Here is a 129,320-nt window from a genome sequence, read left to right on the forward strand (position 1 = left end):
ACAGAAGGTTGACAACCTTGGACAGTATTGACGCAGAGACAGCGCTCTGATGTGTCTGTAAGATCAACAGTGACAAGGCCTGGGCCCAGACCGTCCTCGGCTGATAATGGCAAACAGGAGGAAGTGCGAGATAATGCACGGCAGAGTAGGGCAAGGGTTTGTCTTGTAAGACCGGTTTCCGAAGCAGCAGCAATTCGGACAGCAACTACTGTAAATCACAATTGCAAAGGCAGTTGCACAAGTGGATCATATTAAGTTGAACAGCAATAAACAGCTTGTGTCAACTTTAATACCAGTCTGACAAACACCAGCTTTATTGCGTGAATCTTCCAGGTGGCATAAGGAAGTTAAAAGGGACACACATAAAGCTCGATAGTTGCAGCCTGAAATTAATCAGTTGAAAACACAGCAAAATGATGTTAAATGTTCAAAGATACTTTTGCAGGGATGGACACATTGGCCAATACAAAGATCACATCTATGACAAACTGGTACAGCTAAAGATATAAGTAACAATTCACAGTAATAAAGACCTAGATTAACATGTTGTAGTACTTAAAGATCTTTTAAGAATGCATGCTCTTGCTTGCATCCGAGTTTCGACATAACTGGGTAGATCTGGGAATTTCACCATTTCCTGTATGGCAAAACATAATTACTTCTCTATAATCTTCAGAGTGTGTGTGTGTGTGTGTGTGTGTGTGTGTGTGTGTGTGTGTGTGTGTGTGTGTGTGTGTCTAGTGACTCCACAAAATTATAATATCAGCACAGATGGCTTTTCTGAGCCAATCTGATGAGTGTTCTGTCCACTTGAGAATTTCACACATTTGAGAGGGTGAGAGAAACAAAGAGCCAAAGAGAGGGAGACAGAGGGAGACTGTCTAAACTACAACGGTGCACAGCTGCAGAGGCAAAGGAAGCTGCAGCCCGACCAATAGCAGATTTTGGGGGTTAGGACTATAGTTACGTTTTAATAGAATGCATACACTTTTTGCATCAACTGCTCACAATGTACCAAAGAGTACAAGACAAATCGTGTACAGTAGCAGGTTATTCTACAGTTGAACAGACATTATTGATGGCATCATTTGTGATCAGTCAACTCACGTGCTACATAGAAATAGAATCAAAAAGCCTTCCGGACAATCTATGTAATCTTGTTTCCTGTTTCTGTAGCATATGCTGTAATTTGGTATCAGCCAACAATATCAGAACGCTTTTAAATTGGTCAGGCTTTCCAAGAAACTATGTTAGACTAGTCATTACAGGTAGCATCGCTACAGGTCAGATGGACAGAGCAACTCCATTTGTAGAGAAATATAAGTCTACATTTAAAATGACCATCATCATCCAGTTTCTGAGGAAATCAATGTTAGCCAATCAATACAGATAGTCTTCGGAGGTCAACCTCAACAAACCAACCAAGCAATATAAAACTGCATTTAAGAGTGAAGATCATCTACACTCAGGCTTAAGAACAGGACTGAAAACCAGTATAAATGTAATGGGTGCACTGTCCTGGGAATGGTTAACAAGTTAAACCATAGGTTTGTACCATAGTTTCTACATCTGTGCAGTACTGTGTGTTTCTAGGAGTGGTGATGAGAGAGGTGGAGAAAGAATGTCTGTTATTTTAGGAGAGGGTTGCTACTGAGGTCCAGCTTGCTCACTGGGTGTCCATCCCTAAATGTCTATGTGTGTGTGTTTATCTGCGTCTTTGGTTACACCTTGGCAATGAACCATGCTGTGGAAACACACACAGACTAGTGCCAAGGGACACACACACACACACACACACACACACACACACACACACAAACTACCCACACAAGCTGTAGTGGCCTACAGAGTATGCTCTCTCACACATACTGTGTATGTGCATACTTTATAAGCACTTACTGCAATTGCAGTAAAACAGAACCTCCACAATCTGTCAATCTGCACCACTGTACCAAAAGCAGCACTGAGCACAGCAGCTCTACAGCAGTTCCACAGCTTCTCTGCTTTACTGAAACACATGCTGCTCTTTCCCCCCACAAACTCCCCCCTTCTCTCTCTCCTTCTCACATACACAGAAACGGCGAGAGACAGGGATCCCCTCCCTGTTCCACAGCTCTGACTCCCCTTGCTTTGAGCCAGGACTGAAAACAGGAAACTCTGATGTGGTGGGCAGGGCTGGCTTTAGTATCTCATGCACATATGGAGGGAGGGTTCAGGAATGATGTCTCCCCCTTTCCCTCTCTTGTTATAGTGCAACATACATGTAAACACTTAATATCCCAGACATTTTTTACTTCCTTAATATTCTGCATTTTTGCTAGGTCATCTCTAACATTTTAAAACTTTTTGGGAACTGCACACTAACAGATCCAGTGGGCTTTAAAGAACAAAATGTTTAACAGAAAAGTAATAGTTTCTCATTGTTGTTGACAAAGCACCAGGATCAAAAAAAGTACGGAAAGCAGCAAAAAAACATTACAGGAATCCAGTAGAAACACCCTTCAGTTTTTTCCTTCAGGGTGATGTGCGTTCATCCACCAGCAAGGCTGCAGTCAAATAGTACTGTTGTCACGGCATTGTACTGTGGGTGAGACTTAGGGGTACACTGTGTAGCAAACAGAGTGTGAAAGGCTAATAGTTTTCATTCAACCATGAAAAGATGATTGCAGGGCAGGTCCTTTATCTCGACCTTGATGTCTGTCACCGCATCTAAATCAGCCAAGGAGTGACTGTCCAGGCTTATCACTGCCGAGCAGATAGCTGTGTGCGTGCGTGTGAGATGAGAGGACTGATGATGCAGGTAGACTAGGCCAGCTGTCTCATCTGAAGGCCCTGGCTGGGTCCCACTCACAAAATGAAACACCTATGTCAGCTCATTGGCTGCAGGCTGTGGTCAGCAGTAAAGGCTTTTCTCACCGAGTGTGCTGATTTAAGTACATTAACACAATCCAAATCTGCCCAGTGTGCCTGGAACTGGGGGAGAGAGCTCAGAGAGGCAGAAAGAGTGTGTGTGTGTGTGTGTGTGTGTGTGTGTGGGGGGGGGGGGGGGGGGGGGGGGTTAAGGAAAAGGTAACAACACGAGAGACAAGAAAATGTAGAAACTAAGACATAAAAGGAATGCAGAAACCAACTTGGAGAGATGAATAGGAAAGAAAAAGGTGCTGAAGGAGCATGTGAAGAATTGTTAGCTCCCCCAGAGCAAAATTCTGCTCTGCGATTTGGCAGCTTTCCACACAGCTACAGTTCATTTCCCTCCATAGATTAACTGACATTTCTAGGGGAAGCAAGCATAAATGTTAAATAGAAAAAGAAGAATTGACAGAAAGACAATGGAAAGAAAATAGAATACTCTCAATTACTTAACATTCTCCAGACCTCTTAAATAAGAGTTGGTTTGTCACTAGTAAGCATTGGCTCACTAATGTAGCTTTGAGCTAAGGACGAAATACGTATAGGGCTTATAAACGAACACTTGGCTGAAAGACTTGAGGAGGTTTAGAGGGAAGGCTTGTGATCAGTTTCCATTGTGCATTTTTTGGACCAATTTGAGCAATACTGATGCTGAGATCGAGGCTCTGTAATTGTACATTTTATTTGGACTTCTGCAGCGAGCAGCCTATCACCAGGTGATAAACAAGAACCAAAAACACTGATGCACGCTATTGTGAAAAGCAAGAAAACACAGGCTGTAAAGGTTGAAAAGGTCTACTCAATAATACTCTTGGTCTTTTAATCAGAGCGCATTGCATAAACACTGAAAAGGAAAATATGACGCTGAAAATAAAGTAAAGGCAGCCCAGATAGTTAAAACTGGTTACTGAGGATGAACATCTGCCATTCACACACTTGTCCACAGTAAAACATGCACACAAACATGTACATACATACAGTATGCGAGTGTGTAACACACACATCCTCTCCTTCTCATACTTATGCCAATGCAAGACACAGCTCCCAAATATGACAAGCTGTCCTTAGCTGTTGTAAACCATGATTAGTGAAAACTACAAGCTTTATGAAACAAAACATTTGTGTTGTGGAAAACCCATCTCAATTGAGGTCATACGTGAGATCACAGAAGCCCACTGTCAATTGTCTTTCTTTAAAAGAAAGAACTGTTTTTCATTTTCACTGTCACTGCAAATGTAACCCATATTTATAAATGCAAATTCTTTTTTAAATATAGCGATTTGCCAGCCATGAATATCTACTAAAAGAGAACATATCAAACGTTTTCAAAACACTGGAAAGTTGCCCCCACAACACAGTGTAGTGATTGCACTCCCAAGAGGACAAAAATATGTATATAACAACATAGACATAGGAAGCGACTTGCATGCAGAAGTAAACATTTAAATTGCTCTGCTAGTGCATATATACATGCATTTTAGAGCATGTGCAGGAAGGCTGGCAGAGGTGCCATGCTGCTAGACAGAGTTTGACCACTGCAATGAACACAGCGGTTAATTACAAAAAGGCTTGGAGTAATCTTGGGTAATCACCAATACAAAAGACAGCTTCTAACGCTGACATACCCAGTCGGAGCCTGGGTATGGCACAAATGACTAATAGAGAAATGTAGATAAGGGTGCAGTGAGAATTTCTGTGTGCGTAAGTGCGAGCATGCATGGAAACAACAAACTGAGAAAGCAGATCGAAAGATGAGAGCTGGTAGACGTGCCAGAGCTTTCCTTGGGGACAGAGTTCATTGAGCATTCCAGAGAGAGAACAGATCCAGTACTGACCTCAGCTGCCCTGCTGCAGCCTGGGAGAGTACAACTCTCGCTGAACACCAGCTGAGAACCATGGTACACTCAACTTTTAAATGCAACACAGATTTCCTGTAGCTGGGATTCATGGTTTCCCCCTATAATAAATCTCTCTCTAACCCTAACCCCATATGATTTTGTTGTGAAGACTGTTTGCTGTGTCACCCTGGCGCATATTGTCTCACATCAATATGTTATACTATTTAAACCTCCCTAAATAGTTTGTATACATGTAGTTCAAGTAATTAACAGGCCATTTAATCACTGTCTTTTCTATGACTGTATTAACAAGAAGGTCCTTGGGCAAACAAAAACACATTTCAACAGCTTGTCACAAAAGACTGAAGTGGTCCTCTCAACATGAAAAGAACATCTCACACAATCACTTTGAAAAGCAGATTCATAAAACAAACCAACTAAATAAACAATAAGCTGGAGGAGTTCTTTTCCTGCCATGTTGACACGCTGGTTAAACATAAGCTTGGTCGGACCAACTCTAAACTAAAGGCAAACTATAAAAGGGCAAACCGCTCCATATCCAAGTCGTATCTTTTCCTAGGCCAAGGACGGTAAATCAGCACCTTTCTGTAGTCTAACAGAAAGGAGAGGACCACCCTGGGTGACTCAGCAGTGCAAAAGAATGCCCGTCATTCCACTCAGCTGATAATTAGACCAGGGATTCTACTAGGTCTAAACTTAGCCGGCAGAGACTCACTAGTGGGCTGTAGCAGCGTGTGTGGGGTTACATATGAGTGGGGCAAAGGAAACCACCCACAAACAGACCGACTGATCATGCAGCAGTACAGTGAAATTAGTTATCCTATTTCACATAGTTGGTACACATAGAAGAGGCACCTAAGGAGATAAGAGATACGCCTAGGGACAAGCAGAAACACAACAGGTTCAAAGAAGGACTGGTACACAGACAGGGAGACAACAGTGATGACAGGCTAGGAATGGGACAGGGACACAAGACAAATGTGAACAGTGAAACATGCAGCAGCTGAGCCAGTGTAGTCGGTCAGTCAGTATCACTCCAGCTGCATTCCTGGCCTGCCTGTCTCCTGTGTAATGCTGCCTCTATGCACATTCCTGGGCGTCTATGGGGCTGGGGACAGTCAATGCATTAGCGAGGCTTCCATTGCATCATGAACAGACACAGAGCAACCTCCTGGCAGGCAAGCGGAGCAGCTATTGACTGATGTGGGATGAAAGTCAAACAGTGTTCCTCCCCTTTGACCAAAGTGTGGAGCAAGCTGAAAACTGGGAGTGTGGTCCGGTCAGGTTTAACCTACCAGTGTGTTCAGACAAGACATTCAAAACATACAGCGTGATGAATCTCCCTTTGTTGCAGGGAGTAAAGATTACACACAGTATAGTAGTATAGTAGTAGCTGAAATAGAGGAGAAATATAAGCCTGTTGGTAATGCATTGTGTTTTGAAACTGACCCTACAACATACAGATGATTAAAAACGGTGCAAACAACAACCACAACAGCAGTGTGAACAGGAGAGGCATTGTTGTACGTACAAAGGAGAGGCAAGGCAGGCCGACAGGGAGAAGAAAAGGAAAAGTTTCCAACCCCAACAAAGCCAGTACAGTCTCCAGCTGACCCCTCCTCCAAGACTCCCCCTCTTTCCTCCCTCACTTCACTCAAGAGGGGAGGAAATGAGGTAAGAATCCTGGCATTCCTGCTCAGCTGAGAGAGCTAAGAGCTCAGGAAGAGGGTGTGAAATGGAAAGGAATGAACTGGTAAATTGGGAGTATGTGATATATTTCCCCTGGTAATGCAGAAGAAAAGAGACAAAAAAAACCAAACAAATGTAAGACTAAATTTGCCGAAAGCCTATACTACAGTAGCCACCCCCTCAATATCTCTGGTTATATTAGTAGTATTTTATTATGTGTGTATTATTATTTTGTCAAGACTTCATACTCATCTTCAGTCTTGCCTTGTACTTGCACAGGCAGCCTCTTGAAAAAGATTGCTCCTGAAGGATTTGCGTGTGTTCAGCCTGAAAGGTAACATTTACACTGATTGCCTGACACACACATTGAACGTCCTTTGAAGCCATGTGAGTGAACGACATTCAGTTTGTGCTTGAGCCTGACATCTGTCGCAAGGTATTCAACAGGACAGGGAAAGAAGACCAGTCAAAATCAAAACCCCTTTACTCACACCTCAGAGACGAACAAGATTTTGATTCACAATGGTATGGAGATCAGAGAAACATCTGAGCCAGAGACAAGTACAAGAAAAACCTCAGCTGATAAACAGCACAAGGGAAATGCCATTGCTCGGCACACCACAACCACTCTGTGACTGCTTTCCCACCTTGTGAATCCTTTTTGCCGTGCTATGCTCAATCAAAGCATCTGTCACCAAAGCAGCACCAAAGAACCGGGCTGTACAACACATCAATTGTGACTGTGTTTATGCTTACAACTAAAGAGAGCATGAGTCTTCCAGAAGGCCTTGTGCCTCCCAAAATTTCCACATCGATTATAAGTTACTGCTCCAGTCACGTCAATTTTATTTACATAGCCCAATATCACAAATCTCAAATTTGCCTCAGTGGGCTTTTTCCTCATTTGACCATTCTCTAAAGCCCTCCCCTGAACAGCGATTATCCAATCATAGCCCAACTAACAGAAATGGCCATGGCAGGCCTGTTAAGCTTCAGATTTCTCAATATCCTGGTGTGCAGGGGGCACTATTAAGAGTGCCATTCATTATCCAGAGACTTGGGAGGGTGGTGTCATTTTCTTTTGCCTTTCCAAAAGCAAAAACGCATGAGCAGAAATGCAAGGAATGAATTACACAGTGTGTTCATCAATTCTGAACGTAAGCCACTAACATTTAGCATACCGGGCTGACTAGCTTACTACCTACAGTAGTAAAACTGATGAAGGATTAGTAGCGGGTCGATCTGGGCATATTTTACAGGGTAACTACACCCCTATTTGACAGTCACAACAGACTAGAGTTACTGTGTGGGTACCTGTGTTGCAGCTGAGCTTGTGGCTCTACTACGAGAGGCTCTCCGGTGTGTGTTTCTGTGGGGGACAACACAGCCGTAGCCATGCTGTCATATTTGAAAATGAGCGCAGTTTCACAGACTCCCACTCAAGGGCAGGGGCTGTGGGAGGTGGGCCGCCCACCTCTGGTTCTTTTTTTATACTCATTTCATGTCATAGATAAGTCCCAACAGGTCGACTCTATGTCTGCATAGGCCTTGCAAGGTTCAGGGCTGATTTAAAACCGAAGATGGCATGTTGAGCCATTTTAAACCCATGAAATGCTGATGTTATTTGGTAAGAAATGTCAATGCAGTCATGTGATTTAGTTAACAGCTCAAAAAAAAACACGTTTAAGTGTACATTACCTCTTTAATGGATCTGCTTCGGCTAAAATAAAGCAGAAATCAAATCAATCAATCTTTCCTTTACTGACAGCTGGCTCTATCAGGTGAGCATTTGCTGCATGTGTGAGTGAAAATTAAGAGTGTGTGAATATGATAAAAGATTTGGGCGCACCTTGAGTGGCTTTGTGTGAAGTGAAGTGGCATACGCCTCTTTCAGGCCAGTAGTACTAACAACCCACTTTGACAAAACTCCACTACAATAAAAGTTCTGCATTGTAACTCTTACTAAGGTAAAAGTAAGTATTGTAGAAAACTTTATTTAAAGTCATTATTGCTCAGTAAAAACATCCTTTTTGGCTCGGGTTGAGAGATGACTTGCAGTTTGTGGCTTGATAAGATCTAAGAATTTCCAATTAACTACTGACCGCATCAGGAGTTGGTCTAATCAATCAAACCGCCATCCTACTTCAATGTACTAAAGGTGTATATGCACAATGAGATAGGTGTCTGATCAAACCGAGATGCACGTCCTAATCAATGACAGCATCCTGATGTGTTGGCCAGGCCACCACCTAGACTTGCAGCTGTGTTTACCATAGAGCAAGAGAGGGGGGGTCACACACACACAAAGAACACAGGGCAGGTCCATGCTGGGTTAATGACCTTTCTTTGGAAGAACACACAGGTCTGGACAACATGATGCTAAGCCCAAGGAGGCCTCTGACACCCAAACACTGTCACACCAGAAAAAGAAAAACGGATCTGTATCACGTGACAGCAGTATGCTTCCGTAGTATGCAACTAGACATTAACAGTGAAAATCTTTGGGCCATTTATTTTGCAGATATACCACAAATAAGCTGCTTAACTGTGGGTAGTCGAACTGTCAACAACAAAAAAACATTACGCTTGGTTGGTAACCTCCAAACAGAGCAAATTTTACAAACAAAGATTTACATCATAGCAAACAGTCTGACAGGACCAAGACCTGCTTACTGAATTTGATGTATATACTTGTTATAACAGTTTTAATAAACTGTTCCCATTATTTGTTTCTCAATTTGAAATACTCTCGTGATACATTGTCAGCTATAAAACCCAACACTAAACATGTAGACACAAGTGTGTTCAAAGATAGCAAAACTTTACATCCTTGACATAATGACTGAGAGAAATTCACTATGGCCTTCTCTGATATTATTCAGGCTCATTTCTCGACATAGCCCAACAGTATATGGACTGAGCTGCGGTTCCCAAAACACAGAGAACCCAGAGGTTATTAAACACTATACAAATGTGCAGACAGAGAGACTAAAACTGAGGTCTCACACATATTGTCCTACATGTGATCAACCTGATTCACCATTGTACAATGAAAGACTTGCAAAGGTAGCTGAGCCAGTCATTTCTTGAGTAGCTCCCCTGCATACTGAATAAGAGATGCTGTAACTTTTCTTCCAGATGTAGGCAAGGGCTGATTAATGGCACAAGAACTGCAGCTCCATTTATATAGGAGGGTCCCTAGCAGACAAATATCCAAGTCCTATTCATAAGACACATCATGATGCTGATCAGGTTGACCCATGGATCATGGCAGTTCTTCTGCTTAAGATCTACTGTTATCAGTCACTAATTCTTTGCTTTATTGCAAGTAATAAGTCTAGTCCTTATTACCTCAAAGCTGCAAATCCATGTTTGCATTTGGTGTGCTTTTTATCTGAACCAAGTGGTGGTCTCCATCTTTATCTTGGATTGGCAGGTATTACAAGAAGCATCAAAGGTCGTGACAAAGTCATCTGCATGTCACCTGACAAACCCCACAATACAGAAGAATACAATATGCAAGGCCGACTCTTACCAATTTCTCTATTTTTCACCAAAAACAAAAACATCAAGCACCTAGCTACCCACCTGAGACATTTCTCAAACCTACCACTGACACATATCTCCGTTTTGCTTGTCAGTTTACCACAAACCCCTCTGAAATCACAACTTTTTCCTCTTGCTGCTTGCAGTTTTTATCTTGTGATGGCAGTCATTGGCAAATCAGTCAAGTTGAACACACTGCTGCAGTACTTGACGTTGGTTAAAGACAACTCAACGCCTTTAACTGGCTACAAACTCAAGTCTCGCAATCATATAAGAAGAAACGTACGTCAATAATTTACGTTTTGTACCGTTCCTCGTCTTTGACTTCACAATAAAGCAAGATTGATAGCTAGGTTGGCTACATAACGTTAGTTCATTGTGTTTAATGTCAGTTTACGTCACCTCACAAATTATCACCGTCTGGTACACGTGTCCAGACAGAAAATAGGACACATGACGTTAGCAAAATATAGCTATGAGCCACTAGAAATGTTCCATGGGTCTCAGCTTGCCTTACTGACGGTAACCAAAATGCCAGCCAGCCAGCTAACGTTAACTACCAAACACAGCGAGCGTTAGCAGCTGGCTAGGAAGGTTAGCTAGAAACGATGAGAACATACCGTCTGTTGCTAGTGACACTTGTTCCGCAGACAGTAGCGAAGACGAAAGGAAACGCTCTGCTTTCCAAAAACGACTTTAAGTGAATTAAACAGTGGTCCCGGTGCAGTGCCGCGAATTACTTCCCCACTGCTACAAGCACTTATTTTCCTCTGTCTTCGGTCCCACCTATCCGTTCCGTTTCGAACGACAACAGCTCCTACTGTGCTCGCTCTGTTGTTCACTGTTCTCGTTCTACGTCAGAAATTCAAATCGCATCGCGAGATTTGGACCAGTTTCATAGGCCTAATGGTCCCTGCTCTGGTCGAGGGTTGAGGTTGAGCTAATATGTTGATACATATTTAATAATACTAGTACTAATGATAAATATTTATGGATATACCAAACAAAACTCTCAGTTTAGTTAAATAAACTGTAAAATATATTTTTTATTTTTACTCTACTCTTCCCAGACATTTACACCAACCAGCTGCAGAAAGGTTTTGGCCTCATGTGTGTTGGAAATGCAACATATTTTTCACAATCTTTCCTGTGTTTGCCATTTCTTTTCTGTTAGGTATACAGTATATTACTGGTAAAATCAAATGAGCACAGTTCAAGGGCAAATAAGGCCTGATGTCATCTTCAAGCTTGGGGGCTTCAAACACTTCTCTGTCCATAGCAACAGATTCAACGGCCATATATACCTGTCAACTATCAGTATAAACAAACAGCCCCTCATAAATGCCATTAATGAATTGCATTATTAAGCCTGAGAGACCAGGATGAGTAGAATCACCAAGCATGAAGACACATTTTATCGATTACAGCAAATATGTACACTAGAGTGCAATACATAAAAGTCAAGCACCAAGATCCTTCCATTACATCGCATGAATAGCCTATATATAAATCTGGTTAGGACCGACATTCGTATAGTACGTGAAAGATTTTGTTTGATGAACTGGCAGACAGGGCAGCTCCAGACAGACAAATCTAATCCAAGCTAGAGAGGATTACACGATGGCTCTCTGTGAGTTTATCATTATTTAAAGAGACACAAGAAGTGAGGAATGAGCCAGCTGGATTTTTACAGCTCTGGTTATTACTGCCACTCACATATTCATGTCAGAAACATAGGTAAGGACCAGTACGGTACATACTGATACATTCATGTGAACAAGAGAACAACATGTGTACTTAGGGAATGTCAGAACTGCATATATTTTTTTAACTATTGTGTACCTATTCTGTTATTACAGTTTGACCTACTGAGCAACAATCTGGCATGTGGGAGGAATTTAAAGAGAAATTGTACACTAAGTATTTTTGACTACCAGGTACCTATTCTTAAGAGCGTGACCATCTTTGAGAGACACAGGAGCACAGGAGCTTTTGTTAAGCGACGATTTTCAGATGTTTTGCACAGAGACAGGTGTTTGTCTGTTGTTTGCCACTAGGAGAGACGGGCTGAGTCTGAAAATTATGAAATAACTCAAAGCTCGTCTTATCATGTTTTCATTTTGATATGTGACTCTCAGCGTGGTATTTCGATGACTGTGGTGTTCTTTCATGACAGTTACACTGTGACAGGACATACATTCGTCTAAATCATCTTCTACAACTGCGCTGGCTGTTGGATGAACATTCCTGGTTTTGAGCTCAGCTGTATTTACTGTATTCCTGCTGTGCTCCATGACAACAGTGAGAAGCACTCTGTGTGACAACAGTGTCAATCCGCATTATCCTGAACCACCTCAGGCTTCTGAAGTCCCCTGTAAGTACGATGTTGTACCCCATCCTGTAAGTAGGCCTACTTTACAAGTTACTCAGTAGATCAAACTGTACCCCGTAATAATAGAATAGGTGCCTGTTAGTTAAAAAATACCTACAGTTTAAATTCTTTTCCCAAGTTCCCAGATTGTTACCCCCTTACTCCCTAACTCCACATCTTGTTCCCTTGTACCCATATTGGCACACACTGTACTGATACATTGTACAAATAAACTGTAAATTGGGAAGAATTACGCACACAGAAACACTCTGTTTACTTGTAGCAAGGATCCCTTACAGCAAAGCCTCATTAGGGAGGAAAGCTGACCAAAACAAGCCTGAACCAGACTGTGGGAATCATGTGATAGCAAGAATCCAGGGTAAGCTGAGGGTTCTTTCACAAACAGGTGCGGGTAGTCACCAAAGTGTGTATGTACACAACTCAAAATCCCTACACCACACAGGACCCCACAATCAGGCTACACAGCAGCTCCGTCCACATGAGCGTTATGCCTAAAATGCGAAAGCCTGAGAGCCGGCACACAAGACTCAGAGAACAGAAGCGGAATACAGCGCTGATGGTGCTTTCTATCAACCGATCAAACTGTGGAGATGAAAGGTGTTTACCCAAAACCCCCCGTCTGTGAACCATAAACAGACATGAGCAAACATCATGAGAGTCAAAGCTGGATAATCCTATGAAATCCCAGTGGAAAGTTGTTTTGGGTCAGCAATGTACTGTAGTGTGGTTTTGGAATGTGGTCACAGTCTGGTCCAGCTTAAACAAGGACTGATCTTGAGTCTGTGAGTGTTTGAGGACATTGAAAGAGCCTATAGACCCTATACAGTTAGAGAATGTGGTGGTTTATTAAATGGGTTTTGGTCCAGTAATACAATAAAGTCAGTAAAGTAGGCACTGGATAGCACACATCTTCCAATGATCAAAAGCTCAGTTGGACCGTTTCCAACCAGGGCTTTCTCTCCCATGTCTCCACTACTTCCTGTTTTTTTCCACTATTTGAATAAATTATTTAAAAAAATGTAGAAGGTACCCTCTATAAACGAGTGGCAAAAGAAAACAGATTCATTCGCTTTTACTCTAGTATTGGCAGGTTACAGGACAGGATACTGCATGGGTTCTGGTATCAACCGTTCATTAGATTTCAGCCAAAACACCACAGGTCTTCTGTATCCAAAATGGGCAGGCCCCTGATTGGGTCAACAGCATGCTATGTTTTGTCAGTTCCAAGACGTCGTACAGGGTTGCCTCTGATCTGGATGGATGGATGATCTCCATTTCAAGGAGGGAGCATGTGAGGATATGGCATTTTCACCGCTGTATACACAGTTCATACACATATTTACTATTTTAAGTGCAGGCAAGTACACAGCACCGGCATGGTAGGAAAGACCGTACAGGCTGAGTGAGAGATATAATAAACAGATGACAGCCACAAATGTAAACAGAGGGCATGGAACACAAGCCAGCTGGGGGGGCAGAGCGCCATTCCTTATAGTTCGGACTGGGCATGGCTTCCACACTAATTCCCTTTACAAAAGAAAGACTTCCTTCTCCAGTTCTTTAGGTTGAAACTTTCAGAGATAAGGAACAGAGCAGAAGCCCGTCTTACTCTCCTCTTAAATTTTGGTATTTCCACATTAATAAATGTCTATGTTAGGCCCATGTTGCTCAATTCAACATTTTCAAAATCCAACATGTCCCTGTAAAAAAAAAAAAAAAAGAAATCGGTACAGATTACAAAGTGAATATAATCCAAGTGATTGTAGTACATGTAAACATTTGATGGCTTTAATGGCTGTGAGCTGCTGCCACTCCAGTCACCAAAGCTGTCCTATTTTCTGTGAATATTAAGCATCATCAGTGTAGATCAGAGCTGCACGCAATGTAGCCGATTTACCAGTGATTTATCAATCCACTGTACCCATCCAATAACACAAAAATATATACACTGCTTACTCGTGCTGCATGTTGTGCAGTATGCCTCAAGACATGTGCATTCCAAAAAAAAAAAAAAACAAGCCTGGAGCTGTAAATCACACAGATGCATGAAAACTGGTCAAAGGAAGAGCACAGCGAGTTCCCAAAGAAATGCTTGCATGATCTGATAACATTGCAACAGTGACCCCAGGTGGAAGAAATCGGTATTGTCCATGCCGAGATTTGACCAGTCTAACTTGGGAGTGCAAACAAAGTCTGTCCTGTCAAACATGCAATAATCAAATTGGTGTCCATGTTGTGCATTAGTTTCCAGGTATGAAAACGAATGGGGACAAAAGGACTGAGAAAATGAGAGGCACAAATTTTGAATGAGAATTTATTACAGCCAGCAGTTTACAATACAAATCACCTTTCAAAGTGCTCAGCTACCACCTTCCATCACATGGCTGATATTCTGAGCACTGACATAGTAAAATGACATAAAACATAGGAATGCATTCAAATTTATAATCTCGATTTTTTTTTTGTGTTTTGCTTTTTTTTTTTCAACAAATTTTTGTTTATGATCAAGGTCTAGTCAAACCATTCCTAGACCCGGCAGAGTCAATTGTTTTCTTCTTTTTTTACGAAATGATTTATCATTTTGCGATGTTTTCAGAGTTTTAGGTTTTTCAATGTTTAATATTTTTTTCTCTTTTTCCATCGGTGAAGCAGGTTTCAAAATGCTCAATCTGTAAGACAAAAAAAGGTATGTCAATGCTTACGCTGTAGTTCACATCTACTGTATAATTTACTTACATCTGTGTTATATAGAACTTAAGTCATAAAATTAAATTTTACCTTAGACGCTGGGAACACCAGCAGGGGTGGTAGACTTCTGAGCAGCCTCCTTGGCCTGGTGGGCCTGAAGCACAGCAACAGCCTCATCCACCTAAAACGGCAAAACACTTAATGAACCACTGCATATGAGGCATTACGGCCAACTCGTTGCTTGACTGAGTTCAGCATGATTAAGCTAGCACAATCAGTTAATCTATTGAGTCCTGCCGTGGGAAGATACTGCTAGCAACCAGGCTCATGTAAAATCAGAGGAACGGACGGCAAACACTGAGAAAACAATCTCGACCAACGGATTAGCCATTAGCTGACCTTTGAGCGCAGCGACTCAGGTGACTCGAGCATGTGGAGAAGCTCCGAGTTGTCTATCTCCAGCAGCATACCGGTGATCTTGCCTGCCAGGCTGGGGTGCATGTTCTGGATCAGGGGGAAGAGACGCTCACCTGAAAGAAGAAGAACCGTCAACAACTTTATTAAATATACAAAGGCAGACTTAACATGTGAAATAACTTTGTGACTAAGACATTTTATACTGGTTTCCCTAAACAGTCGGGTTTATGTTAGTTCCTTATAAATGTGAGCAGATAATGTAACTAACCCAGCATCTGCTTCTGTTCCTGAGGAGGGGCAGCAGCCAGCATGGAGGCAGTCAGGGGCTCCTGTCCTTGGACATGGACAGCAGGCTAAGAAAGGGAAAAAAATGAGTACAGGAAGTACAAGTTCTATCCAACTGTAAAAAATACTGGGTGTACAACTACTAATGAGTAATTATTACAATCTTTATACAACATGAATGAATGATTCGTGCCAGGTACTGTTACGACTATTGATTCAGACTCAAATTATGCATATTGATTCTTGCCAAATCCTGGTTACTGTTCATAGCATAACTGAGTCTTTTTGAGGCTCTTTTCTTACTGAATCTCCAGTTTTAAATTTTGAAACCAATGTGCATATGTGTGTTATTTTTCAGTGCCTTATACTGGGACAGTGAAAGTCAAAGGGATTCTTACCTGTTGCATGGTGACCTGCGGTTGGGAGGCCATGTGCTGCTGGGGGTTGCGCACACCAGCAGCATATTTGTACTGGGGCATGGCGCGCACGGGGGCAGCAGTGGCTGAAGCACCGGCAGGACGCTGTCCGAGGGCCTGGGTGGCTGAGGTGAGGAAGGTGAAAAAGGCGCGTCACTAAAACTGCATCAAGCGATTAACAGGCAGTAACAGAGGAACAAAATGTAGCAGATTCTGTGTTCTGAAAGCTGCAAAACGTACGCATGCGCTGGGAAGCCATCATGCGTGGAACCTGGGCGTTGGTGGTGGTGGTGGGACGGATGGTGTTGAAGGCCTGGGGCCTGGGAGCTGATGGGCGCATAGCATTGGGCATGTTTTGGAAGTCTGAAGGAAGAGGAAACAACATTAGAGATCCACACTGAAGTAGTTCAGTTCTTTCAATTAAAAAACAAAACAAAACAGGAAGCTGGTTACCAATTCATTTACAGCACCACTTTGCATTCCAATTAACAGGATGGCCAAACTGTTATACTGACATGGAATCAAGTGTGATACATATGTGCCTACTTACGCTGAGGACGCACTCCTTGAGTGGCCCAACGGGGGGTGGGGCGGAGCTGGGCCAGCTGGTTGGCAGAGTAGTATGCAGCACGGTTTTGGGCCTGAGAAGGACGAAGACAGATTTATCATGACATGGTCTCTTACTGCCAAGGCACTGAAACATTATTTGCTCATTATCCATTTCCCTACAAGCAACAGAGGCCCAAACAGTACACCAGTACATTTAACTTAGCAGCATGATTTCAAGTAGCGTTGTGGCAACATTATAATAAAAAAAAAAAGTTCTATGTCGTGTCATGGGGGACTAACCTGAGGTATAGCCGCCATGAAATAGCCTGAGGGTGGGGCAGGCTGATATGGGTTGAGGACAGGGTTGGGCACAGCGCGAACAGTGGCCATCCTCTGCATGTACTGGTTGGTTAGGTGGGCCTGACGCTCCTCCTTGCGCTGGGCCAGGGCCACATACAGTGGCTTTGTAGCAACAATACGCCCATTCATCTCTGTTACAGCTTTGGTGGCCTCCTCTGGGGAAGAGAAGCACACAAAGCCAAAGCCCTTGCTGCGGCCACCCTCCATCATCACCTATAGGGAGAAGAAACAGATTAGCATGTATTCTGATAAATTACCATCTTGTCAAATCACCATAAAATGACATTACAATCTAAACAACTGAGGACAGACTCAATGAATCAGATCTTTACAACTCGTCAACATTACAAATCAAGAACTGTCTTTTACCTTAGCACTTGTTATGGTTCCGAATGGAGAGAATTCTTTACGCAGACGCTCGTCATCAAGGCCATCATCCAGGTTTTTCACATAGAGGTTGACACCCTGGTATATGGGAAAAGTTTTTTTAACAAACAAAATAACATGTGAAGACTAAGTCAAATCAACTCTGTCTTGTAGACAGGATTGTATCTGGAGACAGACTGTTATGGAAGGCAGCATCATGTGGAGCTGACCGTTCTACTCCAATCACTGCTATTCATGAATTGAATTACTGTGCCCACTAAGTGTTGGATAGAACCAATAAAGAATAGCCAGCATTAAATCCACTTTTTTAGTGTTTGTGTTCGAGCTTAAAGGTTAAGTAGTTCTGCAAAAGATGGCCCTGTGGTATGATCTGTTGAATGACATTCATATGATGGAGTAGAGGGGCAACAAACCTGGTATCTGGTCATGCGGTCCTGTTTCATCTGCTCAAATTTGCGCTTGAGCTCGTTCTGGCGCTCCCCCTTCTTCTGTGCACGGCCCACGTACACTTGCCTGCCGTTCATTTCTTTACCATTCATGTCGTCCACAGCCTGCAATGAAACAATGTTTGTATTGATCCAAAGCCATCAGCGGAGGTACAGTGAGAAATATGTGGACTTTTCATTTCCCAATAATTTTGATACATACGATGGGGCAATGTCCCCCAAAAGAACAAGGAACTGATTCTAACCTTCTGTGCATCTTCGTGTCTCTCAAAGCTGACGAAGCCAAATCCCTTTGATTTGCCACTCTCATCGGTCATTACCCGGATACTGAGGGCAGGCCCTACAAAAATACAATCACTCATCAACACATTTAACAGGCCAAATCACACTGGTAACATGCTTAGTTTTAACATGTTCTCAAGTCAGGTCAGGTTTATTTATATAGCAATTCACAATTTGCTTCAAGGGACTTTTGGGGCTGTTTTGTCTCTGAAATTATATCATTGTCTCACCATATTTGCCAAACAACTCCTTCAGCTTCTCGTCATCCATGTCCTCCCCAAAGTTCTTGATGTAAACGTTGGTAAACTCTCTGGCACGTGCCCCGAGCTCAGCCTCCCTCTCTTTGCGCGATTTAAAGCGTCCAACAAATCTGTTGGTCAAATGATAAAATATTACAACAAATCACACTTAGCAAGACAAAACAAAAATGTCCATAACTCCTGGATTACCATGAAATTCCATTAACTTTTGCTAGAATATCAATGGACAACCCTGAGCTGCTGCTAAGACATGTGACCGCAATCAATTTGAGTCTAGACATTTGGAGTTCAGACATCTTTCTTATGGCACCAACTTGAACCTTGAACTGAACTGAACTGCTTCAAGCCATGGTTCCCAGAGTGCAATATTACAGAGAAACGTTAAAAACTAATCACAATTATACCATTCTGATCAGTATTGCACAAACACACTCACAGCAATAGGAACATTCCCTACTTCTAATGCTGCAAGATATTTAAAACCTGGGATGTATCATTCTTCTCTGCCATATGAAAACCGAGAGTACATCGGGCATGATTGGCAAAGGCGTTTGTGGACAAGATGCAGTTAAACACAAACAATGATTAGAGGTCAAATTCACGTTAATCAGACTCCACCAAAGTATGTATTAATACGGGTATAAATGTAGTCCCACTTACACTTTTCTGTCATTGAGCAACATGCCATTCATTTTCTCAATGGCCCGCTCTGCAGCCTCGTGGGTCTCAAAGTGCACAAAGCCGTAACCCTTTGAGCCATTTTCATCACAAACCACCTTGGAAAAGGGAGATTTAAGCATGTCAAAGACAATCCCAAACACCATGCATTTAAAAAAACAAACCACACACACAATCAGCTTCAACCTGGTGCAATCTTCAGTCGTGCAAAGTAGTGGCCCGTGTGTACACTCAAAACACAAAAAAGAGACAGACAAAATTAATGGTGTTCTGCCTACCTTGCAGGAAAGGATGTTTCCAAATGCAGAGAAGGTGTCATAGAGGGCCTTGTTGTCAATGGACTTGTCCAGGTTCTTGATAAAGATGTTGCCCACTCCACTCTTCCTCAGGGAAGGGTCACGCTGAGACCACATGATGCGTAGAGGTCTGCCTTTGATCACATCAAAGTTCATGGTGTCCAGGGCTCGCTCAGCTAGAAAACAGGCCCCAAATGACAAGATACTCAGTTACATGTCTGGTTAGTAGTGTGCCTACTGCAATGACTTGCGTACCTCTATAAGCAAGTAACAAAAACCTCGTTTCATGGCATGTCAGTAATAGTATGACTTGTTCAGCTCTTACTCTGATATTAAACTTGACTAAAGCACCAGCGGTGCCAATTGCAACAGAGATGCTGTAACATGGCATGTATAGTACATGTTCAAAATGGAGTCAGATTGTGCCGCAGCTCTCCTGTTAGCCATTCTTGCTACACTACGTTGTGGTAAACCTACCATCAGCAGGCTGCTGGAAGTTGACATAGGCATAGCCGAGGGATCGGCGGGTGATCATGTCTCTGCATACTCGGATGGACAGAATGGGCCCAGCCGGGCTGAATTTCTCGTAGAGCATGGCCTCGGTAACGTCTGGATGCAGGTCTCCCACATAGAGGGAAGCCATTGGATAGCTAGGCGCGCTGGGGTTCATGTCAGACGACGCGTGTTCTCAGGCGACACAACTGTAAGGTTATATTAGCTCGGTATTTTGTTGACAACCGTCAGCGAATACCCGCCTCCTATATGGAGTGGTTCCTTTTCTTGATTTCTTTGATTGCTTTACAAAAATTAAGAGCGCAGGCACATATACTACGTTAGCTATCTTAACAGTTAGCAACGTGGGCTAGTTAGCTTGATTAGCAAAATGTCGGAGCGTGGCCTAACCGATGTGGCTCGCAGACCATACAATTTTGAATCTGTACTCTTTCACAGTCAGTTAGTAAGCTAACTTGCCGGTAGTATACGAAGCAATTGTTCTCATTTACAATGATAACTGGAATGACAAAGCCCTTAAAGGGAGAAATAAGTGGTTAACAATATAACTGGCTAACGTTAATCACCCACGCTTTCAACAATGACGCTAACAGCTTGGCTTGCTAACGTTCTTCTCGTTCCGTCTTTCGTTTTTTTCGAAGGCAGCGTCTTCTTCGCGTTGCTTGAGTTGGCAAATCAAATCCTGCTTCACCGATTTTTATTTTTCTTATAAAAATATGTCTGCGTGTGGTCTCTAGCTTTTGGTTTGTTTCATAATAATAAAATGTGTGCCGAGACTAGCTCCGGAGCACACCCTACGCAGACGGATTACCGGAATGAAAGGAAGGTCGGTGGAGGTTGTTTCGCAATTCCAGGCGAAACCACGGCGCGTACACCACCACGGGTGACGTCACACCTCTCGCGATATTTGATATTTGATTTAATTTCAGTCATTACAGACCGACATCAGATATAAATAACTTGAAATGTATAGTCCCAATTCTACTTTTTCAGCAGGTAAGGAATGTGTCGATGGCCAACTGAGCCAACAGCTTGAGCCATATCCACTGTCCTGTGCACTCGTGTTTTTTAACTACCCTACGGACTCATTACCAGCCTACTAGGTGTGTAACGTTAAATGAAAAAAAAAAAAAAAATTGTAATTCAACCTCCACGGAAAGCAATTCATTCTCAGTTTCATTCAGTGTACTAATCATTCTTATTGATTTGGAGTCACTGGGTCACATTAAAAAAAAAAAACTGACACTAAAATGTGTGTAGTTACACACTCAAAACCAAAATAGTTGTTCTACATGAGACCAACTTAGCATAATATGATTTTAACCATAGTTTTCACTAATATGGACGAGTCAGCTCGAAGGTAAGGGGGGGGGGGGGGGGGGGGGGGACACTTGGGGGAGTGTTTTGGCTTGAAATAAAAGTGGGCAGTCTCAGCAGCTACGAAGTTAGCTCTGCCGACTGTCACATCCCCCCTTGACTTCAATGGACTCTTCAGAATCAAGTGGCGTGGCCTGTACGTATTTATAGCGAATATCAAACATCTGGAGTTTGCCCTGGACGTCGTTAAAATGTCCGACAGTTATCGCTTTTGCTGTGCGCGCTCTCGCGAGGGTCGTGCACTTCTCGTCAGGTAGGCAGAGTTCTGCATAACGCCAACAGGGGGTTGCAAAGAGGGCAATATACATGGCAACAGTGTCACAATTGATCATTACGCGATCACGATGACAAACTAATACATGCTTATTACAATAGATAGACTATTTTTTGTATGCACCACGCACAGGGGACAGCCGAGTGTGTCGCCTCGATCACACTTGTGTAGGGGGCAAACTGTGCTCAACAGTTCTCTCTGCAGAGGATGGGGCTTTTTTTTTTTTCTGTTCACTCATGGGTGGGGTTTAAGAGATGGCGCTGCAGCTCAACATTCCTCTGCGGTAGCCCGGCTGTGCCCTCCTCCCACGTAGTCATGGCAGCGGGGCAGACACACCCAGAGGGCTTCATTGAAGGAAATGGTTTCAGAGAAAAAATGTTTTCATCTGTTCATCCAAGCAGCGGCAGCAGCACTGGCTTTTTGACTTTGGGACAAGACAAGGGAGATGCTCGAGTACCATGAAGTGGTTGTTCCCAGTATCTTCACCCTATCGCTCTGCTCTGTGTTCTTGGATCGTCTTAGCCTTCTGGAAGTGAATGAGATCCTGTCTCCAAGGGACCAGTGTATTCAAGGGTGTGGCCTGTGTGCTTGTAGTACAGCTCTATTTATTCTCCTGGGTACAAGGAAATCTTCGGTCTTTCCACCAAGAATAAGTCTGTATGATGTAGCTCAAGGAGGACGCGTTACTAAGGAACAAAAGGCGTAATTGACCACAGCAACACTGGGGTATTTGCATTGGAGACACTGAGTCAAACTGATTTGTAATGAGAGAGGACTTTCTGTGGGTCTCCTTGTCTGCTCCCAGCCTCCACCTCAGTGTGACTCACTTATTCTTGCACAGTGATTCACAGAAAATAGAGCAGCTGAGTTATAATGGTTGCTGGACATACCATCCAAATATAGCAAAACTTCAACAAGTTGAAAGTTTTAAATTATTTTTTTTTATTCCACTTACATGAAATTACACATTTCCCCCCAAATAACAGTTATGCTTGGGTGTTCTGTATGAAAATCCAACAACATGAACAAAGCTAGCCCGCCCGACAACAACCATCCTTACATCTTCACAAACTACTTCTTACCAACATGCAGTTTAGGCAAGTATTGAAAGAAAAAAAAAAGGAGAATAAAAGACAGAACAAATAAAAATCTTAATTTGAAAAAGCAGTAACTAGATAAGCACGTGGGATGTTTTATTATTTTTTTTTACTGCTGTGCTCATAAAAACATCAACAATAACAAGCTTGTGTGCTCTTTTGTTCTTCAAAGTTTTCTATACCTCGTAATTGATACATAGAAATACAAAAGCAGGTCACCCCAAAAACAAAACAAAATAATAGAGTAGAAAGTTGAGCAACTGACAGTAAATGGAATGTAACCTTTGTGTTCCAACAAAACCTTGCCTTCTGTCTCCAGCACTCCCCCATCACACCTCCACTGTCATCCCCCTTGCCAGGTAGACAAACGGCTGCTGTCTCCTAAGGTGTGAGGAGACAACTCCTGATTTTGTGAAACCACAGATGTATCATCAAAAGATGGTGTTAATCAGGAACAGGGCCGTTAATATGAAGAGGACGCACGTACAGTGTAACTGTTTTTCTGACTCTAAAAACTCAACCTGCTGCATGTTTCATGAGTTGAGAACTTGTCCACTTACCCACCACCTTAATAATGCAACACCCCTATTGCTCCCCACACACAGGAAAAGGGTCAGCAGACAAGCAACCAATCCCAAACACACTATACCCATCCACATGGACCCTCCCGCCACGCAATTTAAAACGTACCCTCCCCATCCCCTTTCCCCAGTTACTACAGAAGAAGGAATAGTAAACCGATAGGAGTGAGATGAGTTTTGAGAGAACTAAATAGAAAAAAAGATGGAGAGAGTTGGACGACAATGATGATGATAATAATGAGGTGGTCTCAGTGTTGATGATCATGATGAAGATGAGCCGGGACGATGGCAGGTAGACAGGGATGACTATGGGGGTCTGGCTCAATCTCTGGGCTCCTCTGTATCCTCTCCCTCCACCTGGTTATCAGAGGTCCACAGCTGAGGAAAGACAGGAGGACAGGCAGGAGAAAGAGAAGCAGCAAGAGGGTCAAAGAGGAGCGGGTAAAGAAAAGATCCAGAAACATCCATTAATCCATCATTTCAATGGAGAGTGCTGCATAGTCAAAAATACAAACCCCTATTCAGTAACAAATCTGGACGACTAAATAACTGTTACACATTTAGTCATTTAACCTGAATGTTCCTTGAACCATTCGTGGACAATTCTTGCACTTTACTGGCCAGAATTATCTGTTATCCCTAAGAGGATTTGTACTTTCACTTTTGGGACATTATTTCTTGAGAGAAATGTTGCTGTTGAATTTAATGTTATTTCAAATGCATAAAAAAAAAAGAGAACAGAATCAGAATTCCATTCGCCTTGCCAAATGAAATCAAAATGTGGGGGAGCTGACCATTTAAATGGATGAAACTGGTCTTCTATTGCTAAATACATAGAGTGTATGCCATTTGCACAGTTCTGAGAATGAAGGTAATATGAAGGTCATTCTAATAAGAGCTACAATGATTAGTTGATTCATCAATCACCAGAAAATGAATCCACAACAAATTTGGTTATAAATTAATCTTTAAATACTATTAAAGCAAAAATGGCTAAATAATCAATGATAGATTATTATAGTAGCAGTGAATCTCTTTTGGTTTTGGACTGAAAATGAGACAAATTGTCATTTTATAGACCAAACATTTAATTGAGAAAGTAACTGGTAGACTAATTGATAAAGAAGATTCAACAGTTTCAATAATCGTCATTCTTTAGTGCTCAAAATCGGTTCATGTCATTTCAGTTGGTATATGTTTAAGAAATGGAAACTTAGGAAAACTTACTGTCAAGTTGTCTCTCAGTAGCTGCATGATTAGTGTACTGTCTTTGTACGAATCTTCGCTCAGTGTGTCGAGCTCTGCGATGGCTTCGTCAAAAGCCTGCGGGATTCAAAACACATTTGTTGTAATGGCTGGAAGAATGGCCGTGGTCTAAAACAAGCTCTTAGGCGTCGGCAGAATGTGTTTGTGTTTCAGGTGTTGTTGCTTTCTCCCTGTGTGTTGTATTTAACAACAGCTGTGCATTCAGTCTTCACACAAAAATAATGTGAGATGTCAACAAGTGTGCATTACATTGAGCAGTTTAACATCCTCGTACGTATGAAAAGAGAGTTACGTGTTGTTATGAACTTACGGCCTTGGCCAGCTGGCAGGCGTTTTCAGGTGAGTTGAGGATCTCATAGTAGAAAACTGAGAAGTTCAGGGCAAGACCAAGACGGATTGGGTGCGTGGGCTGCATTTCGTTTTTGCTGATATCAAAGGCATTTTGGTAGGCGTCCCTTGAGTCTTTAATGATGGCTGAGAGTGGGAGGGGGAAAAAAAAGCATGAGCTGTGAACACACTATAACAGACAAGTGAAAGAAAAAATGTATGTTTTTTTTTTTTTTAAAGGTTTCATACAGTGTAGAAAAGGACTCGACACTATACGATATGCTAAGTCGCCACTTTATTATATACACCTAGCCAACAAATGCAATCTTATACAACATCTTATACTACCAAACCAAAAATCTAAATTTGGTTGTGTGCAGGCCTATTTCTTGGCCAGACACAGTAACTTGCCGAGTTGTGTGGTCACCGGGAGGTTGCCAGGCAACCAGAAAAAGTCACAGCAAAAGACTCCCGCACACAATGCACCACAAAACCATAACTTGTAGTTTTTGACAGGCTGACTTGTGTGAGAAATGTTAAGAGTTACTTGAACCGTGGCATAGATGGTTGGCTGACTCACTACTACTACGTTGTATGTCTTAATGTGAATAAAAGTGGACACTCTGCACCTGCAGTAGAACAGCCAGAGACCCTTCACTTTTCCCTTTTCTATGGTTAAAGATATTTTTGCTTAATAACATGAATAAACTTTAAGTGATTTATGGAAAGGCGGATCTGTACTTGAGAAAAAGCAAAATCCCTAAATTGATCAGGATGGCCACATGGTTGATTTGTTCAGACATGTATAATTACGAGGCTGTTATTTCAGTAATGTTCCCTAAATTGGAACTCAGCTCACTCCTTATATTGCTGAGTACATAGATGAATGAAAAGCAACCTCTGCAAATTCAACAGACAAGCTTCCACTGTGTAATAAGTTCCTGTAGTTGTCTTCTGGCATTGTATCAAGGTCTTAGGGAAAAGCTGAAACCCAGAGGGGAGCCTTTCCTAACCCCAAGTCAAACATCCTGTGGCAGACATTTGATGATTGATTGTGGAAAGAGGTAGAGGGCTGAAACCAGCCAGTAAGGAAACTCATTGCTTTACAATGCTCTCTACAAATTCTGCACCGCTTACATTTTGGGTTTACGACCCATTAAAACATGGCAGTGTCCACCTGCGATTGCTTGTCACAGATTGTACACGACTGAGATGTGACCTGTAATTTTCCCTCCTCTGACTGTTTTCAGTGCTTCACTAGAAAAAAAGATGGAGAAAACGCCAAATAAACAACCATGTGGCATAAACAAATATTTTTTTGTTTTTTCTTTCCTGTCTTGTAAACCAGAACTACCGTCTTGTTAGATAGGGAAAATGAAATCCGCAAAATACAAAACAGCTGAAAATGACAGACTTGCAAATCAGTCTACAGAGTTTAGTAGCTTTACACAGACAAGGCCAGTGAATGATAAGTCCAACTTTATCTATCGACAGTGACTCTCTGAACAGCAAATCAGTTAAGAGAATGAAACACTCCCTGGACTCATGAGGTGAGTTGTATCCCAAGAAGGACTCATTAAAAAAGGTAGTCAGAATGCTGACAGTTTTTATTGGCTATTGTTAAGGTTAAATTAACAAAAAGATTTCTGCTTTAAGTTCATCATTCAACTTGCTACAGGCATCTACTGCATACAAACTGACCTACTAGTTGTTGACTATTAACAAAAAAAAGACAGGAAGAGTTAAATTTACATTACAAAATACATTTATCTTGCTGCCAGTGTAGCATACTGTGATACTGTTATAATCAGCACTGAGGAGCCAATGTCATAAAGCTGATCCAAATACTTAAGTGTTCATTTAATAGGATCTTGTCTAATACGTCTTATTTAGCTAGGCTAGGAGTTGTATATATCCGTTCTTACAATCCAGCCAGCAAAACACACTTACACATAAATAATGAAAATTAAATAAACCACCACCGACCGCACACATAGATGGTAGAAAAAGGGACTTAGCATAGAGCTTACATGACTTGTCATCTCCTGTGGCCACCTCAGCCAAGTAGCGGTAGTAATCTCCTTTCATTTTCAAATAGAAGACTTTGCTCTCCGCTGCAGTGGCTTTGGGAATGAGATAAGAGTCCAGGAGATTCTGTGGCAGGAAAAAAAAACAACAGACTGTTAGAACGAACAGACTTTTTAAGATATTCAAATCAATGTGCAAGTATGATGTATATAGCTTGCTTTACAATAGGGGCTGGCAGACCTTGGAATGAGCAGAAACTGCAGAGTGTATTTGTATCATTCAACTATGGGTATAAAATAAGTACACAATTCACTGATGAAGGCAATGTTTTACGCCTATTACTGACTGGATACCGACTTGTCCACTGACCCCACAAGAGCAGTGGTCGTTATTTCAGCCCATTCAAATAAACATCATAGCCAACATTTCAAGGCGTCTTTTCTCACCAGACCTAAATAAGGGCAGAGACAAGCTGGCTACCTCCAGCAGCCGCGGGGCTCGCGCCTGAGATTTTGCCTGAGCTACATCACAGATGCTTCGGAGACCACTGAAGGGGGATGGATCTGTGTGGATGGTGGATAACATGAAAGCAAGGGAGAAGAGAAAGTGATAGGCTAGACAGAAGAGGTGGGGAGAGCGGAAGAGGGTGGAGGAGGAGAGAGAGAGAGGGGATGGGAGTATGGATGAAAGATGGTGGGGGTGGAGAAAGAGAGGAGAGAGCCAGTCTGCTGAACTCCTGATGAGCTTTTGCTGAAGAAGTAGGTCACTCACGGAGCCCAGCTTGGCTCTTTACAACACAAGCATGCACCACTAGCTGAAAGTGTTGTTAATCTGCTATGTTAAAGTGCTATGGGACAAAGAGGGTTAAACATTGCCTTTACAGAAAGGTGAATTAATACTTAATTCTAAATGCAGATATGATCTCTTCATGGCTTAATTGTGGATTTTAATGTAGCTTCCATGAAGACATTTCCATGCAGTTTCACCCTAAAAGCCATGACAGACAAACAGTGCCATATAGCATTGGAAGAAAGCTCAAGTCCCCATGGCTAATCACTAATGATTAGTGATGATATGTTATCAAGGAACACAACCCAGACCTGTCCTTAAACTTACAAAGCCTCCTGATTTCTAAAACTATGGGTTGAGACAGAATAGGTTATGGGCCTCACTAATGCTCTCTACTTGGGGATAGTAATATAATGATGGGCTGAGCCTGACAAATATTGTCATTTAGGTTACAAAGAAAAATGTATAGATTTGGTCTGAAACAGAATGTGATGTAGGGTCAAACCACATGACACCACCATACGATATCAATAGTTCAAATACAGACTACAGGATTCAGAGACATGGACTTTGTTTTGTAAGACCCTGTTCATTACACAGGGCATTTGTATATTATACCAAGTATAATGGAATAAACAAGCCTGATGTAAGAGCCTGCATTTGCCAAATGCTCTTAAGACTGATGTGAGGGCCCAGGGAAGCCCTCTGGGATCTGAATGTAGAACTGGGCCACTGGCAAGGGCATAGCTAAAACCAAACTACAACCATGGTGGGAATGTTCAGAGTAAATTCAACTTAGATTTTCAGTAGCTGAACATCTTATTTGATTACATCTTCCCTTACATTCTTGTTGCATCCAAAGAACAGAGAGGCTCCCAGGGAAACACGGGCAAGCAAAAATGTAAAAGCCCCTCAGCTCTGAGGAACAGGCAACATTAACCACGGTCCTAAAAGAAAGGCCTTTGTGTAAATTTCTGCCCACTTGAATAGAACTTGTTACTGCAGCATAATCTGTAAATCTAATATCATTCAAAGTGAGCGTCAGGGGTGTGTGTGCATGCTCCCTGGTATGCATAAGCAGCATGGGGCAGGTTTGGTTAACAATAAACCACATTACCTAAAAAACTGACCTTAAAAAAGGGCCATTACAGTGCATACAGAGTGTGTTTGTCTTCTTTGATCGGCCTGTCATATAGCTAAACTCTGAGTCAAAGCACAGCTCTCTTTGGACATTGTTTGCACAATGATTGGGACAACTCCATATAGTTGGCATGAGGTCGACGAAATCTCATACGAACTAGTTCGCGTCAAGTACACCTCAGCCTTATCCCTGTCCTACACCCCCCTCCTCCTCTGCCCTCTTTACTGTCATCCCTCTCTATTTCGGTCCCCATATGGCTGTTCGGCCGAAGTGGAGGTCAGCGAGCCAGAACGCTGGTGGCTCAGCTGCTGTCATTATAGGATTAGGACCTGGTGAGTCACCAGGCAGATAATGCACAGGCTGAAAAAAAAACTGCAGAGGTTCTACAGATGACAGTACTTCAGATATGTACATAGGACAACTTGTTAGGATAAAATTAGTGACAGAAACTAGTGATCAAACTAGTAAAACTACAAAATGGTTAGAAACAGACACTTTTCTTTTGAGCAAGAGTAGCTGTGCCCAGAAAGCCTTGAATTCTGGGGCATCTATAACAATGGACAAAATGACTAACTTAGAGAGCCTGGTCTGCTTTTTTCCCCAAGGAGAAGAGGATGAGGATCTTGTTTTATTGTGTAAATAACAACCTGTGGACTTTAATCATTCCAAGCCACGATGCCACACTGATTCAGGCCTTTCTCCCTCTGCCCCCGATTTATTTAAAAAAAAAAAAAATCATCTGGAGACACATGTAGTGGAAACAAGAGAAGAGAAAACTCTGATGAGCCACTCTCCTTTTAACAGGAAAAGGGTGCTGGCAGTTTGATAAGAGCATGAAAGTCTGATTCAGCCCTTGGAATATGAAAAATATTAAATATGTAAATATGAGTATGAATATGATCAGAGTACAACATATATTCTAAAACTCGCGGTATTATAGTATTGTTACAGAGTGAGTGACGTTTCTTTTCACTCCCAAACAATCATTGTACAGACACTGGCTTGGAGGCAGCACATCAACCAGACAAAAGCTTCAGTGTAGCTGTAGGAAGAGCAGCTACAGCTGATATAACCTACTGTCTCTGACCTTCATTAAACGGCAAAAGCGACAGTTAGAGCTGGCTATAACTGAGAAGCCTGCCAACGTTAAATGAATCTTTTCTACACTGGTCTTTAAAAAATAAAAAGAGATAAGAGATTTGTTAGCATCAAATCTTAAGGTATCCGGGTATTCTGCAGACCACGAACCGGAAATGGACAGGATTAGAGATTGTACAGATGTACCTGACAAAGTGGCTACTGAGTGTTATTTACACAGAATTTCCTGCATTGTGTGAGCTTATGGCTTCTGTGTTTTCTTACAGTCTCCTTACTGCAACGCACATGCAATGCTGCTCAAACAAGGAAGTTGGTGCCATTTAAATGAACTTTCTCATTGCACTTTTAACAAGAGTATAAAATCCTCATTTTGCATACTCTCGCTCCATTTAAAAATACTTTCTATTACAGGGGCACAGTGTGAATGCCGTGATAAGCTATAGGTCATAACTGATTTCAGATAATTCAAACTGGAAAACTTTGGCTGGATTGCTTTTAAGACAGCCAGGGATAGGAACGAAGCAGTCAAGGCGTGGCACTTCTCTACAAGGTCCACTGCGTCTTGTTGACAGAAATGACACACCCAACAGCATTGAGCTGTTGAAGGGAGGTATGACTGGAGTTAGACTCACTCCTCAGTCATCCAGCATTTCTTCACTTAAACTGAATGACAAAAAGGAGATTGCTGTCTGAAATAATTTGCCTGAGGCAAACCTTCTATGCATTTTGTCAAGAGCCCATGCTTTTGCCTCATCAGTTACTTCTTTATCCCTGTACAGCTAAAATAGTAACTAAATGATTTTGACATGGCCAATGTCTAGTAACCATACTTGCTGAAGATATTAAATCCAGTTTGTGCTTAGAATGAAATGTTCATCCGACACTGCATGATATCAGATTAGATTGAATCGTTACCTTTTACCATTCAGTATACAGAGCTATGGACAAACAGTGTTAACCCCATGGTGAGAAATGACCCCCTTTTAGACATGTACCCATTATGCAAAGGCAAGGGAAGTTTTACATGTCGGTTTCATGCCTGAATAAGAGCCTCATTTTTATGCACTTAGTATTATTATTTGTGATTCATTCTGTAACAGTCCTGTCATGTCTTAACAAAGGTGTAAAGAACATTTATGTCACGGACTGTGTCTAAATGACATAAAGCCAACAATGTTGTCAAATGAAATGTTATCATTCTCACCAGCACGTCCTTGCAGATGTCTTTCAGCTCTTTCTCAATCTTTTCCCGGTACTCTTTGGCCATGGCCTGCTTCCTTTCGCTGCCCTCAGCCTTCTGCTCAATGCTGGACACCACGCGCCATGAGGAGCGACGGGCACCCACCACATTCTTGTAGGCCACCGACAGCAGGTTACGCTCTTCGTTGGACAGCTGTTCACTATCCTCCGTCACAGTCTTCATTGCAGCAGCCATGTCATCATAGCGCTCAGCCTGCTCGGCCAGCTTGGCCTTTTGCACCAGTTCCTTCTGGGGTGCCTCGCTCATGACTGCGCACTGGAAGAAGGAAAGCAGAGAAGAAAAGAGGACAGCTGAAGGTCAATTATACATGGACAGTTTTTATTTGGATCGGTACCCATTTACCAGAAGTACCCATTCCTAAATGTGTAGAGCAAAAGCAAGTGAGACAGAGCCTCTAAACTATCAGGAAAAGAGAAATCATCTGTGTTGGTTATAAACTGAACTCATCAATAGATCTGGATCCCTACTCAGTCCAGAAAATCTACCACATCACACCAACTAAATAGGTTTGAAGTGGTAGCACATGATGTAACTGCGGTTTTTGAGGCTTGCTGCCCTCATTAGGAAGTACTTCTACAAGGAAACACTGATGCACGCCATGGCAGTTCAAGGCCATGGGAGTGAAAGAGAGCAAGTGGACAGGGAAGTATATCACGGGATATCAACTAAAAGTTTAAGCTAAATAAATTTGAAAATATTTATTGTTTGAAATGCATCTTTGTTAGTTAAAGTAGGCAGTGCAATAAGTATAGATGAAGTTGCATTAAAAATAGAAATATGCCTGCAAGGCTACTACTATAGCACTGTATTAGCCCTGCAAATTACTAATCAGTGTTGAGTGCTATAGGTTTGCAAGAGGACAAAAGTAAGATACCAGCAGCTACAATGTAAATGCCTCTATGTATAGACTTGACATGCACACCAACACACAGGAATTCTCATCACTAGATCAATAGCCTACATCCGTTTGACCCATCCAAAATAGCCAGCGAACAGAATCAATCACTTTTTTCCATTCCAGAGTGCATGAAGCGTGGCGTATTCAAAAAGTGCCCTGCTGAGATACAGAAAGGAAAGCCAATTCTAAACACAGCTCACACCCTGTATGGAGTTTGGCAACCGAATAAATTGAAAAAAACTCAATTGAAAATTCGGAAATCCTCTTCAAAAGGACGTGTTGAAAAGTAACAAATGTGTATTACCCTGAAGAAGACCCAAATGTGATAAGGATGTTTATTATGGTAACATTACGACCACCATTCAAAAACACCCACTAAAATCACCCCCACAATTTCAATTTTGCGAAATTCTTAAAAAAAAAAAAAACAGGATGCAAAATGAATTTGGCCAATATGTAAAACTGTTTCAGCGCTTAGAGTCTGGCGATGTATCCATGGACATGATGCAACAGGAGCCGCGCGTAAGCCGAGGTGTGTACGCATTTTAGTCGGTAAATAATGAAGCTTGAACTACGAATGTACTTTATCACAGCGTAAGTCACGCGTAAATCGTAACACCATTCGCCGAAAGAACGCATGACACAGTCACGGTACAGATAAATGCAAGAAGAACTTGATCCTGTACTGCTGGCTGGCCTCCAGGGCAAACGCTGACGAGCCCCCCCCCCCCCTCTTTCTCCCGTATTCACACACACACCACACCCATCCCTGTACCTGTGGCTCGCCCAACAAGCGGAAACTAAAATGCGAATTTAACGCGGCCTATTGTGATAAATGTCTGTATACTTTGCCAACAAGAACCCAAAAGCGCTTCCGTTCATTTTACAGGCATAGTTTGGACGAGAAAAGCCATTCGGTGCATGAAAAGCAACCGCGACCATTAGGGCCTCGTGACCCGTTTCCAGTATGGCGCTGACTATTTCCTGAAACAGGAGCATTCCAAGTCAGACAGATTTTTATAAATGGGCTGGGGGGGTGTACTCACTTTTATAGCCACTCTGACTCGCTCATAACGTGTACACACACTCAAACGTTTGTGTTAACCTCGAAGCGAACATTTAAGTGCTTGGTTGGTGAGCACGACGACAAGCCTTTGAAAAGGTGTGCATTTTAGTTTCGCTAACTGTCCGTCTGGTGGTAGGTGTGACTAGAATCATTCTTTGCCTCGACGTGTTAGTCTAGGTAATGCACTGACGTTAGAAAATAAAACAGATCGTTGCAGTGCCACGGATGTTACTGTACATTGGTGGCACTTGGTAACGTTCATTTTACAGACGCTGAAACTGGGATTAAGATAATACCTGAAGAACAACACATTTACAAGCGACGTTTGTTAACAAGCGACAGGCACACTTAATCAATTAGCATGGCCTAACAAATTACTTCAGTTAACAGGTTTAACGTTTGTAGCCAATGCCAAAGAATATTAAGGCTTCAACCTTCGACCTGACACGCCTTCCCCGTCTGATGTTCCATTTTGAAACCAGTCATTAGACATATCCCAAAGTGTAGCTAAGCTAACCATTGTTCTTTGGTCTGAGGATTGTCGCCGCTACGAGCAGCCCCGCCGTCAATTGGAGACAGTGCGCGTCGATTATCACTATATTTTACGATAATTTAGAAAACCTAACGACAAATTGTACAAACGTAAAAGTGCAGTTTCAAAAGTTGTAAGTCCTTTCTTACCTGAGTACTGGCAGATAGCAGTGATGTCGGTGTACCAAGCTACAGCTGATTCTCTCAGCCTGTCGGTCTGAATGCAGTCCACGGGGTTTCCCTCCAATCACACCAGTCCAAGGCACGGCCAGAACAGGGGGGACTGACGTCAAACGTTACCCAGGCAACCGAACTCAAGACATTGTGGGAGTTGTAGTTTCCCTTCTCGTACCATTACTTCTGTAGTCTTCATGAGGCAAATGATGACACATGGTTGCAAATAATGTCAATATATGCACATTTTGATGTTTTTGTATCAAATGATATCACAACTATGATCTTTGTCACACTCAATTTACAACCCTGAAAGCATCACAGGCACTTCTGATTGAATTCAACATGGTGTTGTTTCCAAGCAAGCAGAGACGCAAATCTATGACAACATCACCTTGAAACTTCACAGTGACTTTGACATAGAAATCAACATCACTTTCAGACTACAGACAGTTTAGCATCAGAACTGAGGCAGAGACAGCACATACTGTACAGTCACTAACACTGGAAGGGATGGCACTAGGTGCTGCGACACAAATCGTGGCTGTATGGTGCTAATTGGAGATTGGGTCACATTTTATGTAGACACCGAGCGCCTTAGCTACCAGAGTGATATTTCTCTAACAAAATGAGAATGGATTTGGTGCCTGGAACACCATTTAGGAGTATTTGCTGGAGATGCTGAGGGCATCACAAACTAGAACACAGGACACAGTGCTACAGTATGTCTTGCCTTGAAACTACTATTTCTGCACTCTGGTTGGTTTCCGAGGGGAGAGAGTGAAGCTATTTTTGCCTTGTCACATGTTTTCCCCTCGGGCCAAGATTTCAAGCTTGTAACCTATTTAAGGGCAGATCAGATAGTGTCGGCTGTAGAAATGCACAGGCACCAGTGGTAAAAAACATCTCTCTTGTCAAGTTGTGGTCAAGGAAGGGTGTGGCAGCAAAGCAGAGGGATTTCAAGTAAAGGAGAAAAGAGTGAGATGAGTGATAAGATAAAGGTGTGTAACCGGTTAGGCGAGTTCTCACTCTCTCAGCCACATCTTGAGAACATGATCGCACATGCCGTACTAATTAGGACCAAAGTTCAAGTGTTTCCCAGCAACATTTTGAGATTTACCAGTTATGTTGAATGGCTGGGCAGAAATTCAGTTGTCATACTCAAGTCTGCGAGAGCCACTCAGCTTCTGTATTGTACAGCTATAGTCAAACCCCTGGAGGACATGTTCCAAAAATGTCTGTTCCTGACAAAGTAGTGGATTTAATCAACAAATGACAAACTAATGGACATCAACATCATCTACTGCTTCAGTTTTGTCCATTTTTTAAATCTGTCTTTTGAGAGTCTCCCAACTTTATGAAAATGCAATTTCAAATCACTGGAGTATTCCTTTTAAGGATAAACCCATTGAGATGCACTGTCCTCAGAGTCCTCAGTCACAAAAACACAGAGATTAACAGGCAACAAAGAAACAATGGGGATAAAATAACATGAAAAAACACTGCTCTCTTGTGTAACTTTGCCCTCTGTCTTGATCTTGAAGCGCTTTACAAACTCTGGGTTTAGGAATGTGCTACAGGATGTATAAATATTAATCTTTATCTTATTATTGTAGTATCACTTTGTTATTTTAGTACGTGTTGGCAGTAGTAGAAGTAGAGCTTTGTGGATCCAGGATTTCCACCTGCACGTGGGTGCATCTGTAACAAATGAGTGGTACTGTATGGAAAATCATTTGTGCATTTTTTTTGATATATGATTTGACTCATTGTTTTAAATATCTTTACTTTGAGTATGTGGGCATGTATGTACATATAGTGTATGGTATCTATGTATATGCTTGCATATTTTATCTTATGGGATTACATGTCTCTAGCAGATCTTCTAAAAGAACCAATGAGATGAGGGCATTAACAGATCAAGAGTGTGGCTAACAACGAGCCAGCATTATTAGTGTTTGTCAGCTACATTCCTGCCGAAGCAGCAGCAGATTCATTATTACCTTCATGCTACATTTCTCGTTTATTAAATATAGAAATGGTTTTATCATAACTCGTGTGGATGAGCAACTGTTGAGAGGGGTCTTGTTCTCTCACCAGGGTATAAACTGACAACTAATAAAATTAGATTATTATTATTATTAGATTATTAAGATTAAATGTATGGGGTCCAGAGCACTAATTGAAAGGACTGGAGGAGCAGAAGTAGATGAGGAAGTGTGATTTATTATATTGATTCATTTCCACCTTCATGCCATGGTTTATAGATGGCGCATATGAGTGTTCACTGTAATAAGATAGTGATTATAATGGTTTAACAATAACTAGAGTGCACACTTATTAGTTTCAACCAGGTGAGGTCTGAATTAGCATCCCAGCAATAACCCGAACAGAAGGTGGAAGCCCAAAAGGCCATTAAGCAAACTGACACAAACACTCACGCGTATATACACAAGCGATAAAAATGATCCAGGTGGACATTTCTATCTGATCAAAAAACACATAACTTAGTCATGGTTCATATAAAAGTAACACCTTTATTAAAATGCTATATATAACATTGCATGGACAAAGATATGATTATTACAAAAGTAAAAACATGGCTGGTTGTCAGTTCAGACGTTAGCACAGTGATACAATGTCAGTGGTTAATGACCGGTACGTCCAAATGTATTGAAAATAGTTCCTTTCTATAAATTAATTCTGTCTGTTAGCATGCTATGAAAGGTAACACATATAAAAAATAAGAACCAAAGCTAACTTACAGTGTAATGTAGTTCAGACTTTTAATGTAAGGTTCAGAGTTGCACCACCATGACGGGACAACACTAAAGAGCGTGAGACTGGGATCGTTTCCACATATGCCATTGAGATGACAGTGTGAGACAACTTCCACTACAAAACACAATAGTGAGCTAAATCATTATCAAATACTTTAGGCGTGCACACGATGACAAACCGGGAGAATGGGAGTAGCTCATTAGCGTTCATCATTTACATCACCCAGTGCAAACTTGTATCTTCACTCAACAGACCACTTCTAACAAAGATAAAAGAAATGTTTTATGCAGTCACCACATTTCTCTGCAAAAAGAGGAGTAGAGGAAATTGTGTCATTGAAGTGTCTGCCTTGAGTGGACTTGCAGTGCCCTCTCTGGTCAATTTTTACAACTCTGTTGCACATGAGAAAGTTACATAGTGGACATGAGCTAGACACATTTTAGGAAATTCGAGGAGGGGAAAATGCAAATACCCGTGGAGCACAATGTGTTCAATATATTCTTCATAGCAACAAAAACTACAGACTTGTCCTGAAATGTTTGAAATTATCTAGGCAAGGAAAGAAATCAGTGCAGATTGGAAGTTAATCTGAATCTACTCAAAAGAACAAATTATTAGTGGTTCTAACTGAGTTTCTTTACTAGCACATCATGCAACTCCAAAGTAGTTCTGAATAAACTAGAACTATGACCCCAACCCTGGTGCATCAAAAGTAGTTTCAGTCAGAAATTCATGAGGGGTTTCACAGTATATTTGATTTGGATGCAGATTACTTCCAATTATCATTTTAGTATTCCAACTTTGTTCAGCTGAGCCGGTGCCAATTCATATTTTCTTTTAAAGTCAAAGCTTGTCCTGAAACAGTGGGAGCCCTGAGATGGTGTAATGGTGGTAGAGCCCATGGACAAGCTGGTCTGAGCATAACATTTTGAAACGATCAGATAGAAACACTGCATACAATCAAAGATGGAACATATACATTGTTTGTTTGTTTTTTTGGCAAAGCCAAGGGAGGGTAGCTGTCTGCTGTGTGTCTATCTTAAGTACTGGCCCCGGATCAAATTCTGGCAAGGATGGTTTTCCAAAAAATCCAATCTGGAAAAAGGACCTGTCAGACAAGTACCATCCAGCATGAGGAATAATTGAAGTTATTCTGAAGATATTTTATCTGAAACATTGCAAAATGTTACGGCCTGTCCTGAATCAACCCCAACTGTCTTACTGAAAGAGAGGTGAATCTGTTACGCCTCCACACTGACCAACTCTGGGGGCATTGGGGACTTTGGATGTTTGCTTTCAAAGTGCTGCTTAAAGGTCTTCGGGTCGGGCATTTGTGTCTGAGAAAGTGTGGGAAAGAAAAAGAAAAAAGGGAAAATTAGAAAATATACATTTGAACAGGCAGTATAATGAAAGCACACCTAATAAAAAGTGTATTCATATACTAGACATCCAGCTAAGTCTTGCCTACTCACAGTACATCCTCATAAAATGATATGGTTTGCCCAAGTACATCAACAGCGCCATAAAGGTGGATATCTGGTCTTTCACAGTAAAGGTCATTTGATGGGTCAAAAGGCACATCGTCCACCACGTTAAAATTCCAACTTGTTCATTCTCTTTCAGGCCGGCTACCTTCACAGGTCAGGTGCGAAGCTGGTTTCATTGATCGCTGGGACAAGAGATTACTTAACAGGCTGAAGCAAATCAAATATTTACAGGAAACATAGAGGTAGGCACCTTTCTTCTAGGAGGTAAAACGAGAGTTTGCATGTCAGCTCAAATCTGTCCCAGAACTTGTTCGCCACGAAGACAGAGTGTGGTGGAGGTAGGGATACGAGGGATGTGGAGAGAGGAGTTCACGAAGCACTTGAGAGTTCTGCCCATTTTCATGCCTGCGATGTGCATCTGGACAATCACTGAAGAAGTCTCGGAAAGACAGATAATTTGGGCAGAGCCTACTCAACCAACTCTCTGAGAGAGTTTCTCTCACCACTTTCAGAGTGTCTAAAAGAGCATACACAAGATTTGGTTACAGTTCCCCAAAGATAACAAAGGCAGAGAATGTGGATCAGCCATGGTTCATCTGTCCATCATGCAGTATGTCTTTGACACAACTAAGGAGATTTTGATGGATCTCATTAACTTCATATCATCATATTAATGTGAAAAAGAGAAGCTTGGTAGCAATACGCCAACTATTGACACAGAGTGCCAGTTTATTAGAAACACTCATAAAACCCATTGCAAATCTAGAAAAGGCCCTACAATAAATTCTGCCTTTGTGGAACTTCTAATGTTCCGCTTTTGTCACAGAGAAATTGATTTGTGTTTCTTATGCTTTGTCCACCCTCACTTACACAGACGAGGGGGACAAAATATGAAACACACCTAACAATTTGATGCAGTTGAATACAACACCACAACCGTCGTCAGCCTATTGAGCTACATTGTATTGACATGAGCAAATACACCTAATAAACTGATAACTCAGTGTAGTTACCCACTGCAGGGCTAAAACGATATGTGAAGTGAGATGATCCAGTACAGGCATTGCCTGAATCATACTTACACTCTCTCTGATGTATACTTTCACGAAAAAGTCTCTAAAGTCTTTAAGGTATCTCAGTACTGGAAGGCTCCTTTGTCTGCCCCCCATCTACTTAGTTCCGTCCTAACTTCATGGTTAAACGATACCAAGTTCATAAAAAGAATAATTTTATCTTCTGTTTTCCGCCTAAGCACATACCCGACACACCGTGCACGTGTATACTAAAGCAGCCTTAGCCGCTGCCTTCTGGTCATGGCCTTTGCTCTTCTTGATGTCTGCCTGCTTTTTGGCATTCTTCTGCTGGGACTGGAACTTCTGGTGCCCACGGGCCATATCTGACGCTAGACCTGAAGAAATTATACAGGAATTTGATCAGCACAACACCGTGCAGAAGGTGATGAGCCATGAATTGAGAAAGTGACTATAAAACCTAGCTTGCAAACAAGGACTTCCGAGAAGGGGATGGAGAGGAAAATGGAAAGCACCGAGGGACTGAGAGACGCACTAACTGGAAACACAAATCAGTTACACCAGTTGAGGCTTCACATGAAGCAACCTTGATCATTCACAATTTAAAAGACAACAGTCTGATCAATAGACTTCAAAATGTGCAAGACAGCAGTGGCTATGAAACATCTTTTAGAACTAGGTTAATTGCCGCTTTTTGGGTCACAGGGATAAGGCAATTAACATGGAAATTTCCCCAAAGAAATTCAGACCGCAGATAGTTATTATAGACAGAAAACCAGAACTAGGTCAGTGCTGTGGTGATATGAACTTTGTTTATGACTGTGGAGGGACGAAGATTCTATCAATACACTGGGGTCGATCAGCAGTCCCAAAATTATCATAACACTGTGTGTGCAGGAAAGCAGTAACCATAACTCTCTTTGCTTGTGAATTTGAGTTAACTCACTTTACATGTTAAAAAATGTGATCCACCCATGAGCACTGTGGTGGGTGTGAGGTCAGCCTCCGCCATGCATTGCTCTCATACGGCTACCTAACCTCGGCTAACGTTCTCTGAGAAAGCTGGTTTAGCAGTAACGTTAGCCAATTTTAGCGAGCCGCCGAGCATTTAGTTTGAGAACGACGGTTGTAAAGGGTTACTGTGGAAAACACTCGCGTACTTTAGTACATTTATAGCATAAATAGCGTTAAAAAGCCGTACTTCCTACTAATTAAGTGAGACACGCATTCTGTTAGCCGGTTGCTATCGCTGACGCTAGGTTAGCTAGGTATAATAGTATGGAGGAACACAAAGAGATTAATAGGCATATTCGATACTAGGCATTAAGAGTCCTACTACATCTTTTGTAAATGCCTTACCAGTGATAAATAAATGTATTAGTCACTGAATGTAGCCACCAAAATAAAATTAAGGAAACGCTAAGTTAAATCCTCTGGAATTTCCGGCGCTTCCTGCGGTTTGTCCTCACTGCGCTAATGCGCATGCCCAAGCCGTAAACTATGCTGCCTTCAAGTGTTGTCAGTGGCAGCGACCGAAGCTTTCACAAATACGCCTTGTCGGGTTTGTGGGGCTATGGACCGGGATGGTGAGGAAGTTTTCTGACAGCACGTAAAGGCAGCATCAGTTCCATCCTGTCTTGCAACAGAAAAGGCCTCATGGCCGTTTACAGAACAGAAAAAAGAAATCTCAAATACGAATGTAGCAGTAGTAGTTCATGAACGCAAAGCAGTCTTTTACCCCAAAAATCATATATTTAAAAAAAACCCACGCATGACTAACCACATCTATGGATTCCATACCTGATTAACATTTTCTGTCTGCACGGTGCAAAATGGAATGCCTACCACAAGGTGTCACGGTACAAACGACAATAAGTTTACTCAGACTCAGGCGACTATGCTTTCCTCCTACTGTTTATTAGGTCTGTAGGCTACAATATAATAGTGATTAAGAGAATATGTTGTCTCTGGCATATCAGCCTATATGATACAAACCATAAAGCTATAGATGTACTTTTCATTTTCATTGGTTACATTAATCATACATTTAGTCTCGTCATCAAGTAAATCTGCCACTTCAAAATTCTAACACAATGTGTTGGAATACTTGTGTCCCTTAAAACGTGGCCTTTGCTTTCTTAAAGTAAGAGAATAGTTGGCATCACAGCGCAATGTATTTCTGAAGCGCACCAGTGTGGAAGACATAGAAACTGGATTTTGGCATCGGCGTGTCCCCCTCTTCCCTCTGTACAGGTGGTCACGCTCTTCCTCCTTATTCACCAATGGGAAAACGCCGGTGCCACCTGTGTTAGAAAAAAAAAAAAACTATCTAACCAATCAGCGAGGCGGCTTTCGTTTCCTTGTTTATCCTGCCTTTTCAGATGCTGCTGCACACATCTCACCTATATTCACCAACTTCTCCAAACAGGACACAACTCTGGCCCGTGCAAGAAATGTGGCTTCTCCTTTTGTTTTCCCCCTTTAGTCAGCGTGGGCTCAAATGATAAGACACTCGACTGTATTTTAGCACGCAAGGTTACAGATGATTTCATTGGCTGTTTTGCCTGAGAAGTTAAATAGAGCCAGCCTCCTGCGCACCTAGGCTTCGCAGTGTCCCACACGAACTTACCTGCACTAACAAGAAAGTCCAGTTTCTCAAGCAAGTCCTACAAAACACCGGAGAGTCCTGGAGGCAACATGGACCTGGACAGGTAAGAGAAAATCATTAATATTATGGGTAATAACTTCTGTCTGTTTTACTCCAAATTTGACTACTGCTTGAGAATATTTTAGATGTGCTGTGTCTCTTTGTTCTTTGCACACAGGCAGCAGAACCTTTCTTATTGAAAAAAAAAACAAAAACACAATCCCTTTATCTTTATTCCTTTAACATCTATTTGATAAGGAGTAGTTTCAATCAAGTAGTGGTTCTACAGATGAAAGGCCCTCAATGCATCACAGACACTGCAGAAATATCATAGTGATTTTGTATTGTGAAAACTTTTCTGTAATTCATTGAGGTGCAGTTAAACATTAGTTATTAAATGTGCTGTAATTATTGCTAAATACTTGACTTGACTGTGGATATTAAAAACTGTACAATGTGTGCCCTTCAAAAACTGAGCCAGCCTCTCCGAATGATGTCTCAAAAATGTTTAAAAAGAACTGAATCAGTACATCTTATTGTCAGTTAAATGTGACATACAAGCAGTTATCCCTCAGAGGAGAACTTAACATAAACACACCTCACATGGGGCGGGCAGATTCGATTGAAGTTTGGTGAGAAACAGCCTGGGGCAGACCTGGTGGCTTGGCAGACACGTCTTCTGATAATGACAGATTGGCTTTGCAGTAACAAGATGGCTCACGGTCTTTTACACATTGTCCCGTCGTCCTCGCAGTAAGCGGCTGGTGGTGGTGGTGCCAAATGAAGTGCTGGCGCCCTCTCGCAGGGTTTTCAGCAGCGAGGATGAGGCGTGGAGGAACTACCTGGAGAACCCACTGACCGCTGCCACTAAGGCCATGATGAGCATCAATGGCGATGAGGACAGCGCAGCAGCCCTGGGGCTGCTGTATGACTACTACAAGGTGCGGAAAGCTTGACGTTACAGACAAAATAATAGTTATATATCAAGACGGCTTTCACATATTACGTTCTGATTTGATTCCGATCTTATTTCTTGCATTTGCTTTCGCCCCGTCAGGTTCCCAGAGAGAGGAGGCATGCCTCTAGCGGTGTTAAACCCACAGACCCCTCTGCTATTGGGCCTGATAATTGCGGGAGCTTGGAGATACTAGATCATCACTTTCAGGCTCTCAGATCCATGCCTGTCAACCTCTCCCTAAACAACAGCACCGCTACAGAACACCAGGGCTCCAAGTATGGAGGCACCTGCCTCACAGGAGACAACAGAGGAGGAGATGGTAAAGGTGGAGGTGGGGCGGCTCTGTCTCTGGTCAAGACAGAGGGCCAGACGTCCATGGGAGTGCCCTGTTCTGGAGGTCCCTACCACGAAGAACCCAGAGAGCAGATAAGGATGGTTTACGAGCAGAGCCACTACGATTTGCCCCTCGATGGGTACTTGAAAGATGAACAGAGAAGCACTCCAGACAGCACGTATGAAGGCGCTGTGGAAGGAGAGGTGAGACGAGGCGTTGCTTTTGTAAACCAGGATCACAGTTGTACGATTTTCTGTGCTCCATCAGTGGCAGTTTCCTGTATTTCCCCCTCTGAAACGCACAGCACATCTTGTCTTCTTCAACAGATGTACCACAGAAGTCCCTCCTCAGGAGCTGATGAATTCCACTACAGTCTACCAGCGTAAGTTCAAATTCACAGATAAGCCGAAGCCTTTACAAATCAAAGAGAGTCACACTTGGTTTTATGTGCGCACACAGTGTTCTGACGCAAAGGTGTTTATCAGGCGTTGAAGGATAAGGCTTGCAATATTTGCTATATTTCTGTTATTGTTGACAAATCCCATGAAAAGACCAAAAACCAAGTCTCTCAATATTTTATGACTTCCCCAGCCTTTCTGTGGTTTTTGGACTACAATGGAGCTCTGTGGCACAGAGGAATGAGATAGACACACAATACTTGTCAGTAGGATGCATTCATTGTTGGTTTTGATCTTTTCATGGGATTTGCTGACAATAAGGACATAAAGAATATCTCCAGACACATCATTTAAAGCCATGCTGTTGCACATCATTGTACCTTTTGATGAATTAAAACACCGGCGTGTTTAGAGCTGTGAGAACCACTTCTTGCTGCAACAGCCCTCTTCTCATGCTCCATTTGCAATGTAAAAACTGCTACTTAAAAATGACTCGGTTCAGTCAGAAAACAAATTCAAAAACTTCATTCTGATCGTTTTCTTTTTCATTGAAATGTCAACATATTTTATGCACATTGCACTTGTCCGTACAAAAATGTGCTTCCATTCTTGTACGAGTGGAGACGCTGCATCTTCCTGAAGTTTTTGCCCACGCATGCTTATGTTCCCGCAGTGACAGTTTCCAGTACTGTCTGGAGGCCAGCATGTCGCTGCGACCGCGGCAGGCAGAAGGACCCATGGCTTACCTGAACCGGGGCCAGTTCTACGCTTTGACACTGTCGAAGGCCGGCTTCAGATCGTCCCTACCTCAGCCCAGAGGCAAAGTGCGGGTGAGTGGGCCGACGCCGTCACACGGGCCTGATGGGAGCCCACCCAGTAGTGAGAAATGCACCATGGGAGGCTCTGGGCTGCAGCAGGACAGTATTGTACAGGTGAGGGAGGGGAGATAGTACACGGAGACGAAGTGTAGAGGTAGAGGTTGAGGGTTTTACTGTCAGCTTATTGGGTAGTGTGAAACCTTGTTACACTGTCTTTTTGGTCTAGTTGTATCCCTTTTGGGCCTGATTATACTGTAATATATCTTGTACATCTTTGCTTCCACTTCAGAGTGTTATCATGGTTGTCTTTGGGGAAGACAAGTGCAGAGACGAGCAGCTGAAGAATTGGAAATACTGGCACTCCCGCCAGCACACGGCCAAACAGAGAGTCCTGGACATTGGTAAGATGATTATTGTCATCCTCCTCAGTGGCGGGCCTGCCTGCTACACTCATGGCTTGATGGGGTTTATAAGTAGAGCAGATGGGGAAAAGGCCCAGATACAAAAATGGCACACACACACACACACACACACACACACACACACTTACACACTTCGGTATTGAATGTCACACTTTAGCTATAGATATTCTTACACTGAAGCTCCACAAAACCATAGAGGCAAAAGGAGAGTAAGCAGGTGGCAAGCCTGCAGGAGACTCCAGGAGAATCCCGTCACGTACCCTCAGGTGAAACCCGACGCAATTTGAATAACTGTCAATCCTCAATTCCCACAGGAGCACTGCGAAGAGGCAGCCAATGGGTCTGCATTTGCATAGTCGTTAACGGGAGAAATAGGCGGGGGCCTGGACTGAGGCCATATCCCAGGCGATCAGCCTGAGACAGGCCTCAGCCTGTGGTTGAAAACTCAATGGAATGAAGCAGAGATGTCAGTCACTGTGGTGGTTTTGTCTGCGGCAAGTTCATGCCAGTACCCTGGTAAAATCTGTAAACTAACGTAGGCGGGTGGAAATAAGCCTATGTGAGCAATAGTGAGTAACGATGACCTTTATGGGAAGTTTTTTAGGAATTTGTTGGCGAAATTGTTCCGCAGGTGAAAAGATGCCAGATTATGATGCACATACTGTACGATAAGATAAAGCGGAATGTAAACAGATACATTTGACATTTGAGTGTCATTGCAGATGAACAGTGGTGGAAAGTAATTAAGTACAAGTACTCTACTTTCTTTTTTTGTCAACTTTTTTTGGACGTGGGTAATTTTCTTTTTTTACGAACTATTTTATTCTTCTTTCCAACCCCATAAACATCACACAACCCCTCAGATCTATCTTGTGACCCTTGGCAGGGGCCCGACCTCTGGGTTAGGAACTGTGGACCGAAACTACTGAAAAGTATATTAAGTAGTTTAAACGCGCTCCACCTCGACCAGCTACAGAAATAAAATGTTACTTCTGCATTGATGCATCAGAATGAACAATCTATTAATGCAATGTGTAATAATATATCAGTGTTTTAAACATAGGACCTTTACTTGTAATGCAGTATTTTCTTTTTTTTTACATTGCTATATTATATTGTTGCACCTTGTGTCTTAACGGCCACTGAAGCGGTTTTCTCCGATCTTTTCACTTTGCGTGCAGCCGACTACAAGGAGAGCTTCAGCACCATCGGGAACGTGGAGGAAATTGCCTACAACGCTGTCTCTTTCACATGGGATGTCAGTGAAGAAGCCAAGGTAAAAAAAAAATTGTGCTGTGATCTACAAGTGACACGGGTCAAATAAAATAGCTTTAATTCTTCAGTCTCTTACTGTACCTTCACTTTCACACCCACTCAGACAGTTAACAGTTTGGTTTTGTCACATTTTTCTTCCCTTTTTTTTTGTACAAAACCTGTAGCCACTTGTGGGAAAGATTGCTCAATGAAAGCACAGTCCTTTGTCCTGAGGACTCTTAAGCTGGAGAGACTCTCAGCCTATACTGTTTATGTCAGTGGACTGCTAACACCTCAGGGTTTCAGAGTAGTTGGTGGTGCGTATGCCAGGCCCCTCCGTCCACCCCCAGCCCCCCTTTGTCCTCCATGACAGCGGGAGTCCTGATTCTGGGATCGCAGACACGCCAGGCACACAGCGCACACCCTGAAAGGGGCGACTCGGATTTCACCTTTTTGTTAAAGGTGGTCAGTTGGAAACAAACAATGAGTAAACGCATACACACACACCCACACACACACACACACACACACACTCAGACAGCATCAGCCCACCCTCAGGGTGTTTTGGGCTCAGGAGATTGTGGCTGTGGCTCCCATTCAGCTCAAATTTAATGACAACTCTACTGCACAGCCTCATTGTAAGAGAGGTAATTGCAGCTTTGTTTGTTTGTGGATAAATCCTCACTCTTTGGCGTGAGCCTTCACTCCACTGTAATTGTTCAGGCAGTGGTATGATCTAGTTTTTTCTTGTTGTACACCTGACTACTACAATAAAGTACCAGTGTGTGCCATTCGTTTGAGAATATATCGTAGACCTTGTGTAGATGGACAGCAACTATATTTCAGACGTCCCTTTAGCTCTCATCATCGGTAGTTAAAGAAAAAAAACGCGTTCCAGCTTCAGAACACAAATTGTTTTATCTTAAAGGGGTACTCCAGTGAGTCCGAAGAAAATTTGGGGGACTCACGAGAGACAAAGTGTATCAAAAGCGAGGCAGCGGAGGTGGAGGCATCCTGACTTCATCCCCCTAAAATGGGGTCAAGCCCCAAAACTCTTGATACTACACTTCCCACAATGCAAGCTGATAGCACCTTTTCAACAGACCCCCCTCTGCCAGGTAAACATAACATTGGGCCCAGACATTCAAGTTCCCCTCCGGACGAATCGCAAACAACTTTGGTGCCTTGAAAATGTTTACATTTGTCCACATACTTTGGTTTATGGCCAAATACCTCCAAAGATAATGACTTTCCCATCAGTTGTCCTTTGTGTTTAGTACTAATTAGCAAATTGGCATGCTAACACGGTAAACTGAAATGGTAAACAAGGTTGTTGTGATCTGCTCAACATCAGGTTGTTAGCTTTGTCATTATAATCATATTATCATGCTGATATTAGCGTTTCACCCAAAGCACTACACTGCCTAATTATAGCCTCACAGTGACAGCACCCTCCATTCAGCAAAAAGAAAAAAATACACAACCTGCCCCCTCGTCTGACCACCCCTCTCCCAAACCACTCTCACACAGTCCCTTCGTCTTGTTGTTTTAGACATGTGAAAAGTCAGACTGATGTAATGCAGAGCGGTTCATTGCCGGAACATCAGTTGGATCATTTTGCCTACATGTTCCTTATTATGATGTATGTAAAATTGTCTTATTAATGTGATTACAGTTAGTGTTGAATGCTTGGTGGCGAGCGGGCTGTCTCTGTGTGGCTATGCAGTGTGGTCAGATGCAAACCAGATGACCCATTATCAGCCTATGAGGGCAGTTGCCCCCATAAGCCTCCACACAGAGAGAACACCTCTGTTATTGTGAGGAGATATGTGGGCACACATGTCGCCGCTGCTGTCGCACCTCTCCGTCTCTCGGTGTCGTGCCACCCAGACGGCTCCAAACATAATTGGATGTCCAATCAGGCTATGATGAGCTGACACACAAAATTGGTATTTTTGGTGCAAATGATCAGTTTTGTTTTGTGTTGTTTTGGCATTGCTCTGCCGTTGCCAGGCAACAACCATCATCCTCATTGTAACGAGGAATCGTGTGAAATGTGTTGGTAGGGGGAGATGAGCTGCTTCCTGCAGCATGACTCTGTTTCTGTGTTTGTTTGTTTGTGCCTGGTTGAGCGGATGGCACTGAGCAGCCACTTACCAGTGCCCTCATGACCTTTTCTCTTTTTAGGAAGGTATTTGAATGCTCACACATGCGGTACGCACAAACACAACAAGCCTCCTCCACACACATGCAAACAGATGCTAGCAGCAACGCGTCCAGTGCTTCTGGAGAAATTGAAATGGCTTGGGTCTGTGGAGGTGTGAATTTGTGGAGGTGTGTAGGAGGCTCATTTGTGCTCCAGGTCCTTTCCAGCAATCAGCCCTCACCTCTGCAGGTTCAGACACGATGCTGTTGATGCTGCGTAGTGGGAAAATTGCTGTTGAGCCTCGGCGAGGAATCTCTACCGTTAGTCCCCTCTGCCGGCTGTCGGTCCTGTTTAACTGGAAAATTCATCAGGAGTTTATGTTGGTTTAGATGCTTCGGCATTAAGCAAGTGTCATCATTAATCATGGGAATCTGTCCCGTCATATAACGAAATGTACGCGGTATTCGTTCACATGGCACACTTCCTGGTTTGAAATAGGACTGTACTGCGATTTGTGTGAGATTTCATGACTTCCGTTTTTCCTTCAAAAGGTTCAGCAGCTCAGCGAGGCGGCAGATCAGCAGCTCTGCTGCATTATTTAGTGATTTTTGGAGCGAAGCCTCGCATTTCTAAAAGCTGTGGCGCAGAGAGGTCTGCAACAATTCAGTGTTTCAGTGCGTAAAAACAAAAACCTGAATTAATCCGAATCAATATCGTTCACACGTGTGTGTTGTTCTCACAGATTGGAAGCTCATTTGTCAACATCTAAAACACGTGAGAGGTGGTGGGACACATTTGCGTGTGTTGAGTGTTGCTTCTGGCCCGTGAACGGCACTGCTTATGAGTCAGGCCGAGATTCACCGGGGAACAAAGATCTCCATCAGCTCTGACTCTTCGTCTGAGCCAGACAGGCTATAAAACTCCAGCTGAGGTGATGACAGGCAGTGAGTTCCCCTTGTTAAAGTAACGACAGTAAGACCTTTTTATTGTCAGCTTTCAGTTACCTTTAAGTTTCTGTTTGACCTCAGAACTTGTCCCGACAAGATTAAAGGTCTGACATCTCTGATGCATGACCACTATTTCACCTCCCTCACTGCTTGTTTTAGGTCACGAACACTCCAGAAATGTACCCTCTCTCTTCTGTCTGTGGTTTTTGCTTCCTAGGTCTTTATCTCTGTGAACTGTCTGAGCACGGACTTCTCCTCGCAGAAGGGCGTGAAGGGGATGCCTCTGATAATCCAGATCGACACCTACAGCTACAACAGCTGCAGGAGCAGGCCTATTCACAGGGCCTTCGCTCAGATCAAGGTCTTCTGCGACAAGGTGAGGACGGCCTGCCGGCACAGTCAGCTGCCTGCTCTTTGTCAACAAATGAGCGGATCTTTTAGACTCGGATGAAAGAGTTTTGCTGTCTTTGAGCACATTCTGCCGTCTCTGTCCCGCGTGTGTTCTGCAGGGCGCTGAGAGGAAGCTCCGCGATGAGGAGAAGAAGCAGCTCAGGAAGAGGATGAAAGGTAAAAACTTTTTTTTTTTTTTTTTTCTCCCCAGTTTGGCTAAATAATGACTTTCTAATGATATTAATGGCTTTTAATTCTATGTACAGAAATAATGTTAGTGAGCTTTACAATCTGCTGCAACGAGGTTACAAAGCACTTCCCAGGAAACCCTGAAATTGAATAGAAGAGCGCAGCAGAAGACTAAAAAGCCAGGCAAATGTAATCAAACCTTATCAGATCTGTACTTGGAATGGTTGCCTGGCAACAGATGCTGAGTTCGCGCTCTCTATCTCTCTCCGGATTAGGGAAAAATGGCAGCTCGGGGCCGACCCTTCCCGTCAAGAGGGCTGATAACACGCTGTTCAAAACCATGATAGACCTGGACTCCCAGCCGGTGCTCTTCATTCCTGACGTTCACTTTGGAAACCTCCAGAGAGCCGGGCAGGTGAGGGACTTCTTTCTGTCTCACTGTCGAACACACACACACACACACACACACACACACACACACACACACACACACACACACACACACACACACAGAGGAAATGTCTGGTCCAGTCATGTTGCCTTTCTACTCCATTTGCAGGTGTTTGCTTTCAACACGGAGGAGGTCAACAGAGATGGGTGAGTATCATACTGTTCTTTTTACACTCTGAACTCTCATGCGCTCGTTTGAGTGGTCTCTCCGTACGACATCATATCAGACCTTACAAAACAGAGGAGGGAATAAAATGTCTTTTTATTTCATTTGTTTTATTTGTATTCGCTTAATGCTGATGATGTGTGTGTGTGTGTGTGTGTGCGTGTGTGTGTCAGGAGTGTTCTGGTGAAACGGGTGTCATGTGTTGCTGAGGAAGATGTCTGTCCACCTCAGCCCAAGAAGTGTAAAGTGGAACCGGAAAGGAAAGGTTTGTGAATGTCACTTTTCTCTCATTACAAGCTTTTCGTCGTCTACTTTTATTGTTTGACTGAATTGATAATGTTTTGGGTTTTTTTTTTTTTATGCCTTGCCTCATCAGTTCTGCTGTACGTAAGGAAGGAGTGTGATGAAGTGTTTGATGCCTTAATGCTGCGCAGCCCAACCCTGAAAGCACTGACGGAGGCAGTGAGTATCAACGAGGTGTTGTTTTAGATACTTCAGGCTGAAATGACGAAGGCAAACGCACTGCATCCGTTGTGCTAAACAGGATTAGTCCCTCCATCAGATCATTAATACGTTTCTGTTGAAATAATGATGGCACCGCACTGCCGGGGCCCCAGGCTGCTTCCACATGTTGAAAATGCACTGTTTCCTCACTGTGTGTCACAGATCTCAGAGAAATATGCAGTGCCCGTTGACAAGATGGCCAAAGTTTACCAGAGAAGCAAAAAAGGGTGAGTGAGTCAAACTACTGAAGCAAGGCTAAGAGTCTTCAGTCACGCCAGCCGCTCTGTGAGGCTGTACTCGAGCTAAATGCTAATGTCGCACTGATGTTCACCACCATACGTTAGTTTTGTAGGTATTTGGTCACACGCCAAAGTAGATGAAGGGTAAACAATCCTCCATTTCAATTCATCCTGAGGGAGACATGAATGTCTGGAAATATTTTCACGGTAATCCATTTGACAGTTGTCGAGGTGGATATATCGTCTTGGAACCATGAATGTTTGTGCCAATCTGTCTAGTTGTTTTTGAGCCCTTTCGCGAAAAAACGAAAAAATATCAACCCCATAGTGGCAGAAAGGTCAGGGGATCACTAGAATCCACAGGGCTCTTCCTCTGGGCACCATGAATGCCTGTACAATCCATCCAATAGCTTTTGAGACATTTAGCCTGACTAAAAACAACATGCTAACTCGAGGAAGCTTTTGGTCACTGGAGACTTTGCCTTAAATTAACAGGGGGCACTCTTGTCTGTTCACGTCCTTGGTCTCCCTCAGGGTCCTGGTGAACATGGATGACAACATCATCCAGCACTACTCCAACGAGGACACCTTCATCCTGGCTATCGAGAGCTCAGCGGACTCCTTGCGTGTCACCCTGTCAGAGATCTGACGGTCGCTCACCGGCATTCACCAGTCGTCGTGTCGTCAGACAGAGGTGATCACCGCTGGTCGTGAACGTTGCTCGCAGTATTAGATGGCTGAACTCCATCCAGCAGGCCCAATCCCCACACGCCTCACCTGGTACCTGTTTACTAGACAACCTGCTGTGGGAGGATTTCTTGCCTGAGGGACACGGGCCTTAGCTTTGAAAACTTAAGGAACTGCCCAGACTTGTGGCTTATGTTTGATATTTCCTGGCTAACTACCTATGCTAGTCTTTACTAACTGACCAGAAGACGGGTCTTCGCCCAGGTCCCCACGAAGCATCCAGCCAGCCTGCTGTGGTGTCCACGGGAAGCAGCAGGGACAGATGTTTGCTTCCTGTTGCCTCCTCTAATGGATGCTTTTAAATGACTTGATCAGATGTTTGAAAGGCTCTCGCTCCAGAGCAACATCTTCTGCTGGCACGCAACAGTTCCAGGTAGTGGCTTACAGTTTTGTATGTTTCAAATTGTTTTTAGATGTGTCTTCAAATAGCTCTCGAGTCATCAAAGTGAACTTGCTCTGATCTTTCTTGGTTGTCTGTGTTTTTTGTTGTTGTATCAATTGGTCACATTTTACATTTACGGGCGTACTAAATGGTTCCGATGGGTGCCAGCGGATTAACAGCCATCCCAGGTTGTGATTACGCGCTGGTGTCCCGGGATCTGTAATTACATGAGGCACCATTATGGAGCACGGCTGCAAAGCCTCCAGGATGCTGTCAAACCGCTTGGCTTCCTCCGTGCTCTGTGTTTATTGCTTCTCCTCTCACTGAAGAGACTGCAGTCATTAGTATTTATGACATTAGTTAGGGAATCAAGAGGCCCAACCGGTCCACCCATTTACGCAATCCTCTTTTGAGGCTACTGCAAACCATCAGAGTCTAATCGCCGTGTTCCTGCTCACTGCCTGTGTTTGCACCTGAGCCTCTGACCATGATGTACAGTCTTTTAAATGAGTCAATAAATATAGTTTTATATGCAGTCGCTTGTGTCTCCTGATTGTTTTTACTTCTAACATGTGTTATAAGCCATTAACAACATATTTTCGGTTGCCAGGTTGTGAGAAATCCCTCTAGTTGGTTTTTATCCATTCTATTTTCTAATAAATGCAGTCATAAATGTTGACATCCATTAATAATAAGTTAATAAGTTCTTAAGTGAAATTTCGGTTTATATACTCTGGAGCCCTTTTCTATAAGGTAAGTGGTCATACAGTCCAGTCAGTCTGTAGAGCGCTTGAAGGAGGGCATTGTGGGTAATTGTAGTCCTTATTTTACCACACATTTATAGGAATGATATCAAAACTTTGCTACAAGTTACTTTTAATACTCTCTTAATACAAGGCCTGTCGGGCTTGCTTTATACTTAATAAATAATAAGTTAAAGCTTAGGACTGTAAGGACCATTCTTAACCATTTCGTAGGTTTACACACACCGGCCTCCATCTATAAAGCATTCTTAGATGATTAATTAATATTAATCTTAAGAAGACATTTTTATGAAGGGTGCTTTAATAAAAAGCGGTCCCATGTGCCTTAGTTTGTATGTTCGCTATGTATGTTTTAATTAGTAAGTTAAAGGGCCAAACTGTTTATATCCCTCACAGGCAGGCATGATTATGTTAGTTTTATGTGTATGGTTCTTCCTTGTCTCAGTACATGACTGACTGATGATGAGTACAAACTGTCAGCATTGCTTAGGATGATTTCATGATCCCATAGCACTGGCAAAGAGGTTGAGAATGTATTTGCAGTTAAAGGCCATTCTGCACTTAACATTTACACTGATTATTTTAATTCTCTCTATTTGACTTACTCATCCGACTCACAAAACTGGAAGAGATGAGGAATAACTGTCCTTCATAATATGTGCATGCCTGCAATGTATTGAGCAATCAGTAGATGCACAAGTGAGAGAAAACATGAATTAAAAGAACTTTCATTTAGTGTTCCCGTGTGCATCTCAAGGCTGTGGTAAAGATAATCATTTCAATCATGCGAGTCAGATATCCATATCCAACGTGCACACATTTCTCTGTCCGAGGATGAACAGAATTGTATGGGAACGTACGCTTTCTTTATCTCACGATTATGCATCTGCTGCTGTAATTCATTTCGGAGAATCAGCATGCAGTCACAGGGCACAGCGAGGAGGAAAGGCATGGCAGGGACAGTGTGGCAGAGACAGAGGTGAGTTAGCAAGTAACATGTCTGTCTCCAACCATCTGTCACACTGAAAGCATGATTTTGGACTTGTTTTAACAACCAAAGGTCTGTAACTTCACTGTCACACACAGTGTGGGAACTTTCTGATTTCTGCCTTGAATCTGTACTCAGATGTACAAAGGTTGATATACCTCCACAGGATTTTAAATGATTCCTGGACATCATTTCACAGGATCTGTTGGGACAGCTTTGGAAGTGCTGCTAATACACAACCATGGAAGAAAATATTATGGTATTTCAATTTCAACACAAAGTATTCAGTAGTGATGACATGTAAAAATGTGGTCTTCACTTGCTGATATATTTCCAGTTATTATGGCAATGATTTGAATCCATACACAACCGGATGCATTATCCACACCCCCCCCCCCGCCCTCCTTCCCTCACTCAGATTTCTCCCTTGGATTGCCACGGACCCCAGAGGATGAATCCTGCTGACTTTGGTGACCCCTGTAACTTTCCTTTAGCGCCACCTAAAGGTTGACGTTTTTGGTTTGGCTTGGAGTGAAATATCTTGAAAACTATAGGATGGATTGCCGTGACATTTGAACAGACATTCTTGTTCTCCACTTTTCTTAATGCTTAATGCTAATTAGCAACATGTAATATGCTAACATGCTGAACTAATGAGCTGGTGGCCTGTTATCAGCGTGTTAGCTTTGACGCCTTGAGCATGTTGGCATGCTGACATTAGCATTTAACTTAAAGCCCCACTCTGCCCAAGCACAGCCTCAATGAGCTGCTAGCATGGCTGTGGAATATATCTGTATAATATATCGGTCACACTGCCAGTTAAACCACAACATCAAACAATGAACCACGCACCACGTTAATGCTTGCACACAATAACTTGTAAATTTAATTCTTGCCTTTTAAAGTTGACCAAAAAAAAACAGAATCCTGTGTTCCAAAAACTGCAGTCACTAAATACAGGATACCATACAAAACCTACAAAATGCAACAATTACAAACATTTTGTTCAACAGATAACAATTGTACAGTATAAATTTATACAATACTGTTTTCGTTTTTATTTGGCACTTGACCACAAGATGCTATTTTTGTGTCTTAACAGAAATGTTACACCTGACGTAGCTTTAAAAAAAAAAAAAAAAAAAAAGAAAAGAAAAAAAATCTTAAAAACACAATAAAAGCAACACATTGTGACAGTATCATTGCAGTAGTTGCGATTCTCGGTTTGTTTGTCTGCATCTTTTTTTTTCTTCGTTTTCTTCTTCTTCTTCACAAAAAAACCCCCAAAACAAAACAAAACAAAACAGCAGTCTTTTTTAGTAAAAACATTCAAAGCGTTTCTAATTGGAAAACAATGCAATAACCGAAACAGCTCCGCTCTGCCCCCGGGGGGGAGGGCTCAGTTACATTCCAGGGAGGGTCACACTGGTCCTAGTTGAACTTCCTTAAAAACCTCAAAAGAGAGCTTTTTTTTTTTCTCTTTTCTCTCTTTCTTTTGACAGCTAAGTGAAGGGGAGGAAGAGGGCGAGATGATGATCAAATCGAAGCCTGTCATTTGAATTCATCGGGGGCGTTCGTATTAGCGGGACCAGTAGCACGTCATCCGTTTTACATAATACTGCAAACTGCGTGCATGCTATTTAACTGAAAGCATGCTAAGAATTGGGACCGTTGCTAAAGGATTCAGCCCTCTCTGTGTATGTTTGGCCCCGTTACAGCTACTATTGGATGGTGATTTCATTATTGAGCTCGGCTAAAAACAGACAAAAAAAAAAAAAAAAGCTCTCCGCTCCGACTGCCCACCATCCGCATGCAACAGTGTGTTGTTTATGCGTATAGCTTGTATAGCTCCTCTCTGTTTTCCCATCGCGGCATTCATATGAACCATTAGATGTGTCAGCTTTGGCAGTCCATGCGCCGTCAATAACACTGACCACTGGTAGCGCTAACGATGACAATACTAACGTACAGAAGCGAGCACAGAGCTAGATGGGCAACTGGCAGTGCAGCCACTCATGTCCATGACACACACACACACACACACACACACACACAGAAACACACACATGCGCTTAAGTCACATGCATACGTGTTACTTAGGCTGTGCACCCCTGTATTTAAAAACATCTAAAAGTGAACGGCCAAGTGTGTCTTTGTTCCTCACATAGTAAATGTCAAATAAAGTAAACTGGTTTGCATGCTTGACACCCCGCAACAGCTTAAAGAAACAACATTTGTTATGAACCGAGCAATCTGGACTGAGTCAGACAGAATTTGCTTTACAAATTTAGGTGCACTTTAAGATATCTACACTGTACTCAAATACTTTAAAGACTACTTTTCTATTTTCCTTAAACTAGAGTGGCGCGCGGCCACTCCGAAATCCTCCGTCAAATTCTTGCTGCTATGAAAAGCCGCCGGAAACAGAAGATGGATAAGGGGGATGCGTTTCATCCTTCATTACGTCAGCGAGACTTCACAAAATCAAACTACTGATCGGAACGCGTATGCATAGTAGCATAATATTACATGTTCACGTAATCCTGTCCCAGCACGAAATATGAAACAAAGTCTATCAAGTTTGCAAAATACACAAACACACGTACACATTCTCACAGTAGAAAAGAGGAAACTAAAAGCGGTACTCGTTCTGAGTGAAGGACAAACTTCACAAGTCCTCTCTGCGGATTAAATAATCTCACCTACAGTATGTCCTGTTATTCAACACCATCTCTCTCTCTCTCTCTCTCTCGTTGTCTCATGCACACACTCTGTCTATGATACACATTAGAGTGACAGAGGCTCTGCGTCGCCCCGGCTGGAGCCTCGAAGGGCACAGAGAGCCAAGGAAAGACACTGATACAGAGACTCCAGTTTATACTGTATATATACAACCTACTGCAGACCTTCTTTATACTCTGACATGCCTATAGGAGAACTGAGGGATCCTGGTCAACTACAATCAAGTGGGGTTGGGTAACCTGACGAGGGTTTGGGAAAGCCTTCAGGTTCAGTCTTTGATGGGGCTTGGAGGGTTAAGATAAACAGCTCAGGGTTGGGGGAGTGAGGGGGGGCAACTGGAGAATGTGGCTCCTGTGCCGATCTTTGATGTCCTCAGTGCATATTGAAGGCCTGTCTTCTTCATCGTCGTCAGCTTGTCATTCTTCATCATCAGTCTGCTCCTTAGTGGAGAGTTACGGGCATCTAGAGTCACCCAAAGAAGCACTGCGAGGAAGAGACAGACGAGTCAGTCAGTCAGATTAGCGGCTTTGAATATTCATCTGCTGAATGCGTGAACAGTTTTCAGAATTGTGTTCCAATTTACAGATTTCTCTAAACGTCTCAACGTCCGAACCAGGGGTGGGCAATGTAAAACAATGCTATATATAGTGATACAGTACAATTTCTGGAAAGTCTGGCGATGGATAAACAAAAGAAAATCATATAAAATCATATAAAGTAACATTGCTCAGGGTGGCCTGATACAACCAGAGGCACTAACGGCAGGGATACCTCAGAATAAACCGTATGGCAAAATCTCAGGACGACAAACAAACTGATATCAGATCAGCCAAAACTGACCCTCGTCTTCACTGACACATAAAAGCCAACGTGTTCACGCAGGAGTCAAGTTAAACAGATAGCGATGCGATGGCCTTAACTATCGTTCCAGAAAGGTTGATCACATGTCAAAGGTCACACTGGCCGTCAACTGTGAAGCTTTAATGCTGCTTCACAAAGGGGTCACACACATATTCAACTTTCCTAGGCAGGATAAAACCCCTAAAAGCTACGAAAATAAATCAGATTAAACGTATGATTCATACCTTGAGAGAGACCAAATACATCTGTCATATTTCCATTTGATTGATTTTATGAAATCACTAACCTCTGATGACAAGCAGCAGACTCCACCTTTCCTGACTGTCAGCTCAGAATTAAAGCCTGGCCTCGCGAGTTTAGTGTCATAAAACAAAAGAAATGTTGTTGACTTGACAAAACAGTAAACCTCTACAAGTGCTTTAGACACGCATGGAGAGGCAACACAAATTCGTCTTTAGTAAAAGGCTCACATTTTTAGAGAATACTGAAGATCTTTGCAAGAGGTGCCCGCAAACTCAGCACTCGAGAAATGGACAAATCCTACACGTGGGGGCTTTAAAAGTAAGAAGCCTCTTCTTCTAGCGTCAACACCTTCAACAGCTGCTCCAAAATAACAGGCCACCTCCTACAAAGTCTCTAATATCAGTCCATGAGCTACAAATATTCACAAAAGCCAGTGGATGACCCATCCCACGTCATGCACAGCGCGCACAGCCTCTGAATAGCTTCCCTACAGCGGGCGTCTTCGCCGCCCGGGAGACACGACTGTTCGTAGGAGAAACACCTTTGTTCTCGAGGCTCAACCTCAGCCTCCCTACTAACTGGCACCCCCTGAAACTGGCTGCAGCAGCGCTGGTGCACTTTCAGAAACTTGCTACACTTTGCTGCATTCAAGACATTTACTTTCAACGCGGCGCCGTATTGCATGTGGAGACGCTGAGCGCGAGCCTTACAGGTTGTGCCGATGCCTCGGGTTTTTAGAACTGTCCGGCACTGCTGGGGTCGCACTGCAACAGGCGGACGATGGAGGGGTCACTCTTCGCTCCTTTGATGAACTCCTCCAGGGACAGCTTACCTGAAACACATGCGGCAGCGGCACAAAATTAGAAGAGGAATCATGTTTTTGTAATTCATGTTTTAGTGCACAGCAGAAAACAAAAGGGACAAGGGGCACAGAGAGGTTAAAGTGCAAGTCATTGTGGGGTGGGATTCGTGATTGGGTTCAACCCGGTAAAGGGTTTTGAAATTATTTTAGTGAGATGATAACAAAACACACATTCCACACACATGGATCTCTTGTGATTCTTCTTGGGAACCTGAGTCAGTGTGTCCTCATGGTGTTCCACTTCTCACCAACAGGTGGCAGTGTTGAGATGCCCCCCCCCCCCCCCCCCACCGATCTCTCTAGGAGTTGCTCACTACTCGTGATTCCCATTAGAAGAAGCAAAAGAAAGACGACACATTTCCACGTCCAGGTCAGCACGCTCCCTTCTCACTTAACTCTGCTGTCACCTTTTCTCCCAGTTCCTCCTCCTCCCTCCTCCTCCTCCCCCCCCCCCCTTCCTCCTCCCTCCTCCTCCCAACCCACTCTCCTCTTTTGCTACGTCTTCTCCTCCTTCCATCCACACTACTCATTCGTTCCTCATTGTCCATCTCTCTCTGGTCCTCCCGTCTCAGGGTTACCACCGGAGTGTTAGTGCAGTGTGGGTGTGTTCTCTGTGAATCTACAGTATGATTGTGTGTGTGACTGAAGTGTGACGCGCACGACTGAAATTGCAGGTCAGGTGCGAATTTCTGTTGTCAATGAACGGCTGCTTCAGGCTGGAGGGCTCCGCAAGTGCCTCTGTAATGGAAAACCAGGCCAGTTTGTACAATGACAACAGCTGCCGACCAGCTAACCAGGTGGCTGTGACACGCTGTTCAATACATTTGCAATTTAAATGCCTGTTGTGTCCCATTTCGCTGAAATCAATCAACCAACCAACCAATCAATGAACTAAGTCTATCGGATTCTTTTTTATTCATTTGGATCTTTCTTTTGTAAAAAATAAGAAATATCTCTAAATATCTGCCGTTTCTTTTTCTCACCAGCAGTCAATGTGGACTCTGTGCTCCACTCACTAAACTGACTCTCGACATTTTTCACCACCATTATGCAAAACCAACCGTCTCTGTTGGTGTCCATCTGCCTGAAGATCTTCTCTGTCCTCTTCTCAGGCGTCGACTCGTCCTCAGGCATCTTCATCACAGAGGACACCATCTTGTAGATTGCCTACAAAAGGGACACAAGTGAGGTCATGCAGTCAATGATACATCCATGAAGGGACTGGATGGAGATTTACATGTACCTTTTCATCTTTCGTCTGTAAAAAGCTTTCTACTGTTTCAAACTGGTAACATACATACATACATACATCTTTCTCGATCAACTTCGTACTCAGCAGTGGGAGTCCTAAACGAACACGCTATTTTCCGTTAGTCCGATCAAACCACACCGAGTAGTAAACTCTCAATAAATAAAACTGTTGCACATTTAGTAATGAATATTTAATGTTTTAGAGAAATACTAGAGGTTTGAAACCATGTTTTTAGTGGCTTTACTTCCCCCAGATTCTGCTCCGAACTGAAACTGAATGTTTGTACCCTGGGTGTGTAATCATTTTCAAGATAAACTTCATTTGTAAATGCTGTCCTCATGAAAAATGAAACTGTTTTAAATAGTCAAGCGTCTCTCTTTCATGCCTCCCGTGTCCTTTTGTTTTTTTTTTTTTTTACCAGATCATTTTGCTCTATGTTCACACAGCCTGGACATGGATCTTCTACATCACCGGTGGCTGTCCGCTGTCCGTTACATTGCTTGCGTGCAAACTGTGGCTGGACCAGGTCCAGACTAAGGATGGACCGATCCAACCTTTTCTATCTGCCGATACCGAGTACCAATGCCTGTGTATCTATTTTTATAGTGTATCCCCCCCCCGCGACTTAATGAATGTGACTGATAGTTGAAGCCCTGAATTGTTTGCTGTTGAATAACTATATTTAATATGGATCGGTTGTACAATGTCACACGTGGAGTCGCCTGTTTTTTTATTTCATACACACACGTTCAGTCCTATAACTGCAAGTAGATGTAGAAGGGAGCTTATGATCTGTACACATGATGCACACATATATATATATAGAATATTTCTGTGTAATGTTGCTGCTGCTTCTATTCAGAAGATTCCTCCAGGCTAGTTAAGAAAAGCAACAAGGTGTTCATTTGCCTTGATAGAGTTAACAGAAAACACCCTTTTCAACGCATCCTAGGACAGTGAGAGTAGAACAGCTCGAGAGACCATGGGAGGCAACACACAGGAGTTTGCCACACACAGGATCTTACGCAACATGCCCCTGTGATATTGAATTAACTGATATAAGTAACATTTATTCCGCTGTGTCGCAAAGGCAAACACGCGGGCGAGGCAGTATATACAGACGGTGCTTACACTCGTTCAGATGAGAATTTATTCCAATATGTCAACTTGTCGCGCTGCTTCACCGTTCATTCTGTGATTATAGTTCCGTGGCTTAGGTAGGGAGGAGTGGAGAGAAACATACGCACGTACACAATCCCTCACAGACTATTTATCAGTGTTGTGTCTCCTCTGCTCTCTGTTGCATTGCAGGCTGTTTGGCAGTAAACAGTGAAATCACAGCCCACTCTCTCCGTCTCTAATAAGGAGGCGGATTTGAGGGGAATGGGAGCTGACATGTGAACAGAGGAGGGCTGATTGTGATTACAGTGCAGCGGGAGCTTTAAATAGGTGCTGGTTATGCCTCCTATTACACAGTGGCAGGGCGGCTCGGCTCCTGGGTCACAGTGGAGCTGAGGGAGGGCGAAGCAGCCCCGCTTATTATCTGTCTTCATTTCAGTTTGGAGCTGGGTCCGTTATTAATCGAAACCCTTCAAACTGCTGGGAGTGTTTAGTGCATTTAGCCAATATTACGTGTTGGGGATTTAGCCGTTGGTCTAATCCAGAGCAACCCAGTGGAATAAGCTTAAATTTCTAAATCCCAAAATTACGAGCAACCAATGAGAAGTGAAACGATCTGGAGCTTATAGCCCTCTCAATATTCCCGACTACACACAGCCACCAGATTATAAAACACACTTTAAATACTAGTCACAGTGATGTAACTGCAGAATGTACCAGTGATAAAAAGCAGTCAGCCCGGTGGATATTCATCAGTGTCTGCAAATCACCTTGCATCATGGCGACAACACTAAGACGCTAAACAATGTACCACTTCACAGTCCGGACCCTGTCTGCGGATAGTGGGGCAGGTATTGTGTAGATATCACTCAAGTGAGAACACAGACACTTGACAGTGATGATGAATGGCAGCCAGACAAAGAACAGGGCAGCAAGTCCTGACCCATCTTTTTTTTTTTTTTGTTGAAGTAATGACAGTGAACAGCTGAGGTTAATGTTGAGGATGTACCACCTGACATGCCTTCATCGTGGCTGGATGAGTAGATCTCATGGACTAGCCATGTGTTGTGTTTTCATAGTCCAGAGCATTACATGTTAAAATATGTTAAACAAAAAATATTCGTTTTACAGGATTAGAATTAAATTTTTACTTTCAAAGATTTCCGATAATTGACTATCGTATTCATTAGTCTATTAATGTATATTACTTAAAATTGAAAACGCAAATGCATGAGTGGATACATCAACAACTTCTTGAAAAAAAAAACATTATTTGTGCATGAAAAGCTGACAATAGTCCCCCGAACAACTGCACTACTTCCTCCTATTTGAGTAACACTTGCTAAAAACTACAATCCCCAGGTATATTTCTAACTCTTTTTAAAGACTTGTGTCCTCAGTAGGAACCAACGAGTTTGGATCCAAGAGCCACAGACAAGGTAGGGAAGTCAGAAAGTATGAGAGAGGGGACTTACACATTTGGACTTATTATGGGATTTGTTGACAGTTAGGAAAACATAGAATAACACCAGTCTCGTCCTTTAACACAGCCGGTCTTCAGACAGCACGTCTGAGGCTGTGAAAGTATCGGGCAGAGTGACTCTCCTGCACCAGGAGTAAAGCCAGTGTTATTTAGGTTTGATCCTTCCTTCCCCTGTATCCACAGACCACAACCTTTGTTTTAATTGGTAGTGGCTTTCTATCTTTTTTTCTCTTTTCGTTTCACATGACACCCTGCCAGGTGGTGTTTCCTCCCTGGCTGTCTGCCTCCATCTCCCCTCTCACCTCCTACTATGGATTCTCTTTGGATTGGATTTCTCTCACAAATTTAACAATGAAATCTGCCACAGATGGACATTGTTTTTTCCTTCTCTGCCAGCTATATTGTCTTTATTTGCTTGTAACGCACATATGTGTTTTTAGATTTTAGAAAGACTTCATCAAGATTCGGAGCAGTGTCCACTCTGCAACCTGAGCGCCACGAGGAAAAAAAACAAAAAAAAAACGCATGCACTTTCAGCAGGGAGCTTCCAGACAAGAACACAACATTGTCTCCTGTGGAGCCAGAAACAGCCGGAGCCACAGTTAATTGAGGACAGAAAGTACACAGCTACTAAGCCCCAGCTCTGGACTATTACCTGGCCACTTATGAGCGAGAGTGAGAAGGAAATCATCATCACATTAATGTTATTCCCTTCCCCCTTCACTTTAACCACATCAGATAATACAGAGAGGGAGAGAGACAGACGCAGAGAGACGGAGTTTAAGGGAGACAGAAAGGGAGAGAGTGAGGGATGTCGTCCACTTTGCGAGGCGTATTTGCGCTGACGGAGCCAGCTGAGCGCCGCTCGAGTCGTCCTCCAGTAATAAGCACACGTACACAACACGCACAGCGCCTCGCCTCACCCTAACACCAAAGATGAATACGTTTCCCATGGCGACTTTATCCGCCTGAGCAGAGATGTATTCATCTAAACCGCTATTCGGCTCAATCTCACTAAATTACCAGTATGAATGCTCCCTCCCTCCTTTTTTGCCAATCGAGACAATGAACTTCCCTCTGTGCCCGTCTGCTCAGCTGATAGCACCGCGTTTCAGATGGAAGGTAGACAAAGGTTAGACAGCAACTACTGACGAGTGGATGAGACTGTTTTATCTTTCTCCCTGCGCTCAGATTTTTGTCATTCTCTGAGGAAGATGAGCCAGGCTGGCTGCGATCCATCTCATTCAATTACTCCCACAGCAAGGCTAATTATGAGCATCACCAGCATTTACACACTCTCCGCAGGAGAGACCATCAGCTAGCTGGAGTGAGCCGCAGCTCCCAGTCACCGCGGCAAATGGAGGCGAGTGTGAACAGAAAACATGGAGACCACTGTGGGGGGAGCGACAGGGTACTTTGGGTGAAGCATTTGCAAGCGCTGGCCACAACAATACTGGTGTGGCAGACATTATCCCTTAGAGAGAGAGAACATGCTGTTAAATCATGATTAAGAGAGTTTTATGACATTTCTCTAATATACAATAATACAGGCTGTCTATGAATAAGATTTGTTCATACGTCTGTACATGCCACAGTCAGGGGTCTGCGTACCCAGATGTGTTCCAAATATGCGCACAAGAAAACAAGATGGAGACCTCAGAACAGCAAGGGGGGCAATCTCCTTTGTTTGTTGTATTTGGCTAAATAATAAAATAAAAGAAGAATAGGTAAAAGTCAAACAAAGAAAATGGCTTGTGCGACAGCTCAACAGTAATAGGACCAAGGATAGGGAACACAGTACATACACATAGCACATGCTTCCAGTTGGCTTTTTTCAGTGCAGAGCGTAGTCGGTGCGCTTGTAGTTCCTACAGGCCATATGGCCTTAAAAAGTCTACCGCTATGCTAGCGGCTCTGTGAGACGGTACTAGGCACCGCGATGCTTTGAGATAAATGCTCACGTCAAATTCAACATTTGTAACATGTTTAGCAGGCCATGTTTACCATGTTCGCCATCTCAGTTTACTGTGTTAGCATGCTAACATTTGCTAATTAGCACTAAAACGCTAACCCTAACCCACTAAAGCGCAGCTGAGGCTGATGGGAATGTCGATAGTTTTGCAGGTGATGTTGGTGATAAACCAAAGTATTTGGACAAATTAAAAATTTGACCTGAATATTATGAGATTCATTTTGTCTGGGATTAACACATTGGCTGTCATCGACTGTTTTTCAGCTCAGAGATGCAAACTAGCACAAAAAAACCCTGAGAATTGCAAACTAAGAGACAGGCCATACAGTCCTGCTGAAACTGTGATTTTAGACGCAAATCACATTTCTTTTGCTTTCAGTCATATTTTTGGAATTTAAATAATTTTGGGTTGCATTTTTATTAACAGACAAAATGAATGCCATACAATATGGCGCTGGATGAAGTGACTGGATTTCCAAAGTTATTCATCCTGAGGGGGACATGAATGTAACAATTCTCATGGCAATCCATCCAAGAGTTATTTAGACATGTCACTCAAAACAACAAATGTCAACCTCAAGTTGGGGGGATCACCCTGTTAGTTAGGAGGATTCATCCTCTGGGGGTCATGAATGTCTGTTTATTTCATGGCTCCCAACAGTTAAGGGTGAGGAGATTGGAAGGAGGACGTTTGGGCTACTTTGCTTAGCCTGCTACGAGCACAACCCGTACCCAGATATGCAGCACAAAATGGAGGGATTTAGCTTCATGAGACCCACCTGCCAATCTGCCCTCTGATACCGCTGAAGGCAGATACAGTGATCACACTAAACCGCACTTTACTCAGAGACTTTGAGCCCAGGCATCATTTTAACTTCAGCAGTTACTTGCAGAAGTCAGCGCTACCTGAAAACTTTACTCTTAAGCCTGCCTTCTCTCTGCAGAGGCGGGTGGCTTTGAACTAGGAGAGTCAAACAGCCAAATGCAGGGAGGGAATAGACATGAGGAGAGATGAATACTGTGTGTATGCATGAATGCTTCGGTGTGTGTCTGCGACGGAGAGATTGAGATGGCCCTGGGCCCTTTTTTGAAAACTGCACTTCAGCCATGAGAAACAGCGCTGTCTAATCTAATGAGTACAACACAGAGCCCTTGCTTCTACATTTCAAAAGCTTACAATCAGGTTTGATTTCGAACTACAGTACTACCTTTTGTATGGGTGGCGGAAGTGGACAACATTCCTGAGCCCTCAAACTGCAGCTAATTAACTGCCACACACACACACACACACACACACGGACAAAACTTGCTAAACAATCACAAACAGACTCGTCATTCCACCGTCAACTTTTCAACACTTTTGTCCTCTGTTTTTCTCTCCAATTGATGAGCCCTGCAGACAGCCAGGCATGAGCGTCTGAGTCACTGCTTTCTATTCTTTTGTCCATGGGAACCGCACCACCTTTTAATGGAAAGTGGGCAGAGGGTTTATATCGTCAGGATGTAGAAAGAAGTGACAGGCTGAAGTCGAATCACTGCAATCTTGAGGTAGGGAGCCTAATTGAACCTTGAAGCGATGAAATGTGGGCACATGGGACGCTTTAGAGATTCACATTTCCCGGGATTGGCTGAGGCTACCTTGGAAATCGATCAGAAGAGTGGGCTTGATTGGTCAACTCCATAGCTACTGTACCTATACCATCGGCGCTTCAGAGTGTGCTTAGAGAAACAAACATTCTAAATTTCAATAAACTAACCAAAGCTCTGTGTGTATCAAACTATTTTTTTTTTTTTACTTGGGCGTTGTGCACCCTTCTCCGAATACAGCACTCACTGAACGAGTAATAGCATCCCATGCACGGTTACTTCATATCCACTACTGGCGCTAGAAAAATAGCATCCCCACAGTTGGAGACAGGTCCGGCTCAACCCGTCGTCGTTCTGGGATAGGGGGGAAACAAACGCTCTGGCTTGTTTGGACCGTCGCCCAGGATGCAGCGACAGTGCCGTTGCAAAATAGTGTCTGGGGGGGGGGGCTTGATTTGGTGGAACATGTGCACAAGGGGAGGCCAGCCCTGGCATTAAAATGGCTAAATCCCTGATAAAGAAAACGCGATGTGATTTTACAACGTTTACTGTTAAAAAAAGACGGACATAACTCGATCATCGGTGTCCTAGAGGTGAAGCCGACCTGTACTTTCGCTCTGGAGAAGCTCACTGGACCCGTTAAAACCACAGACGATCCAAATCTTTGTCAAAACTTGCCATTTTCAGCGTGTAGGCCGCCAGCTCGGAGGTTGTTGATGTTGTTGTGTGTTGTTAACCTATGGTAATTAGGAACTGGCACGCGCTTTCAATTTACGAGCACAATGGGATTCATCATTATAAAACACAGGCGCGAACAATTCTGTGGTCTAAGGACATGTCATGAATCTGTAGACTTTTCTTAGGACCTTTTCTCTCTTCAACTTTAAGAAAAACCTTCGGAAGATATTGGTGAATGAGGCCTAATGTCTCTAAAATTTAGAAGTGAAACTAGCTGCTGTTACACAAATGTGGAGAAAGTAAGAAAAAAAGTGAGGGGAGAAGTCTTACACACACCCACACACAGCGATATACAGTGTATGTGTGTGCAGTTGTAATTGTCTGTTTACACGAGAAGCTCTTGTGCAGGAAATGCCACCAGTGCTCCCCGTTGTTTTCTCTTTAAAATGAGCTGTGCCCTGCTGCACAACCCAGAGGCCTTTTCCAATTCTTATACTGAAAACTGTTGAACACTCCAGACAAAAAACGGGATTCCATCCTATAAAAATCTGGAAATAAACTATACCTCCCATTTCAAAATGACCAGGGTTTCTCAAATTGCTTGTGTAAGTTTCATTTTTTTAATTTTTTTTTTTTCCAACATAAAAATACCACGTTGGTTAGAATATTTGAAAGCCCACATAACCTGCCGGGCATTTTAGTGGACGTTCAACTTCATTATCTTCATGAATAACAACAGGTGAGCGCGCAGAGCTTTAAGACTGTCAGGGACTGTCCTTCCACATCTCTTTTTGGCAGCTTTAAAAGAAACCAAGGATGCTTTGCAAAATGTGCTCATGCCTGCACTAGATAAAACATGCACACATAAACCTGATAACACAAGACTTAATACAGTCTTTATACAGACTACAAGCCAACCTTTGAAAAATCCAAATGGAGGAGCACAGGCAGTGTACAGTAGGTGTTTTAGCAGGCATGGATTAGGCTGAGCTTTAGTTCCATTTGTGGAACTTTAAAGGGTGCAGAGCAGATGGAAAATCTATCCTCTTCCTTTCTAGACAAGATTAAAAGCCACATTTAAGAAGGAGTAAAGCTAATGAATCCCTGACTGTCTCCACAGCTGCTTTTATTGGCAGGACAAGGAACATTTCCAATTAATCTTAATATCTAAATGCATCCTTTAAGTACACTGACATTTCAATGCTGGCAGCAATGAGGTCCCGACATATCGCTCAGAAATCCTGAGTGCGATGGAGGCACATCCAGCTCCATGTCTGTAAGAGCCTCCTCCCTCCATGGAGCAAAGCTGTATGTCCTCCTGTTCTTAAAATGCCAGCACCGTTTTTCCTCGTCTCATAAAGAGTGTGTTATGGATACAGTGGCAGTACTGTTAATACAACAGTGTTTAACAATCACTGTCCTGGCTAGTGTTACTGTTATTGTGTGTGTGAGTGTATACGCGCCCATGCATCACCTGATGGATATCAATTCAGACCTGACTTTCTTGCTGTTAGTGTGATTTTCTTTTCTCTTCTGACACTGAGATCTTTTGTTATCCATAGTCTGTTCAATATGCTGTATTCGTATACAAAGACACACTGAGCATGATGTGTCCATCCATCCCCGCATGCACACTCACCTGAACAATCTCCAGCATCTCAGCTTTACTGATGTACCCATTCCCGTCCAGGTCGTACATACTGAAGGCCCATTTCAGCTTCTGCTCCAGCTTGCCGCGAGACGTCACACTTAGTGCGATGATAAACTCCCGGAAGTCTATTGTCCCGTCGCCGTTGGCATCAAATGTGCGAAAGACATGCTCGGCGAACTTTGAAGCGTCCCCGTAGGGGAAGAAGTTACCGTAGATCTTCTTGAACTCCTCCATGGAGAGGTTCCCGCTGGGGCAGTCCCTCAGGAAGCCCTTGTACCACTCCTGGATCTCATGCTCGGTGAAGTCAGTGCTCTCCAGGAGGTCCTGCATCACCTCAGGGCGGAGCTTGCTGTTCTGCTTCCCCATGTCTGTCGGTCCTGTCAATCACTCGGCTCACAGCTGGGAGAGAGAGAGAGAGAGAGAGAGAGGGGTGAGAAGGTTTGGTTTTAGGAGGGGATCAACATCAACAAACAATTAGAAGTGCAACGAAGTGATTTCTTGGGTCCCACCTGAAGGACAGAGAGGAAAAGAGGAAAAGCTGTTCATCACACACGTACAAAACCTTGTACAGACCAGAATTACAAGCTGAATGGGATACATTTATTTCAATCTATAGACATATTTCGGAATAATGTCATCCTGACATGCTTGCACACAACACTGACTTAGAGGAGACCAACATGAGGAGTTCTTTTGTGCCATAAACTGCAGGAACCGCAAAAGTAGAGAGAAGGAATAATTAGCAAGTAGCATGTAGCAATCGGGTCAGATAACTGGCCAATTCAAATGTGTCCTTTTTATCTGTGGTTAGAACTCATTATCATGGGTTGCACAGCCGGTCCTTTGAAGAACATGTTTTGTGTTATATATGTATATAAGGGGAGTTCAGTAACTGGTTGCACTTGTGTTTGAGGCCTGAATCCTGTGTATGCACCAGCCAAATAACCACTAAACTAAGCCAAGGGACACAGCTGATTTGTCCTCAAGTGGCTTTACCGAGGTATGAACCAAAAATGTAAGCAACCATTCTCTTCAGACTTTACGTTTATCAGGACTAAGATCACTCCCTTTTCACAAACTTTCCATGGAAAACACCGTTGTGTACTCTGAGTACACACAGCGCCATATGCCCAACATGGGTTTAATTAGTCTATAAACTCTCTACACACGCACTAAACTCATCTTTGCTGCACTGGAAGGAAAAGGCGGCGCAATCAAATGATATTTAAGCTGAGTTGCTCAGCAAACATCATTCAGATTCATAACCTCTTGAGAAACAATTTCTTAATTCTCTTTCTGGAACTGGCGTATCAGTGTTTGTAGTGTATATCCGTATGAACAGGATAAATCTTTATAATCCCTGTTTGCAGTTGATTTAAATATTCATGTAAAATGAGAAATATAAAATTTACTCAAGCTAGTACGGTGATGAGTGATTATCTACATGCAGTCGAGCTAGAAGAGGCAGAACAGGCACATTATATTACTTTCTGACAATAAAACTTATGGCGCTCATAAAAGTGACTGTTTGCTAGGTGCCATGTTGAGTCATTGGTGACTCGGAGCTGAGAAATTATCGGAAGACCTGGACATTAACACCTCAAAACACAGACGTTAAATTGTGTGTTTACTAAATTCCCTTGTTTGACGAGAAACTATTAAATGTTTCATAGATCCTTTGTTCTCGTTAGTTTATGACAGACACTCTTGATGCGTTAAAGCAGACAGGAATCGCGGAGTAGTTTAATCAAATCATTATAACATTCGAATCATATCTTCTTTTCAAATCTATGATTCTATAAGTAACAAGTAAGCCTGATATTTATGGAGATCCAAAGTGTCCAATTTAACATATATAAACAACAATACAATATTTTAGCACAATAAGAGTTAATTTCAGGTCATTTTATATTGTACTTTTTATTTCACAATGCCACCTTTTCCCCCCAATTATTATTTTATTTTATAATTTTCCATCAAAAAGTCTTTGTTAATCACAACATCCCGGGCAGAGACGGTTCTGTGATTGGCTGTTACTTCCAGCTGTATTAGCTAACATATGGTCAAGACTTTTGAAAAAGTTTGAAATAACATATTTTGAAATAAAACTGCAGGGAAATAAAAATGACCCACTGCAATAATTGCAAATAAAACAGGAAGTAATTACTAATTAATTAAATAATAACTGGGTTGAGTTTTAAAATTGTATTGTATTATTTCACAATCATCATAATTACAGAACATATATTGTCTGTTTTTATTTGAGTAGTTATTTATCTCATAATGTCTTATTTATTTGTTTTTATATTGGCCACTTTGGGTCTCCATAGAATTGTCTCTCCAGACACAAAAGAGATAGCAGATACATAGACAGACAGATGGAGAGTCAGAGTTAGACAGGGAAATAGTCACAGCGGGGCGAAAAGTGACAAGAGCCGCAGTGGAAGAGTACCGAGTCTGTTTTTTATCTGCCCTTTTGGTGACACCAAACAGGAAGTGCCTTCTCCTGGTGTCAGTGAGATTGTGCTCTCAATACATTAACCATGCTCTCTCTCTCTATGTATGTGAGTATATACATGCTCATATTTTAGTATGTGTTAGCATAAGCCTTTATGCAATCAAAAATTATATAATACAAAAGAGCCAAACATGTTTGACATGGCTACAGCCCATGCAGCAATGTACCTAACACACCTCATCTTGCATGTGTTTAGGTTGTAGGTATTTATGTCCAGCATGTATTCAGCAGTTAGCAATGCCCTGTCAGCCTCGCCTTGGCCTTCACTCTGAAAGGTCTCAGGAAATGACTCACTTGTGTACCTAAAACCACCTGACAAGGTCCTTGAACCCAACTGCGCTATAGGAAACCATGCTGAAAGTTTCATTTTCATATCCTTGGAAGCAGGCCATTCACAGTGTCGAGTCAACTACTACAATCTCATATTGAGAGAAATGAGAAAAAGAGTGAAAACTCTTTCAATCCACCAACATCAAGTCAAATCATGGCAAATACTAAAAAAAACAGGCCTCCTGCACTCAAGGTTCAACCAAGGCCACCACTGAGTAGTAATTCCACAATATAAGCAAGGATATTTGAGAAGTGATAACGTATCAGAGGGTTGAATTATCTAATCTCTGCGCTTGATGGAAAAGCTTGAGCTCCTGTCGTGTCCTTAAAACAGTAGAATAACCAGCCAGGTTAGCTTCCACCTCTCTTTGGTAAACATGATGATGAAAAGGGGGGGGGGTTATTTTTAACACTCCCCTTTGTTTACTTCTCTCACAGACGTGTTTGCACAGCCACACTGAGCACAACAAAAAGCTGCTTAACACTTAAACAGCGGCCCGGTTGAAAATGTGGGAAGGGGAGATAACGCAGCAAAATTGAACAGGCTGCACGTATATCAATGAAAACTAGATAACCTGGAGACTGGGATCCAGAGTAAAAAGAAGGGAAAACGGAGCCTCTCAAGGCCATGTGGGAGCTAGATAATAATAACAATAATAATAATAATAATAAACATAGCAAGATGCTCACTGTAATCTTACAGTAAAACCTAGGATGTTGACTAAAGTTTAACAAGACTAATAGGCTCTGTGAGGCAGTGCTAAATACGAATGTAAACATGCTCACAATGACAATGCTAACATGCTGATGTTTGGCAGGTAAAATGTTTATCCTAGTATAGCGCGTTATCATTTGCTAATGAGCACTAAACATGTAGTGCAGCTGAGGCTGATGGAAATGTCAGTAGCTTTGCAGGTATTTGTCCAGAAATATTATTGGACAAATTGATACTGATCTGATGATGGCGCTAGTGGAACTCCAAGTCCTTTGCTGCCATTTTCAGATGCTTCTCTGACATGAAATTACATTCAAGAAGTTTTGTCCGTGTTCTCTGGAGTGTATCCTGCCTTAGTCGTCTTTTACCAAATGCAAAAATTGCAAGTCACAAACTAAAGACGCGGGCAAACAAAGACATGCAAGGCCTTAAACATTAAATGAAAAGAGCCTCGAAGATTTTATGCACTGTACCAGGCTTTAAAAAAACAATACAAAGAAAACAAAAGCATGACGTGAGTTTGTTTTTGGCACAAGTAGTATGGTGATGTTTTTATCGTCCTTTGTCCTCTAATGGCAGGCCAAACTGCACGACTGAGAAAGTTGACAAAATCTGACTTTACGCCAATTACCACACTGACTTCTGACCCTCGGAGTGATTACACTTCAGTCTGTCGCCAGGCTCTTCACTAATGGAATCCACAGCCATGACCCTGTCCACTGCGATAACACACACGTATACACACACACACACACTCTCAAAGCTTTAATTACTGACCCACTGTGCCCTGTCACCTGTTATGATACACTCTATTTCCAGTCTGTACATATATATGTTTGCACACACACACACACACACACACACACACGCGCGCGATGAAACCACTCTGCCGCTCCTGATGACATGCTCACCCAACTGAGGATGCTGCTGGCAACCCACTTGTGTGGTGACAGGGTTTTTTTTTGGTTTTTTTTCAGCTGCTATGTGTTTGTGTGTTGGTAACTCTATTCTTGTGAGAACCAGTTTGAATATTATGAGTAAATCAATTTCGTTTTTGGTTTAAATTTCAGATTGAAATCAAATTTGGTTTGCTGTATGTGAGCGTTAGATGGTAAGGAGGTAACTGTAGTCAAAGGAAGGCAGTGTGTGTCTGTGTGTTGAAAAGAAACCAGGGGGTTGCGTATGCACTGTATATTTGAGATTGACAGCAGCTGACATTAAAATGAGTAAGCACTGGTGAGTGGCAGAGGACGTTCCTGTGCCTCTCTGAGCTTCTGCACGCTTCAATGTTCAGAATGTCGTCTAGTGTCGGAAAGCTGCTTTCTCACCGTTGGTGGTATACCCAAACATTTTTGTACGTTTCCAAAAGCAGGCAATCTGACAGACTCAATTGGTTCACAAATTCAGTTCTGTTTCTTCACACAGGTACTTTGACCGCCATATATTTGTTAGCTCCTGTGTAGGAGGAGATACTGTTCTGTTCCTGTTCTTACCATTTATCTAATCGATGATGGCCATTTGCAGTACAAATTGGGAGCATAATGACACATTTTCCGCTATAAACAACATAAAACTGTAACAAAACAAAATTGAACAGGAGTCCAGGGAGGCAGTAATTAGGCACAGTGGTGCTTTGAGCTAAATGCTACAATCAGCAAGCTAACATGCTCACAATGACAATGCTAACATACTGATGTAAATCACTTGTTCACCATCTTTGTATTTGCTAATTAGCACTAAACACAAAGTGCTGCTGAGGCTGATGGGAATGTCAAGGAAATGCATTCAACAGCTGTCGAGACATTTCACTCAAAAGCGAAAGTGTCAACCACATGGCGGCGCGAGTGGAGACGTCAGGGGGATCACCAACGTCTGCAGGATTCCTCCTCTGGGCACCATGAATGCCTGCACAAAATTTCATGGCAATCCATCCAATAGCATTTGAGATATTTCATTCTGGACCAAAGTGGTGGACAACTAGCGTCGCTGATAAAAGACAGATGAAAAGATAAAAGCCATGGAAAGTGAAAGGCCTTTGCTGTGAAGTAGCTACAGGAAGTGCTGCAAAGGAGAAAAACGTTTAATAAACTGTAAGAAAAAGGATCTGTTTGACAAATAGTAAGAACAGTTATTACTTACTTATTATAGTTAACATTCATATATAGCCATATTCTATAATAGCTACTCATGTAACTAATTTAAACATTAGCTCATTTGTGCGACTTCATGTTCATAATCCCACAGCAGTTTCTTGCGCCGCCTCAAATGTCAGCTATAGTTCAGAAAAGGTGAGAACAACCTGGCTGTGCGATGTGATTGGCCGACATTTCGTACCAAGCTGTTAGTTTGAAGCAGGCAGCAGCCTCCACTGCTGCTGTCTCCATGTGAACCGTGTGGACTCTGCCTCAAATCACTCCAACCACATGGATTATCATTCAAATCGAGCGGGCGGACAGAAGCGGGTGGCGTTTCTGATTCAAACCGAAACCTGGGCGGAACTGGTTCTGTGGCTCGGACTCACTGGTTAAGCTGCAGATATTTTCCGACCACTTCCTCTGTGGCCAAAACAATTCCTATGTGAAACATAAAGCCTCTCCACGATGAAAGGCTGTGAGGACAGCGATGATGTTAACGCTGTATGAATACATTTATGAGACGGCTCTCATACACTGACAGGACACACACACACACACACACACACACACACACACACTTCCTCTATTCTCATCTTCTAGACATGTCTACTCTTCAGCTATTGATCCCACTTTTACTTCCAAAAAAATCTTTCCTTCCTTCTATTTTCCCCATTCATAAACTGCCTGTACCTTATTTCCATACTCTTCATCCTTTGTTTTATTTCATCCTACACATGAACAATCCCCTCTCTTATGAAGCAATTTCACTGCAGTTACCATAGCAACATTCGGCAAAATCTCACAGCCATTGATGAGCTGTCTGGCTGAGTGCGCTGCATACACATACGCATGGGTACACACACTCAAAAATACACACTCTCAAATACGGCGAATCAGTGACTGTGGGATGTGGTGTGTAGGTGTATAGGGGGTTGTGTGGGTGCAGGTATGTGAGGTGAGTAGCAAGTGGCCAACTGTGATAAACAGTTGTAAAAACTCAAATGTGCTAAAAAAAACAAAAGGAAGGAAGGAGTTCAATAATAATAATTTAGACAGAAAATGGTCCAACATTACAGCGGTCTACTCTGCATGTATCCTTCATTAGAAGCAGCGACCCCAGACCATTCTTTTTACATCGATATATTATAATAATTACTGTATTCGCCGCAACTGAACCAGACCATTGCCAACAGGTTGGCAGACTTTACAATTCCCTTTCACACTTGCCACCTCATTCAGTGGAAAATCTCTTTCATTGTGGCTATCAAGTCAGACTGGTTTAAAAGTACAGGAAGAGACGACTGCTCTTCCACACCAATGGAACAAGGAGAATTGTCTTTGTGAGAACAGGCAACAAGGTTTATGGGAAACGTGGTCTTATTTTTCTCTAACAATAGCTCTGGCAATAAACCAATTTTTGTCTACCGATACTCTTGACTATAGTCTCATTTGTTTACAGTAATTAAAATACTCATAACTATTCACACAAAGACATACTGGATAAAAGAGGTGGCAGACAATCCTTTTTTGTTCCACTAAAAAAAAAAGGAACACCTTTACACACTAGGGCATCTCAAAGGTCTTCTTAACCATAATATTAATATTTGCTCAATCAAAATGAAGAAGCTTGCAGTATTTCAGTCTATTCCAGGCCTCCTGAAATAAAATGCACTAAACATTACAGATTACAAAACCCCCCAAAAAAACAGAAGAACACAACTAATGAGCCACTCCTTTAATGCCCGTTTAGCCCCAGCTGCCCCCCTTTTCCAAACATATAGCACCAGCTGCTGTGAGGGGGGGGCTTAAGGTCCAGCTGCAGCACATTCCTGTGGAGAAGGAATCTGAAATGGAGAAGACTAGTGGGAGGGATTGTGTGGATGTCCGAGTTGTTGGGGTTGAAGGGTAAACAATCCAGTGAAATGAGGAAAAACTGAGAAAAGGACGAGGCCGCCATCTCCAACAAGGCCAACTTCATGATAACTTTAGAACACACAATAGCTGTCCCCCACGGCCTGAATCCTTTGAACTTTTGCATCAAATATGTCATGAGACCCGTTCAAAGGTTGTTTTTGTTTTTTAAATGCGGCTGAGAAGTGCAGCTGCCTTACAGATACTGAAAAATGGAAGTGAAAGATAAAGTTACCATTAGCCTGACAAAGTATTTGGAATAAAGTGTAAACTAAACTAAAGACACTTCACTCTTACATTTTGACTATTTGAGGGCAACTACCAGTTGACAAACTGACTTTATGAGTTGACCAAGGCTATCCTCTGAAGGATCCACCTTTGTGCGGTCAATCCTCTGTATTCCACTTTTCAATCATTCATCCATATACTTTATACTGGTCCACTGGTAGTAATAATAGTCTCCCTGTTCACCTATTGTAACCTTCAAGAACACTGTAGGACGTTTCAAACAATTCCTCTGTCTCTCTCTGAAGTAACATTGGAGCAAAGCAAAGAAACAAGTATGTAGAGGTGGGCCCTCTATGGCGGCTGTACACAAGGACCAGCACCTGTCAGTGACTAAACCCCATGTATCCCACCATGCTAACACAGTTAGCATGCTAACACAGTTACAAACACAAGCCTTGTTTATTCCAGCTTTGCTCTGGTCCGCTCAAACTGTGGCACAGGGTTCTTTCTGTTTTACTCTCCCTATCAGACGGACACACAGACACTATAGTATAGTATGCATGAACCAGTGTTATGATGTGATTTTAGTTATAAAGGTAGCAAGTCAATGGCAAACAAAATGTTATTTACTACCTCAACATTTTTAAATGGAGTGTAAGAAGAGCACTTCATTTTGGAAGCCTCCCTTCCGCTTCCTGAAGTACTTGTTGATTTATAATTTGGTGCGCCTTTGTTTTGTCTAGTTGTGCCTTCGCATTCCAATCTTGAGATCTAGTATATGCATACATGTGGTACTTATTAAACAGCAATGAACCTTTACTCGATTTGGTTCATCACTGTACTCAATGCAAATAGTTCTTAATGGAAGAATAATTGAATTATAAGAGTTCTAACCGTACAAAGGGACTGTGATGTGCACCCATAAAGAAATAAATACTTTTGGTTTGTGGAGAGTAAGTGAGAAAGAAAAGACAGCAAAAGTGAAAGAAAGAGAACGTTTCCCAGGAAAAGGGGGAGGGGGAGGGTCTTTTTTTGTAAGAAACATCTGTACACTTGGGTTTTCTTAGTGCAAGGCAGCAGCTCGAGTCTCCAGAACAATGGAGAGCAGGAACAACAGAGATGGGAGTGAAACAGAGACACACGGAAAAACAGAGATTAAAATAAGAAAGAAAATGCTGATGAATGGATGATGGCCGTGTCTGCCTACATCCTACTGCGCCCTGGGAGACACGCCTCTGTTCTCTCTTTTCCTGTCCCAGCAGGAAAACCCAGAGACAATTCAAGCCATTTAAGAATAAGTCATCACTCAAGCCACACTGTTTGTTTAAGCCACTGTTTAGGCTAATTACTGAACCACAATAGTGGATTTTACACATCAGGATTTTAAGCTGAAACTAGTCTGCAATGTGCCTTGGTTCCAAAGAGGCCTCCAGAAGAAGAAACCTCCCCCCTTAAACTTCCTGACAATGCTCTGGCACTGGGAGGCAAGGTGGGAAACCACAGAGACAGGCACTGGCAGCTGGCCAGGCAGTAGCTGGATGGAGGGTGACCCAAGAGTGGGGCAGATGAGTTTGTACTACTTGGACTAAAGCCAACTTTTCAAGGACCTGACTCCTTGATTCTTCCATTTTTCTTGTGTAATAAAGCTGACCATACTTGTCCAAAGCCCTTTCCTGCCAAATCAACCTCAAACCTGAGACAGCAGACAAACAGCATTTGAAGTCCTGTCGGATTGATTGGGGTTGCTAGCTGGTTAGCCTGATGCTGCCCACAGTCGATATTTTCAGCCCTTATACTTTTAAATGGCCTTCATTGGGTTGCTATGGTAACAGACCTGATAGGAGGAGGAGGAGGATGCGGCAACCACACATTGTGCCTATTGATTCAGGAGAAAAAGAGTGAACCAGTGAGATGACACACTTCCTCAAGTCAATTTCATAATCAACTTAAAGGTTATGTAATTTTATCTATGTAGCCACAGTGCAGAGATCTGTGGCCACTGTGCCTGTACAACTCTGTGTCATTATCCACGTTAGAGGTATTAAATAAGGATTATATAACATTTCTACTGTTTATTCTGGCTTACTTGCAAGCATCAGATATATAACTGTGTAAAGATCCAGGATAACAGTTGATTAAGCCACCTCTCAGCTGAGTCAGATTTGACAACTATTTTGGTGGACTGTTATGACACTCAGCTCTGGTTGCATGCCTGCATGGAATCTCTCTTCTTCTTCACTTCCTCTTTGTCCAACAGAAAAAGGACCCCTGCCTTGGACTCGGAGGTCGTGTCTAATTTGTCTGGCTCCCTGTCCGTGGTGCCCTGGTGGGAGCTCTCTTGTCTGCCTGGCACTGGATCATTGGTCCTGGTTAATTGGTTGGCTGACTAATGCCTGGGTCCCAACAGGGGGAAACAGAATAGATGTCTGTCTGTCTCTTATTGTAGTTATTGTAGTTCTGTGATCTAATCTGCTAGCTTCAACAGCTTTAGTATGAAAGCTTTAGTGTCAGTTGAAAACTTTCTGCTATGCATTGCATTGCAGAGCTAGTTAGTCCAAGTGCCATAAGTATGAAAAGGACAAAGGATCAAATGATCAAGCTCAGACTGTTATTTCATTCAAACATAACCCTGTTTCAATACATAGCTTACATATCTGGACAAGCTAGACAGAGGTGCCTTGGAAGTAACGCTGGGTTACTACTGTAGGTAGTTAGCTAGTTAGCCGGACATGCTAATATTTGCAACTTACTTACAGACAAGCACAATGTTTAAATCATTCCTTACACTTCTGTTCGTGTATTTTTGCTTTTATATTCAGAGCATCACTCACTACAGCCCTATACACACTCCTTCAACATATGGAGAAATCCAAAGTCTGACAGACATGCAGTTGCTAAGCTATGACTGGGCAATTGGTGTTAAGGGGGAGGGATTTAGCAAACATTTATGCTTTCAATTGATTGATATTGACTGGCATCTGGGTATGGAACGAATCTGTAAAGTAAACACCAGTCTAACACTCCAGGCAGAATGAAGGAAACGACTCAAAAACCTTTCCGTCACTTAATATGTTTCATACACCAACTGCTGCCTCTTTTGGTTATGCTTTGCTCGTTCTAAGTGATTTTTCCATTAAACTGATGACTGATGATAAAAAAGAACTTCCTCCCACTCAGTCACACCTGCTGGATGCAACTTTCCATTAGCATTTAGAGATAAAGTGGGATGGCTGTAAAATGTGCCAAAGCTGAACTATAACTGATAAAAGATGTTTGCAGAGCAACTACAAGAGCAGCTGGAGAATGTATGGTTGCTGCAGAAAGGAAGCTCTATCATGTCTAACATTGCATGCATTATGAGAGACAGAGCAGAGAGACAGAGGGTGAAAAAAAAGAGAAAGGGAAAGAGAAAATGTGACTCTTGCAGAGCCTGAGTCTGGAGCTGGTTCTGATTGAAGAATGCCCCCGGGGACGCAGCAAAGCTCGCTCTGCTTCCTGTGGTCAAAGAAAAATATAGAAACAGGATGTAACATCACGGAAAATAACAAACAGGGCGGAAGTTACATCACAGTGGAGGTCAGGGGTCAGGATGAACCCAGGGAACTGGGATGTGTTGAACAGTGAAGATTACTGAATATATAGACTGGTAGGCAGTTTGAATGAGTCATTTCCTGTGTTGCACCAAGTAAAGTAAGAATGTGCAACTGTTATATATAATTAGTAAATATAGTATTTGTATAGTATTAGTAATTGTAAATATAATTAGTCTCAGAATTTGTTTTGCTGCTCTCATCAGGGATTAATGACGTAAAACAGTGAAAAATCTATTCATTCAGGTTTAAAGTTAAATTTAAGAAGACTATAAACTCAGCCACATAACTGTAAAAGTTAAAATAAACTCTCACATTAATATATGTGTCATCTTGTAATTGGTCTATTATATTACAGTATATCTGGAGTATTGCAAATCTGGTCTTTCTTTATACACAAGTCTAAGAAGGTAACAGGTGTTACCCAGCTCCATCCGGATAACTGCGCAAACCTGCTTGCATTTACTTTATTTATTCATTTGGCTTTTGTCCAAAGCGACATACAAATAAGGTACAATCCATGGCACCAAAGTAGCTACCCTCTTTAATGTCACATTACGGGCAATGCTGCAAATGAATGATCATGACCGCTTTATAACAATATTGGACTTCCCATCTGGTTACTGCGGTAATAAATGGTTACTGAACTATATTTGCTATTTACTATATGATGCATACACACATAGGCTAAGACAGGGTTGGACCCTTAAACCAATGCTGTTATCAGTCAAACGCTGTCCTTCTACACAACGTCAGAGTTAATATTCATTGGAGAATGACTAAAGACCCAAGAGGAAGTCTCAGTTACTGTGTGGATAACTAATCACAGAGTATGAAATCATCTTATAAACAGAGAAGGAAAGTCCTAACACAGCATTTGTCATATCTGCGCAAAAGACATTCACAACCAACATCAGAGAAACACTAATCTGTGTGGGTTTACAGTATTTCTATCTGCGTCGTGAACAGCTGCCACAACAACACACGAGCTCGCACATAACAAGGAAGAACTCAGCTTCAATATCCCCTCTCCACGATAGCATCTCCGTTTCTGACAGCTCACAATAAATGCACGGCTTCAGAGAGCAATTTCCAAGCAGATATTGCATTCAAATGATTTTTTTAAGTGACAATTCAGCGATAGCACTCTTTCGCCTCACATACCCGAGTAAGGCATGCACCCTGACTGCCAAAGATCTCTGCAAGCGCTGAGGAATTCTAAGTAGTTATGTATCTGAGATCCATCACCTCCTAGCTGCCACACTGTCATTTGCAACGTTCCCTTTGGGAAATAATTCACATACTATATTGCGAATAATGCAGTATCTTCCATATTGGCTGAGAGCTGCGTCTGTGCGCCGTGTGAAAGGTAGAATAACAGCTAGGCTCAAAATAATGTCAACAGTAATTGGACCTCATATTTCCACGAGTATGAAATCAAAACTCTTATGAAACACATTTCATCATTCCCTGTCTTCTCTTTACTGACCCGAAAGCAAGAATTGAATCCCTGCGCATGCTATTTTTGCTCAACTATTAAATTTTCTAGTAGTTATTAATTTTCTAGTAGTTATTCCCAAAAAAAGATCACATTTGATATTGAATTAAGTGAGGAGGAGTGAATAACTGAATTATTGAAGCCCTAATCTGCGATGAGTGTACAGTGACCCAGCACCAAATGTTCCAGTCTGGACAGTGATCACGGACCTGGGCCTCGACAAGTGTGAAACACATCCAGGCCCAGTGAGTACATATACTAAATTTAGCCCCAAAGAAGATGGTTTTACGAAAGGATTCTTTAAATCAGAACCAAAATCAAGCAGACCTGTAGTGCTTACCTTGAAATTGTTCAGACTGAGGATAAAATGATTATCGCTGTGGTAACTCCTCCAAGTTATAAAATCCTTCCTCATAGTATTATGAATCCCAGAGCAGTGTTTTAATTCTCACTGGCACCTGTTGCCACGCCAACTGTTTCCAGCCGGAATGCCCAACTACTGTACTACAATGGCTGACGCTGAAATCAGATGTTGTTGTCTACCTGCTTCCTCTCCAACACTCAAAGAATTGTGCTAACGTCCTCTCATTCCCAAAACACATGAACTAAAACCACTGAAATATCTTGTATACTGATGTGTGGTGACAATATCCTTTCTCTCTGACTCGACAGACAAAGCAGAGACACAGCAGAGACACAGAAACAAATGAAAGCTGCATCATGTTGGCTAATTTTCCATTTTGTTGAAAAGAATGAACGTCCTTTTATCTGTGTAACCACGTCGTAAAAAAAAAAAGTTTTGCTGGTGCTGTGGTAGAAAAAGATGCAGCGGCAGTTCCATTTCCGGCTCTGTGCTTCATAGTGTGAGAAATAAATCTCAACAAGGACCAACACACAGATACATTTACGTGAATAACATCGAGCAGCTAACCGCACATTAAACTGAATTCAGATCCTCTGAAACCGGTCACAAAACGTTTCAGAGACAGACTACATGTCCATTTAATTTACGTTTCAGTTACATTGTTATACACACTAATAATGCAAATCTTTTGATTCACAAACTGTGAGTAGTAACACGTGGTGTAGTGAAACTGACTCAAATAACCTCCTTTGTATAAAGACAGAATATTTCTCAGTAATGGCAGCAGGGGAGTTCCCTTGTTGCAGAGTAAAGTACCACCAAGTACACGCTAGACAGCAACAGTTCACATAAAAAGATCTCCTCCTTTTGTCTCTTGACATGACAGTGTGTGTGAATGCCTCTCTGCGGCTGGAAATAGAACATCTGTTTCCCATGTGTTCCCCAAAACCAATGCATGCGAGCCTATAGGCCATGGTTCTCCTTTAAAAATGATCTATGTCAGCGTGAGTCATCCTGTGTGGGACCCTGTCGCTGTCGCTCCCAAAGACTCTGCACCCCATTGAGACTGGATTTCAGTTTGATGACCTATGACCCCTAAAATAAAGAAGCCTGTGGAGAGGGACAAGAGCATGGCTGACCAGCTGTCCCTCAAAACCACCACTGTCTGTCTGCAAGCTCTCACTCGACTCGTATGTCGCAGAGATGAATGCTTTCACAGGGGAGGGAGAGTGAAATGATTTATTTATTATTATGTGGTGTTGCTCCGGGACACAACTGATACACTCATCTCCAGGTCAAATACATTTCAAAATTCCTTCTGTTTTTCTGTACATCTCCTGCATAAACCAAACTGTCCAGGCTAAAGACTAACATGGCAACGCTCGACACACTCAAATTCGCACTGCAGTTTGTCAAACGTCCGGTGAACTACTTAAATGTTTCCATGAGTGCGCCCGATCTGACAGTCACTGATGAGTCCCAGGCCACATCCACTCACTGAGGCTGGGGGCCACTCTATTTGCAGGCATTTGCAAAAATGAATCCCTTTTGATTCACAAAGTCACAACTATTAAATGCATTCGCGAAACATGGGCTTTCCTCTATGTGATTAAAAGCATGCCTACAATGAAATTAAGTGTGTGAAGTTTATGTGTCCAAATATGAGGGACAAAAAGTTCTGGAAAAAAAATGGACATGAAACTCAGCTGATGAACGATGAAATGTCGAGCGGAGGCTAAATTCTGCTTTTCTACCTGCTTTTGGTGTCTCTGTGGGTACTTACAGACTGCAAGATCAATGACTGGTCAGCTCAAACTTCTTTGTGTTTTATCCTATGTGTGGAATCATGTGATAATGGCTAGCTGTTAGTATATGTTAAGAGAACAAGAATATAAAACGGCTGAACCATTTATATCACAATGACCTCAGATAACTCCAGAGCCTCTACCAATCCAAACCCTTTTGGGTTCCTCAGAGGGAGCTTAACAACATTTAATGGTATGGATTGATCCATCGGGACGGCGCAGCGCTGCCCAGTTGGGTCCCGTGTTACATCCGACGGGAGAGTCGTGTGGTAAGCACAGGACAGCTGGATAGGTGGCGTCTCTCTTGGCCTCCCACACCCGCGTCCAGGGTGGCAAGTAACTGTGCTGTGACATCAAGTTCACCCAGTGAAGTTTGTGTCCCCCATTCGAGACCGGGAGCTCTAACATGAACGGCGCTCTGGTTGAGTGAGTGTTTACGAGAGAGGGCCCACATTTTCCACACACAAAATTGTAAATTATATCACCACCACCACCACCACCACTACTCTGTGGAGTTTTGGACCACTTATGGTGCTGTGGAACAATGTTTTAATGAGCAGGTGCCTTTATGGTTTCTGTCTCGTGGTCTGCCATACACATTTCTGTCAACTGTAGAATGAATGGAGAAAAATGAAAGGCCTATCTTGAAGTAAACTTTATATTAAGAGCCAAATGCTGATACCATCACACACACCATATGGTGTTTCCTATAGCCTATAATCCCATACCACTATCAAACACTAACCAGTGTAGACTGATTGTCAGTGGTTTGTTGCTTTCTAAAGCAAACCCACTTGACAGGTATTGAATTCATGTGCTGTTGGACATCTTGGACAATCCGAAGCAATCTCTTTCTCTGAATAATAACAGTGAAATACATCAAAGACAGAGCCCTTCACTCCTTGATACAGTCCCCTGGTTTTCAAATGCTCCACTGCTCAGAGCAACTATTATTTAACACCTGATAAAAGAGCGAGCGGGCGAGAATCTAGACAGGAAAAACATCTAACTGCATCCACAAGTGTCTACCTCTTCTCTTATCTTTCACTGTCTTTCTCACTCTTTCTTTCCATTTCTCTCTGTTTCTGTCTCCACGTCTGGCTCTGGTCATAAATCAACGGTTACATAAACTGCCTTCCAGTTAGTTTCCACCAGCGTTACATGAGACTCCCTTAAGTACAAAACAGGATGTTATAGGCCCCTGGTTCACACAGTTCAGCTAAGTTTGTATTTGGCAGAATTAAACTGTTTTCTCCAGGTTTTTCTTTAAATGGATGTGGGTATAAATACATCAAATACAAATGTCTCTTTAGACGGAGCATCTGACCCAGAGACAAGGCCATCCCTGGAGAGAAAAGCTGGAGAAAAAAAAAAGCCAGACCTGACCCGGTGTGTGTTCTGTGTAAATGGAAGCTGGGTACCTAAATGAGCAAATACCATGGTAACGTTCTGGCCCCACTCAGTCATCCCATTACCTCTGTTCTAATGTGGGTGTGTGCTGAGCGGTTAGCGTGAAATGAAAGAGTCAGTTTGAAGTATCAAATAAAAATGCACACAACAGACTCCAGCGACCTGCTCAATGCTTAGATCCAACACTACTGTGTCTAACTCCGCCTCAGGGTTTTCACCCCAAGTGAACTTTTTAACTTCCTCTAGGTGTACGGATGGCTTCACGCACAAGTTTAGCATCACACACACATGAAAACGTTCCTAAATAACAGCACATTCATAGATCGCTTCATGACATTTTGAAATGACATAAAACATATGCCATCGTGTCGACATAGCACCAAGATAAAAGATGCCAAACGTGATCATATCTATAGCTGCCTCCTCCTTCACTTCATGAATTCAGTCTCCAAAGCTGTTTCACTACAAAGCTTTTACTATGCAAGATTATTATATTACGAAAAACTTGTTTTTATTTTACTACTTATGTCTGGCCTCCTTCTGCACAGTGCTGTCTGTGAAATTCTTTCTGGAAAACATTCAACAGCGCGTGTGCATGCACACACACACACACACACACACACACACACACACACACACACACACACACACACACACACACACACGTGTCAAGAGAATTATCCACTGCTGCAGGATGTCAGATAAAGCTACTGGCTGTATGCTAGAGGTGTGTGTGTGTGTGTGTGTGTGTGTGTGGCAGTGGCTCTTTCTTCAGGGTAAATGCTGGCAACATACCCAGCCTATAACACACACACACACACACACACACACAGAGAAAAAAAAGTTATATGACAGTATGTTGGAGCACAAACATTAAGTACTAATTTGCTAGACAGACGTGAAGACAGACATCACATTACTTTTCGGTCTCTCAACTCAAAATGGCCTCTCGTGGTATTCATGCAGCTCATTTCACAACAGCACCACACTTCTGAAAGATATACCCTAAGGCTTACAGGACATTCGGAACTGCTTTACATGGACAATATACACTGGAGGAAGGCTAAAATATGCTTTAAACTGTAGCTTGCACAAAGGAAAAAGAAAAATGTCAGTATTCATTATTTAGGAGAGATAAGTGCAATATCACCAATAGTCTACTGTATATTTTGCCTGATCTTTATCTAACCAAATGCTATTCACTGATAAAAAAAAAAAATACTTGCGTTCAAATGAGCCATGTAAAAGGTATTATGTCATAACAACCTTTCCCCAAAAACCAAACTTTAATCCAATCTAATCAGCACACCAAATGCTAATTTGTGTCCTAATCTCCTGCACAGTGTTGAGCATTTAATTGGATGGAGTCAGTAGATATCTGCAACTAGGACACCTCAGACAGTGACAAAGACCTGTTACATGCTCTTGGCTCGTCTCCACTTCATTAAGTCGGAGGAGGGAGGTACTGCTGGGGAGGGAATGAGAGGAAGAGATAAAGTCTCACAGCGGATGAGTTCTAGAGAAGTAGAGGGAGGAGAGAGTGAGAAAGTGTGGAGTATTGTTGGGAGAGCCAAACCACTTGTTATGCACATTTCCCTTTCTCTCCACCCTATTTGGGCTAAATGTGGGCTGGCTTGCTATTGTTTGAGGCACACAGGGAGGTGGGGGTGTGTGTGTGTGTGTGCAGGGTGATGGGGAGGGGGGGCGGTTCTCAAGCTAGCTACTTGTCAAGAAAATTCCTGAAAAAACTAAAAGTCCTTTGGAAAAATGCCCTTATCTCACACCGTCATTGAATTTCTTCAGACAAACAAAATATTACAGCTGACCTTGGGACTGCGGGAGTTACATTTTTTTGCAGCGCATACCTCTGAGGCTTTCCCATCCCCTCTGAGGGGGGGCAGGTGGCAGCTGCTCTGCCTCTCTGGCAGACAGAGCCAGCAGCTCCAGCCCACACTACTGCCTCTAACATTAGCAACGCTTTGGGAGGAAAAGCCATGTGGAGCTGCCCATCACATCCAGCTACACAACACATAACAGCCCCCGTAATGATCACACACTCCTTCCCTCTCTCTTCTATCGTGCACTCACTTCCTGCAGGGGGTGAAAAACAGATCTGGTTGTGTTTGCTGAAAAAGAAAGCCACTAGTCTTCGAGATCCCTCCAACCTCAAACATCAAACTACATTTCTGCACTTCGTTGACTCTGATGTTTTGCTAAAACTATTTGGGGGCGACAAAACGAGCTTCCCCCGACATACACAGAGCCTCATTCACTCTGTGTCAGGGAAAAGACAACTTCCCTTCCGCACAAGTATGTGACTCAAACTCATGAACTGAAAGCTCTCCTTCAGCTTTAACTTGCTGCACGCCCCTCTGGAAGCAACTACTAGCTGCTAAAAGTACACAATACACACACAAAGAAAGAACTCAGGAAGCTTACCTCACTTTGTAGCGACGTACAAGCCGTTCAGCAGTCCATCACCCAGCACTTTCTCTCTAGACTAAGTTTGTGGAATCAGCAGCAGCAGCAGCAGCAGCAGCAGCAGAAGAAGAAGAAGAAGCAGCAGCAACAGGCGAGAAGAAAGAAGAGCACCAAAAAGAAACAAAGATGAAAGCAAGAGAGGGGGAAAGAACAGCGGAGAGGGGGAGAGGAGAGGACAGACTGAGCGACTGAGTGACTGAGACAGAGCTAACAATGACTGACAGACTCCCAGAGACTCCTAGTCTGAGCACAGGAGGTTTGTTAAAAGCCCACCAACTAATTCGTTCCTCTGCCTGCCTCTCCAGCTTGACGTCAGAGTGGTCACATGACCTCGCTCTGGTGTGGAGGGGAAATGAAAGGGGAGGGGAGACAGAGAGAGAGAGAGAGAGACAGAGGGAGAGAAAGAGAAAGAGAGCGAGAGAGAGAGACGGAGAAGCCTGCGTTACCGTGGTAACAGGCACACTGCACCGCAATGATTTCAATAGGTCATCTGACACACACAGACACACGCACGCAGATTCTTACATACAGAGAAGCTGGTAGAAGACGAGCTCAGTGCTGCACAGACAGACTGGTCTAGAGAAAGCGAACAGCGTGGAGGAGCTCAAGAGAGAGAAGGATGAATAGAATTAGAAACTGATAAAGTGCTTCGAGTTCTCAGAAACAAATGCAAGCAAAAAAAAAAAAGGAATGTGCACCAGACAAACTGCACTTTTGAACTTGTGCTTCGACTCATTGAACCACAATAAGCGGCACGCACTGCTCTTCACACCAAGTCTGTTTTTACTACAATTTATGACCTTTTTGAGGGGCAATGATGTATAGAAAGGCCTGTTTTTTATTTCCAAGGCCTTTCGCAGTTCATTTTCAGCTGATTAGATTCAGGTTTTTTCCATAGACATTCCATATATTTGCCATGATTTGGTTCTTAAGATAGAAGAGCTTATGTTCATCAGAACCAAATTCAAACACAACCTTAGTCATTAGAAACAGACCTTGCCTGTATGTTGTCACTCTGAAATGCCCACGAATCCTCACTTTCTTCAGGACTCCAGCGATTAGTTCTACACATGACCAATAAAAGAACTATATTAGTACAAAGCAGCATGGAGAACGAAAGAATAAGAAACTTAATAACTTTCATTACTTTAGGGAAGTGGGGAATACAGCAGCTCCAGTTTCAACTGCATTTTCATTTCATTTATATAATAACACTGTGAGACGAGCTGAAGAGGCACACCTCAACAAAAAGATACAATTTCAAGAACAACACTATGATTAACCAACGGCAGCCGTCACTGTCAGGGTTAATGATGCACATCAGCCCAAACTCTTTCAGGTAGCAGTGTTTGGCAGAAAGATGTCAGAAGCGTCTGTCTTCACACAATAACAGACTTCCACCTCAAGTAGACCTGAGGCTGCAAGGCTCTGCTGAGAGTAAATCATTCACGAGCAAATTAAAGCAACAGTTCGACATTTCAAGAAGATTCATACCACTCTCACGTTTGTACGCTAAATATGAAGCTACAGCCAGCAGCCGGCTAACTTAGCTTAACATAAAGACTGGAAAGGGGGGGGGGGGGGGACAGCTAGCCTGGCTCTGTCCAAAGGAAACTAAATCCACCTATCAGCACCTCTAAAGCTCACTAATTAACTAACACGTTAAATATAGGAGGAACCAGGCCACCTCAGTCCAGAGACTGGACAGTCACTGCTTGGACCCAAGAAAGGTGGTAATACCTTTGTCCCAATGGGCTGCTGGCGATAACAATTCCTTTAACAATGGTGGTTGAGGGTATTTATTCATTTTATTAACTGAAGCAGGTGAGTGTCTGGCGCATGCGCATTTACTTACTTTCTGTATTCCGAATAAAAACTTTTTTCTTTTTCTTTTTTTTTTTTTTACATATACACTCAAGTGTCACCATTCCTCCACTTCCAAAATGTGCTGTGCATTGTGTCCAATTTATCTGGGGCAGGGCTTGAGTATCAGACAAAGACTGAGCGTGGGCAGTGTGGGAAGGAAAACTATTTCAGGGCCAACCAACTCCTTATCCCATCCTCCACTCACCCAAGCTTTGGGCTGATTACATTCATCTGAATAGCATCTGCTGGCCCGTTGAATGGAGCTCAGTGGGGCCCAGATTAGGGTGGGGTAGTGTGGAAGGTGGGGCGAGGTCAGCCAAGTGAAAACCACCCCCCACTGGACTACTTTTGAGTAAGGGTATGCGTGGCTGAGTGAGAGGCACATGGATACAAGATGAAATATCACGTGGGGCAGAGAGATCGACAGAGTGCGGGGAAAAGTAATTTAATAAGGCTTGCAGCTTGGATAAATATGACTGTAAAGATCCTGCTGGGGAGTAAAGCAGAGACAAGAGTGAAAGCCATCAGGACGGAGAACAGCAAAGCATGAAAAGATCAGATCAAATAAGAAACTCAAATGAGAGTCTAGTCTGTCAGGTGGGCAAATTGGTTGCAGGATAAATTATTTAGACTAAAGCCATAGTCCTGGGATTAGTGGGCTGACTGGTGATGCCTTGAGGTGAAGACACGCGTCTTTCAGAATAAGCTTGGGCGAAGCATGCATTATGTTTAAAATTAAAAGGTGGGATGAGACGCTGGTCATCGTAATGAAGGGTTGGGGGATGATAAAGGGGAAGTATACGTTGGGATACAGGAGATAAGTGGATAAAAGCAGAAAATGTTTTGCATTTACAGGTAACGCTTGGTCACTGCACTGCTTGTTTGACATTTTCAGCCACCTGCGCACCTGGCCAATCGCTGTGCCCGCTGTGGAAAGTGGCCATGAAAAAACAACAAGATTTGGCACTGTGGACCACCTTATCTGACCTTTTGAAAGGGCCTTTTTACTTTAGACTCTCTGAACAGCACCTCTGCAACCAGCTCCTGTGTGTGTGTGTGTGTGTGTGTGTTTTAGGATGTAGGGTGGGTAACCGGCACTAGAGGGAATTCCTTCCTCCTGAAGAATCAGGAAGCAACAGCATGGGCGGAAGAGAAAACAACTTCTCCTTCCAAGGCAAACCCTTTAGAAGTTGTTCCTTTGGAAAAGGAAACACTCCCCACACTGGGTCACTGTTAGAAACTCACTCCTAAATAACTCCATTGTCTGCAGCAAGTTTCTATAATTGGCTGAGGGTAGGGAAAAAAACGTCAGGTATGAAACAATAGACTCATGCTCTGATTCCTGAAATTGCAAATTAACCCAAAACAAGCAATCCTGAGAGATGACGAATGTGTGTTGTAAGAGTTTTTTTTATTTTTATTTTTTAAGCTTTTTTTGAAAAGTTGTTATTGGGCAGTGAGACCTAAAACCTGAAAGCTGGACCTGTATCAGAAAGCTGTCATGTTAATCTCAGCAGCTGAGCTGGACGCATTAGATAACAACAGATAATACATTGGATAATCAGCTGTCAGGGAGGGAAGGCCCAGAGCTCTTAACAAGGTTTAAGTGTCTTATCCAACAAATCAATGAAAGCACGGAGGCATCCACACACCCACACACAATGTTTCCCCTATAATTTAAGATAACAGTGGATGGTACCAGTGTTTGATTATTCATCTCAATGAATAGTATAATTGGGATGAAATAGTTTTGAACTACTTTCACAACATTCAACTCAAAATGCTGAATCTCCGAACAATTGGGATACTATACCAGCACCCTCCTGCATAGTGAGCAATTGTGGTTAGAAGCTGTGATACAGGCACGATGTAAGTGGTTTGATCTTGATATAAACAGATTTATTTATTTATTTTTAACAATTTGTTCAAATGCACTTATGCACCCGTATCTTCTGTGTTCTTTAAGAGGGTTAGATGCATTTAAGTCCATGAACAGCAGGTTGTAAAGAGGAGCTTTGAGTGTCCCTGTGTTCCAGTGTCGGGAAAGGATGATGTGGCCCTTATCTGCCCAAATACTTTATAATCCTCCAGGTACTCAGAGGGAGAGTCTCAGACAACTGCTTCGCGAAAACTCACTGAAAGCTCACGTTATCTTAAAAACCTCTGTTATCGTTTCAAAGTTTCTGGTGAAATTCTGGTGTGGAGGTCAACAAGTGCCGATGTCGTGTCTGATGCTCCTTTAAGAGGGGCTGTTTGAGACATAGAGCAACGCAGGGCAGAATTACAGCACGTGGGGACTACAATGATGCTGAGAATGTGGTGTTGCGCAATTACAAGCGCTGTCTTGCTACGTAACTGCCAATTACAACACATACAGGAACCAGCGTAAACCTGGCTGGCAGACAGGGAAGTGAATTTATCTCCCACACACCATATGGTTATGAACATAACAATGCACTGTCCTGAGAGGAGAGAGAGGGAGAGAGAGGGGGGAGGGGGAAAGCCCCCCCCCCACCACCACCAGACATGTAAATGTGCAGCCATGCATAAACTCACATACTGTAGGAAACCTCGTCTGAAGAAGCTGCACTGCACAACACAGACTACACACACTAAGAGAGACTACTAGTGACGACACACGCTCCTTTATCCTTCAGCAGCTGCAGTCTGAGTCTCTTACAAACAGCAGCTGTTCTCATAGCTTTACATGTATATCAGTAGAGTAGGTTAATTCACAACTCACTGAAATGAGTGGACAAGACTGTTTAAAAACAAATCTCCTCTCCGTGTGTTATGTAACTGCAGTGCATGAGGTGGGCGAGCCGATGCACCTCGCTGAACAGGCTAATCCAATGTACCACACCGCTTGCCAAAACAAATGACGTCTTAGAGGTTCATGTTGTTGTGTAATGAAACAGATTAGGATACTGTAAATTCATACAAGATAAAAACAGACAATTACGACCATTTGTCAATTAAGTGCGCAATCATTTGTAATAGGAAGAAAAATCACTGAATATTCACATTTGTATGAGGTAATTAAACTGCAGCTCGGAAATAGCAGCAAATCTTTAAAGAGATGCGCTGAATTAACATTAGAGGAGGTATTAAAGTAATGACTGATGGGAAATGACACCATTTTCATTTAAGCTGGTGCTACTTTATTAATACCCTGTGTAAATTTAGTAAAAATTGAATTAAGACATTGTGCGCAACCAAAATTGTCCTAATTTAACTGTCTTGTGAATAATCTGAAACTGAACTGAACTGCATTTACGAGACAGATCAGTTAAGGATATATGATCTGTGATGGTACAGTGAGATAATGTAATGGCCACCCGAATGAGGAGAAGATGAAGAGGAAAAGCTGGACAACTCACCAAGAGAGAGGAGGTGAAGTATAGCCTACATGCTCCCAAACTCACATATCTTATCATTATATCACTTTTTCCACTTGTTTTTGTTCCTCCTGCCTACTACTTTTTTTGTTTTTGTTCATTCTGAAATGGCACGCTAATATTGTGAAACCTTGTGCAACTTGCTTTGGCAATACCGAACTTAATTACGGAGATAAAAATAAAAGAATAGATTTGAATTTAGAGAGAGAGACAGAGAAAGACTTACTGTAGATAGATTGCCCACTGTCCTCCTCCATCTCTCGCTTCATACTTGTTTTCCGTCACCCATGTTTGGCCTTCCTGGCTAGACAAGCTGCTATATTGAAGAAATAAGTCCAAGTTGTCAGAGCTCCGGGTAGTTGGAAAAGTTTTTCATGCTGAAAGTCACGACCGCAGTGTTTTGTATGAAGGATTTTCTAAGAAGTGATTAGCTGAGGCGTTCTGGCAGAAGAGAGTAGAGTTAAAAAGTAATTGATGCCAGTGAAAAAGGCAAAGATGAAAACTTATGTTAGCTTTAGAAATACAATTGTTTAATGGAAGGAATTAGACATCTACTCCGTTTTTGAACAGGTGCAGAAAATCAATTCATTTCAAACAATTAGGCCCATGACTCATTCCATCTGCCTTAATGCCATCACAACTCGCACAACAGAGGTACTGAACAGGGCTGCCGTGACAGGTTGCCGACCTTACATACAGGGATCCTTTTTAGTCTCGACAGTCATAAAGTGAAACACATTGAACAAATGAGTAAATACGGAGGACAACACCGTGGACAACAGGTTAACTGTGATCAGAGCAGCGTCACTTGGCAACCACCAAAAGAGTCTACAGTAGTGGCTCTGAGGCTAAAATTATGTACAGCGGTGCTCTAGGCTAAATGGTAAACCAGCATGCTAACATGCAGCAGTGTATCGTCTGTATCAAGTGTAATTTCGTAACATCAGTTTGAAGTTACAATTAAGCGTGAGGTCTCCTGTAGGTTTAATCTTTGGATTAAGGCAAAGAGGACAAAGGTTATTGCAATTCATCCTGAGGGGAACATGAATGTCTGCACCAATCCTACGGCTGTCGAGATATTTCACTCCAAACCACAAATGTCTATATCATAGTGGTGCTAGTGGAAAAGCCGGGGAGAAGCCATCCTCTAGGAACCATGGATGTCTGTTCACAATTTTGTGGCAATCCGCCCAGTAGATGTTGAGATACGTTTCAGCCTGGACCAAACTGGTGGACTGGCCGACCCACAGACCTACAGGACGACGGCGCCAGTTTACTGATTTATGCTGCAATTTCCACAGAGAGCTGGAGGTGAGTGAACTTCATAGGGTTGGAGGTGAACTTCAGGTGAGCTGTTCCCCTGATGAACTGGATTATAAAATAATTCTCACAACACACATCACTGCTTGCTCATTCCTGATTCAGGAATGCCGTGACGGACCATCACACTAGATACATAGTGCAATGATACTAGATCATTGCATTTCCCTTTTTGGCTAGTGTTGTTTACTGTTCGTCCACACACGATGCTGACGGTCCAAATTCCACTCCTTCAAATCAAACATGTTAAAAAGAATCTTAATGGCTTAAAACACAACAAGTGCTTTCTCCTCAAGAGTCTATAAGCAGCATTACGGCTATCTCATCTCTCTTGGTAGTCATAATAATTATATTACTGCATATGACTCAGCCTTTGATGTGCCTATATTTCCTCATAATCCAGAGCGGTGAGAAGAGCATTACTTACAGAATGTATTTTTTAATCCCATTTATAGCTGGGGGGGTGGGGGGGGTGGTGGGGGGGGGCTGTGAAGAAACAGGAAATTGGGAGTGAAAAAAGGTTTGTTATACAATCTGCAAAGTGTCTCAAGAGTTACTCAACAGCATTGCAACCCACTCCATCCTCGGTGATTCAGGATCTATAAACAGAAGCCAGAAGAAAAGATGGATGACCAGCCTGTCCCATGTATTGTTCTTCATGGCAGGCAGCAGGCTCAATGCAAAGAGAGGATTAACCGGAGCCCACTGTCTCAGTCTCTCTCTTATCAGAGAGCAGCAGGTTGGGAGTCGGGAGCAAGAAAAAGACACATCACCACCTCCCCTATGAGTCACGCTCTGGTTCTCTGCTCACTATTAGCCTACTGATACACACAGACAATGAATATGTATATACAGACCCAGCATACATGCGCGCGCACACACACACACACGCATCAATAATATTCATACAGAAATAGAGCCGTTGTCTCTGCATATTGATGACCGTCTACTGGCATGGAGGGGATGGACAGATGCAGCTCGCCTATCAAACGTCAGACACAACTAGATTCATGGAGTAAGCTCACAGCAGCGGCCAGGACACTTTTATTTTTATTGACCAAGCACTTCCTGTGAGTCACACAGTTTTTCCAACTTTGGACAAAAACTGTCACTTGTTACATTAATACAATAAGGCCATATTAAGTCACTGATTGTGTTTTTGGATATAAATCTTAACAAAATACAGAGCTGATAACACCTGCAGAGCGACAGGTGATCCAGCTGTCTCCTCATTACCTCTCTCCTCACAAAGACGCAAGTGAGGGAAACATGGATGCAATTAAGGGAATTAGGATGTACCCACTGCTTCATTTAAAGGGTCAAAAGCCAAAAAGGTTGGAAACCACAGGTATATACAATAAAGCAAACCCAAAAGTTTAACATTCATATCCAAACAACTTGTATAGCCAGTGAAAAAGCGATTAGAGTTGTATTTTATTAAATGAACCATGGAAGAATTATGTTGCAATACTATGTTAATAGAGACTGGCGAGGTGTAGGATGGGTTAAAGTAATCCAATAATAAATCTTTAATAACTATGCAGTAATCTTATGGTAGATACCAGTTTCCATTTGTTCAGATCTGCTTTAAACCCAGGTTTAACTAGACTTTGGCTGAAAATGCGTGTTGACCCCTCAGAACAATGGTAAACACGGATTTACCCCCAATCACAGCATCAGAGCAAAAAAAAAAAAAGGTAGTATAGTAACAGCCTACAATTGTGTTTTCTCTACCAACTCCACCAGAGAATCTCATTAAAACCTAAAATAACACCAGCCTCTTTTACTGCTGTGAACCCCCGTTAAGAGGGAAAGGCTGTCAGAGACGGTGAGGTAATCCCACCAAACATAACCTTCGTTAAGTCGAGCTTCGGGGAGAGACATGGAGGCTCTGCAAAACAAGCAGGCAGCAGGTAGGTGCTGCTCATAAGCATCCAAATGTTCTCAAATTAAAGAAATAAAAATGAATCATGGGATAATAAAGTATAAATAGTGTTGACAGACGGAACTGAAATTCTCTAAAAATATCCATTTGCCGGAAGCAGCAGCTCTACCATGCTGCTACCACGGTGGATTAATGTACATTAGGCAAAACACACAAAAAACAGAGAGACCAATATTTAGCTCTCAGAATCTCTCTTTCTCAGTCTCTCCCTATCACACACACACACACGCCTAACCTCTTACCCTCAGCCCTAATGAAGACAATTATTCCCCCCTAGTTCAACAAACTTACTCCAATAGTTTTTACTGTAAGTCCAAAAATGTGTTCCTGAAGGAAAACATGTCTACACATGTGAAGCTCAACTGACTTCTAATGCATACTTTGCACGGGCCAACACTAAGCCAACCTGTTGCCTGTTGGCTCTAGCTTTATTATTTAGCATTTAGAATGAGAGTGGTGTCGATCTTCTCATCTAACTCAAGAATGCAAATGTGATATCATTTCTAAATCGAAATTGAAATACACTTGATCAGTATGAACTTCAGGTTACTTCATCACAACTGAAACCTGAACGTTTCATCTGCCTTTCTCTGGCCATGATAATTGCTATCACTTGCTCATCATCAAGCAATCGATCATGCTAATAGCAACCTAGGAAAGTAGCCAACTAATTATCACCCTTGTTTCATGGTTTCAGAATTAAACTGAGTGAAGTTCCTCTATTTCAAGAAAGCTCTGAGAGAAGTGGGCAGCCACTGACCTGAAGTGTGACTGTTGCAGTCGGCCCTTCTTTTATGCAGTGGGCCTCTTAACTGGACAAGCTGCAGCTGTCCCTTAGTCTGAGAGCCCTGCAGGCCTGTGTGTGTGTGTGTGTGTGTGTGTGTGTGTGTGTGTGTGTGTGTGTGTGCGCGTGTGTGTGTATTCATGGTTGACAACTTAAGAGTGAGCATGTGCGTATCAAAGAGCAGAGGATGTTCAGGCCATTTATCTCTTTTAATGTTAGCAACACACACGGACACACGCACACACATATTTGTCCCTGATTTATGAGAGAGCGAGTGTGTATGTGCGATTGTGTGTATTGTGTAATGTGTGTTTGGAGGGATCTGGGGGCCTGGGAACTGTGTGGAAATCACATTGGGCTTCCTCTGGCTCATCTCAGAGTCATGGGAAACAACACTGACCAAAAACAACAGGGACCGTGCACACTGCTGCTTGACCACCCAACAGTATACTGTTTGGACGGGACATCATACACCAACTTCAGCCAGAGATAAAAGCAGAGAGGAGTATGTCCTTTACACTAATCTGTGGTGTTATGTTATTTTCTGCAGCTTACCTACTGGTGGGAAATATGATTCATAATGACAGCATCATTTCAACATTAACTACAATTATATCACATGACATCATTAAACAGCTTACTGTTAAAACATGACCTGAGCCAAACAATGTTTCTTGTGTTTTACTAAAACTAAATCTCATACTTTTGAATTAGAATTGATGAAGAATTTCAGATCTCACAGTTCTTAATATGGGGAATGTGTCACTTTAAGATTACATAGAGAAAATATAACAGCCATAATCTCAGCAGATCCACGTAGAGATCTGGGTTAAGTGGAGAAATAAGAAGCGTTAGTACCAATACAACACGTGAGCAGTGAGTCCCTCCCATTCGCCCCAATCAGCCAGGCAGTCATCAGTGTATCCTTTTCATGCATGAGTTTCAAGGCTGATAGATGAAATAGATGAGCTCTTTGTGGCTGTAATTAGGCACAGCAGCGCTTTGAGCCTAATGCTAATGTTGGGCATGCTAAGAACCTGATTTCTGCAACTATTCAAACCATCTGACAAGTAGTTCTGATGAAGCATAGCAGGTGCAGCAGTTACCTTGTTAACAGCATGTTAGCAGGCTAGCATTTGCTAACTAGCACTAAAAACAAAGTACAATGGAGGCTGATAGGAATGTCATTAAGTTTTTAGGTACTTGGCGCTATTGGACCAATTCATATTTTGACCTGAATGATGGCGCTAGATGAAAAGTCAGGGGATCATTCCTCCATGTGCAAGGTTGCAAGTAACTACTCACTAGATCTGAGAGGGAGAGACAGTTTGAAAACGTTCCAAAGCTCAAATCCAAATTTAGGCCAAAATAAATGCCTCTAAACTTGCAGTAAGTACAGGCCATCTGATTGCCATTTGCATGCTAAAAACATCCCTGTGCTATAAACATGCATTGCAAAACATCAATATATGTGATGTGATATATACTGACATGGTCAACTACTAAATTGCACAATTAAAATGACCACAACTGTGTAGACAAGTTAGGAAATTAAAAAAATATTGATGTCAATGTTGATCAAGAATGGAAAATATTCATAAACCGGAGTTAAAAGACTTCCTTGTCCAGTCAGAGGAAATACTATGATAATCAAAGCCTGTTTCATAAAAGGCACCAGGAACAAAAAAGAAATTTATAGCTAATGACATGACTACAATGTGCAATGAGCTGTGAATAGAGGCTGACAAATTGACAATTGTTCATCTATTCAAGAATGGAGGATTTCAGTTCATTATTGCGCTTTTTACCACAGAGCTGAGTCATTTTGTAATAATTACCCTTCAATTCTCTGTATTTCTTTTTAAAATACCAAGCTACACGACCTGCTCTTTGCAAGTGCGGAGTGTCTTCCTCAGCCGTGACAATACAAGCCGATGCCATTATAGCTTTGTCCTTTGGGTGCATGGAGAAGGGGAAAGTATGAGGAAAGCTGCCTTCCGTGTTGCAGTGGCTGAGGAGCAGACCAGCTCCTGAGGTTCCCGTCCTCTCACTTCCACGAGCGCTCACGAATAACACAACTCCTCTGGCAGAGCGTGGCGTGACAGCAACACCAACTCTGCAGGCAAACTGAAAACTCTGCGTGTGTGAGAGGGTGTTTGTGTGTGAGCAAGTTCAACCGCACCATTGTACAACGTTTTGCTTACTTGTAATAGAAAACAGACATACGGACACACACAAATTGTCTCTAACACACACACACACACACACACACACACACACACACACACACACACACACACACAGTTTTCAGTCAGCATAATTACAGAAGAATTCCAAGAATGATTTCTTAACGCAGACACTATGTGTGCTGTCACTCACTGTATAAAAATGATGGTGATATAATACCGTTAATATTTGTCAAACTGTTCCTTTATGGTTAAAAAAGCCATTCCTGCATTCAGGAGCAAAGTTGCAACTGTAACCGTTTTTTTCCCAAATGTGACACAGATATTTTTGTTTAAACACAATGCTAAGCACTAATAGTACTACCTTTGTGATCACTATCACTAACATAACTATAGTGATCTTGCCAAAGATGATCTCCATTAAACTTACTATGAGAAAGCAACGGGCTGCACCAGTATTGATTCATTGTAAGGAGGTGAATACTTATCCAATCAATTATTTTTGTTTTTTTTTAGCTCCATGCTAGCGGCATGGATCTAGGCATGGTGATGTCGGTCTGTCTGTCGGTCGACCTTGAGTCCAACTGACTCTGACCAGCAGGTCAAAGTTTTCAATTCCTGTGAATTATCTCAACATCTACGAGATGGATTGGGACAAAATTCATGACAGACATTCATGGTTCCCACGCACCATAAATCCTAGCACAATCAGCTGATTTAAGGTTCACACTTTTCATTTCAATCAATCAGATTATGCCCCGACTTCTGTTGCTCCACTCAGTGGTGGAAATGTGAGGAAAAGGTTACTTCAATGCATACCCTCTATTGGAAGGCTGAGAGAGGGATATTTTAAGTTGTTTATGTTTATTTTTGAATGATTATAATGGTGCAGCACTCTAGCTTCATTCTTTGGGAAGAACCCTGCGAAGGGGCCTCCGTAACAGCTCCAACTATAACTCCAAACACGAGGTGTTGCTGCTGTGGCTCTCCGAGAATAGTTACTCAGTGGGAAGGTTTTGCACTTTGGAAGATAAATAGATGCATATTTTACCAAGAGACAACAACACTTTCTGGAGTTGGGTAATTATGTTAGGGGGCTCGTCCATAAATATCTTACAATAATATCTTGCTATCTCTTATCTCTTACAAACATTTCTCTGTCTTTTCAGTGACAAAATGACAAAATATTTTTCTGTAAAAATTCAGCTTTTCTTCAGCACCTTGCAAAGCAAACACCAACGAGGGAGAGAAGAGGGAGGGAGATTGCTAACTGAGAAAAAAGCTAGGATTTGTACCATGGATGTAGTCAATCCATCAAAATACATTCCAACAACAACTCCCTCAAATCAAAGGGCATTATTTCCCCCTGGTTCTGTGAGAGCTGCTTTGGCTCAGGGCAACTTTTATAGTCCCATGAATGAAAACAGAGCCACTAGTGTTTATGCACCCTCATGCTCTCACTCACATGCGCAAACATACATGTGCAGACTCTACAGATTGTCCTGGACATTTCACACATCATTTGTGAAACTACACAAACACTATTGACCTAGAAGTTGGCCTGTCTGACAACCGTATATGGAATGCTGCTTCTGGCTCAGTAACAACACTACTGAACAACTTGGATGTTGCAGTGCAGGGGAAAAAGTGGGAAAGAGGAAAGAGCTACAACAAAACTAAAAATAGAACAACTTGTCTAAAAATCTGTGACCGAGTCCAGCTTTTGTTTTCTGGCAAGAGATGGTATTCAATGCAATTACATCACCTCTGAGCCATTTAAGCAGGCCAATAGCAATAGTATTAATAGAATAAAATAGATCTTTATTGACATTGTGTAACAATGAGAAACACACACTGTGCGTGTGTGTGTGGATGGGTCAGTGGGGTTATTGCTCACAGAAGTCAGTCTTTAATTTTAATTAATAAGAGGTTATTATTGTGATGAAAGTGATGGCAATGCCCATAATGGTAGAGAAATAACTGAAATATAACTATGTGAGAATATCCTGGCTGTTAGCATTTTAAAAATGATCTTCAAACCAGCGTAACAGTGTGGCCTTCTCATTTCTATTGCATTTAGTTTTTTTGTAAAGATGATGTCATTTTTTCAGATTCTAAAAATCTCTAAGGAAGTGGTCAGCTCCCCTGTGAAGCCACATGGTTTCAGTCTCAGGGCAGAAGAGAGAGAGAGAGAGAGGTAACGGAAATAAATGTACCGAGAGACAGAAAAGCAGAGGGGTTGGAGAGCTCAGGTTGTCTTTGAACAAAATGTGACAACAGGGAGACCTCAGCCTTTTGCAATGAAACCATGGCAACATGTTCAATGCATGCAGACGGTAGGTAAGAAAAAGCTGCTAGCTTCAAGTGTAAAAACTGGAACAATATTCAACTCGTTGAGAATGATCAAGGATCAAAAAACCCCACTGTGTGTGTATTTGTGTGTGTGTGTGTGTGTGTGTGTGTGTGTGCATTCAGGCAAAACATCAAACACCAGTGGCAGTGTCAAATGAGCAGGAAGACTGTGTAATTCAAGGGATTAACATTTCATTAGCATCAAGCTCCTGGGCTCTATTTCGGTTACATTCATGAGGAAAAAAAACATCCTTATAAATTACCAAACACCACTGATACTGCCAGCCGAACAAGGAAATTATGTTAAACATGTTTCAGCAATGACCACATTTCATTTTCGTGTCATTAAGTTATTTTCCTGGTCTCTCTCAGTGCTTCCTCTTGACATCGAAATCGGGCTATTCTTGTTGTGTGGAAAACCACTTGTGCCGCGCCAACATCAGCGGCTCTGATCACGGTGGCTTGCGTTGTGGTGCGGCGCAGGGATCCCAGCCGTATGGAAATTAGGCATACGAGTGGTGTACTTCATGAAAATTAATTGAGAAATCCTCACCACAAAGCAAATCACTCTACTGGAGCTACCAGCAGCTCTGACTCTGCATACACAGAGGACCGGATTCTATACTGCACACTATACACTGTTTCGGACAGATATTTCACACTATTGCGTGAGAGAGCCTGACGCACATATTCCATCTATAAAATCTCCTTAATGATCTGTTGTACTAAATGTGAGCAGCTTTGACAACAAGCGTTTTTCTTTTTAACATTTCTCTCTGACTTAGTGGTTACTATCATCCTTGAAGTAATCTACTTGCTCAAACAGGTGCACCACGCTGCAATAGCTGGCCATGTAACCCAAGCGGATGGTGGGGGCGCATTAAATTAATCTGGACTCCACTTTGCAAGAACAAAAGAGACGGTATGAGTCTTGTTTGTCACACAGGAATGACTAGCACGAAGGAATTTCACCAGGCTCATGTAACATCTCAGGACTGGATACATACTGAAAGGGTACAAGGTATTAAAAAAACAACCTAACGCACAGAGAGAAAGACGTAACAATGTATTGCTAATCTCCTCGGACACCAGCCCAGGCAGTGTGGGTGTCTGGACGAGACACGCTTGCTTGCTCATTCGCTCATCTGCTCAATAAAACTGGGCTGCGGCTCCATCGTGTTGTCTTCCTACCATATTTGCTGTGGTATACTCCCACGTGTAACCCCCTCCTCTTATTCACTCTTTCTCTCCCCTTCTTGCGGCAGACCGGCTGTCACGGTTTCCAGCCCACTCGTTACCGCTCCCCTCTCATATAGCTGTCGCTCCGAGAAGCTTTCATCCTACCTCTCCTCTACCGCACACTGGGTGGCAAACTGGAGCATTACATAAAGACAATGTGGGTCCCAGCTCGCATATGTGTGTTTGTGTGGACACCTGCATTACTTATAAGGGTTTGTGAATTGAATATGTCAATTAGGCTGATAAATGTGGCTTAAGATTTTGTGAAGGGAAAATGTTCTCATTAGAAATCATTACTCATTACTTATTATTGAGAAATTATCAGCACGCTTTGTATTTGGTATACATTTTTGTAATCTTGTGTCATGCAGTCTGCAAACACTTGAAAATAAGGTTCTCTCAAAAACTGGGTTATTTTATGGAGAGAAATGAATCTCAATAGTAGTTTCAAATGCCTGTTTCATGGTCCATCAATAATACTTTTTTTTGTCACTACGTTTGAGACTAATATCTCCTGAGAATTTACACTTAAGGGGTTAAAATAGCCAAATAGGCATTCTCTGTCTCCATAAAATCAGTCAACTGTATACCCAGGTCTTCACACTTGTCTGACAGTGACAGTCGTTCCAGCCACCACATCATTCTCACATAGTGGGAAAGCCCTGTGCTAATTCGGGGCATGCTCATGGACTCCTGGCCAGCCAGGGTGTGAAGCCAAAGCCTGTCAGTGGAGCTTAGCAACTCCTCTCAGCTCTCCCAGCACAACCGGCAGCTATTGATGCCACCACTTCTGACAATCTGTCTGGCCTTGGCGGTAGGGTGTCACTGTGTAACTGGTGAGGTAATGGAGTGTGTGGTTAAAGGGTGTTATAGTGCATACAATTTTTAGCACTTCAGATTAAAAATGCATACTTGCCGGTTGCCGACCAGCTGTCTGGCTGCCTGCCTGTCGACAGTACTGTATGTCTTTGTGTGGGGGTCACCTGTATGTTTATATTTGTAAATCACGCCTACATATAATGTGTGCATTCTGTTTCTTCTCCGCTGTGTATCAGTCTCTCAGTCCACAGTATGTACGGCATGGAGACCAAATAGGCTTCAGAGTGAAATTCAGCAGCTGTTGTAGAAGATTAAACACACATCTGATGTTAGCAACAGCAACAAGTGAAAACAACCACTGCTGTTGTTTACTTTATTCTTCCAATGGCATTTATAACGGAGAAAAACATGAGAGTCAATTTCATAGAGGCAGATTGTTTCATGTCTAGTAAATTGGAAGTCTCATAACTATCTGGACAGGGAGCAGGAGCTGGGCTCATGGGCTATTACAGACCCAGCGTGGACACGAACAACAGTAAACATGCATAATGAAAATCCTTCAGTCAATTTTTGGCTAACTATTCATGTTTTAACCCACGCTGTGCCGTGCCGCATATAGGTTTGAAGCTACATACGAAGTGGGCCGAATGACACACACTGTGAAATGCCTCAGCTGCTGCCCATTACGGCAGTTCATAAATGGATGCACCACGGTATGTTGCCCACTGGGGCAGATGTTTGAGCACCTGGGTGATGTTGACAGGGGTGTCTACTAAAAAAGCTCCAGCCCAGTGGGCCTGTTTGCATTTTGGAATGGGGTACTTTGCCTGGGAGAATATGCATAGAGCATCTTTAGGATACTGGGCCACTGCGAGCACTGCTTCCACGCACATTGCAAATGGTGCTAGCATCCTGTTTCACAAACGATTGTTGCTTACAAGTTGCAGATACATTTGATAATCCTACTTTCCTCTCGCAAGCTTATGCATTGGTTGCAGCTACGGCGTTTTCTTCCGATGAGTTAAACGTGTCAAAATGAATGTGAGAGAAAATGATCTCAAGTCGCAGCTTGCATGTTGCAAATCTGGTGAAACTGGCCCCAGATGTGACTTCTTCGTAAGCGTTTTAGAACCAAATTCTAAAGCTGAGTTCTACAAAGCCAAATACAAAACTGTGTCTTCATTTGTGTTCCAAGGCCTTGATATGGCTTGAACTATAACTTCAACAGTTGCCTATTTACAGGAGTCGTGTCTGTGTTTGTTTGTGTCCAATATTTACTCTCCTTTTAGCTCTGTTTTGCTCTCCACAAACTCCTCAGAAACATATCTGGCTCTTCAGCTGCTAAATTCTCCGTGGGTTCAACCCCACAAGCGATCCCTTTCACATACAAGTAGTCATGTGATCCACTGTTAAAACAAAAACATTGATTACAGCCACGTGAAGGCAATGTCAAATCTGTGTGTGACAAAATAATCTCAACTCAAGGGTCCCCTTGCTCACCTTTTTTGAGCTTTAAACTGCACCTCACTCGTCTTCCTCAGTGACTGGAGCTATCCCATGGCATGTGGTTGAAAGTGGACCTTTGATTTGAGATATTTTGTCACAGATACTGTTCAAAGTAAAGAAAGAACTTCCATGCTCAAATATCATGTCTATATTGAGTGAAACATTTACTGTCCAGATGTTTTACACCGCAAACCAAGTAGAAACACTCATTTTATCATTCCCATTCCCGTGGGATTCAGCATGACGTGGTATTTTTTGGAAAAATCTTAAATAAAGCTCTGTGGGACAGAACGATTCTTGACAATGTGTTTGTGATGATAGGCTGAGACACTGAAGAGCTTTTCGTGTTCACAGCGGTGCTCTGATTCATATACACTGACTGTGAGCAGTCAAATGCAGTACAGACTCCAGTGAAATCCTGTTCTGATTGTGTATGAGGGATGAGAAATTTGGCTCTATTTAGCAGCAGGCCCTGAAGCCCTTCACCAGATTGTTAGACACTGGCAGTTGGTCTCTGTCTTTCTATCTGACCTTAATTGAGGGAAGTCATGCCAGACAGATATACAGACACACACACACTCAGAGTTGAGTTATAACAGCCAGCTGGTGAGTACAGCTGACATTTGAATGAGAGGCTGCAGAGGGATGTGGTTTTCTAGGCATACCAACAGAAGGGTGCGGTAAGGGACGCAGCACTGATCAAGAGCAAATCCTCAAAATAAATACGATCAAATGTAAGAAGATGCTAGTGTAAATCTCTACAGCTCTACGAAGATACACCATGTGGACCCAAACTCACAAAAGAGCCCTGATTCTACAGACCACCTAATGTAGAGCTATAAGGAAGCTTAACTTAACTGTCCAGACAATTCAATTAGCAGTTATTTGTGACTGTTACTGCCAACGAGATACAACTGTGAACTGTTGCACTCGATGACTGGCTTTAATTTCTCCCTGTGGTCCCCATTAATAAAATAGTTATAAAAAGTTGTATCCTTTGTTTAAGAGAGCAATTCTGCTTTATTAAAACATGGCAGAGAGAGGTGAAACGGGTAGAAAGGCTGACGTGACAAAGACTGTGTATTTCACTCTTGACCACAATAATGCAAATACATAGCGGAAGCCACCAGAGCCTGTGCATTTCAAAGCAAATCAATGAGTGCGAGTCTATCATCACATTTAATGTCGTTTAAAAAGGTTGTTATGATGTAACACATCAGACAGGCTGGCACTGCATAGTTCAGATGACTCACAGGTCAGGGAACGGCTTCTGACCAATCACAGGGCCAGCTGTCAGCGCTCAGTCGTCTATGGACTCACTCTGACACACATGAGAGGTAATCCCTCTATACACTGCTGCATAACATGAAACATGTTAAATGATATTACAACAACCATAACAAGGCGGACAGACACAGCCGCAGAGAGTCTTATGATCTATGGGCCAACCAAACAATTTCCACAACCTGGAAAAAGATGTACGCTGTTTTTACGTCCATATGCTTCATAAAAAAAAAAAAGAAAAAAAAAAGAAGGGACACAGGTGTAAATTAACAAAAAATTACTGAAGTTTTGTGTGTAAACGTGAACTTAGTTCAAGACGTCCAAATCTGTTTTGTAAAACTTTGACACTGTATGTGTGTGGCTCTGTGAGTAACTGTGCACAGTCAGAGAAAAGTCCCTGAGTGATGGCACTCTGGTGGTTTGACATGGGGGCGACTTGCTTCAGACCTAAAACAACTAGTCATATCTTCAAATTTAGGAAAGCAAGTTTCGAAACACTAAAGACCACTCCCACACACTCTCTGAAAGGGACTTTTTTTTACTTTAATTCAGCGCACTTAACATTTTCTATACTTTTAGTTCAATTTGGACTATTTTGACAACCACAGAAAAGCCTGGCTTTAATGTAGTGGCAGTAATGTCACCCATTTTTTCTAGGACATTTTAAAATTTCAATTTGGGTTTACTGCTCACAGCCATGTCTGTGAGTTACTGCAGCCGGAAATCTAAATTGGAAGAATAGGCGGAAGCGAGCTGGGTGACAATTTAAATATAAAATATGAAACTGATTGGCATCAAGTCATAAGTGACGCACACAACAACACAAACACTGTACCCACAAATGATCCGCCCATGAATGGATGGAATGAGGGGCTGCAGCGTGCCAGGCCTTCTCCTGAAGGCACTGGACAGTACATCATGTTCTGTTGTTCAAGCTGTCACCACCGTGTCTGTGGGAAGCGTGGGGCTGACAGTTGATGATCCTGTTTGATCTCAGCCACTAAGCCACTCGAGTAGAGCGGAGCAGAGGCAGGAGGGAACAACTGCAGAGCTCTGTACACTGAGGGTGGGTGGGATGCTGGGATATTTGTCGGAACACTGGCGCTTAAAGGATATTTCATGAATGAAGTGCCTTGACATTTAGAATTTCAGTTGGTTATTTTTCTTCTTCACAGGACATCATGGAAATATGGTTTCAGCATTTGTCTTGAAGTTTCCCTAATATGGAGCATCCTGCTGGCTCTGTGGTCTAGAGGCACATACCATGTGACTGTGACGTCCTGGGTTCAGATCTGGCTTGTGTTACGTGTTGCCCCCCCCTCAAGTTCTTAAAACCTCTCCAGTCTCAACATTTAAAATTAACTTGCCAATAAAGGCAGACATGCCAAATAAAAAAATAAACAAAATCTGTCCTTAATTTGATTTGTTCAACATTCTTATTATGAGCAAGGGGCCTCAGCTAGCTGCGGCATAGCTGTGTCCTTGGATTCAGTGAGGAATGCCAACAATTCCAACAATCCATCCTGGGAAAACTGAAGGACAAATGTAGAAACTGTTTCCCACACTGTGTCCGTGTTTGATGCGGAAAAAATAGCTGAAGAAAACCAAATGAACAACCTAAAGTGATACCATGCTGTCAGCCCTAGCTGAATTCCTACACCATTACAGGGAACATGTCGACTGCTGTCATCCTGCTCACTACTGCCACTACGGCCTCTGGGTGAGCGCTGCTGCAGAACCAGGCTGTCCTGATTCTGATACTTTTCAGTCTTTTAAAAGAAGGGAGGAAGTTAAAAGATGGTTAGCGGTGTGAGAGGAGTCTTAGTCTAATGGTCTAGACTTCAGCAAGGGACGGCAGCTCCTGGCCTATGATTTCTGATGCAGTGCGTACCTTTTTGTCCAGACATTTCCTGTCTGGTACTGAGGCGTTTTCCACACAGTTATTCCAAAGATGAGGATGCTCTCAATCCAGGGCTGGGTTGCGGTGGTGACAGGCTAAGCAAAGTAGCCTGACACCTCTCTCCTTAATTAATTTCTGCAGCTCCTGCTCTGGGATCCCGAGGCATCTCCAGGTCAGAGGGGAGGGGGCATCCTAATGAAAAACCCTATCTCTAAGCTAAGACATCTAATTTCAGTTAGGCGTTACTACCCAAAGCTGCAAATTGATCCTAGGCAAGGGCCCTGACCAAGAGTGATTCAAGAACCCTTATGGATCGACCAATAGCAGACAGAGTAAACTCGCCTGGAATAGAGAAACTGGGACGTGTCATGAAGGGCAACACGATGACGTAACACTTGTTACAGTGAGACTTATTGCATTGCGTAAAGATATTTACATAATTGAGAGCAAATACAGCGCTTTGTAAAGTAATGGGAGATAACAATGTAATACGTAATACTACGTAATACTACTACTGCAATGTTATGCAATATTTGATTTACAACATACTCTCCGGTCATATCATCAGTGTTTACACTTAGTGTATTCAGATACAGTGGGACCTAGGGATGGGGATTCGATAGCATTTTGTTGAATTCAAATCCGCGAATTTGGAATCTGGATCCTTTCGAATCTTATTAGGTTTACCTTTCAACATTCTGAGAACCTTCAAGTAACTAAAGGCTAAAACAACTACAACTCAAATATGTTTAATGACCTTTTGCTGGCTGAGGTGGCAGAAACACTACCAAGAGTCTACTCACAGCATAACATATGGCATGTTAATTAAATGTACCTGACACATTCAATGACCAGCTGTAGCATACAGTGCCTCACAAGCTATTAACTCCAAATACTGAAGGTCCTGATTCAGAACTATGAATGCGGATGAGATTAAAATGTTAATCTGATATGAATCAGTGAGAAGATGGCCACCTATATGTTTTCCATTGCTTTTTGCTATACAAAAAGAGTGAGGAGAGACTGGGAACCTGATCCAAAATGGCACAACTATTGGGACTCATCCCTAACACACATAGAATGAATATTTTCACGCTGCCCAGTTTGCCTCAGTACATCCATTCCTATACTGCAAACTCTAGTGGAACTGGTCCTTAGATGACAGGTAAAACTCGTTTTATCGTAGTGCTACATGGTATGGCAGCCAGAAAAGCTGTAAGTCTCCAGTATATTATCATCATCATCATCATCATCATCATCTCCTCCTCTCCTTGGCAAGAAAACAGGTTCCAACCCACAGTGTTAACCAGAGCAAATGCAGAGAATCTCTAATGTATGTAGCTGTTTAGTAATACCAAGTTTGATGTCGACGCACACAAACTTCTGCACTTATTTACAGTATCTCATAACTACAGACAGGCTTTAAAACATGTACGCAACAACTACTTCAATTGCTGTAGTTCTGTCACTCACCAGGTACAACGTGTGGACGCCTGCAGCCCAGGTGAGTGGTTTCAGACTGCTGGGTCACTCCTTCTTCTTCCTTCTGGGTTTACAGTATCCTTCCTGATCCACCAATTGCCTTTTCTGAAAGCTGACAGCCCCTGAGGAAAGACGAAAACAGACTTTTTAACTTCGGTTTCACCGCGAGGTTAGACCACCCACTTGATCTGCAATAAACGCTATGGCAGAGGTACCTTCAGCCTGTAGTGGAGGAACAGGATAATCCATGTGTAATGGGGGTTTTAACCCATAACATAGCCGACCAAATGTGAAACAGTGATATTACATGAATTAAGTCTAAGTACACTCTTCTACTCTTATTAGTGTGCACACTTCCCGGGCCTGACCTGAAGCCAGTACTTTCCCAGTAAACATGAGTCAGACATGAGCCACCAAGGCAAAGGCATTCGCCTCCCACAGTTGTTTGTCAATGAAACACATTCTGACCAAATCTACCATTAAGCCCTGGCGGCAGAAGTGAGACGCTTACCATGCTCAGCCTGTCGATGCCGACTGCAGCTGTCAGGAATACCACACTGCCTGACAATGTGCGACCTGCCCCAGATGTCGGCTCATCTGGCGCACATGTTATGGTGAGAAATCTACTGTGCACGCGCAGAGGGGGGGCTGCTACCACTGCTTTCTTGCTATTGATCTCCCCCAACCAACACCTCCTCAACACTGCTACCAGATGTTTTACACTTCTTTAGCGACATACAAAACATGTAATCATACTGACAGAGACTTTTAGAGATGAAAAATTGGCTCTGACTGCTGAGGGAAATTGATGAGCATAACCTAACAATGTTAAAGCACACTACCAATCAGCCCTTGTGGATAGTGGCATAGTCTGTATTTTAAGTAAACACGTCTTATAAAAATACAGAGGAGAGATACAGTAATAATACCACTAGCCCCAGCAGTATTCTGACTGTAACTTCCACCTACTAGGGATGTACCTTACACGCATTTCAGTAGTATTTGATATAAATAAAGTGATAATAAAATTATTAATTAAATTAATCTATCTACATCGTCATTTTTCAAGTAAAATAGCCAAATATTTGCTGGTTCCAGCATCTCAAATGGGAAGATTTGAGAAACCAATCAGCAGATGAATTGCTAATAAAAGTCATTGTTAGATGCCAAAATGAAATGAAAAATACTGTACTTGATGTATATAGTTTATCCCACATTGTCACATCCTCGTATAGCCCTTATGCGTGACACCAGGTGTCTAATATAGGCCAGTCAATACTGGACTTCTGAGGCAGATGCTGATATTGATATTTGGGAGTTTAAAAGAAAAAAAAATCCAATCAAGATGCATCAGCAACCACAAGATAACAAGAAACAACCTTGATATGGATCCCTTACACGCATTTCTTTAAAGAATTTTGACCAAGCTATTTAATATGCAGGACATTTTACAGTTGCTCTCTGGTGGACAAACTATGCAATGGTGCAACATGTTTCTAAATGACCTCAATTTCTTGTTCTTCATCCGCAGACATACACAGACAGACTTGCAAGAAGCTAATATCGGCCAGTCTACCTCTAGTGTCTGACACTACTTAATGTGACATGCACAATACATTTCAACCACGGTTGATGTCACAGCATAACATCTGATAAATTCGTGTGAAACCGCGGGTAAACCGAGGTTAAGTGTGTTTATTCTATGCTTTGTGATAGCAAGTCAAACAAAACTATGCAATGCAGAGAGTGACAGAATCTCTACAGGTATACACCCACACACACACACATACACTTCGCTCATATGGTTAATTATTATTTGCTTGCTTCAAGTTGTGACATTTTTTCACTACACCACAGTTATCTCCCTAATAAAGAGTTGTAAATATGCAACAACGAAGTCCTACGTCTTTCCAGACACGGCTCTGTGTGGTCCTACGTTCCTGTGCTTCTACTTGATGATATGAAAACATATGGGTTGGTTTTTTTTTTTGTAAAAAGGAAAGAAGAAACTAGTTTGTGTGCAGGAGGAGGCTCAGTTGTCCGCCTACAGCACAACCTGCGTTTGTAAACACACGACCTATGAGAGCACAACACATGTTGACAAACGCATTACCGCAGTGGGACAAAACATTAAACGCAACAGTAACGTGTGTGGCATCCCAACGGAGCCAGAGAAAGAAGTTGGTTTCTGCTCCACCAAGCTCAATTAGCATGGCAAGCTAAAATGCTACGGTTATTGGATGAGCCAAAGCAAAGCTAACGTTAACGTTACACACGGTATACTTGTATGTTGACCCAACCGGCTGCACACAAAGTAGCTAGCTAAACGTTTTATAAACGCTAGTATATGTGGAAGTAACTGTTATGAGACTTATGAGAGACATTTATAACCAGGTTAAGAAGATGCAGTACGTTTTTTGCCAGAGTTTACCACAACGTCACATAGCTAACTTAGGTTATATATTGAGTCTAAATGAGGACTTTTAAGAGGAAACAAGCCAAGAGGAGCTACAAATGCCGTAAATAGCTAACCTGAAGCAGGAGACCTACCACTTATGTTGGAAATGTCACCAGAAGTGGCTTCTTCATCTGCCGGTAACTCGGTAAACTGCAGGGCAACACACAGGAACACATGCATCCCCAACAAGTGTCAGTGTGTAGAGAGTTACATCAAAGATTGTCTATAAAGAAGATGTGCTGCATGAGAGGAAAACTGGCTCCTCTTCCGGTCTGCCAAATCGTGTCTTAAATAACACATGCGCCTTCGTACAAAGCGTACGCTTCACCGTTAGAGATTCTAATTAAACATGACACGAGCGGTAGTAGTTTTTCCACAAAGAAATCAACATTTTTATTCTCAACTCTGGAAACAATACGTGAAACGCATATCTGCGTACATTTGTGGTATCCAGAAAAAGAGCAGAGTGAGAGCTCAATCTTATTCCTCTTCACGAGCCACCTCGAGCTGAATTACATTATGATTTTATAGACTTTGGCGCCATCTAGTGGACAACCAGAGAAGGTAGGGCATCTTCTCAAAACTAACATAATCCAAATTTAATTTACAGCGCAATTCCCGAGGCTAAAAGCGGATTGTACCAATTTAACATCAAATTATTTCACTTTTGGTTAGTGTAGTAGGGTACTGGTCTACTACTATTATAGAAAAAAGCTTTGTGAAGCTCTGTCTGAATTGCTGTTGCATTACCCACACCTAATGCAAAATTATGTGATATGGTTTGGGGAAAATTCTCAGAACTCACAAGGAAATGTTAAAAATGCCAAACTGAAATATGCCAAACAAAAATGCATACTCAAAGATGGACAGTGCTAACGCTGACTGAAAGCACATACCTTCAAAAATAACTATTTTGTACTGTATCGTCAGGTGTTTCTGGGTTTTTTTTAGCATTGAACATATGGAGAGCACTCCAAAGCATGGATGGATTACTGAACGGGCCTGCCGGGCACAGGATCAGGGGCCCAAGGAGGTCAGGGGGCCCCCTTGGCCAGAGCCTTTATTTGAAGAAGTGACCGTTAACATAAAAGTCAGTTGTTGGAGAGTCCCAGAGCTCAGTTACAGATTATCCTTATCCTTATCAGTGTCTTTTAATATTGAGTGTCTGCTAACCAAATTCAATCCAATATTTGTTTGTATTATCTATCATTTCATTTCTTATTACAGCTGCACAGCATACTGAGGCGACAGTAACATTTCATTAAAATATAATAAAATTAAAGTGAGCTCTGCCTTGTGGAAATCCAACCTGCGTCTCAGGCTTAACTTGATGGTTTCCTAGAATAGCACACTATATTTTGTGATGTGTACTATATTGACATGATCACTTCTGGGAAAGAGTGTGCCTGTGATTTTCACTCAACAGAGGGAGGGCATGGTGTGTGTGTGTGTGTGTGTGTGTGTGTGAGACCAGCAGGTGGTGGTCAAGTGCCGCGCTGTGCCTTGCAGGATATTCCCATTTTCCACATCTCACCTCATCTCATACAACCTGACATACCAATAATACCATTCATTCATTCAGTCGTTTATTTTATTGTATTGCATTCATCCTATTCAACTCTTCGAAAACACTGTCTTATTTACATTCCTCTCTTTATAGTCAGTTAGAATTACTGTGATGGTTTCCCAAGTCCAGTTTAGCCACACATGGCCATACATGTCCACACATTTTTGCATAACAAACATCAAGAAAACAAAACAGTTTAAAGTATCATTGTGTACGTGTGTGTGTGTGTGTGTGTGTGTGTGTGTGTGTGTGTGTGTGGAAGAGAGGCATTTATCACCTCAGACATCTCTGATGCGTCGCTGGTCTCTACTTTGGTAAAGCAGGTCACCCCATATGACCCCTGCCTCTGTTTAGATCAAAATAACGACACTTATTCATCAAAAGCACCAACCACACTGTGCCGGATCGTGTATGGGTTTGTCACCATTTTGACACAGTGAGATCCCCCCACCCCCCCACCCCCACCCCGCCCCATTCCTGCATCAGTCAGATCTGTCCATAAATCTGCTCTCACTTTAATGAGTAGAGAGGTAATCAACAAGAAGTGATGCCAGGCGTGGCAGTAAATTCTACAGATATACTAATTGGGGTTTTGAAGGGTCAGAGGACTGTGGCTGTAACATAAAGCACTCTGTCACATGGTTTGTTCCATTAAAGCCCTGACTGAACACAAACAATAGATTTTATGATTAAAAAATAAATACATAAAAAAAAATCCGATTATATGATTAAAGGCCGCTGGGATTTAAATCAACACAAAAACCTGGATGTGCTATGGTTCTTATTGGGACTGAGCTCTTTCTCATCCTTCTTATAGAAAGCATAACAACTAGTTCTCACGAAACACGGAGCTGTGCTGCTTCATGTTGGCCTTAATTGAAACGTCGCTTTCTGGAGGAAAATCTCGGCAGGATGTGGGTGTGGTAGAAGAAAAGTGAAGATTTCATCCTTCATTGTGCTGAGCCACAATAAATCCTCCTTTTTTGTTTTTTTTCTTCCGCCGAATCTTAATTACTGCTAATCGCAATTAACTGGCCAATAGCATAGATAGAATTAATGGACAATTGAGGGCCAAAATGGCCATTCTTTACCGCAACAAAGCCCCGCAGAATGAAGGCAGAGGATTCTATAATAAGCAAAGCCTGGTGATCAGAGGGAGAGCGTCGAAATGGCCCAAAAACAAAAGAGTGTGTCCAGAGGGGAGGATTACATTTATCAGGACTGCAGAGCCGCCGCGCAGACAGAGACGGCATCAGAGCGGGATAACACACAGAAAGCAGGCGGAGTGACGGGGGGGGGGGGTGGGGGGGCAATCTCAATAATAAAAGGAGTAAATGTGTAAAATAGGACCAAAAAAAAAAAAAAAATTTAAAAAAGAAAGAAAGAGAGAAAGTTCTTCATTATTTCGGTTGTATTTTGGAACATGAAATTGTTAATTATGTCAACAATGATTCCCGTAAAACAAAAACAAAAAACTCATCTCCAGAAAAGATTTGCTCGGGCCTTTTACGCCGTGCAGCACTTTTAAATGAATTAATTAGGCGATCACAGTAATTACTGTTTATATTGTTGTTAATGAGCCCAAAGGCAAGCGAGCTGCACTCATCCAAATTACACTCAGGAGGCACGGAGCCAAGAAAAGGGCCAAACCCCCCCCTCCCCGAGTCCTCCCGGTCGAGGCAACCTCACACTCTAACCCCCCCCGCTGACCGCACATCTTTCCCCATTTACACGTGTCATTATTTGCTTGAAGATTTTGAACCTTGGCTTAAATGCTGAAAGCCCAACACAGCTGACTGACGCCAGATCAGCTCCGCACTTTAATACGCATATAAAGCACAGGGGGGGCTCAGATCACAACCACCGTGTCATTTTACCATTCCCCCCCCCCCCCCCCCCCCGTTTCACTTTTCATTTTGTCAGGCATCTATCTCAGCTTTCTGTTTTTTTTGAATGTTTTTTTCTCTCCCCCCCCCCCCCCCCCCCCCCCGTCAAATCGCTGTGACATTTAGCGGCTGCATCTCGGCCATGTTGCGTGTCATCTGAGGCAGACAATGGCTGAGCGCTGAGAATGGAAAGGTCTTATTGTAAATATGATAATTCCATCAGGTGCTGTAATCAGGTTTGTCAGTGAGTGACACGCACACGTCTGTCCTCCGGTTTGTTATGAGTGGAAATGTCACAGCAGTGGAGTCAACAGGACGGTGCCATTAGAGTGTGTGGCTTGCAAGGAGGTCGGTGACCTTTTGCCCCACAGTCACACATAGTGTGTCCATAAATAAACACCCATCAACCCCCCCCTTTCTTTCTCTTTTTCTGTCTCTTTTTCTGTCTCTTTTTCTTTCTGTCCCCAAATCCCCCCTCCCGTTGACATGTTTTCCACCACAACAATGCAAAGTTACAACACTCTAACCCATGGTGTAAGCAGCTAGTAAGGGACTGTGTGAAAATGATCTGATCTTGTCTTTCACTTTCACAAAAAAAAAAAGAAAAAGAAAAAAAAAAAAAGCATCCAGCATTAATAATAATACACTTTCTTGGTGGACCCACCTACCTAATATCTCCAATGAATATAACAACAGCGGGCACAACTTGTTTCACCACCAATAACTCAAAGAGCATGAAGAATGTTAGGATGGCGGACCCCGACTTGACCCTTAATGCATGAACGGCACAAGTTGACGTCGTGTGACGCTGGGCTTAAATGACTTTCATACCTCCTGTTTAACTTTTTCCTTTATGATGCAGAATAAAGGGAAAGTGGGACACGGCCACACATGAATCACTAATATCCATTAAGATCCATGTGCATGTGGTTCAGTCAACTGTGATGTGGATGGGACAAATAAAGTCCGGGGCACAGAGACAGCATTGTTGTCTCAGCATCTTCTATTTAATATATATATATTGATCAATCTTTCAAGGATAGGCTGAAATGAAAAACAAATCTGTCTACCTCCCCTCCAGCGAGAAGACATACATAAGAGACAGTACGGCGGGGCCAGACATATATGTACATACCCATATACATGCACAGCATTAGGGTTGCATCTCATTGTTATCATTGATTTATCTGCCCATCATTTCCTCATCATATCGAGGATTGGTTTGAAATAAAATGTCATAAAAGCCAAAAGTGCCTCCCGAACCTCAAGGTGACACCCTCACAGTTGGGAGGCTCGAACTCTTTAGGGAGTGTCCTGCTGCTGTGTGTGTGTGTGTGTGTGTGTGTGTTCATACGAGTGTGGGTGTGGTGTCTGCTTTTGTGTGTGGGTAAGAGAGACAGTGAGAAAGAGAAAGTGTGAGAGAGAGAGAGAGAGAGAGAGAGAGAGAGGGAAGACGTTGCACCTGTGTTTCTGGGGGGGTCATCCAGAGTTGATGATGTCTTCCTGCTTCCTGCTGCAAAAGAACAGTGAAAAGATCTTTCCGTCGCCTTGGTAACCATCATGCCACCCCCCCCCCCCACCCCCCCCACATCAGATACACACACAAAACGCATACACACACACACAAAAAGAACACAAATTGTCTGTCTCGGTAGAAGCTGACGACTGCTCTGAAGTGGACTGAGGTGCAAAATCAGCATTAAAGCAACAATTCACACAAACACCACCCTGAGTATGAGAAGCATGCACCTGTGACCTGTCGCACAGCCACGCAGTTGACTGAAAAACAAAATGACAGAACAAACAAAAGCTTGGAGGTTGCAATGAGCTACTTCGTTTGTACTCGAGCAGTAAAAAAAAAAAGAAAAAAAAAGAAAAGGCCCCCTGATGTTTTCATCTAGAATAAAAATCAAACAGAACGAACAATAAGCCACATAATAAGCATACAGAACCATAATGGCATTCAATAACACACATGGCAAATTCTGTCTGATTACTGGCTCTTAAAAGACGAGTCTCTGCATCTTAGGCACGACAGAAAACTGCCACTTTCCCTCTCATAAGTTGCCACTTTAATCCACGCTCAGCTCATGATGAATAAAATGTTTCCAACGGCACTGAAGGCAGCAGAGGGTTAACCGGGACCAGGGGAAATAAACCTGTGAGCGGAAGATTCAATTGTTAAGTTTAATTGCATGACAGGGACATTGTTTTTTTTTTTTTTTTTTTTTTTTTGTTGTTGTCCCATTTGTCCCATTTTGTGTCCCGTACAGAACCAGAACTCAACATGCTCAATCAAAAGTCTGTGTGTTGGGGTGGAGGGCCGGGGCAGCTGCAGCACCGCACATGAGAACAACACCAATCAGCAGCTCTGATTGAGACGCTGCCTCAAACTGTTCTGACTGGGACCAGATGGAGCACACGATCCTGTTTACAGAGGGTCACACACACACACACACACACACACACACACACACACATACATGCATGCATGAACGTAAGGGCTCCTGCAGATGCACAAAAAGCAAACAACCCGTGTTTAAGCATGTAGGCTGCTTACATGCACGCACCTACATGCATACATGTTCGTGTGCACACACCGGAGTCACAAGAGAGAAAGGTGGATGCGTGCTGCGCGTGTTCGTCTCCAGCTCTATCACTTTCTTAATCAGCAGTCATTTCCGTCTGCTGCAGGAGGCACACACACGCTGACAACAAGCCAGGACAATTACAACGCGCTACTGTCCTAACCTGAGCAGGACTGTGGTTCTCGTCTGCAATGCTGGGGAAAAAACAAAACAAAACACGTGCCGAACGAGTGTCTCACGCTGTTCAAGTGACTGACGGAGCAAACGCCGCACTGCAAGCAGGGTTTTTAAACCACAGGAAATGCTGCATGCCTGCAAAAACAAAAACATTATTCATGACAACGAGCAAATATGAATGCACATGGATGTACTCAGAATAATGAAGAAAAAAAATAGTACAAGCAGGGAATGCGAAGGCTTATTAGGCAAAGTATAATTCTCACAAAATGTCCGTCCATAGACGGATGAAAATAGCAAAACTAAAAGCTAAATGCAGCCGTGCCATTTCCACGTGTTAAGATAAAACCAGGCGCAATTATTTTCATATTGCATAATTAATAACTTGCCCACCTCTCTCAGACGTTTATCTAAATAGACGCTCTCTAATGAATGTGTCCGGCGGCCTTGTTATTCTTTGAGGGCGCTATTTTCCTGTGATGAAAAGGCAGAGAAGGTCACACTTTAACAGAGGCCCATGGGAGGGCACGGGACGAGCCGAGGCCCCCGCTTGTGCGCGTCTACCTGTTCCACTGCAGTGAAGTACTTTGAACGTGTGACCGCAGGAATACTTTCTTTCTCCGTCCACAGGCCTTGTTTGGCCAGCGGGAAGTCTGGTCGGTGCTTTTACTCATATGTTTTGTCACAATGCTTTTTAAATGTATTTATTTTTTTATAAAAACCCATTAGCTATAGTGGAATCAATTCACCTCCCAGTAAAGGTGGAAAGGACATGTTTTTTTCAAGCACTGTACTGAGGTAACATTTTTAGGTACTTGTACTTAACTTCCCAGCACACTTTTGTTTTACGCTAGCTCGTAGTCCAACTGTGCCTCCCTACTTTTATCTGAAAGCTAAAGTTACAATTGAATCAACAGATACGGAACCTGACACACAAAATCACAGCTGAGAACGTATCAGCCCGTAAAAATACGACGCGTTGCTGTCGATTCAACCGCCAAACAATATACAAAGTAGTGAGAAGTATTGGCAGCATTACCGTGCTTCTTAAAAATACAACTTATGATAATAGTACAACATTCTGACATAATGAGTACTTTCGATACTTTATGTACATTTGGTTTTACTCGCTATATATATTATACTAATGCTATCCTTTTTTAAATGAATGCGGGGCTTCTACTTGAAACAGTGCTTTCACATTGTGGTATGGCCACTTATACTTAGGTAAAAGATCTGAACACTGATTCATTTGATCCTTTGAGTGTGGGTATGCCTCACATCTGGACTATCAATGAAGGGGAGTTCTCCTCTGTTTAACTCTCAATCAGGCAAAAATTGTACCGTAATACATGATTCTTTTTTTGTGTGAATCCTAGCAGATTAGATAACAGATAAAGTGGACAGGCACCTGCTGTGTGGGACGAACGGCTGTGAATTTAGTCTGCTACACTCACACATTTAATCTTTATGCTTCCATTTGTGAGACAAAATATTTGGCTCCATATTCAGAGTCGAAACATTTTGATTGTCCAACCTTTGTGCTGACAATTCTGCTGCACTTGTTGCATGAGCCTTGTAGAGTCCAGTGGTGAAATATGGCAAGAAAAAGAAAAAAAAGAGAGACACCTTTTACATTTCTTCTCAGGGTATCGTCTCTCAATAGAGCTTAAATGTGTGCATAAAGTGCATATTTTTGCAGTGTGCATGCACAGCTAGAGAGGATTTTACCAGCTCTTAATCAACCAAACAAAGTGAAGCATGGAACACATTCACGTCATGGCTTCTCCTGCGAAGAATTTCATATTGCAAGTGGATAAAATTGCGTGGGAAGAAAATGTGAAGAGAGTAATGTTGCTGGAGCTTTAGCCCATTGTTCTGCGGAGCTTTTCCCTTGTCACCAGTGGAAAATCCAGTCTGCTTTCTGTTCACTTTCCTGTTGAAGCCAGCAATTATTCAGCAGTTGCTATTGTGACAGACAGCATGTGAAACAAAGTGAAGCTGAAATGAACAAAAAGATTTGTTGCGTGTGTAAAGTCTACAAAGCGTGTCGGTATAACGCGTAGCTTCGTGTCAACATTCTCCACAACGCTGGTGTGGAGTTCTGTATGCTGCAAAAATATGACCATAAAATGGCTTCAGGCACTTGCCCAGAACATTTCAAAGTTTCTGAGACCACTTCTTTTCACTGAGAGCCCAAATGTTCACCAACATTCACCACATATAACAAACACGTGCTGCGTTCGGATGGACACACACACACACACACACACACAAAAAAAAAAGAGCCATTCCAGTTTTGAATGCAAACAGAAACGATGCTGTTCATTGAGAGGGCATTGCATTGTCGAGTGGCACAGTAACATAGCGGCAACGTACAAACGCGTTTCAGCCAAAAAAAACATGTCAATCAGCCAATCAGGAGACAAATGCAAATATCTTTATTGCTTTTTCCGATGTAGCTCAAAGTGCCTTTAATTGGCCACACATGCTTCTCTTGGGCAGGGTCAAACTCGATCCCACAGAGACACGACACAGCAGTCGCTACCTGACTGGATCCACCGTCTGAGGCGGCGGAGGAAGAGTGCTGGCTGCAACGCTGGACGAACACCCGCGGGATTTATTGATCTTTCGTCTTGCTGCTTCAGATTAAAAAATGATGACGATTTATGAGTAGTGCATACAGATGTCTCTGCCAGTTTGTGTCTAAATATTGGGTTTTTGGACTCAGTACACTTGGCTTGAGGATGGGGCTCCACGTGCGGTTTGGAGTAATGCTGTGTTCATATTTTGTCCATTGTGGAGCTCTGAAGGGAGTGTTTTTAGACCCTTTCCAGTAATCGTTCAGGGAGGACTGACAAAATCCTGCTATATTGTATCTGACATGCGGTTGAGTTGTAAAAGACAGCAGGGTATTACACAACACACTGTCACCTCCGACCTCCTGCCGCTGCAGAGCATCGGGGGAACTCTCCTTTAAGGTTCGATAAAATATCTCATTATCTGGGTCAGATATACCACTATGGACTTTGGCCCACTGATCCCCAGCACACCTGTGTGCACTCTCATTCATGCTATATATGCTTTGCAGTTACTCCTCACTGTTAACCCCTGAACTCAGCTGCTGTGATAGCGACTGGCTGAAACCTGCAATAATGAGCCCTGCAATTAGCACTGGCCAATCAATGGGGTAATTGCGGAGCGAGACTGATGGACTGTGAGGGGAAAGGAGGGGTTTGCTGCCGGCACCATATCGATTTCCCTCAAACCAATTAGTTGGTTTCCACCACTTTGGAGTGTTGGTCCCCAGCCATCTGCTTCTGCAACACAGAGAGCAGAAAACACGCTGCTGTATAGATTGTATGCCGCACAGATCCACTTCCTATCTGTGTGCGGCTGCCAGGGGGGAATCTAAATTAGGATCTTCGTCCGTAAACACAGCCTCATATGTTTTGTGAAAAGCACATACTTTGTGCCGCACACACCGTGTTGTGGATGAGTGTGAATATTACTTTCCCTCATCATGGAGCGGATAACGTGGCAACAGCAGAGCAGTGTGGGACATGCCGCTCTCACCCGTTTTACATTAGAGCAGGTCAGCTAACGGTTAAGACGAGGTGGCTGGCTAACTGGTTGAAGGCAGAGTGAACCCTTCGCTAAGCCCCGCCCCCCTCGGTTACTGTCGCTATGCCTGTCAAGCTTTGCATCATCGCACATATGCAGTTTACAATGATGACAGTGGCAGATTTACCACTTGAAATGTTTGAAACAACGGGTTCAGTTGGTTTCAGACTGAGCTTTTCGATTTCCAAGGGGGGCGTTATCAGCGGGCGCAGACCAGAACGCCTCTGGATGCTGCGACCAATCAGAGCGAGAAAACGAGAATCCTGTTAAATATGCACTGGATCGGTATTGCTCCTTGGCCTTGATGTAACGCCCGGTTACTGCTGTGGTTACTATAAGCCGGGCATGCTATCAATTGCAGCTGACAAACACGCTTTTAAATCCATTTTTGTACACTTTTGCTCGTGTGTTTTAGCTTTTAGAAAGGCTAAACACCACCCACTTAGCTTGTCAGGCCTGTGGTGCCTCGTTACTGTAGCTATGGTTGGACAATTGCTGTTCGGGGGAGGGGTTTAGTGAACAGTCAATTAATGTAAAAAAAAAAAGAAAGATGACCTTCTCCCTGAAAGTAGAAGTGCTATAGGTGTTTTAGTTGTGATCCAGGCCGTTACAGAATAACCAATGGATCCGTTTTGTTACGATCTTATAACAAAGGCAATCTGAGCAAGACTTGTTAAACAGGACTCAGTGGCTCCGTAATCATTTTTCCTCAGATTACATATGAAGACTTCTTCCACTCCAGATGAAGCCCCCCTGTGCTCATTATCCCCTCTTTGCCGAGGTGAACACACAGACACATACAGGCCTCGTATTGATTTGGAGAGCTATTTCCAAGATGTCTTTTTTCCCCATTCATGCGCTAGCAATGTGCAAAAGGCCAGTCTCTCCCCCAAGTGAAGCCATTAATGCATGCAACCTGTCTACCCGACCATAATAATAGAGCCACTTGAGATCAGCACTACAGCATTTTTTTCTTCTTCTTCTGCTTCTTCTTCTTCCAGGGACCACAATCACAAAAAATTATTTTGTGCTTTTCACAGAAAAGCTAAATGGATCTCTAATTATAATGACCTTCTCTGAAAAGGTTGGACCGTAATTGGAAAACAGCCCTAGAGTACAGGCCATCTTCTGCAGAAGTGGCTGGGATGGAGGGGAGGGAGAGGGAGAGAGAGGGGGGGGGGGGGGGGGGGGGGGGGGGCAGAATGGAGGGGAGAGGCAGAGAGATGAGGGATTTGTGAAGCGGATCAATTCTGGCACCAAAATGGCAAAATGATGAAAAATATAAGGACCTCTTCTTTTCCTCTGTGTCTGTTTCTCCAGCCCCCCCTCTCAGGGTTAACTCAAGTTGTTTATTCAAATGCGAAGAGAGAAACGGGCACAGTGCCGATGGCATACAAAGGCTGGAGAAACGATGACCACAAATGATAGATTTGACGATAAATATTTTACCGAGATTTAGCTTGCGTGCCGCCATATTTTTCAAGCCCATTACTCACCTTTGAGATATAAAAAGAATATACATATACAATTTGGGGAACTGTGCTGTGTTTTCAGATGAATCTAATTTAAAGTGCGTCTCCTGAAGCATTTCCTATACAGCAAGTGAGAGGAACTTGGCCAGAATGATCTCTAAGGGAAGAGATAGAAAAGGGGAAAGGATGGTAATTGCTGCAGAAAATTAAAAAGTCCTTTCAGATGAGTTAGGCAGCATTTGTTTTTTTTCCAACTCCTTTTCCCTCGCATACCGTATTTACATATTTTATTTCTGCAGCCAAATTAACATAGGGCGACTGCTTCATTACCAAACTAATAGATTTTAATCTATTGTTCTTTGCATTCATTTTCCTCCGACTCATCAGGACGTGACACACACACACACACACACACACACACACACACACACACACACACACACACCACGCTGTCTGTCTGCAATGCTACCCATCCTTCTCTCTTTCTCGTCCTCTTTCAGAAACCATCACAATGGGGCTGCTAGCAAGAAGAGAAAACTGCTTCCTCAAGCACACTCTCTCCTTCCCTTTATTGTCTTCAACAAAGCCAGTTTATTAATCCAAAGGGGAAAGAGAGAAGAGAAGGGGAGAGAGCGGGGGGGGGGGGGGGGGGGAGGGAAAAGAAGGGAGAGAGAGAGAGAGAGAGAGAGAGAGAGAGGGGTGAACAGAAAGGCAAGTCAAAGCAGTTTTGAGTTTCATCTCATTTTTCTTTGAGAACTGAGGGGTGGAAAAAAAAAAAATCAATTATGGAGCACACCTGAATATTATTTCGAGCACCCAGCCACCCACTCGCTGCCCATCCCCTAGAAAACCAAATTACTCAGCAAACTTATCGCTTGCTGTAGCAGGTCTGGTATTAAAGAAAACAATCAAGCAGGCCTGGATTAATCTCTGACAGGCGCCTTATCTTTAACTTGCACCTTTGTTATTTTCTGATGAGCTGCTCTTTTTTTTCCCGCCACATTGTACCATACCTCACTGCCCCCTTTCATTTTCTCTATGGGCCACGGCAGAGGACCTTTCAGTTTATTAAAAAACCCTTTATTTGTGAAGAACAAAGAGGAGGCGAAGGCAAACAATAAGGTCAGGCAATCTCCTTTCTGCCAGCAGTCGCTCACCTGTTATTTGGAGTGTTATCAGTGCTGGGGAGGGATTCGCTGTAGGTGAGAGAGACGGACAGGACGGCAGACGGTGCTGCTGCTGCTGCTGCCGCTGCCGCCGCCGCCGTGTGAGCGGTGGGGAAAAAAAAGAAGAAGTGCTGATTGACATATATCAGCCTCCAGCCAAAGACCTTTTGGCTGCTCTTCATATCAAAGAAAAGAGGCCTCTGGCCGCTGCACACCTCTGCTGGATTGTTATACAGGAAGTAGACATTCAGAGGGCAATGCTCCAGAGCACACACTCACACACACATTCAACCTATAAATGTGTGCCTAGATATACAAACCCCCCCCCCCCCCCCCACCTCAACACAAATGCAGTTACTGTAGCCTCACTTAGCCCACGGCTGATGGAGCTGAATAGAGCAGAGATGCCTCGCAGATTGCTCACCATTACTTACCGCTGACCCTCGCATCTCCCCACCATTTGTCCTTGACAGCCCAAACAGCGAAACACCTGCTATAACTGGACACAGCCGCACATCTGAAACACTGCGCTGGGTCAGGATGACAGGTTATTGATTCCGGGGATGAAACGCAGGCATGCATAATGATGATGAAAAGCCTGTGACATGGCAATAGAGGACTTTCAGGCTCTGGCTGACCAACCCTACAATAATGATGACTCGCACTTCAATAAAGACATTTCATTTTGATAGTAGCACATATTTTTCGCTCCGTTTTGTTTACGACACAATAAAGATGAATTATTTGAAGAATCTTCAAGCAATAATGCAGAATTAGGAGATTTACTTAAAAGGTTTTATATACCCGAATGCAATGTAAATATGAATTATTGGGAGTTCATCAATAGTAAACACATAACAATAGATATTTTATTCTTTTTTTAGCAACAGTGCTACACAACATACCACTGCGCTCCCACTGGAGAGATCCCACTAGGTCCTTTCCCTTCAGCCCATCCTGTTCCTGCCTTGATTCCATTAAATTCCACCCGCCCCAATCTGAAGGGTTAGGGTTAGTGACAAGTGTTGCTGTTCACCTTTTCTCTCTTATCTCCCTCCTCCCACAGAGCGTTCCCTCTTCTTTGGCCCTCTCACTCTTCTTTCTCTCGGGGTCTTCTTATCTCCCTCCCTCCCCTCCCGGACTCCTCCATGGCGGAGAGGAGAAACATGCAAACGGGCGCAAACAAAGTCTCTCGAGCACACGCAGGCATTATTGCAGATGATACACCATTTTATACATTGCGAAATACATTGTGGCCAGACAGACAACTGAGGCGAATAAAGTTACAACATGCACATAAAGATGTAACATACACTCAGTCCTATACTCTAGTTGCTGTACAGGTTACAGGGAATTTTGACAAAGATTTCTGTAATTAGCCCGACGGGGTGATGAGACGTAATTTTGTAAGTTTTGATAAATGCAATAATAAATGCATTTATCCCAGCTTTGGTGTTGCCTTTTATAACCTTACAAATTGATGACCTAACCTTGCTAGCTGGAAAAGCCAGGAAATGCCCATCTAAACTATTCCTAGTGACAGATGCAGGTCTTCTTCAGCTATTATGGTCAAACTCCCTGTAGTTGTTCCTGTAGCATTGCAAATAAAGGTTGCATATAGCAGAAAACTGCAAAACGTTTAGATGCAAAAACCCAATAGATGGGACTATTGTTCATGAAATGAAGTCACATCAGAGGGGACACAACCTAATTGGGTGTCTTTTGTTCGAACGTGTTGATGGAAACCAGGCAACGCAAACATTGGGGCAGTTGTATCTTTCCTTTCTCTCCAAGCTCCGTGTAAATCTGCAAATTGATTTATCTTCATTTATCTGCATTTGAATCTTCTTTTAAAACTTCTCTTGGCTCGGCACACAAGACTCACTCTAGACTCACAAAAGGAAGGAATCACAATGGGGATGCTACTTGCATACATATGCCGACACACACACACACACACACACAAGACACACACACACACACACACACACACACACAAAGACACACTTTTCTGCTTTCATTTGGAAGAAGAAGAATGGTGCTGATTGAATCAAAATTACAGTAAAAGAAGAAGAAATGCATTAACAGCTCAGCTGGCTCTGCACTCGGCTGAGCGGGCTCTTCCTGTCTTGGCTGTGCTCTAATGAAGACCTGCAGTGGACGCCACAGTCTCCTCGCAGTGCTGCTGATTCACAGCGCTCGCATTTTCTACAGTGCTGGGAGGGACACACTCCTCTCTCGTTTCTCTCTCTCTCTCCCTGCCCCCCCCCCCCCCCCCCCCCCCCCTTGTCTCTCTCCCTCCCCCTCTCCCCTGCTCATCATCCTCCACAGCCGGGGCGTCATTGTGGCCCTGTTTGTGCATTGTTTGATGTTGTTCGAGAAGTAAATAGACGCGGCAAACACTTGACACAGTTGTTAAACAGAGAGCATCTAAATGTCTCCTAACTCGACATCAAACACTATGCTAATGTCTGTTGCATTAGTGATAGGGAGCACAGCAGAGAGGAGGGAAGTGTACACAACCAACGCAGCTCGGCGCGACACAGCCAGCGTACCACAGAACAAGATAATGAATACGGAGGAGTGGCGTGAAGAGGCTCTTTCTTGATGCTCGGTGTGTGTTGGAGGGGCTTGGCCCTCTTTTGGTATTGAGAGCAGCAACACTTATGAAACACACTCGTGCCACCGGTGATGTGGAATAGTTAGCTACACCTCGCCGATGAGTTTGCTCACTTGATCTCATGTTTGAGCTGATTCGTACACCCAGTGGGCTAATTGTTCAGAGTGATAATTAAATTGCTGCTCCTGCTCTATACAGTAGTTACCAAGGAAGATGCATCTACTGCAACGAAGCGAGCCCCCATTAAAACCCCTATAAAACACGTGTACATACCGCTAATTTGCTTTGCCAAGTGCACTTTATGGCCATAAGTATGTGGACACAGGAGCATCACACCCGCACATCCTGTGCTAGTTGTTTGAACACGGCTGCAGATTCAGACACATTAGAGAGGTCGGACACTGATGTTGGGGGTGATAAGACCTGACTCGTTTCCCCAAGGTGCTGGATGAGGGTGGGGTCAGGGCTCTGTGCAGGCCTGGTGAAGTTCTGCCACAACAAACCTGGGATAAACGTTTTTTATGGACATGGCTTTGTGCACGGGGGGCCTTGTCACATTGAAACAGCAAAAGGGCCTTCCCTGGAAGCACACTGCTGTCGAAAACACTATTGTATGTATTGTACACCCCCCCCCCCCCCCCCCCCCATTGGAAAGGTGTGTGTGTGTGTCTCTGTTGGAGTACACTGACGCTTTGAATGAAATGTTAATCATGCTTTAGTTGTCAGAAGGTGAAAAACACCAAATGAAAAACATGTAGACAGTGAATGTTATTACTATAATCCCATAAAACATATCTCTCAAATTAGTTCAGTCATTTTTATGCGTGAATGACAGAATGACAACCAGGGGGTCATTGTGAGAAAGTGCAGAACGTGTGTGTGTGTGTGTGTGTGTGTTTTGTGTACTACAGTGTGTCCATCGACCTCTGTTGACCCTGGTGTTTTCTCCTCCATTCACTCGTGTTTTCCTCAGACATGTCCCACTGAGCTGTCTGCTTTTATGCCTGTGTGTGTGTGTGTGTGTGTGTGTGTATGCGTGTGTGTGTGTGTGTGTGTGTGTGTGTGTGTGTGTGTGAGAGAATTCATGACATCCAGAGTGACGGTCTGACAGGAGGTATGATCCTCAGAAGGCTGCAGCTTTTCAGACCCTGCTGTCATCCTCTGGTCTACCTCTCTCTCCTTTTTTTTTCTCTTCAGAGGAAAGAGGAGAGTGGACCCTCCACCCCCCCCCCCCCCCCCCTTCTTTCTCTGCCTGTGTACTTTCTTCTTTACCTCTCATTCCCTGCTATCTCACCGTCTTTCTTCTGCCGCCTTCTTTTCTGTGTCTCTTATGCTCTTCTCGTCTCTTTCCTTCGTTTGCAATGATATTCTGTCAAAATCAATTCAGACTCGGGAGAATCGACATCCACTTGTCTTCCTATTCTTCCTTTATTTTACGGCAGAAAAGAGAGGGACAAAAAAGATTCATTCCTCAGAAACTAAATGAATGAAGTGACTAGAAATCTCATGGCTGCTGCACGAAGCTTCAGATTCGTAGTTTAAAGGTTACATGCTATTCTTCTAACACCGTCTTTGTCGAAAATAATGTCAATTAAAGGTTCAGTTCACCCAAATAAAAAAACACAGACATTCGACATCCCTAAAACTATATGCTATAATATAAAATGGCATCACAGTGAAACTATATTATGGGATTTGCTTGTCATCAGGGAACCCCCTTTGAATTTCTCCTCTTGCACATGTGTACGTTTCAAGTCTTTGATTCACACCTACGTGGAGCTGCATTCAGCCGTGCCACGCTGTCACTCTGATTGATGTCAAATGGTCTTCCACTGTGGACTCTCCCGGCGTCGAAATCAATGTCTGTGCAGCACGCCCCGGCTTTCTCTCGTGCTCCTGAACCCACTGGAGAGGAAGACGGCGGGTAAATTAACCAGTCCCCCCTCCCCCACCCAACCCCCCCCCCCCCAGTTCCCGATGCTCCAAACCGAGAGTGATGGATGTGAATAAATGGCCCATATAAAAGCGGTGGGATTCATCCACTCGGTTTGGTCCGTCCTCTGTGCCATACTAGATCTCAGCGTGTCACTGTGATGTGTCTTATGAAAATGTAGGCCATGTCCACGTAGAGGACGGAGGGAATAATGCTTCATGCACAGACAAGCGCATTAACAGAGGCCCACATTCCACGCAAATATGCCTGTATCAAGATAATGGCCTTTTTATTTGACTTAACTGCAAAGATGCAAGGGAACTCTCGACTCTTATGTCTATGACTTTAACCATAACAGAGGACATTAAGACATTAACCACATACAGCCAC

The 129,320-nt window shown here is 42.8% G+C and overlaps 6 protein-coding genes across 9 annotated transcripts in view; 1 reads left to right on the forward strand and 5 right to left on the reverse strand.

Annotated features, from left to right (window-relative positions):
* Positions 1-10,739, reverse strand: part of LOC139289659 (E3 ubiquitin-protein ligase RNF19A-like) — a 23,323-nt gene extending 12,584 nt beyond the window's left edge. The window contains exon 1 of the mRNA XM_070911263.1: positions 10,625-10,739. The gene's annotated coding sequence lies outside the window, so the exon portion shown is untranslated. The remainder of the gene's footprint in view (positions 1-10,624) is intronic.
* A 3,957-nt stretch (positions 10,740-14,696) lies between these two features.
* LOC139289661 (polyadenylate-binding protein 1A) lies at positions 14,697-20,788 on the reverse strand. The gene is made up of 15 exons (XM_070911264.1): positions 19,938-20,788; positions 19,443-19,636; positions 19,147-19,262; positions 18,457-18,596; positions 18,190-18,284; positions 17,912-18,049; positions 17,481-17,576; positions 17,052-17,324; positions 16,753-16,843; positions 16,443-16,565; positions 16,185-16,327; positions 15,770-15,854; positions 15,484-15,614; positions 15,175-15,265; positions 14,697-15,065 (listed from the first exon to the last, which is right to left on the reverse strand). The coding sequence occupies exons 1-14, from the start codon at positions 20,128-20,130 to the stop codon at positions 15,176-15,178; spliced, it is 1,908 nt and encodes a 635-aa protein (XP_070767365.1). The 5' UTR covers positions 20,131-20,788; the 3' UTR covers positions 14,697-15,065; position 15,175.
* A 1,754-nt stretch (positions 20,789-22,542) lies between these two features.
* LOC139290821 (14-3-3 protein beta/alpha-B-like) lies at positions 22,543-33,942 on the reverse strand. Of its 2 annotated transcripts, none has more exons than XM_070912685.1 (6): positions 33,858-33,942; positions 31,156-31,467; positions 26,926-27,049; positions 24,879-25,042; positions 24,530-24,625; positions 22,543-23,680 (listed from the first exon to the last, which is right to left on the reverse strand). In XM_070912685.1, the coding sequence occupies exons 2-6, from the start codon at positions 31,456-31,458 to the stop codon at positions 23,624-23,626; spliced, it is 744 nt and encodes a 247-aa protein (XP_070768786.1). In that variant the 5' UTR covers positions 31,459-31,467; positions 33,858-33,942; the 3' UTR covers positions 22,543-23,623. The 2 variants fall into 2 exon arrangements, with proteins under 2 accessions (XP_070768786.1, XP_070768787.1); XM_070912686.1 differs by lacking the exon at positions 33,858-33,942 and adding an exon at positions 32,174-32,188 and having other exon boundaries at positions 31,156-31,437.
* Positions 33,943-37,903: 3,961 nt separating this feature from the next.
* Positions 37,904-39,543, reverse strand: LOC139290583 (zinc finger protein 706). Its single transcript, XM_070912405.1, has 2 exons — positions 39,409-39,543; positions 37,904-37,999 (listed from the first exon to the last, which is right to left on the reverse strand). Exons 1-2 carry the CDS (start codon positions 39,541-39,543, stop codon positions 37,904-37,906), a joined length of 231 nt encoding a protein of 76 aa, XP_070768506.1.
* Positions 39,544-41,635: 2,092 nt separating this feature from the next.
* On the forward strand, positions 41,636-52,706 carry LOC139289821 (grainyhead-like protein 2 homolog). 2 transcript variants are annotated; one of them, XM_070911457.1, is made up of 15 exons: positions 41,636-41,891; positions 42,582-42,768; positions 42,885-43,322; positions 43,446-43,501; positions 44,191-44,449; positions 44,625-44,736; positions 45,939-46,033; positions 49,322-49,480; positions 49,614-49,671; positions 49,959-50,098; positions 50,243-50,280; positions 50,473-50,564; positions 50,676-50,761; positions 50,966-51,030; positions 51,577-52,706. In XM_070911457.1, exons 1-15 carry the CDS (start codon positions 41,878-41,880, stop codon positions 51,689-51,691), a joined length of 1,914 nt encoding a protein of 637 aa, XP_070767558.1. In that variant the 5' UTR covers positions 41,636-41,877; the 3' UTR covers positions 51,692-52,706. The 2 variants fall into 2 exon arrangements, with proteins under 2 accessions (XP_070767558.1, XP_070767559.1); XM_070911458.1 differs by having other exon boundaries at positions 44,191-44,347.
* Positions 52,707-56,022: 3,316 nt separating this feature from the next.
* On the reverse strand, positions 56,023-112,034 carry ncalda (neurocalcin delta a). 2 transcript variants are annotated; one of them, XM_070911243.1, is made up of 6 exons: positions 111,990-112,034; positions 109,431-109,561; positions 68,362-68,772; positions 59,693-59,798; positions 58,480-58,601; positions 56,023-57,148 (listed from the first exon to the last, which is right to left on the reverse strand). In XM_070911243.1, exons 3-5 carry the CDS (start codon positions 68,737-68,739, stop codon positions 58,504-58,506), a joined length of 582 nt encoding a protein of 193 aa, XP_070767344.1. In that variant the 5' UTR covers positions 68,740-68,772; positions 109,431-109,561; positions 111,990-112,034; the 3' UTR covers positions 56,023-57,148; positions 58,480-58,503. The 2 variants fall into 2 exon arrangements, with proteins under 2 accessions (XP_070767344.1, XP_070767343.1); XM_070911242.1 differs by lacking the exons at positions 109,431-109,561; positions 111,990-112,034 and adding an exon at positions 87,317-87,490.
* Between the last annotated feature and the right edge of the window lie 17,286 nt (positions 112,035-129,320).

The sequence above is a fragment of the Enoplosus armatus genome, chromosome 9 (assembly GCF_043641665.1).
Source record: "Enoplosus armatus isolate fEnoArm2 chromosome 9, fEnoArm2.hap1, whole genome shotgun sequence".
NCBI classification, from domain to species: Eukaryota; Metazoa; Chordata; class Actinopteri; order Centrarchiformes; family Enoplosidae; genus Enoplosus; species Enoplosus armatus.

Coding starts and splice junctions, on each gene's coding strand:
- LOC139289821 (XM_070911457.1), top strand. Junction 49,481..49,613: donor TCAAGGTCTTCTGCGACAAG/GTGAGGACGGCC, acceptor TGTGTTCTGCAG/GGCGCTGAGAGGAAGCTCCG. Junction 49,672..49,958: donor GCTCAGGAAGAGGATGAAAG/GTAAAAACTTTT, acceptor TCTCCGGATTAG/GGAAAAATGGCAGCTCGGGG.
- ncalda (XM_070911243.1), bottom strand. CDS start 68,739: ATGGGGAAGCAGAACAGCAAGCTCCGCCCTGAGGTGATGCAGGACCTC. Junction 59,799..68,361: donor AGATGCTGGAGATTGTTCAG/GTGAGTGTGCAT, acceptor TCCCTTTTGTAG/GCAATCTACAAGATGGTGTC. Junction 58,602..59,692: donor GATGGACACCAACAGAGACG/GTTGGTTTTGCA, acceptor CATGTGTTTCAG/GTAAGCTGTCCCTGGAGGAG.
- LOC139290583 (XM_070912405.1), bottom strand. CDS start 39,543: ATGGCCCGTGGGCACCAGAAGTTCCAGTCCCAGCAGAAGAATGCCAAA. Junction 38,000..39,408: donor ACACGTGCACGGTGTGTCGG/GTATGTGCTTAG, acceptor ACACTTTCTCAG/ACACAAATGCCCGACCCGAA.
- LOC139290821 (XM_070912685.1), bottom strand. CDS start 31,458: ATGAGCGAGGCACCCCAGAAGGAACTGGTGCAAAAGGCCAAGCTGGCC. Junction 27,050..31,155: donor ACATCTGCAAGGACGTGCTG/GTGAGAATGATA, acceptor TTCCTGCCACAG/AATCTCCTGGACTCTTATCT. Junction 25,043..26,925: donor CACAGGAGATGACAAGTCAT/GTAAGCTCTATG, acceptor TCCCACTCTCAG/CCATCATTAAAGACTCAAGG.
- LOC139289661 (XM_070911264.1), bottom strand. CDS start 20,130: ATGAACCCCAGCGCGCCTAGCTATCCAATGGCTTCCCTCTATGTGGGA. Junction 19,263..19,442: donor GAAACATCCTTTCCTGCAAG/GTAGGCAGAACA, acceptor CCCTTTTCCAAG/GTGGTTTGTGATGAAAATGG. Junction 15,855..16,184: donor CGCAGGTCACCATGCAACAG/GTAAGAATCCCT, acceptor TCCCTTTCTTAG/CCTGCTGTCCATGTCCAAGG.